The 144,179-nt window shown below is 43.7% G+C and overlaps 1 protein-coding gene and 1 pseudogene across 1 annotated transcript; both read left to right on the forward strand.

The window, feature by feature from the left end:
- The first annotated feature begins 8,584 nt into the window (after positions 1–8,584).
- Positions 8,585–116,335, forward strand: LMX1A (LIM homeobox transcription factor 1 alpha). The gene is made up of 9 exons (XM_061585513.1): positions 8,585–8,677; positions 10,828–10,950; positions 13,552–13,738; positions 94,290–94,522; positions 106,685–106,854; positions 109,324–109,401; positions 111,740–111,809; positions 115,486–115,659; positions 116,178–116,335. Exons 2-9 carry the CDS (start codon positions 10,857–10,859, stop codon positions 116,333–116,335), a joined length of 1,164 nt encoding a protein of 387 aa, XP_061441497.1. The 5' UTR covers positions 8,585–8,677; positions 10,828–10,856.
- Positions 80,630–81,669, forward strand: LOC133375566 (creatine kinase B-type-like; annotated as a pseudogene).
- Positions 116,336–144,179: the final 27,844 nt, after the last annotated feature.

Genomic DNA, 144,179 nt, shown 5'->3' on the forward strand with positions numbered 1-144,179 from the left:
CTTGTCCTTTCCTGCTGATTGGAGCCAATCAGACTGAAAGGAGCTGAGTTAGCCACTGAGAAGCCTCTTCTCAGTAGCTAACACACTACTTATTCATTCTGATTGGCTCCTCGCGATGTCTGCTATCATGGAAGAAGGTGCATGGGGAAAGGACTGAGGAGTGTGAAGATGATAGTGGAGAGCAAGCAAGCAAGTGAGGGTGTGTGGCATGACTATCATGAAGGGACCCTGCACTTCTGATTTTGCAACTACCCTACTGCACTTACCTGGGAATAAGCTCCACTTAACACAGTGGGACTTAACTTCTGAGTAAATATGCATAGGATTGTGCTCTTAGAGTATATTTCCTCCAAGTGTTATTATTGTATTGGCATGTTGCCAGCTTACATGGGTGATCCCCCTATAATAATAATAATAATAATAAAATTTTATTTTTCAGTCGCCTATCTGTCTGGGTTAGGGACACTCTAGGCGACATACAACAGAATAAAACAATACATATATACACTAGAAACAACCACACTTTCCAGTTTTCTTCGCAGCCTTTTAGCTGTGCCCCGATGTGTTCCCTCAGCGGCATTAAGACTTGAATGCGGGCTGACCTCTTTGGACTGCCGAGCATGGATCATGACTTTCAACTTCTGGGCAAAAATTTCACTTAACTTTCCCCAAGGCCTTCTAGCCCCATTCTGGAATGACACCTATCCCTCTTCCTGGCTCACAAATATAGAAGCCAAACTGCTGAAAATTGGCCTCTCCAAAGACTACCTGGCCTCCCAATCTCAAAACGATGTACTCCCACAGATCTGCTCTTGGCTTACAGACATTGATTACCAAAACTCAATTTCTAATGCATCCAAAACACGTTCCCCATTGTCCCTAAATTTATCTTTTGCATCTGGTAAATTCGCCCCCTACCTATATTTCCTTACTTTACCCAAATTACGTTCAGCCTTCACAAAAGCCAGATTTAACGCCCTAAACTCAGCGATAATGGAAGGGAGATTCCGGGGAACCCCTTATGAGCAGCGTGTATGCCCTTGCAGTCGTGAACAGATCAAAACCCTTTCCCATTCCATTCTGGATTGCCCGTTTAATTCACAAAACTGAACCAAATTCCTTAATCCTATTTTGTCGAACCAGAAATTTAAAAGCTTTCCCCCCGAAGATAAAATTGCTCTGCTCCTCACAGGCTCTGACAGAAATATCACCATACAAGTATCAAAATTCATATTTGCTGCCCAATCAATACGTGCCTCCTCCTAATGTTTGTATCATGAATCCTGTTTCTGTTCTGTATTATATGCTGGTTTTTATATTCTGTTTTAATTTTTGGGTCCTTGACCGCAATAAACTACTACCACTCACACTAGAAACAATCAAATTAAGCTAAAAACCATCCTTCAGTTCATATACTTTGTAGCAAACGCCCCCTGCTAATGGTGCTGGTGCCACGTCTCCTTTATTGAAATGGTTGCTTGGAAGAGTCTTCTCAGGGGCTGACTCACCTGCGGGGCACTCCGGGTGTGTGCATGTCTGTGCTTGCATGGGAGATCCCTGAAGTGCTCCAATTCTGACACGGGCCTGGATTGGGTCTCATGGCTATCGCAACCACAGACATCCCCTGTGAGCCAGTCAGCATGAAAGGGGAGTATGTTAGATACTAAGAAGTGTCTTTTCACACTGATTGTCTCCAATCAGCAGGAAATGAGGCATGGTAGAAGATTCTTCTCCATGGCTGACTGGCTTGTAAGATGCTGGAGACGTAGGGACCTGCCTGGGACCCTGCTCCCCCAAAAGTAAGGGGTATAAGACCCCCCCACAGACCCTGGACGACTACACCCCTGACTACAAGGCGGAAGATGTAGACCCCCTCCCGTTGGCTCTGCAGAGGTTCTCCCGCTCTAAGGTGCCTTTAGCCCACTCACAGGCCTCTTTCCAATTGCCATTGGTCACACTCAGCCTCTGCCCCCTCCCTTCAGGTGGCGACCCTCTCCAGCGGTGCACTCCTCCAAAATGCCCCAAGAGAAACCTATTCCTGCCACCCCACATCTCGTGTCATTAGGTCCCAGTGAGGAAACGTCAGCCCAGCCCTGAGCTGTTAGCTGAACAAAGGAATACAACCTGGCTTTTGAAGAGGGGTGGTGTTATCTTGTCTGTGCCAGGCCTCCCCCTCTTGGCCCTCCAAAGACGCAGGGCACCCGTGAACACCACCCTGTCTGGCCCATGGCCCCTGAAAATGCTACACAGAAGGGCAGAGAGGTCTCTGCAGGCCTAAGAACTTTCCTCACATCAGTCAGCTCTAGTGCCAGATAACAGGCACTAAAGCGAAATGAAGCCTCCACGTGCAGAGGCATTCTACCTTGAAGTATCAGAACCTGGTGACTATAAAAGAAGGAATGTTCTCTTTCTCCCTGCTTTGCTTTCTGCAGAGCTCCTGCTGCTGCTTCCGCTTGTTAATTTCAGATTCCATTGCAAATTGTTTCCAAGTCAGAAACATTGTATCCAAAACAAGGCAGCCAGGGGTGCAGCGAAAGGCTATTCTTTCTTGTTTGCTTTTTGTTTGTTTTTTCTCAAATCCCCTTTTTCTACTTGATGAGCTTTTTCCATGACAGCATGTTTTTTCTTCCATGGCACTGCAAACATCCACCCCCCAAAAGTTGTAGAGGCACACCCAAGCATGCCCTGGTGACCAGCACGGAGGGGTGCAGTGAAAGGCTACTCTTCCTTGTTTGGAAAGGGACCCATGAAGTCAAAGTAGGACACCTGAGCAGCCACGGAATGAGGGTGGAGTGAGAAGCCTGCAACGCAGGCACGGGTTTTTGCCTGGATGAAACTAAGAGCAGAAAAGAGGAGAATAGCACCCCCCAGTGTCTGCAGATTTTACCTGCAGTAGACAGTAGCCCTCTCCCTCTGGCGCCACTGATGAATGTAGACTTGGGAATAATTAACACTGGAATCAATGGGATTTACTCCCAAGGAAGAATATTTAGAATTTCACCCTTGGAATTGTTGGAATTCTCTATTAAGATGCGTAGCAGAGTTGTGTAGCGCTGCGGAACGGAGAGTATTGAGCGAGCTTAGTGTGTGTGTGTGTGAATCTTTGCTAAGATTCTACCTTCCCTGCAAAATTAGTCAGACAGAGACTTTAAGCTTTAAAATAAGAAACAACTACTTTATTCTGGAAGTACATGCTTGATAGGAAAGAGTTCTATATCTAGCTAACTGGCTATGCTGGAGCAGCCTGCACTGGTGCCAGTGCTGGCCCTCATCCTGGTTGAGAGGAGAGACCAGGGCCGACTCCAGGCATGCGGGGGCCCTTGCGCATGCGTGCGTACACATGTTCGCATGGCCCCCCATGCCCCCCACAGCCCCCCACCTGTCTAGTCTTTACCATTGCCCTTAATGAAGATGGCGGCCACGATTTCCCTAAGGGGAATGAAGCCTCAGACGCCATCTTTGTCGATGGCACATGTGTGTGCTACACACGCACATCTCTGCCATCAACTAAGATGGCGGCAGTGGCTTCAGTACCTTAGGGAAGCTGCGGCCACCATCTTCATTAAGGGCAATGCTAAAAAGCCGGCTGACAGGTAACTGGGGGGCGTGGGGGGTGCAGATCACGGAAGGGGAGTGGAGGGCCCCTCAGGGGCCCCTCAGGGGCTCCTGTAGCTCCAGGGCCCTTGGGCCAGTGCCCAACCTGGCTGCCCTTTAGAACCGGCCCTGGGAGAGACAAAGAGAAAATGTCTGCTCCCCTCTCAAGAGAAAGAGAACACTGAGAAAGGCGGGAAGGAACTGGAATCAACATTCCTTTGCTTATCAGTCTAGCAGGAAGGGAAGAGACGGCAGGATCAAAGGGATCGGTATAGCCTCAACCAGCAAGAGGTCTAGCTCTCTAGCTACCCTTATTAACCCCATGCAGCCTCAACCCACCAAATTGGAGTTGAACCTCATACATTCCAACACCCCTTCTCAACGAGAACTTGGTTCATTCTACAAGGTGCATCTTGCCTTGTAGTTTCTGGTGTCGGACTTTGCCCAATGGTTTGGTCAAAGCATCAGCTGTCATATCTTCTGTTGGACAGTAGGTCATCTCTAGAAGTCCTTTCTCCCTTATGTCCTTCAAGTAGTGGAACTTCACATCAATGTGCTTCAGGCGAGAACTTTGCCCTTCTGATTCCACGAGTCTTATGCAGGCTTGATTGTCCTCAAGTATTCTGATGGCTCTGGTTCAGATATGCCCAAGTCTCCTAGAAGCTTGCGTAGCCACAGCATTTTCTTGCATGCCTCATCAGCTGATACTATTCAGCCTCAGTAGATGAGTGTGCTACAGTCTCTTGCTTTCGACTTGTCCAACAGATAAGTGACTGTCCATAGTAGAACAAGTTTCCACTGGCTGACTTACGATCTTTGGTGTCTCCAGCCCAGTCAGCATCAGCATATCCTAGAAATTTAGGATCTCGAGTAGCTGATAGCTTTAGTTTTAAGTTTGCAGTGCCTTTCAGATATCTTGCCACTCTCTTGACTGCTTCCCAGTCTTTCTTGTTTGGCAAGCTGGTTTTTCTGCAAAGGTATCCCACTGCTCCTGCCACATCTGGTCTGGTTATTGTGCTGATGTACAGGAGTTTCCCTATAGCTTGTCTGTACCTTTCGTTGTCTTCCCAGGGTTGATTGTTCTGGTCTGGTTTCAAGTATCCTACTTCCATTGGTGTAGGTGCTGGATGTGTATCCTTCAGTCCTAGACTCTCAAGTAGGTCTTGAATCTTTTGTTTTTGGTTTAGAAGAAATGATCCCTTGCCCTCTCTTTCAATTTGTATTCCAAGGTAGTATGTGATGTCGCCTAGATATTTCAGTTCAACTTCCTTGCTTAGATTATTTACTAACTCTTGCTTGTCTTGTGGATTCTCATAAGCCAGTAGTAAATCATCTACATAAATCAAAATATAAGTCCATTTGTCATTCTTGAATCTGCTATATAGGCATTTGTCTGCTTCGCCTCTTTTATAGCCTTGTTTCAAGAGCATTTGGTTCAGTTTGTCATTCCATGCTCTTGCAGCTTGTTTCAGTCCATAGATGCTCTTTTGGAGTTTGCATACTAGGGTTTCCTTTCCTTGTATTTCAAAACCTGGTTGTTGTTGCATGTAGATTTCCTCTTCTATTTCCCCATGCAAGAATGCTGTTTTCATATCCATGTGTTCCACCTGCATATTCTTGATAGCAGCAACACTTAGGAGAGTTCTGATTGTTGTACGTTTGACTACAGGAGGAAAGGTCTCATAGTAGTCTTGTCCATACTTTTGAGAGTATCCTTTGGCCACTAGTTTTGCGTTGTATCTCTCAATGTTCCCTTCAGCATCTGGCTTTTTCTTGAATACCCACTTGCAACCTACAGCTTTCCTTCCTTGAGGAAACTTGGTAAGTGTCCAAGTTTTGTTCTTGTGTAGAGCTTCCAGTTCTTCCTTGGCTGGCTGCCTCCATCTCTCAGCTTCAGCTTTGAGTAAGGCTTCAGTATCTTTCCAGGTCTCAGGCTCTGGAAGTTCATCAGCTCTTGCCAGGTAGGACAGTCTCAGTGGAGGTACACCTCTGTTGGTGCAGTTACAGCGTCTTGGTGCAGGACTCTCTGCTGCCCCTTCTGGCTGTGCAGGTTCCCCTTCTTGCTCTGATTCCTCACTGTCCTCCAGTACTGGCATGTTGCTGTAATCTGTAGTACTGTATGGTATTTCTACTTCATCTTCTTCACTGTTGTGGTCTTGGGATGGTGCCCCTTCTGGTTGGAATGCATCATGACCTTCATCAAAGTAGACAGCTCTTTGGATTTCAATGCTTTCTGTTTTGGGATTTAGGATTCTGTATCCCTTTTGTTTTGAAGAATATCCAACGAAGGTTCCTTCCCTTGTAGTGTCGTCCAATTTGGTTCTCTTCTGGTGTGGAATGTAACCATACACTTTTGATCCAAATACCTTTAAATGAGTCAAACTGGGTATGTGCCCATACCATAATTCGAATGGAGTCTTGTTGCCATTCACCTTTGTTGGCAAACGATTTTGTAGATAGGTGGCAGTATACACTGCCTCTCCCCAATGCTTCTGTGGGAGATTGGCATCTTCCAGCATGGATCTCACCATCTCAATAAGGGTTCTGAATTTTCTCTCCGAGACTCCGTTCTGCTCTGGGTTGTGGGGTACAGTGGTTTGATGCTCAATCCCATTTTCAAGCAGAAACTGCTGGGTAGCATGTGACATGTACTCTCCCCCATTATCAGAACGTAGAATCTGTGGTTTTCTCTGAAATTTAGTGGTCACCATTGCCGCATATTCTTTGAGTTTCTGAAGCATTTGCCCCTTCTCCTTCAACATATATATCATAGTGAATCTTGAATAATCATCAATAAAGCTGACAATATATTAGTTCCCGCCAGTTGAAGTGATTGGCATTTCACAAATGTCGCTGTGAATCAACTCTAGGGGGCGCTTAGTCTTCCTTTCACTCTGTTTAGGAAAACTGGGTTGGGTCCCTTTTGCTTTAACAAGGCATGTGCATCTCCCCTTTTCTTGGCAGGGTTCAATTTTCATCCTCTTACTAAATTGTTATTTTGAAGGGTATTTATCTTTGCAATGTCTTTATGTCCTAATCTTCTATGCCATAAATGTAAACAAGACTTGTTACAGCATTCTTTCACAAGATTAGCTTGTGGACTTTCCTGATCCACTTCATACATGCCCTTGCTTTTGGTAGCTGTGCATAAAATTTCACCATCTCTAGAAATTGTGCAGGAATCTTGTTCAAATAACACAGAGCACCCATTGTTTGTAGCTTCATTAATAGAAATTAAATTGTTTGAGATTCCTGGGGTCCTGAGATAAATTTCCTCAGTGCAGCTTGGAGTCTGGCAAAACAGCTTAGCATCTCCCCCCGCCTTTATGGGCATGACTCTCGAGTCAGCCAATGAGACTATACTGTTGTTCGCCGCTTTGAATTCTGTGAACGAAAGCGGGTTACAAATTGGCAAATAAATAAATAAATAAATTTAACTGTGCCTTCATATGGGGTTAAATCTTCAAACTAAGCTTTTTCCTTTATTAGATGAGCACTTGCTCCTGAATCATTATATAGAATTTATTGTCATAACATTTTTCAACATGAGTTACTTGAAAGCCCTTTGCACTTTTCTTTTCTGTCCCTTTAAATTCTTTATTGTTTCAGGCTTCCCTTTCTTGTCACATTGGTCTTTAAGGTGTTTTTCTGAATTGCATAGATAGCAGCGCTTGGCTTTTACACCTTTGGATTCCCTTTGTTCCTGAAATCTGCATTTGACTTGCTGTCGGTTAGAAGCTTGGCCAGTTTGTTTACTTAAGAAAGAGGAGACTCTTCTCTTGCATCAGTTTTTCCCTTGCTCTTCTGAAAGAACTGCGCTCTAACTTCAGAAATAATCTCGTTTAGAGTTTTGTTTTGTTGTTGCATTATAACTACAAAAGTCTCCATATATTTTGGAAGTGAGTCCAGAAATAAAGCTATTTGAACTGGTCCTTCCAAAACTGTGCTTGCTTCCTCTATCCCAGTGGTTCTCAAACTTTTTTGGTTCGCAGCGCACTGTAAAACATATAAAAAATTTCTGGCGCACTTCATGTAGAAAATTAAAAATATATTAATATATTTTAAACTATGAATAAAAATAACTTAAACTATAGAAAACTATTACCCTATACAAATGGGTTTCTTCTCATTTTTAAAATATACTTTCATAATATTTGAGGCACACCTAGCCACCTCTTAGGGCACACCAGTGTGCCTGGGTGCACAGTTTGAGAATCACTGCTCTATCCCTTGGACTAGCACCATGAATTTTGTAAGATGTTCCTTAAAAAAATCATCCCTCGTTTGCAAATTAATAGGCTCCGTAGCATTGCAATTAAATGCCCTCCGCTTTTCGGTTTATGATGGGATTCAAGCATAGCCCACATCTGTCTGGCACTTTTACAAGTCATAATCAGGGGAATCTGAGAATCACTTACACATTTAGTGATGAGGTCTTGTACTTTCTCGTCTCTCTCAGTCCAAACTCTTTGTTCCTCCTGAGAAGCATCCTCTCCTGGTACCAATCCTGTAATTACTTCCAACAGCTTCTGTTGCCTCAGGTGTTTCTGCATGCGAAATTCCCACAGCTTCCATCCTCCGGGCTTCAGTCTCTGGAGACCTAGCCGCTCCGTCATGCTGGCCATCCTGAAGTAAAAGCCTCAACTCTTCACTGACTAAAAACTCTGAAGGTCTCTAATAGCTTCCTTGATTCAAACACAATAGCTCCTTTAATTGCTCAGATCTCCATTTGCATGGCTGGTGCCCAGAACCTGTTAGAATTCTCTATTGAGATCTGTAGCAGAGTTGCGTAGAGCTGCAGAATGGAGAGTATTGAGCGAGCTTAGTGTGTGTGTGTGTGAATCTTTGCTAAGATTCTACCTTTCCTGCAAAATTAGTCAGACAGAGACTTTAAGCTTTAAAATAAGAAACAACTACTTTATTCTGGAAGTACATGCTTGATAGGAAAGAGTTCTATATCTAGCTAACTGGCTATGCTGGAGCAGCCTGCACTGGCGCCAGTGCTGGCCCTCATCCTGGTTGAGAGGAGAGACAAAGAGAAGATGTCTGCTCCCCTCTTGAGAGAAAGAGAACACTGAAAAAGGTGGGAAGAAACTGGGATCAACATTCCTTTGCTTATCAGCCTAGCAGGAAGGGGAGAGATGGCAGAGGATCACAGCCTCAACCCACCAAGTTGGAGTTGAACCTCATACATTCCAACAGGAATTAGTTTCATATCTACTGACAACTGGGTGTGGCTTTTTTATCATCTGTGTATGTGTGTGGTGGGACTCTCAGTTTTACAGCTGAATGTGTTTCTAACAAAGGAAGTAGGGAGAAATGTATTCCTGGTTTATGATCAGCTGATTCTTTTTATTTAGCTAATCTTAACTGTAAATGTTAAAATGAATGTTACTGTAAACCGCCCAGAGAGCTTCAGCTATGGGGCGGTATAGAAATACAATAAATAAATAAATAAATAATAATAGCCCAGTGCCTCCAAAGACAGTTTAGGCCACTTGGCTTTAATTGAGGCGGTAGGGCTCTCGGGAGAGGAACCTATCTTTAGTGTGGCTTATATGCACAGAGCCATGTTTGTGGACTGTAACGTGAGCAATTAACAACGTATGTGTGTGTGTGTGGGTGGGTGGCTGGGTCTGTGTGACCTCATTGTGTATCCTCTAGTGCTGGGGTCCCCAGCGTGACTCTCGTAGGCACCACAGCCCCCTCAGACACCCCTTGCTGCTCATCAAGGCCCCCTTTTATTTTTGAAAAAGAGGGCTTTTGTTGTTGTTTGGTCGTGGTGGGGTGTCTGATTCTTCGGGGAGGGTGTTGCCTGCTTTATCTGTCTCTGTGTTGTTTGGGGTGTGTTTGGGACGGAGGGATTCTGACCAACACCAGTTTTTCATTCTGCAAAATGCGTATATTGCGGTGCCCACCCAGGATAGTGTTTTAGATTTTTCTGGGGCCCCAAAAGATGCGGAAACTCTGGCCTACTCGCATGCCCATTCCATTTTGAAGGCACATGCTAGAGACTACTGGAATCGACGTTGATTTGGACTTAACTGGGCCATAGATCGTCGTCAAGGCGAGGCTAAGGCTGCAATCCTGTGCATATTGAGTTATCATGAAATCTGGGGTTCACTGCTAAGGAATCCTCAGGCCGCTAGACTCTTAAAGCGCTTTGCACGGCGGCAAGCACAGGGGAAAGAATTCTTGCGTTTCCTCCGAGTGTCCGTAGTCGCGGAGGGCTCCCGCCCTCCTTCAGGGTCTGGTTGCCGGATCTCAGGGAAGGACTGGAGGATGAGAATAGCGGGTGGGAAAGGGAAATTTTTACAGCAGCAGCGGCAACAAATTAAATTTCTAATCCAGTTAAGCCCAAACTTTCCAAAGGATTTATTATGTTGCGACATAAATTTAAAACGCACTTCGGTTTAGGCAACTTGCAGGTCGAACACCCCCACTCCAACACACACACACACACGCATGCATGAAGACTTCATCGCGCTCCTCAGCTCTTGCTGACCTTCGCAGGCTAAGGACAACTCCTTCCTGCCCCGACGTGCCAGCGCCTTTCATGCAGGAAGCAGCGGCTCCCGTCCTTTTCCATCCTCGCGTTTACCGGTTTCGGGTGGGGTGGGGTGGGGGCAGGGATGCGAATCGTGGGGGAGGAAACCTCCCTCCTGCTTCGACCGAGGGGCTCGCCCAGCCGGGAGGGAGCGGAGCAGAGCCCACCTTCAGGACATCCGCGCGGCTGGCCCGGCGTCGAGGATGGGGCCGCGGCTCTTTCTGGGCGAGCTGCAGGTCAGAGTCCCCGGGCTGATGGCCGGCCCCCGGCTCAGAGTGTGGCAAAGGGCCTAGCGCCCTTCTGAAGCTGAGAGCAAGGGAACTTGCCCCCTGTTCCAACAGTAGCCAGGTTAGCGCCGGAGGCGGCTTCCTTTGCTCCCAATCCGCTTTTTGGCCAGACCAGCCCCGAGGATCCAGGGGGCTGAGGAGCCTCGCAATTCTCTGGGCTCATCCAAACTCACCTGGATAATCCACATTCTCCCCTCCGTCTCTGCGGTAGCTTTAGGACTGTAGAGTTTACGAGTTTCAAGAGGGGCCGGCTAGGCTATCGGTTGGCCTTTTGGGGAGCTCGCGCCGGGAGGTAGCTTGCTGGGATCCGATGGGGATAGGGGCCGCGAAACCTCCCGGCCGGCCCTCCAGCCCTTACCCACTGCTGGTGCCTCTTACTTCTTCTTTCCCTTTTTGAAGCTGAGTCGCGGGCGCACTACCTTCTAGCCATGTTGGACGGCCTGAAGACGGAGGACATTCTGCAGAAGGCGCTGGAGCAGCCGCCGCCGCCGCTGTCGGCGGCCTCCTTCTCCTCCCGGCTAGGTAAGTGCCAAACTTCTCCCAGCCCTGCCAAGGCAGCCCCTTCCCGGAGGGAGTCTAGCTTTTGAGCACACTCAGAGAACTGCGTTCTCCCCACCAAACCCCTTTAATCCCGATCCTGAAAGAGGCAAATAAGAACAGCCGGTGCCTGTCGTCCCCGGCATCCATGGACTTTTCAAACGATCAGCTCTGGAATGTGGCTCCGATGCGGAGGAAAATAGAATGGGACAATTTTATCTCCCATCGCAGGAAGGAAACGCCTTCGCAATAACGTTGCGCGCCAGCGAGAAGTGGAGGTCCTTGTTATCGTCATCATCATCAAGATTTTTTAGAAATAACATTTCCAAATGTAACTAATAGCAATGTCTGTGTATAGAACCATCCCTATTTATTTTTTACAAACACACATAAATGACAAGATAACAATTAGTACAGATATCAGTATATCTTGTTATCCATATACTGCACAGACCTGGATAGAATAATAATCGTTCCAGTAATAACGTTTCTTGAAAGCGAATGGCAGAGAAGTTATACATGCCCACATTCTGTACAATAATTATCACTCTGTCATTGACAGCTTCGCTTCTCTTTCTGCTTACTCAGATCAAAGTATATTTGTACTGGAGATCGCGTATTTAAGTATTTACATTTAAAGGGGTTGCGGAGCGGGCAGATCAATGCCATAATGACTACAGCTAAAGGTCCTCGCCCAGAACTGTGCTGGGAGTGGCAAGGTATCATTTGCTGGATGTATTGGAATGCGATTGCCCCTGTTCTAAGGCAAATTGTTACATTTGGAAAGCGAGTGGTGCAAATATCTATCCATCTAATATTCTCTGAAGTGGTAGTATAACAGGACAACACAATCTAGGCGCGAAAGATCGACTAGGCATCTAAGAAAACGTCGTCAAATTTTAAAATATTTTTAAATATTGAAAAATGTGTTCGAAATTTCTTTGAAATATTTCTAGCAAGCAAACTCTTAGTTCTGTCTTCTCCCTTCCAATAAACAGCTCCCAATATTTCCCAAATTGGAAGTGAAGAAAGAGAACTTCTGGGAGAAAGGATCATTTGAATCGGTTGTTAGCGTCATCAAATTACTGAGAATTGTCCGTGACCCCTTGACCTTTTAACTTGTATTTCAAAATAGAAGAAAAGATAAAGAAAGCGCCTTTAAAGGCCTGAGAAATGATTCGCTTTTATTCCAAACGTTTTTCGGTGTTGCTCCACTTTCCCACTCAGCCGCTTTTCCCATGGGCGCCAAAATATTTTCTCACCCTGAATCCTGCCTTCTTTCCTCAAGTGCAAAGTGATTTTATTAGGACCCCCACCCTGAAATATAGCCCCATTTGTTGTCTAAAATCCAAGCACTTAAAAAAAAAATCACACCCATTTTTCATATCACCCCGAGGGGAGAAGCAGTCGTGTCTAAGCCAAATACAGGTTTGACAACGAATTAGCAATTGTATTTGATTGTATCCGTTTGTTCCTTCGAGGAAGAGGAGATCTTGGAGGGGGCAGTCACAGCCGCAAATCTCTTCTCGGGTGAGCAGATTCGCTCTTCATTAAAAACAAATTGACAAGCAAATGTTAACTAAAAGTATGCCTCTCTGATTTCAAGAGAATTTAACAACAATAACCATGTGTTTATTTAGACGGCTCTATTCGTCAGAGAATAGCCGAGGAGAGGTCACTTCACAACCGAAGACGGGGAGGCAGGGGAGAAATGATGCAGTCATGCAGTCATTTCACTTCCATGAATTTAGGACTATACATGGCACGAAGAACAGGGGGTTCCGTTCCCTTGAGAAGCCGAAGTCAGATCATTCCATCCACTCGTTTCCTTGGAAGGAAAGTCCCATGGATTTCGGTGGGTGGGGGAGCGTTATCGTCAAGTAACAACCCGATCCCTAATGCATGTTTGGCCGGAAGTCCCCTTGAGTTCCATGGAACTAGCGTTCAAGTAAGCTTCAGTGAGATCCATCGGACTTGTTACTGAGTGATGAGTGCATAGGATTGGGGCACTCGCCATCCTTTAAGGAATCCCAGGGGGAGTCAGTCCCATCGGAGAAAACAAATTTGAACGTAAGAATGCTTGTAACTGAGATAGCGGTTGACCCCACGGGCTGTCCTTTACGGGACTGACATTTGTTCCCACAGAGACCGTCCGGTCCACATTCCATTCCCACCCGACCCACCCCGATAGGTGAGAAGCAAACCCGGGGAAAAGATGTGGCTTCTTTCCCGATATATACTGCGTGGAGGGGGGAGGAAAGCGGAGCTCTGTTTGTCTCAAATATTTTATCTAAATTGCGCGGGTGATCGAGGCAAGAAAACGGTGCTTCAGGGCTGCTGCCGGTTCTAATATAATATCGTTCGCCATCAGTGTCCCTAGTGCTTTACAGGGTAACATAAGCAAAAGGGGTGAGGTTGAATTCCCAGTGCCTAAGAGGCCACGTCGATTTCCAGGCTCAGGGAATCCGGGCCTTCGGAAGAAAGTTATCATGGGACCCGGTGGTGTGACTGGGGCCTCTCTGGAAAGTGACGGCGGGCCCTCTCCCCCGCTGCGGCGAGCGCCATGATCATTGCGGGTCGTTTCAGGGAGAACGGCGGAGACACGCTCGGTGTGCAAAGGCTGCCGGGGCGTCATCGCGGAGCGCTTCTTGCTGCGCCTCAACAACAGCCTGTGGCATGAGCGGTGCGTGCGATGCGCCTCCTGCCACGAGCCCTTGGACAGCACCTGCTTCTACCGCGACGAGAAGCCCTACTGCCGCCTGGACTACGAGAAGTAAGTGTGCGCTGCCGCCCGCGGCTCGGAACTGTGTGCTCTTGCTTTGTTATAACCTTTCCGAAGAACTTGGAACAAGGCAGATCACTCCTGCGATGTGCCGCTCATTCAGTAAAAAGCAGGGTTGAAGCAAAAAGACGTCCAGCCCGATCCTATTTCATCCGTATTTGCTCAGAAGCGCGTTCAAAGGAGATAAGTGCCAAGGATGGCTCCAATCCTAGGCACGCTTTTGAGGTGAAACATGCGGAATACACTGGGATTACTTTCGAGACAACTGTGAATTACAACTCTGGAACCTGATTTCCAATGCAATGAGATCAATGGTGGTCTGTGCCCGAGCAAGGCCCCATGGGCACTATACATTTAAAGCAGTATCACACCACTTTAAACAGACACTGCTTCCCACAAAGAATCGGGGGAACTGTAGTGTTCTAAGAGTTGGTAGGAGACCCTTCATCCTCTCGCAGAGCTACAATTCAACAATTAATTCCTTTTCCCAGGGAAGTCTGGAAATTGTAGCTCTGTGAGGGGAAGAAGGGTCTCCTACCAACTCTCAGCACACTTAGCACACTACAATTCCCTGGATTTTTGGGGGGAAGCCATAACTGTAGGAGATTTAGTGGGGCAATACAATATGATTGTTTTCAAAGACACATGTATAGATTTGGGCTGGCAGTGGATACAGGATTGCTATACATCTTTATGTCGAAGCTGCACTCCTGTGCAAGAAAATCCCTGCAGCCCTAGCGATGGAGTTAGAAGTTGGGTTGGGGCTGGCCTGCCACAATGTAACCCTCCTCTCACTCCCAGTTGAATGCTACAAAGGAACGCTTGATTTAAAAGAAGAGTAAAGTTTCTAGTTGCCATGGTTTGAGTTTCCCTCCTCCTCTCAATGTGTTCTTTCATAGCAGGGGCAAACTTTGCTGTTCTAGCATATAGAAAATTGCAGCGTCCTCTCCCGACCCCACTTGGATATTTTTTTTCTTGAGACAATGGAATAAAGATATCTGGATCTCTGGGGCAGCAAGGCCTTCTCATTAAAACAGAGGAAGGGGAGGATAATCATTACCCCAGTGGCATGTGTGAATGTGTATTTTGATTAACAGAAGGAGTTCTCTTTCATATGAATGCAGCTGGTTAATGTAATGTGTCACAGGGTGATTGGCTGTTGGCTCCTGCCACACATATGCACAACAGACAGACATGTGCTTTTGTTGCCAGTTATGGTCCATATGCAGCTACTGATGCCCATGCAGCAAATTGCCTTCTGCAAAACAGCCCACACAGATTTAAACAAGGGATGGGCTGGAGGGGTGCCCCTTCTTTTTTTGTTGACATCCTTTTTTCTTTTTTCTTCAAAGTAGCACTGGGCCAGTGACCCCACTGAACTGACTCCCATCTCGACCCATGAAAGAGCCCTGTTGGATCATGTAGTCCAGCACCCTGTTTACCACAGTGGGTATTCAAATGCTTACAGGAAGCCCACAAACAGTGCAGGAAGGCAACCACCCTCCTCCTTTGTTTCCTCCTCTGAGGTACACTGTCTTTAGAATGGAGGTTCCAGTTACCTATCATGGCTAATTGCTAGACTTAGTATCCAGTTAGCTTGCTTGCTTATTTACTTATTTAGATTAACTGGGTGCATCCATGCACTAGTACTTCAATGAACAGTGGATTTTATCATGGTGAAACGAAGAGTTTTTCAGAATAGAAGTGAGCCTGGAGATTATACATATGTCAGATGTTAAGGGAGGGGGGTTGCATGGTGACAGGATGAGATCTTAGACCTCCTACAGTGGGGAACTACAGTGTGCATGTGTATAATGGGTGAGGGTCAAAAACAAGACATTCATTGCAGCTGTGTGAAAGACAGTTGTGCGAAATGCCAGTATATTGGCTGAAAAATCTACTGTTCCTTCATGCAACAGATACTGCATTGTGAAAGGAATTTTAGAAATCAGGACAAAAGTGCTACCATTTTAATCCGTTAAATTTACACAATAATCCCCATGTCTGAAAGCAGTCTGAGTTAGAGTAGAGTAGGGGATAATGCATTTATAACTTCTAAGAGAGTGAGAGTTCCACCACAACACCTGTTCACTGAGCATTCATCTGGATTTGCTTGCACAAAGCTTACACAGCAGTTATATGATGTCTGCTCTTTATTGAGAATTCTTATTTGTTTGCAGGGAGGTTATACAACGAGCATTCATTGTGATTTTTTCCAGATGTTATACATCTTCCTGTCAATCAATTACTATCCCACTTAATGCATTTCTCTGGCACTTTCTTAACCACAAAAACTACATTATTATTATTTTTTAATCCACTTGAATTGTGCAAACCCAAATTTCTGGCATGTTATTGAATCCCTCTTGCAAAATGGTGACTCTGATGGCAACCTTAGATTGTCCTTTTAAAGCACTCTGAGCTTTGCTACTTGATGAGGCTATGGATGTTTTGATAACATTGAGCAGAGGGGCTTCAGGAGGCCAAAAATGCACAGGAGGGAGTTGCACAAGAATTCTAAATACCTTTGTGTTTTCTGTGGAAAGAAGGAAGATTCCAAAAGGTGCAACAGAATAATATTAGATAATAAAACAGCAAAAGAAATATTAAGCCAGAATATTTTTTTGTGGCAGAATAATTTCTTTATATAGAGAAAGTAGGAACTAGGAAGGCTTGTAAAACTTGTCATTAAGCTATATATTTCTCTACGCCATACACTGAAAGTTAACAGTACAGTGGTGTCATCTCCTGAGGTGATGATACCACTGGGATGTGTAGAGATTTCTAACACAAAATTCTCAGCACCTCACCAAACCACAGTTCTCACCATTCTTTGGGGGAAGTCAAGATCACTAAAGTAGTATAAAACTGATATAAATATGTAATGCAGATATGCATTTAATTGTAATGAAATTATTGGTATTAAAACTTTTTGTCTCAACATTTACTGGCACTTTGAAAGAAACAGTATATATTTTGTTGCCCTTTTTGGATACTTCCCCTGTCATGACATGCAGCAACTCAGTAAAGCTGACGGCCTTACCCATATGACAGTTCCCTTGGTTAGATTAGGAACTTGATTTGCACTGGGCATGGTTGTACTGGCTTGCATAGGAACCATGGGAGTGGGAGCACCTATCACACATAATTCTAGGGTACTTTCCTCTGTTAACATCCTGCTGGTCTGTGTAATTTTATGTGTATTACTATTTGAGATAGGCTAGTTTGGTTTTGTTGTGTTTGCTTCAACTGACTAGCATGGCTGCACCTCTGGAAGTTATCATATAAATATCGGTAGGGCTACATTTTTTGTGAATGGTATCTACAGAGCTACCTGGTTTAAAATATTGGCATTTTTTTGGGTACAGAGGATTTAGTTCCATTTGGCTTGTTAAGGAGTTCCATGTAACTGGAAAACTGTCATGTCAATGAGAGTTATCCTGTTATTATTTTGTTATCTCTCAATGTGAACTCCTTTGCGGTGCCAGATTGCATAGCGACCTTGAGCAGGTGCTGGGAAATGTGGAGAGTGAATTAAGAGTGCAGGGAACATTAATTCTTTTGAATGGCTGCTGTAATAGACAATCACAATTGTTACCCAGGGACATTTTCTGTCCATTATGTGTGTCCTTCAAATGCCACATGGCAGATATATACGTTTGTTACTGTGATATATAAAGCAGAATGTTTGTGAGAAAAAGAAAGGTAGTGTGAATTTTGCATGATCAGACAAACAAAATAATTAGATAAAATGACAATGTTGTTAAAATGTACCATTATGACTTTTGTCTGTTTTCCTTTGTAACTTTAGCTTCTATTGACTACAGACTACTTTCTGTAAGAGAAAAATATAATATTTTTCTCTGCTCTTGGTTCCGGTAAAACTGGTCTCCAGTTTGTACTTTTTAGTAATTTTTTAGAATAGTGAAAAATTGTGATGACTAGCCACAGTGGGGTACAATCTATCACCAGCAAGTTCTCCTGTAGAAGCCTCATTGAAATGAGCAAGAGTTGTGCTAGATCCCTGCCATTTCTATGGGGTTTGTGCAGAAAAAATTCTTGGTAGTGGGTCAAATCTGTATGTTCCATTCTACCACTCTTAATGGTGCCCCAAATCTGCTAGCTGAGGTGGCTGCCTCAAATGAGCTTATTTTCTAGTAGGGCTGCCTCTGTTTTCCAAAAGCCGTGGTTTGATGGAGCTTATAGTTTTCCATGTGACAAATTGCAGCAATTGCAATTTATTCTAAGTTTTCCTCCGTTAATGTACAAGCAGCTAAAATTGTTCCATAATTTTCTATTTATTTATTTATTTATTTTAAAATATTTCTATCCCACCCTTCTACCCTACAATAGGGCACTCGGGGCGGCTTACAAAAATAAAATCAAACACATACATAATAAAATTGTAAATCATAAAATCACAAAAACATTAAAATAAATTAAAATACATAAAATACTATATATATATATATACAAGACAAGACAAGACAAGACATATACACACACACACACACAGGCCCACCCTTAGCATGTGCGGGGCCCGGGGCAAAAGCATAGTTGCCCCCCCCACATTCTTTCTCTCTATATATATCCTTTCCTCCAGGCAGCGGCGGAGGCTTTGTATTTTGGGTGCTAGGAGCTTGCGGCTGCGGCTCCCTTTTTTGCAGCCTTCCTTGGCGGAGGCAGCCTTGTCTAGAAGCATCCTTAGTGCCCCAGGGCCAAGAGAGAAGCCAATTACTGTTCTGTGTGAGGTGTCTTTCTTTGATATTATGAGATGGAATGACTGTTGCCTGGATGAGCCTATGGACTAACTGCTGAATGTGACAGGCAGTTAGGGGGGTGTTGAATTAATAATTGATCTTACCAGCTTCACAGGCTGCATAGATCTTTTGTAGTGCCAACGGAAGCAGAGATGCTTCCAAAGAGGTGTTAAGATGGTAAACGAGTTGTTCACATACTGCAAATACTGTAGATCATTAGCAACAGGTTTTTTAAGCTTAACTTGCTTCCAGAATGTTGGCGAACAGGATCAGCCTGAAGACCTGGAAAGGGAAGCTAAGTTTGCCCATGGTCACAGTGCGGGGGGGGGCAGCAGAACTTGTCGGAAGTCCTCCTGCAGAGGAGCTGCCAGCTTCCGAAGCCTCGTGCACCACAGGGCTCCTAGGGGCTCTAGCATTCATAGGCAGCATGAGGGACTTTCCGTTCACAAACTTCACTTCCTCAAGGTCAAGGGTGCCTATCCCATGGCCCTCCAAAACCTGACTGCAAGCTTCAGTTGGTTTAAGATTGCTTTAGGTGTATAATTGATGGGAGCAAATTTTAATCCACGAGGGCAAAAGATAATAAATGGGGCTGTGGGTTAAGGGATTTTTTAAAATGCTACTTTGCTTCTGGTGTGTTACTGTAACAGAAAGTGAAAAAGGCTGTTTTTTTTTTCATTCTAGCTGTCGAGGAAGTTTTTAAACTGTAGGTTATCTTAGAGTTCATTCAATATCTCAAGTGGACAACTATACTAAAACCTTGGTAATATGCTCATGTGTTTGAATGTAATTATTAATTGATTAAAAAGTGGACAGCTAATATACTACAAATTCTTTAAACAGTCGTTCTGAATAGGGCCCAATACTGAAGCCAAAACAGAAATTCTAGTTCATTCATCAACTAAAATTGACTTCAACTGAAGGAACCAGGAATGTCCTTGCCAGCTGAGGATCAGTTTGAATTTTCTGATAGAGAAAGAGAGCTACCACTCAAAATATAAAGTAGTGATCTGAAAATAGGGGCTACATCTTTTACCCCCTGGTCACGGTCAGATCACTACTTGGTGAGAGTAGATCTTTCAATGCCACACACCCTCTGCGGGGGTAAAGGACCCATTAGGATGGTCCACCCCAGGCATTTGATGGATCCTGATGGATTCCTGAATGCACTTGGGGATTTTATGGGGCCTGCAGACGGGCACTCGGTTGAATCCCTGGTGGAGGAGTGGAATGAGGCGATCACTGGGGCATTAGACCAGGTGGCTCCAAAATGCCCTCTCCCCCTGAATAAGACTCAGATGGCACTGTGGTATACTCCATGGCTGCGAACTCTGAGGCGGGAGGTGAGACGGCTAGAATGCTGGTGGCAGAAATCTCGCTCTGATGATGACCAGACATGGGTCAGGGCAGCTGCAGCAGCCTACCATGTGGCAATAAGGGCAGCAAAAAAGGATTTTTTTGCTGCCTCTATTGCATCTGCAGAGTGCTGTCCCAGGAGGCTGTTCCAAGTGGTCTGAAGCCTGGTCGGCCCAGTTGCTTCGGAACCGATGGGACATTCTAAGACCTCCTGTGATGAGTTTGCAAAGCACTTTGTGGATAAAATCGATCGTCTAAAGAGTTCGATTCCACACACCATGGATGCAGTGAGTGAGCCAGAGATGGCCAGTGGTTCTCTGGTGATGTGGAATTGGTCCAGCTTCTTCCTTCTGATGAAGTGGACAATAATAATAATAAAATAATAATAATAATATTTAATTTGTTTGTCGCCTATCTGGCAAATGGCCACTCTAGGCGACGTACATTAAAATGAGATAAAATACAACAATAACAATGCAGTCATATTAATAACAGTAAATAAAAATGCTGGACAGTCATCAATACATATAAAAACAATTATATTAACAGCATACGATGACAAGATCAAGGAGATTTACCCTTCCCAAGGACCTCAAAGGCCTGTTGGAATAGCCATGTCTTCAGGGCCTTGCAGAATACCTCTAGGGAAGGGGCATGTCGAAGGTCACATGGGAGGGAGTTCCAGAGAGTGGGGCCACCACAGAAAAGGCTCTCTCCCTAGTACCCACCAACCTAACTATTTTGGTTGGCGGGATTGAGAGAAGGCCTTGTGTGGCTGATCTAGTTGGGCGGCATAGTTGGTGGCGGTGGAGGCGCTCTTTCAGGTAAGCTGGACCGAAACCGTACAGGGTTTTAAAGGTTAAAACCAACACCTTGAATCGGGCCCGGAAAACAACCGGTAGCCAGTGTAGATCAAATAATACTGGCGTAATGTGGTCCCGGCGGCGGCTGTTGGTAAGTAAGCACGCCGCTGCATTCTGTACAAGTTGTAATTTCCGGGTCGTTTTCAAGGGTAACCCCACATAGAGCGCATTACAGTAGTCCAGACGAGAGGTGACCAGGGCATGCACCACGAGTGGAAGCTGTTGAACAGGGAGGTAGGGTTGCAGCCTACGTATAAGATGTAATTGATACCAAGCTGCCCGGCTCACAGCCGAAATTTGAGCCTCCATGGACAGCCTGGAATCAAGAACAACCCGAGGCTGCGGACCTGGTCCTGTAGGGGCAACCTCACCCCATCAAATACCAGGTCAACATCTCCTAACCCTCCCTAACAAGGTGCTTTCATCCTTAAGGCCAACCACCTGCTTACTCGATCCTTGCCCATCGTGGCTCATTATGAGCTGCAAGAACAGACTGGGCGAGGGGATCAAGGCGGTGGTAAATACATCCTTGGAAGAGGGTGTGATGCCATCAGCTCTCAAGGAGGCAGTAATAAAATCAATTCTAAAGAAGCCCTCCTTGGATCCCCAAGATCTGAACAACTTTTGCCCAATCTCAAACTTACCATTCTTGGGTAAGGCGGTCGAGCGGGTGGTGGCGAAGCAGTTGCAAGAGCACTTGGAGGAAGCGGATTATCTGGACCCATTTCAGTTGGGCTTCAGGCCTGGACATGGGACTGAAACAGCCTTGGTCACCTTGGTGGATGATATGAGGAGAGCGTTGGATAGGGGTGAATGCACTTTCCTCGTCCTCCTGGATCTCTCAGCGGCTTTTGATACCGTTGACCATGGTATCCTGTTGGACCGCCTGGAGGGATTAGGCATAGGGGGCACTGTACTGCAGTGGTTCCGTTCCGTCCTCTCTGATAGGCACCAAAGAGTAGCATTGGGGGATGAGGTTTTGGATCCTTGGCCTCTCACTCGTGGGGTGCCGCAGGGCTCCATCCTCTCCCCGATGCTATTTAACATCTATATAAAGCTGCTGGGGGCTATCATCAGGAGATTTGGGCTGCAGTGTCACCAATAGACACACAGCTCTATCTCTCATTTAAATCTTCACCGAGGTTGGCTGTAGAAACCCTGTCCAAGTGCCTGGAGTCAGTGAGTGGCTGGATGGGAAAGAATAAGCTGAAACTGAACCCTGACAAAAGCGAGGTACTGCTTGTGGAAGACAAGGGAAGGTTAGGGGATTTGGACCTGGTGCTCAATGGGGTACAACTGCCCCTGAAAGACCAGGTCCACAGCCTGGGGGTCATTCTTGACTCCCAACTGTCCATGGAAGCTCAGGTTTCGGCTGTGAGCCGGGCAGCACTGTATCAACTCCATCTGATACAGAGGCTGTGTCCCTACCTTCCCAATCCCATCAGTGGTGCATGCCTTGGTCTCCTCTTGCTTAGACTACTGTAATGCACTCTACATGGGGCTACCCATGAAAATGGTCTAGAAGCTGCAACTGGTACAGAACGCGGCGGCACGCCTGATCAAAGGCAGCTGCCGGCGAGATCACATCACTCCAGTGCTAAAAGAGTTGCACTGGTTACCAGTTGCTTGCCAGGCCCAATTCAAGGTGTTGGTTTTGACCTTTAAATCCCTATACCGTTTTGGCCCAGTCTGTCTGAAGGAGCGACTCCAGCATCATCAGCCATGCTGTCCAACAAGATCAGCCTCAAAAGACCTTCTCTCTATCCCATCAGTCAAAACAGCCAAACTGGTGAGGACTAGAGAGAGGGCTTTTTCAATTGTAGCCCCCACCCTGTGGAACTCCCTCCCAAATGATCTCCGCCATGCCCCTTCCTTAATGAGTTTCCGTTGGGCCGTGAAGAGCTGGCTCTTCAGGCAGGCTTTTGGGGTGGGCTAGATTTTATTATTCTTGTTTCCAGATTTTTTATGCCTATTTTATTTGTATGTTTATTTTGTACGTCGCCCAGAGTGGCTGGATAGCCAGCCAGATGGGCGACTAAGAAATTCAATAAACAAATAAATAAATAATACTGAAATACCTGTTCTTCTGCACTGGACAGTTGCTGGTTAATATATATTGAAAGAAGCTAGTGAGTTGAAATTAATTATACAGGCTACAGAATTAAATAGTAAAGCAATTAATATAGGGATGCTTGAAAAATTAGTTATTTCCCGATTCTGCTATGAACTGGCCTCGTGGACTAATGTGTGGATTGGAACATTGTTTTATCCTTCTGATTTCACACTTCTCTGAATTTTGCAATGCAGTTCACTCAAAAATGGTGCTAGGATAAAATAAATAAATATTTATACTTAAGAGAGAAATTACATTTAAAATGTATGTAGGGCAATATATGTTCAAAATGTGTGTTTAAATGTCATTTAAATATGCACTTTCATGTTGATTTTGTAAAAGAGAAACCTTGCGGATTCATGCAAAAAAGGAATGGAACAAACTTAGGGCTTATCCACACAGGAGCATTACTTCTTACTAAAGTCACGTTTTTTAACTCTGTTTTCTGTTTGCACTGTCTCCAGTGAGTGCTCAATGCTAGCTGCAAACATTGTCTTTTCAATTCATACCAGAGTCCTACCTCTATGAAAGATCAATCACGCAATTTCCTAATGACCACACCCTCTAATTTTAGATTTCCACTCACTCTGGTTGCTAGGGAACGAAGCATGCTCAGTTTGTTTCAGCGTCCATTTAAAAAAAACACCTGAAGTGTTATTTTCACTGCCTGTGGTTGCTAGGTAACTGGGCATGCATGGATTTCTGAATTTCCACAAGGCAGATCAATACAGAGGACTGAAAATTAGTGTAAACATTCTAGATCAAAAGTTCTGAAACTTTGTCCCCTACTGTACCTCATTCAAATTGCCAACAGTCTTTGTGGGCAAATGAATTGGTTTTATTCCTGTTTTAGCAATTGTAATATGCTGTGCTAGATGATCTATGACTTTTAAATTTATATGTATTGGTGCTATTATTTCTGCTTTGCATTCTTATATGTTGATACTTTTCAACTTTCATCTACACAAAAGATACTTAAGTGCTCCAGCAAGCTGAGATTGAAGGGCTAGTCTCCTAATGCATCACCAGATAATCACCTGCCTTTAGATATATTAAACTGGGTACCCAGCATGGCAATTACAAAGAAAGGAGCTGGACAAGTTTATTTTGAGTTGATACAGTTGGAAGTACAAACCTTTGTTTAAGGAGTGTTTCACCTTTGTTAGGGGAAAAGGGAAAAAAATAACAACCTCCCCACTCTTTTTAGGTGTCTGAAAATAAGGGAGAAATAGGTGATGTCACCTATGTGAGTAGAGCTGTAAGTACCAGCCTTTGAGCAGTATTACACATTTGAGCACAAGTTAGGGGGAAAAGAAAAAAGAAAAAAAACCCATTCATCTGCCAGCCGGTCTGCTTCTTGTAGTAAATAGCTGTAGAACACTGTCAGTAGTCTCAGCAACATAAAAAGGCCAGCAGAACTGAGAACAGCAGCTGGAAGTTGCTTGTCAATGCACTGGAAGCAAAATGAATGAAGGGAGGATATAGTGCACGTGAAAAGGGATGTATGAAAAAGTAACAGTTGACACACCCACCTAAAAACACTAAAGCAAAGCATCTGCAACCACTACTAGAGTGGAGTGGAGACATATTTTTCTCCACTTTTCTTATTATCAGCGGATTGGGTTAGTATGTATTTACAGTGGAGAAATTGTGTGATAGCTTCTGTTGGCCGGTAATGTCATAAGAACGATGCAGATTGTGAGTGGCAGAAAACACACAATAACCCACCATGTAGATAAGCCCTTAGCCATGAATACATGTAACTGGTCTGTGATCAAAATAAAAATTTACTTACTTTAGCAGTGAATACATGGAAGAGTGGCACAGATCGGAAATAAATTCTGCCAAAGTTAAGCTCTTTTAAGTCCCCCTGATATTTGATGTGGACATATTTAACACTTCCACTGAAATAATGATGCTTAAAAGTTCTCAACTTTGGCTGGTTCATGCCCCCTTGTGTGTGTGTGCGGGGGGAGAGAGATACATGACTATGTTTCTAAAATCTGGCTGGGTGAGATGTACTGGAACATTTTAGCTAAAAGATTTTACAGTTGAGAATTTTGTGTCTGGGTGATAATTTATGGGCTTGCACTTTGCAGAGACTCAACAGCAGAAATGCATTCTCTTTTTCCTCTGACTTTAGCAAGGTAGTAGGGCAGAGGGAAATTGGAAGGGCCACATTTTTTGTAACTTGGAGTATCAGCTCCATGGCTAATATCAGCAATCTGAGTTAGTCTCTCCTGTCTCTGCTTAGCAGACGGCAGAGGAGGCTGGTGCCCATTGGGAATGGCAGGGCAGAAGGCAAGGAGGGCAACAATAAGGGGAGCCAGAGCCAATGACATGTGGAGTTCAACCAATTCTCACCCTCCTCCCTGCTGTGCATTACAAAGGCAACACTGAGACTAAGGAGGAGGAGGCTGACAGCCAGTGCCACCCCTTAGACTGGTTGCAAGTAAGGAGGTATGCAAGTGGGGACTGGCTGAGGGCAGATTTAGTTTGATAGAGCAATACCCCATTTGTCCTCATAGACAAGGCTCCACTGGCAGAGGGGTATGTAATGTATGAAAGAAGGCTGAATGGGTCATCCTGCCCATGGCACTGATCCTATTAAAGAACAAATGGCAAGAAAAACAAACTTTAAATGTTAAACAAAAAACAAAGAAAAAATCTTTTGAAAGCCATTGTATTCTAAAATCTTAAACTTACGAAAATGGTGTTAAACATCATCTTTCAACATTTAGGGTTGTATCCACTGTTGTGCTAAGCACTCACTTGTGCAATGGGACCCTCTCCTCCCGTGCGTGTGCCCCATGCCCTCCCCAAACCTGCTCTGGAGGGTTGGGAGAACCCCATGAAGAAATTTGGGGGGCATGGGAGAGGAGAGATGGACAGTCCATTGCACAAGTGGAAATCCTCTCACTGACAGAAGTGTGACTTAGTGCTATGTTGGATACAATTCTTACTATCTTTCTTAATTTCACTTCTGAACCCTTCAGCACAGTGGTCCATAATTGAGAACATTAAAGAAGCATTTCAATTAGAACATAAGTTCAAATTTAAGTTAGTGTTCTAGAATTTTGCTGAAATAGTGGTGAAGTGTCCCAAGACATTCTGCTGCTTGAAAAAATCCAAACTTTCCCATTGCCATCCAAACAATAAAAATGTAATGCCTCTCTGCGAGAGGGGGTGGTCCCTGGCTGCCTGAAAGAGGCAGTAGTGAGACCACTCCTGAAGAGACCTTCCCTGGACCCAGAAAATCTTAATAACTATAGGCCGGTAGCAAATGTTCCATTCCTGGGCAAGGTCCTGGAATGAGTGGTTGCAGACCAGCTCCAGACACTCTTGGATGAGACCTGGATCTGGATCCATTTCAGTCGGGTTTTAGGCCTGGTTTTAGTACGGAAACAGCCTTGGTCGCCCTGTATGATGAACTTTGTCGGGAGAGAGACAGGAGGAGTGTGACTGTTGATTCTCCTTGATCTCTTAGCGGCTTTCGATACCATCGACCATGGTATCCTTCTGGGGAGACTAGCTGAGTTGGGAGTGGGAGATACTGCATTGCAGTGGTTCCACTCCTACTTGGCAGGTCGCCTCCAGAAGGTGGTGCTTGGGGAACATTACTCGGCACCCTGGACTCTCCAGTATGGGGTTCCGCAGGGGTCAGTTCTGTCCCCCATGCTGTTCAACATCTACATGAAACCATTGGGTTCAGTCAACCGGAGCTTTGGAGTGTGTTGCCATCAGTATGCCGATGACACGCAGCTCTATTTCTCCTTTTCATCTTCTTCAGGTAAGGCTGTCAATGTGCTGAACCGGTGCCTGGCTACGACAATGGACTGGATGAGGGCTAATAAACTGAGGCTCAATCCAGACAAGACTGAGATCCTGCTAGTGGGTGGTTCTTCTGATCAGATGGTGGATGTCCAACCTGTTCTGGATGGGGTTGCACTCCCCCTGAAGGAGCAGGTTCGTAGCTTGGGGGTTCTCCTAGAACCATCTCTGTCACTTGAGGCTCAGGTAGCCTCGGTGGCACGAGTGCCTTCTACCAACTTCGGTTGGTGGCCCAACTACGTCCCTATCTGGACAGGGATAACCTGGCTTCAGTTGTCCATGCTCTGGTAACCTCCAAATTAGATTACTGCAATGCACTCTACGTGGAGCTGCCTTTGAAGACAGTTTGGAAACTGCAGCTTGTGCAAAATGCAGTGGCCAGACTATTCGAACATATAAAACCGATTCTGGTCCACTTGCACTGGCTGCCTGTATGTTTCCGAGCTCGATTCATGCATACAGGACACAAACTTGTGTGCATGAGCAGTACTGATTCTACAATAAAGCTCCATCTGGAAGCACCCAGAGAGGTGGCAGATTTATTTATTTATTAGATTTCTATACCGCCCCATAGCCGAAGCTCCCTGGGTGGTTCAAAACAGACAGAACAGCAATATACAATAAAACCAGATATAAACAATTTAGGCACACGCAAATACTAGAATACTAGTAGACTAACATACTAAATGTTAAAAATATTAAAAAGTTAAGATATTAAATATTAAATGTTAAAAGTTAAAAAGAGTTCAAATGAGTTAAAATGCCTGGGAGAAGAGGAAGGTTTTAACCTGTCGCCGAAAAGATAATAGTGTTGGCGCCAGGCGTACCTCAACAGGGAGATCGTTCCACAATTCGGGGGCCACCACTGAAAAAACTCTCTTTTTTGTTGCCATCCTCCGAGCTTCCCTCTGAGTAGGCACCCGGAGGAGGGCCTTCGATGATGAACGTAGTGTACGGGTAGGTTCATATCGGGAGAGGCGTTCCATCAAGTATTGTGGTCCCATGCCGTGTAAGGCTTTATAGGTTAAAACCAGCACCTTGAATCGAGCCCGGAAACCTATAGGCAGCCAGTGCAAATGGGCCAGAATAGGCGTTATATGTTCGGACCGCCTGGTCCCTGTTAATAATCTGGCCGCTGCATTTTGCACGAGCTGCAGTTTCCGAACCGTCTTCAAAGGCAGCCCCACGTAGAGCGCGTTACAGTAATCTAATTTGGAGGTTACCAGAGCATGAACAACTGAAGCGAGGTTGTCTCTGTCCAGATAGGGGTGTAGCTGGGCCACCAACCGAAGTTGGTAGAAAGCGTTCCGTGCCACCGAGGCTACCTGAGCCTCCAGTGACAAGGAAGGTTCTAAAAAAACGCCCAAACTACGAACCTGCTCCTTCAGAGGGAGTGCAACCCCATCCAGGACAGGTTGAACATCCACCATCTGGTCAGAAGAACCTCCCACTAGATGTTAAAAAACATGGGAGATAGAACTGACCCCTGCGGAACTCCATACTGGAGAGTCCAGGGTGCCGAGCAGTACTCCCCATGCACTACCTTCTGGAGACTACCCGCCAAGTAGGAGAGGAACCACTGCCAAGCAGTACCTCCAACTCCCAAATCAGCGAGTCTCCCCAGAAGGATACCATGGTCGATGGTATCAAAAGCCGCTGATAAATCAAGGAGAATCAACAGAGTTACACTCCCCTGTCTTTCTCCCGACAAAGGTCATCGTACAGGGTGACCAAGGCTGTCTCTGTGCCAAACCCAGGCCTGAAACCCGATGGCTGTATTGTTATTTCTAATTAAGCAAGGCAAACTATACAATGTATTATTTGCTGCATATAAGTGGCTAGAAGGAAATAGGTGTACTGTAGCAAATCAGTCCTTGGTCCTTCACATCAGATGACTGGGGTCCAAACTGTTATTTGTCTCAGCTGCAATCTCTCATTTCCCTTCATTATAACAGGAAACCAAAATCGAGGAGGGGTTGAGAGGGAAGAGCCTTCTATACATCTAAATAGAAGTTTACAGATGCTCAGTACAGGTGTGTCAATAAATAAACTCACAAGTGTTTATATCATTCAAGGTGCAAGTTCTTTGTTCTCTGTTCTATAATTGATAATTCTAAGTAGCTCAAAAGGCAATATACTTTTAGGACAAGGCAAGAAAACCAGCAGGTAATATAACATTGAATCAAAGTAAACTATACAGCTGACAGAGATTCAGAGTTGTAGGAAAAAGCCTAGGACTGTGAAATGGAGTTATCCATTTCCAGTTAGACTTTGACTTCATGATCTAATCTGTCATCTTTTCATCTATCAGCTCATCTCCCTGTGGCAAGTGGGAAATTATTTTTGTTGATCCTTTAATTTATTTATTTCTAAAAAACCCTATAGCTGAAACGTGCAATCCACTGGTTTTCAAAATCTAATTTATAGAATGAAAAACAGCTGTTGTAGTATCAGTTGCAACTCAAACCATATGAGAATCTCCCCAACCCACACTGGACAGTGGATCTAAGTGTCTCAAAAGAGGCGTTCTTCATTTATACAACCATCTGCTCTCTAATCTATACTTATACCACTATCTAAGCTCAGCAGCAGGACAATGGCCAAAGAAACATCTTCAATTATCAGGAAATGTTCAGTAAAAGGGAAACTGGATACAATCCTTTGCACACTTAGGGGTACATGGGGATGGGGGAGAAATCCAATCAATTCACATTTAAAGCCATATCTATAAAATTTGCACTTTCCAAAACAATATGCGAACCAGAACACATCCTTTGAAATTCACACATCCAAATTTTGCAATGCAGTTCACCAACCAAACAATGTTTCCTATGCATGTATTAGGGAAAAGTGTGCAATAAAATTAATATATTAATTAAAATAACATACATTATATTAAGGAGAAATTTCTTGCAAAAACATGTACATTGCTCAAAAATGCATTTATTAGGAGAAATTTCCACAAATATGCTGAGGAATTTTCATGAAGATTTTTCACAAATCCAAAATGCTGCAGAAATGTGGAGAACTGACTTTAAGATTGGAAAAATGAGGAATTGAGAGATCTGACTATTCAACTACCCTGGTTTATTTTTTAGTCAAGCAGAAAAGACAAGATACCTTCCTGAACAGGAAAGAGTGAAAAATGGATATCATGGTCAATTGCATCATAAATCGCTGAGAGATCAAGAATAACAGGGTTGCACTCCCCCTGTCCTTCTCCAGATAAAAGGCGGATTCAATCCCATAACCAGGACTGAACCCAGGTTGGAATGGGTCAGGATAATCTGTTTCATCCAAGAATACTTGCAATTGCTGCTCCACAACCCTTTCAATCACCTTCCCTAAAAAGGGGCATTTGCAACCAGGCAGTAGTTGTCACAAACCAGTGGGTCCAGGGTGGGCTTTCTCAGGAGCAGTCAGATCACCACCTCTTTCAGGTGGCTGAACCATTCTCAAAGATGCATTGACCACACCCTGGATCCACTTGGTCATATCCCCTAGGCAAGCTTTAATAAGCCAAGAAGGGTAAGGGTTGAGAGGACATGTTGCTGGCTGCATCATCACAAGCACCCTGTCCATGTCATGAGGCCACATCAACTGAAACTGATCCCAAGAAGCTGCAGCAGACATTGCACTGGACATCTCACTGGGTGGGGATTACAGCATATGTGCATCAAGATTGCTACAGAGGCGAGTAACTTTATCCTCAAAGTGCTTGGCAGACAATTCACAGTGGGCTTCCAAAGGGTCTAAAGTGCCAATTGATGTTAGCAGATGCCGGACAAAAAAGCATTCTAAAGTGTGGTAAAAATGATTTGAGAAATCAAACAAAGAGGAGAGCAGGCTCTGGTACTTATTGATGAAAGATTTTTAATTTTGCTCAACGTGATTTGAAGACCACACTTTCTCTGTCTTGAAAAGAAATGCCTCAGAAATACAGGGCTATATACTCAAACTCACCACTCTTTAGAATGCACCTGCATCTTCACCCTGAAATAACTATAACACCTCTGGTGGATGACCTTCATTGTGAGATAGGCAGGGGGAATATTCCTTGTTGATCAAGTAGATGAAAAACAGGCTGGATTTGAATCCAGAAAAGACAGAAGCCCTATTCTGGTGTTCATTTCCCATATGTGATCAGAATAGCACAAGAGACAGCAGAGATGGTGCTAGCTGGCCCCACCCCTTCCATTTTTTCTGGATTCAGAGTCAGCCTGTTCAGACTCATCTACTTGATTACAGCCTTCACAATGGTTTAGAACTGAGATAGCTAGGGTTGGTGTCACCCAGTGCAGTAACTCATGGTGTCACCCCCATGGACCTCCTCCTATACCAGACCATACAGAATCCTTAGTAATGTTTTTTGTACTAATGTTACTCGTAAATCATAATTCCCATATATCATTGAATGTAATGGCAATAGTAGTGACATAAACAACTAGCAAAATCAAATTACACCTTTAAATTACAATATCATACACACAGCCTAAATGTATTTACATTTATACATACTGCCTAATTGTTTTAAAAATAGGATTGGAGGGGAAGGGAAAGATTTACAACACAAACACATTTTTTTGTTATGTTTACTCAGAAGTCCCATTAATTTACAGCACAATCCGTTGTCTACTCAAAAGTAAGTCCTAATGAATTCAATGGGGTTTACTCCAGGTACATGGGATCAGCATTCCTTTACTCCCAGAAAAGCAAGTATTGGATTAAAGCTTTCATATTGGAAAGGTTTTCAAAGCACTGCCCTCTCCAACAGCCCAGGGTCTGACTGCATGCTACACACAAGAGAAAAAAACTTTAACCCATATTCTTACTTACTCAAACTGAAGACCTCAAAACCACAATTTTGACGTTGTAATGAAGCCTAAGCACTGCCTGGGTCAACAAATCACAAGCCTGGCTCTCCTTATTGGCTACAATCCTGAAAGGGCGGGATTATAGGCCAGAGTTTGGAAAAGTTATTTTTTTGAACTATTAACTCCCATCAGCCCCATCCAGTGGCCATGCTGGCTGGGGCTGATGGGAGCTGTAGTTTAAAAAAGTAACTTTTCCAAGCTCTGGCTAAAAGCTGCTATACAGATAAAAACAGTTAAAAAACAGATTAAACAGTTGTGGGGGGGGCCTGACGTTTTGGTGTATATCTCGGGAACCAGACGACCTAGAAACTTAGGTTTTTTTTAAAAATTGAAACTGAGAGTCCGGAGATTAAGGTAAATTAGCTGGAGACCCGGAAGGGACCCCCCAAAACCAGAAACTCCAGCTGAAAATCGGACACCTGGTAACCCTAGTCCATCTTGCACCCTGACCCCCCCTTGGTACGCCACTCGCGCTGCCTCTGTAAACCCGCTGCATGCAGCAGGTTTACAGAGGCAGTGCTTGCCTGGGCTGGAGGTTTGAATCTCCTGCTCTTTGGCTGCAGAGCGGTTTTCCCCCCAGTCTGCCTGGGAAGCCACTCAGGCACGCAGCCCAAGAGCAGGCAGGGGATTCAAACCTCCTGCCTAAAATTCACAGCTGATGAGCGGGCAGGCCAGGCAGGATGGGGGGAAAAACCGCTTGGCAGCTGAAGACTGGGAGATTCCCCAAGAGGGAAGTGGCTGGCGAGACAGCTGCTGCAGGGCTGAAGATAAAGAAAAAACCCCACCACAGCCCAGCTTCTCTATATCACCAAGTGCAGGGCCCTCCAAAGCATGGGGCCCGGGGCAACTGCCCCACTTCCCGGTGCCTAGGGGCGGCTCTGGGTGTCACCCAGTAGTGTGCTGGTAAATATTTAACAACTGGCTCTCCAGAAAAAAAAATTGAAACTGGATTTAGAAAGGGAAGAGGCACCAGAGATCACATTGCAAGCATACGCTGGATAATGGAATGGATCAAGGTATTTCAGAAGAAAATCACGCTGTGCTTTACAGATTACAGCAAAGTCTTTGATTGTGTAGATCATGAAAAACTTTGGAACGGTTTTAAAAGAAATGGGGGTACCACAGTATCTGACTGTTCTGATGAACAACCTATACTCTGGACAAGAGGCTAGTGTAAGGACAGAATATGGAGAGAACAATTGGTTCCCCATCGGAAAGGGTGTAAGAGAGGGGTGTATTTTATCATTCTATTTGTTTAATCTATATGCAGAACACATCATATGGAAAGCGAGATTGGCCCAAGATGAGGAGGTGTGAAAATTGAGGGAGAAATATCAGTAATTTAAGATATGCAGACGATACCATACTCTTAGCAGAAACCAGTAATGATCTGAAACGAATGCTGATGAAAGTTAAAGAGGAAAGCACAAAAGCAGGACTACAGCTGAATGTCAAGAAGACTAAAGTAATGATAACAGAAGATTTATGTAACTTCAAAGTTGATAATGAGGACATTGAACTTGTCAAGGATTATCAGTACCTCGGCACAGTCATTAACCAAAATGGAGACAATACTCAAGAAATCAGAAGAAGGCTAGGACTGGGGAGGGCAGTTATGAGAGAACTAGAAAAGGTCCTCAAATGCAAAAATGTATCACTGAACACTAAAGTCAGGATCATTCAGACCATGGTATTCCCAGTCTCTATGTGTGGATGTGAAAGTTGGACAGTGAAAAAAGTGGATAAGAGAAAAAGCAACTCCTTTGAAATGTGGTGTTTGAGGAGTGCTTTGTGCATACCATGGACTACAAAAAAGACAAATAATTGGGTGTTAGACCAAACTAACCAGAACTGTCACTAGAAGATAAAATGATGAAACTGAGGTTGTCATACTTTGGACACATAATGAGAAGACATGATTCACTAGAAAAGACAGTAATGCTGGGAAAAACAGAAGGGAGTAGAAAGAGAGGAAGACCAAACAAGAGATGGATTGATCACAAAAAGGAAGCCACAGACCTGAACTTACAAAATCTGAACAGGGTGGTTCATGACAGATGCTCTTGTAGGTTGCTGATTCATAGGGTTGCCATAAGTCATAGTCGACTTGGAGGCACATAACAACAACAACCTCTTCAAAGTACTGATAAACCTCTTGTTTTAATTAAAATAATAATTATACATTCTTGCTCTTATCACTAATGGGAGTTAATTATCTTGCATATGCCCATAGTAAATTTTCAGATACTTTCAGACCCTCAGCAATTTTCCAGTGGTCTATGTAGAAGAAAAGTTTGGGAACCCCATCTGCTTATGTCCCTATGCTGCTCTCACCCCTCATTTAGGTGCCTGGGATGCATGCGTGTGGACATACCTCCTTACAATTATGGAAAGTGATTCTTAATAATAAGTCTCCAGACACAAAGTTACATAGGTATTTATCAGTTGTTTAGTAGAAAATTCAGTAGTGCAGAGTCCCTTCATGATAGTTGCAGCCACATACACCCTTTTTTGCTCCTGGATTAAGAATGAGATCTTTGTTAATGCATTCTCTCACAACAACAAACATCTCTAGGAGCCAATCAGCATGTAAGTGGAGAGCGTTAGCAACCGAGAAGAGTCTTCTCAGTGGCTGACTCACCTCCTTTCACTCTGATTGGCTCCAATCAGCAGGGAAGGCAAGGAAGCATATTAGAAGACTCTTCTCAGTGACTAACACACTCCCTTTTCATGCTGATTGTAGGATGCTTGGAGACATAGGACCCTGCTCCCAAAAAAGCAGAGGGACCAAGACCCCCTGGGCGACTACCCTCCTGGTGCTTATGGACATGACCGTAATATATTTTGTGATGTGCAAGTTCGATATTATTTATTAAGTGTGTTTAGGATTACACTGATGGCATTCTCAAATATGTACTTTCACACAGACTTTGGTTTTCCATAACACAATGTTTGTCCAAGCCTCCACATGGGGAGGGGGCACTACTTGCACACCCCTTCCATAATCACATCAAAGTTGGATAAACACAGTGGTGTGCTGGTAAATGTTTAACAACAGGCTCTCCGGAAAAAAAGAGCATATTTTATTTATTTATTTATTGTATTTCTATACTGCCCCATAGCCGAAGCTCTCTGGGCAGTTTACAGTAACATTCATTTTAACATTTACAGTTAAGATTAGCTAAATAAAAAGAATCAGCTGATCATAAACCAGGAATACATTTCTCCCTACTTCCTTTGTTAGAAACACATTCAGCTGTAAAACTGAGAGTCCCACCACACACATACACAGATGATAAAAAAGCCACACCCAGTTGTCAGTAAATATGAAACTGGCTCCTGGCTCCATGAGGCAGATGCTGCTGTGGAGAACAGTCCTTGAATTGCACCATCTGCACAGATGGCAGAGCCCTTGTTCAACAGCAACAAGATTTAGAATTTTGCTTTTTTTTAATGTTCAAAATAATTTTTCTGTTGTCATCATGGTCAGGAAGATTTTCCTCTGCTGCGGCCCATGAATTCCAGCCCTTCAATGGGTATGCCTTTCTCCTTAATAGCTTTCTGAGTGCAGAGTTGATAGCGCTTGAAGAGCTGGGTGCAGGGGTCGCCTCCACTGCTGTCGCCACCCTCTCCCTTCAGGAACTTCTTGGCAAACCAGCGGTTGAAGCACTGGTCGTACTCCCGCTTCATCTCCGTGCAGGCCTCACCCAAGCTGTTCATGGTGGTACCCATAGACTTTTTTGATCCAGTGGGCACATTTGGAATTTTGGAGAAAGAGTTATGGGCGCCAGTCATAAAATGGCTGTCATGGGGGTGTGACAGAACACAAATGGCTGCAACACCAATGTGGGCAGAGTTGCAGATACAGCACAGTCCAAACAAACACATGTCAAGTACTGAGAACTAGTCCAGGGCTGCATTCACACTGTACATTCATTCCACTATTGTTCCACTTTAAACATGACTTCCCCCAAAGTATGCTGGGAACTGTAGTTTGTGAAGGGTGCTGAGAGTTGTTAGGAAATTCCTAATCCCCTCACAAAGCTAAAATGATGAAACTGAGGTTATCACACTTTGGACACATAATGAGAAGACATGATTCATTAGAAAAGATAATAATGCTGGGAAAAACAGAAGGAAGTAGAAAAAGAGGAAGATCAAACAAGAGATGGATTGATTCCATAAAGGAAGCCCCAGACCTGAACTTACAAGATCTGAACAGGATGGTTCATCACAGATGCTCTTGGAGGTCGCTGATTCATAGGGTCACCATAAGTCGTAGTCGACTTAGAGGCACATAACAGCAACAATTTATAAGCCTATAACCTAGCTATGACAAAAGAAGCCAGCATAATCAAGTGGTGACATTATAAACTCAGCAACTTCTAGGATCCAGCACGCCAGCAAGTGCTGTTCCCCTCCCCTGTACAGCCAAGGGTAAGATTTTCCAAGCGAAAAAGTTCTAAGTAAGCCAAATGTCAGCCAACCAGTATTTTATTTGCTGAAATGAAAGGTGACTGCAAAAGTGTCCTATGAATACATTTGACCTACATTACCTTTGCCCAGTAGAGTCAGATATGTTTGTTCATTTTTTCATGTTATTTCCAAACTTCCCTTCTCAAAAGGATCCCAGTGTGATGATCAGCAACTAATAAATATTAACCCAGCATATATAAAGCTTTAGACCATAAAATCATATATCTTATACCATATACCTGGGCTAAGCAGAACGCAGAATCCCTCTCTAGAGACAATCTGGTCCAACTATTAGGAAGAGTGATACTATTACAAAGGTAGTAAACTGGTATTTATTGTTAAATTCCATCTGCCTTGAAGCAGGAGAAAGAGAACTAGATTCTCTGGCTCCCAAACAGAAACATCTTAGGTCAGTCCTCCTCGGAGATGGAGACTCTGACCACACACTTCCAGTCACTAACACTGGAGAAGTGCAACCTGGTTAATGATTTTATTACCTTTATTTTTTTGCCTTCACAACAACACAGTGCTTAAAAGATTGGGTTTTGTCACTAAGGCTGCAATCCAATAAACATCTACTCAGAAGTAAGCTCCACTGGGTTCAATGGGACTTACTCTCAGGTAAGTATGTATTGGATTGCAGCCTCAGCTGTGACTGCAAAGAGCAGGTACACAAAATAAGCAAAAAAAGTGAAACAGTTTTCTTAAGTTTGTGGGAGGGGGAGCACTGGGCAAACTTATGACAAGGAACTTTTTTAAAAAAACTGCTGGTGTAAAACGCAAGGTGTAAAACAACCACACTTGGTGCCGCTTGCAAGGACGAGAGAGAGTAAGAAAAAGAGGCAGTGCCAGCCCTGAAAGGGCCCGTCGTTGCAGGCGGCTACTCACTGTGCACTCCCGCACTTGGCTGGGGGAGTTCTGCCAGCGGATGGTCATCTTGTCCGCCTCCACCCTTTCAGAGCCCCCTCTGGCAATGGCAGCCGCCGCCCCAACTCCTCCTGCTTCCAAGGCGACAGGCAGACGGGATTATGGCCGGGGGAGGGCGGCGGTGGCGCTCGATGCTCCCGACCCCTGACACGAGGGGAGATAGGGGGTGGGGGCAGGCGGGAGAGGCCCGGATGCAACGCGCCGCTAACGACAGCAAAAGAGAACGGCTGTTGATGCCGCCTCTGAGCTTCCCTCGCAGCGGGTCTGTCACACCGTCCTGTGGCTGAGGGGGTGGATCCGAGAGACCGCCCAATCTCTCTCTCTCTCTCTCTCTCTCTCTCTCTCTGAGCGTACCAACAGGCAGGATCCCTCCTGTTAACAACCGGCTCGCAAAATTCCCCAAGGTTTAACACCACTGGATACACACCTGAACCAAGACCCAGACAACAGGGCACTCAAAACAAAAAGGTAATTACAGTGGCTGAGTAGATCTTGTACAGTGGTTATACTGACTGTAAAATACATGTATTTTTGTATTAGATTATAAATGTTTGGCCACTGAAGAATACTTTATGTTGAAACATGTCTGGCCAATTCATCTAAGGAGCACTCACTTTCAGTTGGCATGGGCAGTGCAGTCCAATTCATGGGAAACTGGTGCTGGAGGAGAAAGAGCCTGCAAAAAGCTCTGCTGCATCCATTTGGGAGCCACCGGGATAGCTAAACATAGGCTCAGCCGGGAGCTGCATGCACAAATGGAAAAAAAAAAGCTGGCTCTCACAAGTACCCTTACTAGCAAGTGAGTGGTCCCCACTGATTTCCATTATAATTATTTTCTGAGACTGATCTTTTTATTGTTGTAACCTTGACCTCGATTGGGACCCACGCAAGCACCCTGAATGGGAGTTAGATGTTGTGTAAGTCCCACCTTGGCTCCTCCTGACACATACTGCACCACTCTTTTCTAAGGCCTTCCACTGGCACCCCTTCAATGGGGCTGGGATTACCCGGCAGATCCCCGTTGTCCCAGCTCTGCCATGGCTGAGGGGCTTCTGCCGGCTGCCAGCTCAGCCAGGGGTCCACCATACCCAACTCTCCTAAGACCGGCGTAAATACAAATTGGATTGCACCCTAAGCCTATAAGCAGAATGTAGGGATGCATTCTCAATATTTGTCTATATTTTAGTGTATATTTTATCTTATGGAATATTAAACAGTTATTTTTATGTTTGCAAACTCATAATTGAGTATTTTAGATTAACTCTGTCTTTTTGAAGCAAAATGGATAGCTGCCCTGGAAGGATTTGTATCCTGAAATGCAGAGCTTGGAAAAGTTACTTTTTTGAACTACAACTCCCATCAACCCAATCCAGTGGCCATGCTGGTTGGGGCTGATGGGAGTTGTAGTTCAAAAAAGTAACTTTTCCAAGCTCTGCTGAAATGTAGGATATAAATAACTGCAATGAAAAAATAAAAATAAATAAATAATATATTTTAAACAATCTGCCATCACTATACCTGAGATCATTGACATTACTATCGTGATCACATGGACCTTCCTATTCTCTTATTTCTTTATCTTAATCTCCCAGATTCAATTTTTCAGCATTCTTTATTACAATCTTGCCACCACTGGTATTTTTTTACCATCTCTTTATTAACCAGTGCATTTCTACTGTCAGAACCAAACAAAGAGGAAGGGCTCAGCCTGACCTATCTCACAGGGTTGGTGTAAGGATAAAATGGAAAGGGGGGGGAACCATATGCACCATCTTAAGTAACTTGGAGGAAAGGTGGGATCTAAATAAATAATAATTACATACATTTCAGCTGCTGAGTAGTGCACATAACTTTGTTGTGGATCCTGTACTGCACATGTACATCATGCAGTGCTTTTATTTATTTGTTTGTTTATTTATTTATTTAGTTTCATTTATAAACCGCCCATAACCAATGGCTCCCTGGGCGGTGTACAACATACAATAGTACAATAATACGGTAAATCAGCAAAATCACTCAATATAAAATACAGATGCGCTAAACAATATTAGAAACAACTAAAGCAATTAACACATTAGAATACATAAAAATATATTAAATATATTTAAAATGTATTTAAAATGCATTTAAAATGCCTGGGAGAATAGGAAGGTTTTAGCCTGGCGCCGAAAGGATAACAACGTAGGTGCCAGGCGTACCTCCTCGGGGAGACTGTTCCACAATTCGGGGGCCACCACAGAAAAGGCCCTGGATCTTGTCATTACCCTCCGAGCTTCTCGATGACTCGGTACTCGGACGAGGGCCTTAGATGTCGAACGAAGTGCACGGGTAGGTTCATAGCGGGAGAGGCGTTCCATCAGGTATTGCGGGCCCACACCGTGTAGGGCTTTGTAGGTCAATACCAGCACCTTGAATCTGGCCCGGAAACAAATTGGCAACCAGTGCAAACGGGCCAGAACAGGTGTAATATGTGAGGACCGACTGGTCTTTGTCAGTAATCTGGCTGCTGCGTTTTGCACTAGCTGCAGCTTCTGAACCGTCTTCAAGGGCAGCCCCACGTAGAGTGCATTACAGTAGTCCAATCTAGAGGTCACTAGAGCATGAACAACTGAGGCGAGGTCGTCACCGCCAAGATAGGGGTGTAGTTGGGCTACCAAACGAAGATGGTAGAACGCATTCCGAGCCACCAAGGCTACCTGAGCCTCGAGTGACAAGGAAGGATCGAAAAGAACCCCCAAACTACGAAAGGACATCGTATGTATGGCGCCCCTTCAGACGCTTACAAGCCAAGGCCTCGTCCTCACGTTTCAGGGTAGTTGGGTTGATCCAGTGGGCTGTTACCCCAAAGTAACTCTTCTTGCCATTGGTCCAACAATCTGCAGTGGTTGCTATATATGCCACAGCACCCATTCGGTTTGCAAGAGTTTCTCTCATGTGGCATGCTCTCTTCTCAATTCTGTCTCTCAGAGTCTTGGCAGATATGATGGTGAGATCTTTGGGGAGTCCAATGCGAACCAGATTAATGAATGATGGTTTGTCCACAGTCTGAAGTGGTAATGTCTCCTCTACAATGAAATCCATGATTCTCCTGTCGAGATTGCTCTGGGTGACAGGCTCCCTGCCAGATCCCCACCTCTCAAGGGTTGTCTGCTGCTGCTTCAGCATTTTGGGAGGAGGGGTGTATTGCATTGGTTCAGGAAGGCCACATCTCCTTGCCTTTATTGCTTCTTCAATTGCTCTCAGCTTCTCAGGGTGTGCCCTCTGAGGAAGAAGAACAAAGCATGAATCCAAGAAAAAATGGAAGAGGAACTTCACAATTTAAACATAAATAGACAATGGACACTCTTTGAGGACCAGCATGACAAAGGCTTACCTCAAAATGTTTCTTCACATTGGATGAGGAGGAAACAGCTGATCTCAGATTTTTGATCCTTGGAAGGCAGTAATTGCATCGTACAACAACATTTCCCCCACTCTGGCTCACAAATGTACAAGCTTTCTCAAAGCCAAACCATGGTACTTGCTGTTCTGCAGATGTGGCTGTGGGCAACTGGCACTGCTTCATGCCCTCCTCCTCCTCATGCACAGGGCCTCCTTTCTGAACCTCACTTTCTAGTTTTGCCTCCTCAGGAGCTGTGACTCAAGTGGCCGCACTAACTGACTGCTGCTCTCAGCAGCAAAACCTGCAACAGGCGTCTCTGTAATAAACAAGAGATAATGCTCCTATATGGGTGGACTTCAGCTGTGATGTGCCCCCATCTCTTCCCCATGCTGCAAGATGCCCCAGTCAGAGTGGAAGTAAGCAGGTCAATAGCACAATTAAAAGAGATCCTATTTGCATCATTTTTGCTCACTGAATAACCCTGCCTGGGCCAGTCTAACCTACTATCTCACAGGGTTGTTGTGAGAACAAAATGAGACTAGGGTTCAAATCCCCACATAGCCATGAAGCTCACTGGGTGACTTTGGGCCAGTCACTGCCTCTCAGCCTCATGAAAACCCTAGTCATAGGGTCACCATAAGTTGGAATCAACTTGAAGGCGGTACATATATTTTTTATTTTGAATATGATGATTATGATAATAAATATGCAGCATTTCAAATTAATTCTGTATGAGAAGCATTCCATGCCAAGCTTGGAAAACCAAGGATGAGGTATAAAATGTAGACAAAAATACTTTTGACAAAATGCCGTTTATCTTTTATCTTTTATATATATGAGCCTGGGTAGGGAACATTTAATCTAGCCTACTTGCTTTCAGCAAGAAGGGTTAAGTGCCTTCAGGCTAGGGCAGTCACCAGAAGGCCACAGCAGAGACAAAAGACCATAGTGTTGTGGAGATGTTAGATGGGAGCTTTGGGGAGTAAAGATGGAGGCTTCTGAAGGCTGCAATTCTAAACACACTTACTAAGGTATTAAGCCCCATAGAACTCAACAGGACTGACTTCTAAGTAGATATAGTTTGGACTGTGCTGTTGGTAAACCTTGACTAGGGTTCTTCTGCAAAGACATCCATATCCATGCAGGGTTGGCAACCCCCTGCCTGGAATACCCTGCCCTTATCTTTTAACGTGGCTGCTCCAAACGTTTTTACAGATTTGACCCTTTACTTCAGAAAGAGGTCTGAAAAATGAGTAAGAAGTATCTTTTAAAATTGTTCTTTTCAATTCACTCTTGAATGAACATCATACCTAGGGCAGATCCACACCATTCCTTTAAAGCACATTCAACACCCATTTGAAGCACATGAATCCCACCACAGAATCATGGGAACTGCAGTTTGTTAAGAGTGGTGAGAACTATAACTGTGAGGGGGAAATGACACTTCCCAGAATTCTTTAGGGGAAGTCATGCGCTTTAAATGCGAGTTGGATGTGCTTTACACATATTGTGTGAATCCACTTAATAAATTTTGCCTGCATGTAAATTGTTTTAATTAATTTTTCAAAATGGAAATAAGCTATAAAGTGTAGTGGGTGACCATGGGCTACTCACCATTTCTCAGCCTATCTGCCCCTCAGGATGAAAACAATGGAGAACCATGACTACCCCAAGGCATACTTAAAATGTAAAGGAAGTATTGTACAACCATAGTATGCAATTGGATACTTATAGGGACACAGCATGACAAAACTGGGTGGAAGTAAAAGTTCTACACTTAGGAAAAAGAAACCAAATGCACAGTTATAAGATGGGGGATACTTGGCTCAGCAGTACGACATGCAAGAAGGATCTTGGAATTGTTGTTGATCACAAGCTGAATATGAGCCAACAGTGTGATGTGGCTGCAAAAAAGGCAAATGCTATATTAGGCTGCATTAACAGAAGTATAGTTTCCAAATCATGTGAAGTATTAGTTCCCCTCTATTCAGCACTGGTTAGGCCTCCTCTTGAGTGCTGTGTCCAGTTCTGGTCTCTGCACTTCAAGAAGGATGCAGACAAACTGGAACAGGTTCAAAAGAGGGCAACAAGGATGATCAGGGGACTGGAAACCAAGCCCTATGAGGAGAGACTGAAGGAACTGGGCATATTTAACCTGGAGAAGAGAAGACTGAGGGGAGATATGATAGCACTCTTCAAGTACTTGAAAGGTTGCCACACAGAGGAGGGCCAGGATCTCTTCTCGATGATCCCAGAGTGCAGGACACAGAATAAAGGGCTCAAGTTGCAAGAAGCCAGATTTCGACTGGACATCAGGAAAAGCTTCCTAACTGTTAGAGCCATACAACAATGGAACTAATTACTAGAGAGGTAGTGGGCTCTCCTGACACTGGAGGCATTCAAGAGGCAGTTGGACAGCCATCTGTCTGGAATGCTTTGATTTGGATTCCTGCATTGAGCAGGGGGTTGGACTTGATGGCCTTATAAGCCCCTTCCAACTCTACTATTCTATGATTCTATGAAAATATTTATATAAGCATGACTATCAAATATGTTTATTTATATAACCTGTAAAGATATTTATAGTGCAATCCTATGTTTGTTTACTCAGAAGCAAGTCCCAATGTATTCAATGGGGCTTACTCAACCAGGGAAAACTGCAGCCTCAAGTGATAAGGAACTTGTTCTTTTAACAAGTCCTTTAAGTTGAGACCTTATCCTAGTCTGCGTCTGTGTTGAAATTGCTTTTTAATATGTTTTTAAACTTTTTCTTTAAAAAAATGTTTTTAAAGCTTTAAAAAATGTTTTTAAAGATGTTTTATTTTAATATATTTTAAAGTCTGTTTTTATGATTTTTAAAGTGTTTTTAGTGCTTTTGTTTGCTGCCCTGGGCTCCTACTGGGAGGAAGGGTGGGATATAAATCAAATAATAAAAATAAATAAATAAATAAACTTCATTCATTTTTAAAAAAAATGAGTATTAGTTTCCTACATAATAAAAACTGTGATAAACCCTGCCTAATTTCTTTAAAAATAGGGTTGGAGGGAGAGAGATTTACAACACAAACACAAGTCTGCTCTATGTTTACTCACAAGTCCCATTAATTTACAGCACAATCCTAACCATGTCTACTCAAAAGCAAGTCCTAATGGAGTTCAATGGGGTTTACTCCAGGTACATGCTTTACTCCCAGAAATGGCTTTACTCCCAGAAAAGCAGATATTGGATTAAATACTTTCATATTTCATAGCCCAGGGTCTGACTCTTGGACAGAAGAGGGAAAAAACATTAAGCCATATTACTTACGCAAACTGCAAAAAACTCAAAGCCACCATATTCTGACGTTCAGCCTAGGCATGCCTGGATCAACAAGTCACAACTCTGGCGTCATTGGCTACAATCATGAAAGGGCGGGGTTACAGCCAGAGCTTTGAAAAGTTACTTTTTTAAACTACAACTCCCATCAGCCCCAGCCAGCATGGCCACTGGATTGGGCTGATGGGAGTTGTAGCTAGAGCATGGATCTGTTTTAAAAAAAGTTGTGTGGGGGGTTTACGTTTTGGTGTATATCTCGGGAATTAGACCACCTAGAAACTTACTTTTTTTTTTAAATTGAAGCTGAGAGTCCGGAGAGTAAGGGGTGGTAGCCAGAGAGCCGGAGCCCCCCGAAAACCAGAGACTCCAGCCAAAAACACACACACCGGGGCACACACACTGTCGGAAGGCAGAGCTGGGGTCCCAATCCTGGGGAGCTGGATCCCGGAGAGTTGGGAGAAGAGTATTCGGATGGATGGCAGAGGGAAGGGGGAGGAACTTCCGCCCTTTGGAGTGAAGACGAAACAGAGGAACTGCCAGTGATAAGGTCGCTTAGCAATGGGGAGCCTGAGCCCTCCCTAGACATTCTCACGCCTCCCCCTCTTTCAGGCTCAGAGCAAGAGGGGAAAGAGGGAGGGCTGCTCACAGCCGAAAAGCGGGGAGGCAGTTTACCATCAGCCCCTCCCCTATCCCCCATCCTGGAATTGGAAACTTCAGAAGAGGAGGGGGTGATGCTTCCCCCCTCACCGCGCACACGCAGACAGCTGAAAAGACAGGAGAGAAGGGGGGGAAGGTGGGCAGTACCTGAGGGGCAGTTAAGGAGGAGCGAAAGATTGCGTGCCCGTTTGGCCCCTTCTTAAAGAACAGGCGGGAAGAAGTCCCTTGCTCTGTCAACTTTCTCCCAATGCCGCAGGACCTGTATCCCTGTATTGCTTCATGAGAAAACGCAGTCTTTGTTTGGACATTACCCTAATAAAACACGAATTAACCACAACCGCTGGTCTAGTTCCTGAGTCACATCCTGGGCCTGACAGCTTGACAGAGCCACCTAAATCACCCTCAACGCTGTCTTCACTTGACTGGGACAAGATGTCAAAGGGAGCAGCGGGGGGGACGAACCCCACTTCTGAGACGGAAGAAGTGGAACTCTTGAGGACTAAGGTAGCTGATTTGCAGACGGATGTTCAAGCGCTGCTAGCAGCAGTCAAGGCGCTGAAGACGGATAATCAAACCTTGAAGGCCATGATAGACCAGATGCGAACAGCCCCTCCAGCTGCCGTAGTAAAGGTTCCCATTGGATTGCCCCCAAAATACACAGGACAAAGTGATCAGTTGGCAACCTTCGTGGCTCAATGTGAGTTATATCTGGATGTCAGGCACACAGAATTTCCAGACGATGGGGCTAAAGTAGCTTTTGTGATTAGCCTCCTGGAGGGAGAAGCTGCAAAATGGGTGACTCCGTATCTCGTGAGAAAGGATACTGTCTTAGGAAGGTACAGAGGATTTATACAGGAGATGACCGAGATGTTCCAAGACCCGCAAAGGGCTGAAACAGTAGCGCGGCAACTAGGCGCTCGAAGCAAGCTAAAGGGACTGTTTCCGAGTACACTAACGCTTTTAAAATTCTGTCCCAGGAAACTGGTTACAATGACGCCGCCCTGATGTTTATGTACCGGAGTGGATTAAATGCTGAAATCCTGGATGAGTTGGCCAGGACCTCCCCCCCCGCTGACCTACCAGGGCTCATCCGGCTATGCCTACAGATAGATCACCGGATGGAAGGAAGGCGCCTGGAAAAGAAGCAGGAGGTCCCGAGATACTCAGCCTCGGCATCCCGCAACAAGACCCTTCCCACTGCAGGGATGGCAGGTAATGCAACTGAGGGACAGGGAGGGGCTAGGCCAAGACTGTCGGAAGAAGAAAAGGAAAGACGCCGCCGGGAACGTTTATGCCTTTATTGTTCAAAGCCGGGCCATGTGGCCAGAGACTGTGGACTGAAAGGGGGGAAAGCCGAGCCGTCGGGAAACTAGAACACCCAGTCCACGTGCAGGCCGGTGGACTAGGGGCAGCGTTGTATAAAGGCCCCCCAACGATCCAACCTCCCTCAAAAGGGGTGTTGGTCTTGCCTATTCGGATTACAACTTCCAGAGGAGTGGTGTTTAATTCCACTGCCTTAATTGACAGTGGAGCCTCCACAAATTTTATTGATGCAAAGTTAGTCAAGCGTCATGGAATTTCCCGGTGGAAACTGGACGCTCCCCTAGCTGTGGAGACTATCGATGGGAGACCCCTGAAGTCAGGAGGGGTGACACAAGCCACGGAGGAAGTGAAACTTCAAATCCCTGGGCACGAAGAGTTCATTTCGCTATACATGTCAGATCTCTCGAACTTTGAGGTGATTCTGGGAATGCCCTGGCTAGCAAAGCATGAACCCACAATAAGTTGGAAGGAGGCGGTGGTGTGGTTCACCTCACAGTATTGCCAGGAGAACTGTCAACCTGAAGGAATCAAGAACACCTTAGCGGGGGCAGTGCAAGAGATCGAGCAAGAGACCCTGCCGCCAAAGTATGAAGAATTCAAAGATGTGTTTGATGAAAAAGAGGCAGAGACTTTACCCCCCCACCGCCCTTACGACTGTGCGATTGATCTAGTGCCAGGAGCCAGCATCCCATCAGGGAGAATCTACTCTCTCACAGAGAATGAGAGGGAGGCCCTGAAGGAATTCCTGGATAAAAACCTGAGACGAGGATTCATACGCCCCTCACAATCCCCTGCTGGAGCGCCACTATTGTTTGTGAAAAAGAAGGGGGGGGAACTCAGACCCTGTAATGACTATCGCGCATTGAACCAGATCACCATCCCCAACAGCTACCCGCTGCCCCTGATCTCAGAGTTGCTGGACCGACTGCGCTCTGCAAAAATCTTCACGAAGTTGGATTTGAGAGGAGTGTACAGTCTGATCAGGATGAAGCAGGGAGATGAATGGAAAACAGGATTGTTGACCGCTTACGGACAGTATGAATACCTGGTCATGCCGTTTGGGCTTTGTGGAAGTTCAGGAATTTTTCAAAAATTCATGAACGACGTGTTTAGAGACTTGTTGGACACATATGTAATCTGTTACTTAGATGATATCCTGGTGTTCTCAAAGAACCAGGAAGACCACGACCAGCATGTGAAGACGGTGTTGCAGAGACTGAGAGAAAATCACCTGTATGCTAAATTAGAGAAATGTGGATTTGACCTCAAGTCTCTAGACTTCCTTGGATATCGAATCTCAGCGGAAGGCGTGGAGATGGACCCAGGGAAAGTAAGCTGTATATTGGACTGGGGCCAACCTGTCACCAAAAAGGATGTACAACGGTTTTGGGGGTTTGCCAATTATTACAGAAAGTTCATTCCAGGGTTTTCCAAATTGACAGCTCCTCTGACTGACTGTTTAAGGGGAAAGAAGAAGTTTCAATGGACAGAGAATGCCACCCAGGCCTTTGAGGAGCTGAAGAGAAGGTTCGCTTCCGAGCCCATTCTGCGCTTTGCTGACCCGCCCTGCCCTTTCATCGTGGAAGCAGATGCTTCAGATTTTGCTATCGGGGGGGTCCTTCTGCAATTAGACCAAGAAGGAAAGGAGCTGCACCCCTGTGCGTACTTCTCTCGGAAGTTAAAGCCTGCAGAGAAGAATTACACAGTTTGGGAGAAGGAGCTGCTGGCCATCAAGGACTCTTTTGAAAACTGGAGACAATACCTAGAGGGGCCCCCTCATCAGATCGAAGTGCGCTCCGACCACAAGAACCTGGAAAGCCTCCAAACTGCCAGAAAGCTGAACCAGAGACAAATAAGATGGTCCCAGTTCTTCACCAGGTTTAACTTCAAGATCACTTACCAAGCCCAAGCCAAAAACCAGAGAGCTGATGCCTTATCCAGACAGCCACAGTACAAAGAAAGTGAATCCGAGGACCAGCCTCAGTACGTGATCCCGCCAGAGAAATTAATGTTGGGATCATGCCAGTCTTCGTGGGAAGAGGAACTCAAAAAGGCACAACAAGAAGATGCAGACGTACTAAAATATGGGCAGGAGACGGGACAAAGTCAAGACTCAGAAGTAACCTTTCACTGGAGGAATGGACTATTATGGTTCAAAACAGCCAGATATGTGCCAGAAGGAGAATTAAGGCTCAGAATCCTATGCCAGTGCCATGATTGCATCACAGCAGGACACTTTGGGATTTGCAAGACCATTCAGAACGTGGCCAAGGACTTCTGGTGGCCTAAAATGCGTAGGGATATTGAAAGCTATGTAAAGTCCTGTTCTGTCTGTCTGCGGACAAAAACACAAACAGGAAAACCAACAGGACTGTTACAACCGCTACCTGTCCCACATGAACCCTGGAAGGATCTCTCCATGGATTTTATAACTGATCTACCCAAATCCCAAGGAATGACAGCCGTTTTAGTCGTGGTAGATCTACTCACCAAAATGGCGCATTTCCTCCCTTGTGCAGGGGCCTTAGAGGCTAAGGAAACGGCCAAGTTATTCATCAAAGAAGTCTACCGACTGCATGGGTTGCCAAACAGTGTAGTCTCAGACCGAGGAACTCAGTTCACAGCCAAATTTTGGAGAGCAATGTGGAAACAGTTGCAGACGGAATTAAAACTCTCCTCCGCCCATCACCCCAGACAGATGGGCAAACGGAACGCTTGAACGCCGTTTTGGAAAGATATTTAAGAAGTTATGTGTCCTATCAACAGACTGACTGGGTATCATATTTGCATTTTGCAGAGTTCGCCTACAACAATTCTCTACACTCCAGCACTCAACAAACCCCATTCTTCGCGAATTATGGATTCCATCCTAAAGTCTTTCCAAGCAGCTCAGAAGGAATGCTGGTACCGGCAGCCGAGGACTTCCTAAAAGTCGCATCCTGGGCCTGACACACAGGGGTGCAGCTCCTTCCCTTCTTGGTCTAATTGTAGCAGGACCCCCCCGATGGCAAAATCTGAAGCATCTGCTTCCACTACGAAAGGGCGGTTCGGATCAGCAAAGCGCAGAATGGGCTCAGTAGCAAACCTTCTCTTCAGCTCCTCAAAGGCCTCAGTGGCGTTCTCTGTCCATTGAAACTTCTTCCCCCTTAAACAGTCAGTCAGAGGAGCTGTTAATTTGGAAAACCCTGGAATGAACTTTCTGTAATAATTGGCAAACCCCAAAAACCGTTGTATATCCTTTTTGGTGACAGGTTGGCCCCAGTCCAATATGCAGCTTACTTTCCCTGGGTCCATCTCCACGCCTTCCGCTGAGATTCGATATCCAAGGAAGTCTAGAGACTTGAGGTCAAATCCACATTTCTCTAATTTAGCATACAGGTGATTTTCTCTCAGTCTCTTCAACACCGTCTTCACATGCTGGTCGTGGTCTTCCTGGTTCTTTGAGAACACCAGGATATCATCTAAGTAACAGATTACATACGTGTCCAACAAGTCTCTGAACACGTTGTTCATGAATTTTTGAAAAATTCCTGGACTTCCACAAAGCCCGAACGTGTCAGGCCCAGGATGCGACTCAGGAACCAGACCAGAGGTTGTAGTTAATTCGTGTTTTATTAGAGTAATGTCCAACAAAGACTGCGCTTTCTCATGAAGCAATACAGGGATACAGGTCCTGCGACATTGGGAGAAAGTTGACAGAGCAAGGGGCTGCTTCCCGCCTGTTCTTTAAGAAGGGGCTAAACGGGCGCGCAACCTTTCGCTCCTTAACTCCCCCTCAGGTACTGCCCGCCTTCCCCCCTTTCTCTCCTGTGTTTTCAACCGTCTGCGTGTGCGTGGTGAGGGGGGAGGCATCACCTCCTCCTCTTCTGAAGTGTCCGATTCCCCTATGGGTGATAAAGGAGGAGCTGAGGGTAAACTATCTCTCTGCCTTTCTGCTGTGATCAGCCCTCCCTCTTGCTCTGAGCTGCAGAGAAGGGAGGGCCTGGGAATGTCTGGGGGGTATTCTAAAACTTCAAGGCTCTCAGGCTCCCCGTTGCTAGGTGACCCTATCTCTGGCATGTCCTCTGTTTCGGCTTCGCTCCACAGAGGGTAAGTTCCTCCCTCCTCCCTCTGCCAGCCATTTGAATCCTCTTCTGACAACCCCCCAGGAGCCCAGCTCATCCTCCCGACACCATCCCCCTTCTCAAGCTGTGCCCCCCTCCCCCTGTCTGGCTTGGGGCGGTGAGGAAAACGTTGATGGAAAAGTTTTACTAACTCTGGAGCATGCACATCATCTGCATTTTCCCATGATCTGTCAGCCACTCCATAGCCCTTCCAGTGAATCAAATACTGCAGCTTGTGGCGTCTGATCCTGGAATCCAAGATTTCCTCAACTTCAAACTCAAGCTGCTCATTTATCAGGAGTGGGGACCCAGGAGGCTCCTCCGGCCGCAGCTCACTGGGAGGGGCAGCTTTCGTCAAGAGGAATCGATGAAACACAGGATGTATTTTAAACGTGTCAGGTAGCTTCAGCCGGTACGCCACGGGATTAATTTGAGTTTCTATTTCAAAAGGACCCACCCTTTTGTCTTGTAATTTTCTACATTTGCCCGGCATCTGGAGGAAGCGGGTGGACAGCCATACCTGGTCTCCTGGTTGAAGGGGGGGGCCCTCCTTCCTGTGCAGGTCAGCAACTAGCTTGTACTCTGTTTTGGCTTCGTTTAACTGCTGTTTCAGTGTTTGTTGCGCCGCTTGCAATTCTTTTAGGAAGTCCTCAGCTGCCGGTACCAGCATTCCTTCTGAGCTGCTTGGAAAGACTTTAGGATGGAATCCATAATTCGCGAAGAATGGGGTTTGTTGAGTGCTGGAGTGTAGAGAATTGTTGTAGGCGAACTCTGCAAAATGCAAATATGATACCCAGTCAGTCTGTTGATAGGACACATAACTTCTTAAATATCTTTCCAAAACGGTGTTCAAGCGTTCCGTTTGCCCATCTGTCTGGGGTGATGGGCGGAGGAGAGTTTTAATTCCGTCTGCAACTGTTTCCACATTGCTCTCCAAAATTTGGCTGTGAACTGAGTTCCTCGGTCTGAGACTACACTGTTTGGCAACCATGCAGTCGGTAGACTTCTTTGATGAATAACTTGGCCGTTTCCTTAGCCTCTAAGGCCCCTGCACAAGGGAGGAAATGCGCCATTTTGGTGAGTAGATCTACCATGACTAAAACGGCTGTCATTCCTTGGGATTTGGGTAGATCAGTTATAAAATCCATGGAGAGATCCTTCCAGGGTTCATGTGGGACAGGTAGCGGTTGTAACAGTCCTGCTGGTTTTCCTGTTTGTGTTTTTGTCCGCAGACAGACAGAACAGGACTTTACATAGCTTTCAATATCCCTACGCATTTTAGGCCACCAGAAGTCCTTGGCCACGTTCTGAATGGTCTTGCAAATCCCAAAGTGTCCTGCTGTGATGCAATCATGGCACTGGCATAGGATTCTGAGCCTTAATTCTCCTTCTGGCACATATCTGGCTGTTTTGAACCATAATAGTCCATTCCTCCAGTGAAAGGTTACTTCTGAGTCTTGACTTTGTCCCGTCTCCTGCCCATATTTTAGTACGTCTGCATCTTCTTGTTGTGCCTTTTTGAGTTCCTCTTCCCACGAAGACTGGCATGATCCCAACATTAATTTCTCTGGCGGGATCACGTACTGAGGCTGGTCCTCGGATTCACTTTCTTTGTACTGTGGCTGTCTGGATAAGGCATCAGCTCTCTGGTTTTTGGCTTGGGCTTGGTAAGTGATCTTGAAGTTAAACCTGGTGAAGAACTGGGACCATCTTATTTGTCTCTGGTTCAGCTTTCTGGCAGTTTGGAGGCTTTCCAGGTTCTTGTGGTCGGAGCGCACTTCGATCTGATGAGGGGGCCCCTCTAGGTATTGTCTCCAGTTTTCAAAAGAGTCCTTGATGGCCAGCAGCTCCTTCTCCCAAACTGTGTAATTCTTCTCTGCAGGCTTTAACTTCCGAGAGAAGTACGCACAGGGGTGCAGCTCCTTTCCTTCTTGGTCTAATTGCAGAAGGACCCCCCCGATAGCAAAATCTGAAGCATCTGCTTCCACGATGAAAGGGCGGGGCGGGTCAGCAAAGCGCAGAATGGGCTCGGAAGCGAACCTTCTCTTCAGCTCCTCAAAGGCCTGGGTGGCATTCTCTGTCCATTGAAACTTCTTCTTTCCCCTTAAACAGTCAGTCAGAGGAGCTGTCAATTTGGAAAACCCTGGAATGAACTTTCTGTAATAATTGGCAAACCCCCAAAACCGTTGTACATCCTTTTTGGTGACAGGTTGGCCCCAGTCCAATATACAGCTTACTTTCCCTGGGTCCATCTCCACGCCTTCCGCTGAGATTCGATATCCAAGGAAGTCTAGAGACTTGAGGTCAAATCCACATTTCTCTAATTTAGCATACAGGTGATTTTCTCTCAGTCTCTGCAACACCGTCTTCACATGCTGGTCGTGGTCTTCCTGGTTCTTTGAGAACACCAGGATATCATCTAAGTAACAGATTACATATGTATCCAACAAGTCTCTAAACACGTTGTTCATGAATTTTTGAAAAATTCCTGGACTTCCACAAAGCCCGAACGGCATGACCAGGTATTCATACTGTCCGTAAGCGGTCAACAATCCTGTTTTCCATTCATCTCCCTGCTTCATCCTGATCAAATTGTACACTCCTCTCAAATCCAACTTCGTGAAGATTTTTGCAGAGCGCAGTCGGTCCAACAACTCTGAGATCCGGGGCAGCGGGTAGCTGTTGGGGATGGTGATCTGGTTCAATGCGCGATAGTCGTTACAGGGTCTGAGTTCCCCCCCCTTCTTTTTCACAAACAATAGTGGCGCTCCAGCAGAGGACTGTGAGGGGCGTATGAATCCTCGTCTCAGGTATTTATCCAGGAATTCCTTCAGGGCCTCCCTCTCAATCTCTGTGAGAGAGTAGATTCTCCCTGATGGAATGCTGGCTCTAGATCAATCGCACAGTCGTAAGGGCGGTGGGGGGGTAAAGTCTCTGCCTCCTTTTCATCAAACACATCTTTGAATTCTTCATACTTTGGCGGCAGGGTCACTTGCTCGATCCCTTGCACTGCCCCCGCTAAGGTGTTCTTGATTCCTTCAGGTTGACAGTTCTCCTGGCAATACTGTGAGGTGAACCACACCACCGCCTCCTTCCAACTTATTGTGGGTTCATGCTTTGCTAGCCAGGGCATTCCCAGAATCACCTCAAAGTTCGAGAGATCTGACACGTATAGCGAAATGAACTCTTCGTGCCCGGGGATTTGAAGTTTCACTTCCTCCGTGGCTTGTGTCACCCCTCCTGACTTCAGGGATCTCCCATCGATAGTCTCCACAGCTAGGGGAGCGTTCAGTTTCCACCGGGAAATTCCATGACGCTTGACTAACTTTACATCAATAAAATTTGTGGAGGCTCCACTGTCAATTAAGGCAGTGGAATTAAACACCACTCCTCTGGAAGTTGTAATCCGAATAGGCAAGACCAACACCCCCTTTGAGGGAGGTTGGATCGTTGGGGGGCCTTTATACAACGCTGCCCCCAGTCCACCGGCCTACACGTGGACTGGGTGTTCTAGTTTCCCGACGGCTCAGCTTTCCCCCCTTTTAGTCCACAGTCTCTGGCCACATGGCCCGGCTTTGAACAATAAAAGCATAAACGTTCTCGGCGGCGTCTTTCCTTTTCTTCTTCCGACAGTCTTGGCCTAGCCCCTCCCTGTCCCTCAGCTGCATTACCTGCCATTCCTGCAGAGGGAAGGGTCTTGCTGCAAGATGCCGAGGCTGAGTATCTCGGGACCTCCTGCTTCCTTTCCAGGCGCCTTCCTTCCATCCGGTGATCTATCTGTAGGCATAGCCGGATGAGCCCTGGTAGGTCAGCGGGGGGGGAGGTCCTGGCCAACTCATCCAGGATTTCAGCATTTAATCCACTCCGGTACATAAACATCAGGGCGGCGTCATTGTAACCAGTTTCCTGGGACAGAATTTTAAAAGCGTTAGTGTACTCGGAAACAGTCCCTTTAGCTTGCTTCAGAGCACCTAGTTGCCGCGCTACTGTTTCAGGTCTTTGCGGGTCTTGGAACATCTCGTTCATCTCCTGTATAAATCCTCTGTACCTTCTTAAGACAGTATCTTTTCTCACGAGATACGGAGTCACCCATTTTGCAGCTTCTCCCTCCAGGAGGCTAATCACGAAGGCCACTTTAGCCCCATCGTCTGGAACTCCATGTGCCTGACATCCAGATATAACTCACATTGAGCCACGAAAGTTGCCAACTGATCACTTTGTCCCGCGTATTTTGGGGGCAATCCAATGGGAACCTTTACTGCGGCAGCTGGAGGGAGGGGCTGTTTGCATCTGGTCGATTGTGGCCTTCAAGGTTTGATTATCCGTCTTCAGCGCCTTGACTGCTGCTAGCAGGGCTTGGACATCCGTCTGCAATTCAGCTACCTTAGTCCTCAAGAGTTTCACTTCTTCCGTCTCAGAAGTGGGGTTCGTCCCCCCCGCTGCTCCCTTTGACATCTTGTCCCAGTCAAGTGAAGAGAGCGTTGAGGGTGATTTAGGTGGCTCTGTCAAGCTGTCAGGCCCAGGATGTGACTCAGGAACCAGACCAGAGGTTGTAGTTAATTCGTGTTTTATTAGAGTAATGTCCAACAAAGACTGTGTTTTCTCATGAAGCAATACAGGGATACAGGTCCTGCGACCTTGGGAGAAAGTTGACAGAGCAAGGGGCTGCTTCCCTCCTGTTCTTTAAGAAGGGGCTAAACGGGCACGCAACCTTTCGCTCCTCCTTAACTCCCCCTCAGGTACTGCCCGCCTTCCCCCCCTTCTCTCCTGTCTTTTCAACCGTCTGCGTGTGCGTGGTGAGGGGGGAGGCATCACCTCCTCCTCTTCTGAAGTGTCCGATTCCCCTATGGGTGATAAAGGAGGGGCTGAGGGTAAACCATCTCTCTGCCTTTCTGCTGTGATCAGCCCTCCCTCTTGCTCTGAGCTGTGGAGAAGGGAGGGCCTGGGATTGTCTGGGGGGGATTCTAAAACTTCAAGGCTCTCAGGCTCCCCGTTGCTAGGCGACCCTATCTCTGGTATGTCCTCTGTTTCGGCTTCGCTCCACAGAGGGTAAGTTCCTCCCTCCTCCCTCTGCCAGCCATTTGAATCCTCTTCTGACAACCCTCCAGGAGCCCAGCTCATCCTCCCGCCACCGTGCGTACTTCTCTCGGAAGTTAAAGCCTGCAGAGAAGAACTACACAGTTTGGGAGAAGGAGCTGCTGGCCATCAAGGACTCTTTTGAAAACTGGAGACAATACCTAGAGGGGACCTCTCATCGAATTGAAGTGCGCTCCGACCACAAGAATCTTGAAATCCTCCAAACAGCCAGAAAGCTGAACCAGAGACAGATAAGATGGTCCCAGTTCTTCACTAGGTTTAACTTCCAGATTACTTACCATGCCCAAGCTAAAAACCAGAGAGCGGATGCCTTATCCAGACAGCCACAATACAAAGAAAGTGAATCCGAGGACCAGCCTCAGTACGTAATCCCGCCAGAGAAATTAACGTTGGGAGTACGCCAGCCTTCATGGGAAGAGGAACTCAAAAAGGCACAACAAGAAGATGCAGACATGCTAAAATATCAGCAGGAGACGGGACAAGGTCAAGACTCAGAAGTAACCTTTCACTGGAGAAATGGACTGTTATGGTTCAAAACCGCCAGATATGTGCCAGAAGGGGAATTAAGGCTCAGAATCCTACGCCAGTGTCATGATCCCATCACAGCGGGACACTTTGGGATTTACAAGACCATTCAGAACGTGGCCAAGGACTTCTGGTGGCCTAAAATGCGTCGGGATATTGAGAGTTATGTAAAGTCCTGCTCTGTCTGTCTGCGGACAAAAACACAAACAGGAAAACCAGCAGGACTGTTACAACCATTGCCTGTCCCACACGAACCCTGGAAGGACCTCTCCATGGATGTTATAACTGATCTACCCAAGTCCCAAGGAATGACAGCCATCTTAGTAGTGGTGGATCTACTCACCAAAATGGCACACTTTCTTCCTTGTGCAGGGGCCTTAGAGGCTAAAGAAACGGCCAAGTTATTCATAAAAGAAGTCTACCGGCTGCATGGATTGCCAAACAGCGTAGTCTCAGACCGAGGAACTCAGTTCACAGCCAAATTTTGGAGAGCAATGTGGAAACAGTTGCAGACGGAATTAATACTCTCCTCCGCCCATCACCCCCAGACAGATGGGCAGACGGAATGCTTGAACGCCGTTTTGGAAAGATATTTACGAAGTTATGTGTCCTATCAACAGACTGACTGGGTATCATATTTGCATTTTGCAGAGTTCGCCTACAACAATTCTCTGCACTCCAGCACTCAACAAACCCCGTTCTTCGCTAATTATGGATTCCATCCTAAAGTCTTTCCAAGCAGCTCAGAAGGAATGCTGGTACCGGCAGCTGAGAACTTCCTTAAGGAATTGCAAGCGGCGCAACAGACACTGAAACAGCAGTTAAACGAAGCCAAAACGGAGTACAAGCAAGTTGCTGACCTGCACAGGAAGGAGGGCCCCCCCCCTTCAACCAGGAGACCAGGTATGGCTGTCCACCCGCTTCCTCCAGATGCCAGGCAAATGTAGAAAATTACAAGACAAGAGGGTGGGTCCTTTCGAAATAGAAACTCAAATTAATCCCGAGGCTGCCTGACACGTTTAAAATACATCCTGTGTTCCATCGATCCCTCTTAACGAAAGCCGCCCCTCCCAGTGAGTTACGGCCGGAGGAACCTCCCGGAGCTCCACTCCTGGTAAATGAGCAGCTTGAGTTTGAAGTTGAGGAGATCTTAGATTCCAGGATCAGACGCCACAAGCTGCAGTACTTAATTCACTGGAGAGGCTGACAGATCATGGGAAGATGCAGCTGATGTGCATGCTCCAGAATTGGTAAAACTTTTCCATCAACGTTTTCCCCACCGTCCCAAGCCAGACAAGGGGAGGGGGGCACAGCCTGGGAGGGGGGATGGTGTCGGAAGGCAGAGCTGGGGTCCCAATCCCGGGGAGCTGGATCCCGGAGAGTTGGGAGAAGAGTATTCGGATGGATGGCAGAGGGAGGGGGGAGGAACTTCCCCCCTTTGGAGCGAAGACGAAACAGAGGAACTGCCAGTGATAAGGTCGCTTAGCAACGGGGAGCCTGAGCCCTCCCTGGACATTCTCACGCCTCCCCCTCTTTCAGGCTCAGAGCAAGAGGGGGAAGAGAGAGGGCTGCTCACAGCCGAAAAGCGGGGAGGCAGTTTACCATCAGCCCCTCCCCTATCCCCCATCCTGGAATCGGAAACTTCAGAAGAGGAGGGGGTGATGCTTCCCCCATCACCACGCACACGCAGACAGCTGAAAAGACAGGAGAGAAGGGGGGGAAGGCGGGCAGTACCTGAGGGGCAGTTAAGGAGGAGCGAAAGATTGCGCGCCCGTTTGGCCCCTTCTTAAAGAACAGGCGGGAAGAAGTCCCTTGCTCTGTCAACTTTCTCCCAATGCCGCAGGACCTGTATCCCTGTATTGCTTCATGAGAAAACACAGTCTTTGTTTGGACATTACCCTAATAAAACACGAATTAACCACAACCGCTGGTCTAGTTCCTGAGTCACATCCTGGGCCTGACACACACACACACACAAATCATTGTCACTCACCTCCACAGCTCTTTGCCATTCTGCTGCTGCCTTCTCCGTTGTCCTTCAACTGGCTTTTTCTCCGCCGTCCATTTTGTCCTCTCAGACGCTAGCAGCAGGCCCTGCCTATTCACCTCTTCCCTCGTGCCTCCTAACACAGATCACGAGGGAAGAGAGTCTGTGCAGAGGTCCAATCAGTGTGAGGCACATGTCTTGTGTTAACCAATCACAGCCAGGAGCTGACTTCCCCTTGTTCCCCCCCCAAGTAACATCCAACCTAACGTGGGAACATTAAAGTTGCAGCTGAAAAGTAGGGAAATTACTAGTCGTTCCTTTACTTGCCAAATGTAATGGAATTACCCACTCGTTATTTAAAATTGTAACTAATCACAAGTAACTCGTTAAAAATAACGAGTTACTTCCAAGCTCTGGTAGTTATTTATTTATTATTTATTATTTTATTTGATTTCTATACTGCCCACAGCCCGAAGGCTGTCAGGGCGGTGCACAACATAGGATAAAATACAATAGAATCACAAAAACAATAAAAGCATACATATTAAACAATTAAACAACCTGATATACATTAAAAGCTAAAAGATAGAATTAAAATGCCTGGGAGAATAAAAAGGTTTTAACCTGGCGCCAAAAAGATAAAAGTGTAGGCGCCAGGTGCACCTCATCGAGAAGACTGTTCCATAATTCGGGGGCAACCACCGAAAAGGCCCTAGATCTTGTTACAACTCTCCGAGCTTCTCTGTGAGTCAGAGCTCGGAGGAGGGCCTTAGATGTTGAATGTAGTGAATGGGTAGGTTCATATCGAGAGAGACGTTCCGCTAGGTATTGTGGTCCCACGCCGTGTAAGGCTTTATAAGTCAAAACTAGCACTTTGAATTTGGCCCGGAAACAGATGGGTAGCCAGTGCAAACGAGCCAGAACAGGTGTTATATGTGCGGACCGCCTAGTCCTCGTCAACAGTCTAGCTGCTGTGTTTTGCACTAGCTGTAGTTTCCGAACTGTCTTCAAAGGCAGCCCCACGTAGAGCGCATTGCAGTAATCCAATCTAGAGGTTACCAGAGCATGCACAACTGAAGCGAGGTCATCACTTTCCAGATAGGGACGTAGCTGGGCTACCAACCGAAGGTGGTAGAACGCATTCCGTGCCACCGAGGCCACCTGCGCCTCGAGAGACAGGAATGGATCGAAAAGAACCCCCAAGCTATGAACCTGTTCTTTCAGGGGGAGTGTAACCCCATCTAGAACAGGTTGAACATCCACCATGTGGTCAGAGAAGGCACTCACCAACAGCATCTCAGTCTTGTCAGGATTGAGCCTCAGTTTATTAGCTCTCATCCAGTCCATTATCGCGGCCAGGCAATGGTTCAGCACATTAACAGCCTCACCTGAAGAAGATGAAAAGGAGAAATAGAGTTGTGTGTCGTCAGCATACTGGTGACAACGCACTCCAAAGCTCCTGATGACCGCACCCAGCGGCTTCATGTAGATGTTAAAAAGCATAGGGGACAGGACCGATCCCTGCGGGACTCCACAATGGAGAGTCCAGGGTGTCAAACAATGCTCCCCAAGCCCTACCCTCTGGAGACGGTCCACCAAGTAGGAGCGGAGCCACTGCCAAGCAGTACCTCCAACTCCCAACTCTGTGAGTCTCCCCAGAAGGATACCATGGTCGATGGTATCAAAAGCAGCTGAGAGATCAAGGAGAATCAACAGAGTAACACTCCCTCTGTCCCTCTCCCGACATAGGTCATCGTACAGGGCGACCAAGGCTTTTTCAGTGCCAAAACCGGGGCTAAAACCGGATTGAAACGGATCTAGATAGTCGGTTTCATCCAAGAGCACCTGGAGCTGGCTGGCGACCACCCGTTCTAAGACCTTGCCCAGGAATGGAACATTCGCTACCGGTCTATAGTTGTTCAAATTATCTGGGTCCAGGGAAGGTTTCTTCAGGAGTGGTCTCACTACTGCCGCTTTTAAGCAACTAGGGACCACTCCATCTCTCAAGGAGGCATTTATCACTTCCCTGGCCCAGCCGGCTGTTCCAACCCTGCCAGCTTTCACTAGCCAAGAGGGGCAAGGATCCAGTACAGAGGTGGTTGCACGCACCAGTCCAAGCACCTTGTCAATGTCCTCAAGCTGTACCAACTGAAATTCATCCAATAAATGAGGACAAGACCGTGCTCTGGATACCTCATTAGGTTCATCTGCCATAATACTGGAGTCTAAGTCCCAGCGGATGCATGAGATTTTATCTTGGAAGTGCCCAGCGAACTCGTTACAGCGGGTTTCTGAAGGTTCTATAACATCCTGAGGACTAGAATGTAAAAGCCCTCGGACAATTTTAAAGAGCTCCGCTGGGCGGTTGAGAGATGATTTAATGGTGGCAGCGAAGTATCGCTTTTTCGCTGCCCTCACCGCTTCTGTATACAACTTAGTGGAGGCACTTACCAAGGCATAATTGCATCCGTCAGGAGTACGCCTCCATCTGCACTCAAGCCTTCTCCTCTCTTGCTTCATCGCTCTCAGCTCTGGGGTATACCACGGGGCTGCATGAGCTCTGCATGGGATAGGGCGCACAGGAGCGATCATGTCCACGGCCCGGGTCATTTCCGTATTCCATAGTTCGACCAGGGCTTCGACAGGAGTGCCTGTCTTATCAGCCGGAAAATCCCCCAGAGCCCTTTGGAAACCCAGAGGATCCATTAGTCTCCAAGTTGGGGGCGGAAGGAATGGGAGCACTGCCCCCCAGAGCTGTGCTTCGCCCCCCCCACGTTTTTTGGGGGAAATTGTTTTCTTTTTAATTTGTGACATGACAGACAATGACAACCACCATTCAAAGAATGACAGCTTGTTTTAAGAACAGGAGCAATTTAATAATATAGGACTCTCTGAAAAATTCAGGTGCACAACAAAAGCCTCATCCAGAAGAGTTCCCCAAAGTCTGTTCACTCAAGACTTTCCCTGACCATGGGTGGATTTTTGTTGATCACACCCTATAATTATAGTGATCCTAAAAAAACAGACTGTATAGGAACATGACCCTTGAAAAATTAAATATTAGAACTTTATATTATGGGCTTGAGTTAGACTCCACTTCTTGGACTTCCCTAAGCTCTGCTTTCCAGTTTCAGTTGTATTCTCTATCTAGCCAGCAATAAAGAAGTGTGTTTGCCTACACTAAGAAGTAAGAGTTTGTTTATTCTGCAATTATTATAGTGAGGAGAGCAGGATTGGTTGCTTACTACTAAAAGGTGAAATAAATAGATAACAAAATGGTCTGAAAAAATGGGTACCCTAAATTACCCTTTACTCTTTGTGGCTTATTTTTGTGGCCATCATAGTGGCTTTTTTTTCTTGAGTACTTGATGGCAAAGGATGAAAACAGCCCTAGAGGAAATAGAAATAACTGTAGTGTACACTCTAGTTAGCTAACTGGTTGGTTGACTGCCTAGGCTGTTGTAACTAGGGATGGACAAGAATTCTGCTGAATTTAGATTTAGTACCAGATTTTTCAGTGGTCTGCATATTCCAGTCTTTGTGGACTGATCCAGTTTGCTCTGAATGTCAACAGATGCCCCCCAACATATTTTTTTTTACTTGCAAATATATCAGTTTTACTAACAAACACAGCAGCAGGATTTTTCTCTCTCTCTGTCACCCACCTCCTCTCAGATAAACCAACAAACCAAAGAGGGGAGGAAGGAGGAAGCAGGCCAACCTTGCTAAAGCCTAGAGCACTGTTCTTCAACCTTGGGTGCCCCAGATGTTGTTGGACTATAACTCCCATCAACCCCAGCCAGATATAGTCCAACTACATCTGGAGACCCAAGGCTGAAGAACAGTGGCCTAGAGAGTCCTTAATGTGGACACTCCCTAGGCTTAGTTTCTAATCTGTAGGGGATGGTGTAAAAGCCAGAATGGAATGGGCCAGAAATTGATGCCAAAAACACTGAGATGTATTAGAGATACTTGAGGACAATATTTAAGAACCAAAACCCTTTTTAAACTTTTTAACAACCAGAATGCCATCCAGAACGGAATGGGACAGCAGCATCCGAGCAGCCAGGCCTACCAAATTCACCAGTCACACATGACTAGATGGAATTGATACAATAAGCCACAAAACTTCCATGGAAATCACATTCCCATCTAGTCATGTGTGACTAGTGAATTTGGTAGGTCTGGCTCGCTGGGAAGTTGCCATTCTGTGCTGTTTTCTGGAAAAATGTATTATAGCCCATATTGGCTATCGGAATGTGGTCTCTGTGGACATTTTGTGGCTTATTGCCTCAATCCCATTTAGTTTTGTGGCACTGGTGAATTTGGTATGTTGGCTCACCAGGAAGTTTCCGTTCCAGGCCGTTTTCTGGAAAAACTTATTATAGCCTAGAACAGGCATTGGAATATGGTTTCTGTGGACATTTTGTGGTTTATTGCATGAAACTAAAATATATCATGGCTTGGGACGGGTATTAGAATGTGGTTTCCTTGGAAGTTTGTGACTTATTGCATGAATCCCACCAAGTCATATGTGGCTGGTAAATTTGGTAGGTCTGGCTCACTGGGAAGTTGGCATTCCAGGCCATTTTTCAGAAAAATGAATTATACCTGGGAAAGGGTATTGGAACATGATTTCCATGGATGTTTTGTAGCTTATTCCAATGATTCCCATCTAGTCATGTGTGACTGGTGAACTTGGTAGGCCTCGCTTGCTCAGAAGTTGCTGTTTTGGGCCATCCCAGTCGGTTTCAGATAGAATTTTGGTTGTTAAAGGGTTAATAAAATATAATATTGGAAGGGTTTTGGTTCTCAAATATTGTCCTCAGGTATCTCTAAGCATATCCCAGTGTGTTTGGCATCAATTTCATTTAGAAAGGGCCCATTCCAGCCTATTCCATTCTCAGGGCTGGCACCAGGCATGCCGGGGGCCTTGGGCCCCAGCCTGTCCCAGGCCCCAGCACCTGCATGCATGCTCCACCTACCTTTCCTGTGAAGTGAATGCTGGCCATACTGTGCATGCATTTATTTTCTCTTTGCCCTTCCATAAACTTGTAGTATGGACAAGTTTGCTTTTCAGGTGGAATCTAAAACTGAGATAAATGTAATGTAAGCATCGAGAACTCGGAAGCCTTGGCCCATGAGCATCCCAACTGGAGGTCGGGTATTATCAAAAGTGCTATGGACTTTGGAGAAGCACAAGTACAGGGCGAAAGGGACAAACGAGCTAAGCGAAAGGCATGTCAAGCAAATCCTCATTGTGACCATCTTCCATCTGGAAACCTATGTCCTCACTGTGGGAGTCTGTGTGGATCCAGAATTGGCCTTCACAGTCACTTACGGACCCACCGTTAAAGACCTTATCTTGGAAGACAATCTTACTTAGCCATGAGTGATCGCCAATGAATGAATGAAAACTGAGATAACTAATGCAGCGTCAAACCCAAGCTCATGAGCTTGGAATAGTTCAGTTCATGAAGAATCAGAACACAAGAACAGACCACAGGTGAAAGAGGACTGTAGCTATAGGCAAAGTCATGCATTTAAATCTGGTATTCCTGGGGATCTATTAAAAAAGGGTGAGACAATTCAACTAGGGTTGCCAGGTTCAGGGCCTGATCCTGATCCTGTATCATTAGGAGAAGAGAAAGTCAGCCAAGTGCAGGTGTTCTGGTAATGTAGAAGACCTCTTGGTTGCCAGGTCCAGCCTCCAAGAGGTCTTCTGTATCTTTAAAAGTTGTGCAGGGGGAAGGGAGAATTCCACCTTGTGGTTTTTCCCATTTCAGGGTTGCAAGAACACCTGCACTTGGCTGACTTTCTCTTCTCCTAAAGATACAGGATCAGTCTCAGACCCTGAACCTGGCAACCCTAAATTCAACAGATTAAGCATCATTCATTTAAGTTAACACACTCTCTGGATGGAGGAAGAGTAGGGTTACCATATTGCCCAGTTAGTCGGGTTTTACCTGGATTCTTTCCATGCCACCCAGTGGGCTTAGCCCATTAGGTGGCCCGGATCCTCAGCTTTAATTTCTAAAAAAATTAAGTTTCTAGATGGTCTGGTTCTCAAGATATACATCAAAAAGTCAGCCGCGCCCCCCCCAGGACTTTTAATCTTTTTTTAACAAATCTGTCCTGTATAGCACTTCGTAGCTCTAACCCCACCCATTTAGGATTGCAGCCAATAAGTGAAATCAGGGTTGTGTTTGGTTGACCTGAGGCAGTGTCTAGAAAACCTCGTTGCAATGCCAGAAAATGGCATTTATCTGTTTATCTGAAAATCTCATAAATTGGGTAAGTATATGCATTTCAGTTTTCCCCTCTTGTGTGCAGGAGTCAGATCCTGGGCAGTGTTTTGAAAACCTTCCCAATACTTGCTTTTGTGGGGGTAAAAGCAACTTTTGAGTAGACATGGTTATGAATGTGCTGTATATTAATGGGACTTTTGAGTGAATGTAAAAAAGAATTGTGTTTGTGTTCTAAATCTTTCTGTTCCTTTCCAGTCATATTTTAAAGCAATTAGGTAGGGCTTAGGTATTACAGTTTTTATTCTGTAGGAAACTAATACTGATTTCTTTTATACTAATACTGATTTTTCTGCAATGACCAACTGGTTTGACAATAAACTATTATATGGACTGTATGTATTTATACATCTGCAGTGTGTGTATGGAGTCTTTCCAACAACCCTGTGAGGTAGGGTTGGTGATTGGAAACCAAGGCAACTCACAATAAGAAATAAATCCCTTTAAAATCCAATAACCATAAAGCAAGAATAAAGAGTTGGAAAACAAAAGAGACATGATTCTGAATTTTGGGTTGGGTGAATGAAGTTTATTTATTTATTATTTGATTTATATCCCGTCCTTCCTCCCAGTAGGAGCCCAGGGCGGCAAACAAAAGCACTAAAAGCACTTTAAAACATCATAAAAAACAGACTTTAATATATATGAAAACATCTTTGAAAATATTTTTTAAAAGCTTTAAAAAAACATATTTTTTAAAAAAAGAAAAGGCTTAAAAACATATTAAAAAGCAATTCCAACACAGACTCAGACTGGGATAAGGTCTCAACTTAAAAGAACAAGTTGAAAGAACAAGTTCCTTATCACTTGAGGCTGTAGTTCTCTGCACACTTCCCAGTTTGAGTAAGCCCCATTGAATACATTGGGACTTGCTTCTGAGTAAACAAACATCAGATTGCACTATAAATATCTTTACAGATTGTGTAATTCATAAACATATTTGATAGTCATGTTTATATACATATTTCTTCATACTGTGTCCCAAAAAGTATTTGATTTCACACTATGGCTGTAGATGATTTTTTCCTCTACATTTTAAGTGTGCCCTTCTTCCTGGGGGTGGTCATGGTTCTCTGTTGTTTTCATCCTGAGGGGAGGATAGGCTGAGAGATGGTGAGTAGCACATGGTCACCCAGTACACTTTATAGCTCATTTCCATTTTGAAAAATTAATTAAAACAATTTACATGCAGGCAAAGTTGATTAAATAGATCAACGCATTTAAAGCACATCCAACTCACATTTAAAATGCATGACTTCCCCTAAAGAATCCTGGGAAGTGTAGTTTCCTCCTCACAGTTATAGTTCTCTCCACCCTTAACAAACTAAAATTCCCATGATTCTGTGATGGGATTCATGTGCTTCAAATGTGTGTTGAATGTGCTATAAATGAATGGTGTGGATCTGCCCTAGGTATGATGTGCATTCAAGAGAGAATTGCAAAGAACAATTTTAAAAAATACTTTTTTAAACAGGGGAAGGGTTGTAGCTCATCGGTAGGGCATATGCTTTGCATGCAAGGTCCAAAATTCAATTCCTGGTAAAGACTATTGCGTGGAATCCTGGACAGCCAATGCTAGTCCATGTCATGAGTACTGAGCTAGATGGTACAAAATGGCCTGAGTCAGTATAAGGAAGATTCCTTGTTTCCTAAAAGTGGGAAGAGACTCAAGGGCCACAGTGACTCCAACATTTATTTATGTATTTTTATTACAACATTTATATACCGCTTTATTGTAAAAAATCTCAAAGTGGTTTACAGAAAGAATTAAAACAATTCTTGCCAATACACTTCTGCACTACTTCATCATGTGAAGAAAGAGGGCTATAGTGACTTGTCTGTGAACATTATGAACTTCATGTTTGGGTGGGACTGAACCCAGGTCTCCTTGGTCTATTCCAACATGGTGCCCACCCCGCTGCCCAACAAACTCCCTAGCTGAGCTGACGGAGGTGGTCTCGGGTGTACTGCTGAGATCCCCCAGACTGTTGGTTCTGGGGGATGTCAACATTCATGCCAAGGCCGCCTTCACTGGGGCGGCTCAGGATTTCATGGTCTCCATGACAGCCAAGGGACTGTCCCAACATGCCACTGGCCCAACACATGTAGCAGGGCTCAGCTTGATTTTTGCAACTGGACATGGAGATGGTGATCTGAATGTGGCCTTACATCAGTCCCTCTGTCATGGACAGATCACTGATTGCTGAAGTTTAGACTTACAGCAGCTTTTCCCCTCTGCAAGGGTGGGGGACCTATTAAGATGGTCCACCCCCAGAGACTAATGGATCTGGATGGTTTCCAAAGGGCTCTGGGGAGTTTTCCAGCTGATACGGCTGGTGATCCTGTTGAAACCCTGAAACAATATAGGAGACGGTTTGAGTGCCGATGGAGACAAACTCCTAGCAGATGCAATCAAACACTGGTAAGTGCCTATGATAAGCTGTATTCAAGGGCAGTGAAGGCAGCAAAAAAAACCAATATTTTGCTGCCACTATTAAATCATTGATTCACCGCCCAGCGGAGCTCTTCAGAGTTTTCCGTGAGCTTTTAACATGCTGGCCCCAAGGACATGGTAGAACCATCTGAGGCCCGCTGTAATGAATTTGCTAGGCACTTCCATGATAAAATCTTTAGCATCCGCCAGGACTTAGACTCCAGTGTTATAGCAGATGAATCAAGTGAGGTATCCAGAGCACAGTGTTGTTTCAGTTGGTACAGCTTGAGGATGTTGACAAGGTGCTTGACAAGGTTCACGCAACCACTTCTGTACTGGATCCTTCTTGGCTAGTACAGTAGGGCCCTGCTTTCCGGCGTTCCGCTGATGTGGCGGATTTCAATCAGGGGAAATTCCCCGTTTTAAAGCCGATTTTGCCACCGTATAAGCAGGGCCCTACTGTAAAAGCTAGCAGGGGTGGAACAGGCGTCTGGGCCAGGGAAGTGATTAATGTCTCTTTGCGAGAGGGAGTGATCCTAGGCCCCCTGAAAGAGGCAGTAGTGAGACCACTCCTGAAGAAATATCTCCTGGATATTAATAACTATAGGGTAGTGGCAAATGTTCTATTCCTGGGCAAAGTCCTGGAATGAGTGGAGGCAGGCCAGCTCCAGACACACTTGGATGAGACCGACTATCTGGATCCATTTCAGTTGGGTTTCAGGCCCTGGGGAGTGTGACTGTGTTGATTCTCCTTGATCTCTCAGTGGCTTTCGATACCATTGACCATGGTATCTTTCTGGGATGACTGGCTGAGTTGGGAGTGGGAGGTACTGCATGGCAGTGGTTTTGCTTCTATACTTGGTGGGTCAATTCCAGAAGGTGGTGCTTGGGGAACATTGCTCAGCCCCATGGATTCTCCGGTATGGTGTTCCACAGGGGTCAGTTCTGTCCCCCATGCTGTTCAACATCTATATGAGTTGGGTGCGGTCATCCGCAGTTTTGGAGTGCCAATGTGCTGAACCATTGCTGGGCTGCAACAATGGACTGGATGAGGGCTAATGAACTGAGGCTCAATCCAGACGACTGAGATGCTGTTAGTGGGTGGTTCTTCTGACCGGATGGTCCATGTCCAACCTGTTCTGGATGGGACTGCACTCTACCTGACCATCCCTGTCACTTGAGGTAGCCTTCTATCTTTGGTTGGTGGCCCAGCTACACCCCTATCTGGACAGGGATAGCCTGGCTTCAGTTGTCCACCCTCTGGTAACCTCCAGATTAGATTACTGCAATGCACTCTATGTGGGGCTGCCTTTGAAGACAGTTTGGAAACTGCAGCTTGTGCAAAATGCAGTGGCCAGACTATTTGAACATATAAAACTGATTCTGGCCCGCTTGCATTGGCTGCCTAAATGTTTCCAAGCCCGATTCAAGGTGATGGTTTTAACCTATAAAGCCTTACACGGCTTGGGACCACAATACCTGACGAAACTCCTTTCCCAACATGAACCCACCCATACACTTAGCTCAGCATCAGAGGTCCTCCTCCAGGTGCCTACTGCAAGGGAAGCTCGGAGGATGGCAACAAGGAAGAGGGCAGTGGCGTCACTAGGGTTGGTGTCACCTGGTGTGGTAACTCCTTGGCGAGCCCCCAAATGTCCTGCACGCACGCGCGTGCACAAGGCCAGCCAACCATGCCCCTGGGAGGGCGCGCACCAGAGAGGCACCCAGCCGGAGAAGCAGGCCTGGGAATGCCGGTGCGCCTCCCTCGCCCCGCTGACGCTGCTCCCAGTCTCGCCCGCCCACCTGCCTCCGAGGAGGAGGAGTTGGCTGCTCCGACGCTGACCCGGAGCACTTCTTGGCTCCTTTGCCAGGCAACGATGTGGGCGCCCTGCCCCACGACGGGGTGGCTCTGGGTGTCACCCCCCCTCATGGTGTCACCTGGGTGCGGTCCGCACTCCCCGCACCCCACTAGTGATGCCACTGGGAGAGGGCCTTTTCATTGGTGGCCCCCAAATTATGGAATGCTGTCCCCGATGAAGTTCGTCTGCGGCCAAGATTGTTATCTTTTCGGTGCCACATCAAGACTTTTTCTCCCAGGCATTCTAACAGCATGTGCTGAGCTCTGACCCCAGGTCTTTTACCTTGTTTATCCGTGCATCATGGGGTTTTAACTTTGTATGGTTTTTAAAATTGTATATTTGTTTTTAATGTTCAATGTTTTGTAAACCACCCAGAGAGCTATGGCTATGGAGTGGTATATAAATGTATATAAACACGCTATTTATTCCACCATGGGTGGGCAGACTTCAGTCTTTCAGGATCTACGTTGTTTTTACTAGAACCCTATGATCTACTAAACAGAGCTTGATGAAAAAGACATAGAATTCTGAGTCCAGCATTTTTTTGAGAACCAGAACTGAACTGAGCTAACAGTCCTTCCACATGTTTGTAGTTATTTTGTTGTTGCTCTTATTAAACAACTGGGGGTCAGAAATCCTGGCTAATCTACTGCAAATCATCTAGAGATCTATCAGTAGATCCAGGTCTGCCCTCCCCCCTCTGTCCGCTGGGGTACTACTTCATGTGCATTTCTGGTTTGAACAATAATATTTTCTTCAGTCCCAAAAGAGATGTTTTAAAATGTGGTTATCATTTTTACTCAACTTTCTCACAAAGATTATTTATTCCAATTATTTTAATAATGTTTTTTAATTTGTTAGCACAGCTTTAACATGGTGAATGGAAATGCAGAGCATAATCTTTCCTGGAAGTTTTCCTGCACATCGCATTGAAATGGAGGGGGCATGTATGTGGTTGCTTTAACTCCTGTTTGTTTAAAGTTGGGAATAAGAGGAGTTCCCAGTGGATTGTGTCCACAATGGTGTATTTAAAAACCTTTTAAAAAATTAAAAGATAAAGGCTGTAGACTGACAATAGCTTTTAAGAGTACTGAACATAGTGTTTGTACTCATTAATTTTTTCTCACTATTATTCTGGGAGTTTATTCAGATTTTTCTTTTTCTTTACAAACCTGCACAACTTGTGTAGCCAGAGAGGCCAGTAGGACACCCCCTCCCTCAATGAGTGTGTACACTACAAGCAATGATGGCTTCATCATAACCCTATCATCTCTCTTAAAATCTATTGTCTGTCTCTGCATTTGTGGGGCTTTTTTGGGGGGGACTGTCCAATACCCTCCTTCCCAGACACCTATCATACAAAGATGGCCTTTAGGTTTCAATACGGTGTGCACAGGACCTTCCCAGTGGAATGTGGCCCAGTAGCGGTAGTCATGTTCATTATTTCCTTATATTTCTACATGCATTTGTTCAAGCCAAGAGAAATGTAATGTCGTATGAAGGCATTAATTTTTATGGGGGCATTATCACTTGTCTTTTTTTGCATTGCATCCATGACATAGGGCATTTGCAATGTGGCTGATTAAAGGAAATTTTCGTGTATACATAATTTTTGCTCTGGTAGCTAAATCTCTCAGAGCATTAAATATTACACTCTGTTGGCATGAATGGGCATGAATTTAGTCAAGGAAGGGATGCAGAGAAAGGGGGATACACCACAGAAATTTCCAATAAACCTGATTCTGCTGAGAATACATTTTACAAACATGCAGCTAAGTTGGCTCTTTTTGTCAATGGGCTTGTTAAGCATTAGCTAAAGAATGCCATAGTCCAGCCTGCACGGTATGAAACCAAATTCTTCTTTCTGGAGCCATGGCATGGGGTGTTTAATTTTGCTGTCTCGGTAGGGCTACAGGCTCTCTGGTACTCCAGCCAAAAAACCCTCATATTTTAGCAGGCTTATCCTCTACACGGTTGCCAAGCAGTAAAGTGGACGCTTGTCCATCACAAGGTGGAAAGGTGGAAGAGGCGGAGGGAGAAAAGGGTTGTGCTAACAACTCCAAATAGGTCCCTCTTCAATCTGTTATCTGAAAATGGTGATATTTTATTTCCAGAAAGAAAACACCACAAATGTAAAGTGGGAAAAAATAGAATTCTCAAAATGTTCTGTTGAAGAGTGGATCAAACCTATCACAGAAACTTGTTTGGAGAAGTTAAACAGGAATTGCCATTCTTTCCTTCAGTAAAAAATTATGAAACCTCACCAGCAAATCCACAGCTCTTCTATCCCTCTTGGGTCTGCCATTCCTAAATGTGAGCAGACTCTTCAAATGTCCAAGTATATAGTGAGGAAGCAGAATCGTGGTTGCAGACACCACCACCTCTGACCTATGCATATCAATAGAATATCAGGACATACCAGTGGAAAATATAGAGATCATCTACACATGGCCAGGAACTTTGCAATAAACTTTTTGTGGGTTCTCAACCATGTGTATAGGGCCTACACACACACAGTTTGTATACACACAGGGACTATGCATACAGTCTAGTGAATGTGTGTAGGTTGGGGGCAGGGCCTGAAAGATGATCCTGGCCTTCCCTCCCCCCGCCCCATGAAGGTGTACCTAAACAGAGGCATTTTCCCCATTGCCAGCTCTGCTATCAAAGATATACTTCCATGTTTTATCTTGGCAGCTAGTTTTGAACTTGAGATGTAGGGCTCTTTGAGTAAACCTGACATACTAGACACAACCACAGTTTTCTAATTGATACAGAGGCCGACACAGCTAGAGACTGTTAGTGAATGCAGCAGTCTCAAGTAAATTTAAATCTCTGGCATAGCACTGCTTCTACTTTCCTATCTATCACTTGATTTTTCACTGGCCACTTGATGACTTGCAACTGGGGCCAGAATAGACACAATGTTGGAGATGCACAAATGCCTCTCCCAATGTCACTTTTCTGAGCTCCAAAGTCCCTTGCCAAGAGAGACTAGTCCCATCTTTGGTGACATTCTGGTAGGCAAATATATATTTAGTCAAGCCAATAAACTGACTTGAAAAGATATTGCAATTGGAACTTTAGCTGGCTGTTGTTTTATTATTGATTTTAGTGATGTTTCACCTGTGTTTATATTTGTATTATTGTTGTTAGCTGTCTTGAACAACACTTGGTGGAAAGATGTGCAAAGTTAACAAATAATATACATTATGCATGATCTGGAAAAAGTGGGTAGAGATATTTTTTTCTCCCTCTCATGACTTGCAGTCATCAAATAAAATTGTTTAGCAGTAGATTCAGGATGGACAAAAACTGATTCTTTACATAGTGTGTAATTAACCTATGGAATTAATTGCTAAAAACCATTTGGATGGCCCTGACTTAGATGGTTTAAAAATGGATTTGACAAATTCATGGAAGCGTAGTGATTAATCAGTAGCTATAAACCACTGTAAGTACAAATAGACTTTCCATGTTTAGGAGCAGTTTGCCTTTGCTGGGGAAGTAGATGAAAGCTGTTGCCTTCAGATCCCCCACTTGTGAGCTTCCTGGTTGGCTACTGTGTAAAACAGGTTGCTAGACTTTTAGTCTGTTCCAGCTGGGCTATTCATGTATGAATGAATTTAACTGAGGTGATCCCAGGTGTTGTGAACATGCTATCTGTAGTGCTTAATCTGTGATGACTCAGGCTGTATCCATACATGTCACAAAATGAAGTGGGAATGATGGTGGGAATCTTCAGTGTGAATAAACTATGGTGAATATAAATACTAGTGAAGACAGCAAACCTAGATACATCTGCAACTCAAAACTCCCTCCCCCATTATGTTTGTTAGGTAAGTGAGTTGTTTATACTCAGAGGTGGTCACTCCCAGACTCTTGGTTCTGGGAAATTTCAACATCCATGCCAAGGCTACTAACGCTGGAGCAGCTCAGGACTTCATGGCTGCCATAACAACTATGGGGGCAGTCCCAATATGTCACTGGCATGTGGCTCGCTACACTCTGGATCTGTTTTTCTCAACTGGGCAGGAAGAGGTTGATCTGAGAGTGGTTAATAGTAACAACAGTTAGTTGTCATGGTCAGATCACTTCCTTTGAGACTTAGGCTCTCTGCAGAGGAGGGGAACCTATTAGGAAGGTCCGATCTCAGCAGCTGATGGATCCAATTGGTTTCCAGATGGTTCTGGGGGATTTTCCAGATAATGGATGGCCAGAGCTGTGGACATGATCACCCCAGAGCGCCCTTTTCCACTGGATAAAACCCAGTTGGCTTCTTGGTATACACCAGAGCTGAGGGCAATGAAACCAGTTGGGAGATGGCTTAACATAAGTGGAGAAAAACTCCATATGAATGCAATTGAACAATGGTGAGTGCCCATTATTGAGCTGACTCAGTGGGGGTGAAAGTAGCAAAGAAGACTTACTTCGCTACTTCCTTTGCATCCTCATTGTGTCGTCCAACAGAACTTTTCTGGATAGGGCAGGGCCTTGTACAATCTGGCCTAAAAGAGGTGGTGGAACCTATGAAAGCTTGCTGTTACTTGTTTGCAAAAAGCTTTATAACATGTGCTATTAAATCCATCTGGTCTGGGTGCTTTATTGTGTTTGAGTCTTGTAATAGCAGCAGATACTTCCTCTATTGTTATGTCTTGATTTAAGGATTTTTCCTGAGCATTTGAGAGGGTGGGGGGAGAAAAATCAAAAAGATACTCTTGGATTTTTTCTGTTTTGGTGGGTATATTATTATATAATTCCTTATAAAAATCCATAAAGCAATTATTGATTTCTTTAGTATCATATGTTGTTATTTCTTGATGTGATAGTGCCATGATTTTAGTAGCTATATGCCGTGATTTTAGGGCATGAGCTAGTAATTTAGAATTTTTATTTCCCCATTCATAATATTTTTGTGTACCAGATGGATTTAGCTAGTTTTGCAGATTCTATACCTTCTATTTCATGTTTTTTCTTTTGCAATTCCTTTAGAGTGGTTTCAGAGTTATTTTGTTTGTGTTGAGATTCTAGTTTTTTCACTTCTAATACTAGCTGAGTTTTAATAGGTTCAATATTACGTTTCTTTTTGGTCATTTCATTTATACATTGAGGCTTTCATAGCGTCCCATATAATGTTAGCCGTGATTTCAGGTGTATTATTTATATCAAAATATTCTTTCAAATTTCCCTGTAGTGTTTTGGTAATTGATCAATCTGTAAGAAGAAATGAGTCAAATCTCCATATTGGAGTATATGGAGTATGTGAAAGAGTGTTTAAATATGCTCCAAGTGCAGCATGATCTGAAACCAGTCTGGGATATATATCCGCCCTAGTAATGTTTGTTATTAAATTTTGAGAGACCAGAATGTAATCTAACCTGGAAAAAGTTTTGAATCTGGGGGAATGATATGTATAATCTTTGATTCTAGTGTTTATATGACGCCATGCATCTACTAACCCATGTTTCTGTAACAGATAATGCATGGGAGATTGTTTTTTTAAGGACGATGCTGGTATTCCTATACTTCTGTCTAACTTGGGGTCACAAGTCATATTTAAGTCTCCACCAATAAGGATTTCTCCTGATGCAAACTTCTCACGTTTTTTTAGTATTCTGGATAAAAAATTAAATTAAAAAATTAAATTAAAAAATTAAAAAATTAAAAAAAATAAATACTAATGTATTAGGAGAATAAATTGATGCAAGTGTAAAATTACGATTTTGTAATAGTCCTGAAATAAAGATATATCTCCCTTCTGAATCTATTTTTTGTTTTTGAACCTGGAAATCTATTGATTTAGCAAAAATGATTCCCACTACCCTTGAATGATTGCTTCCTACCGCTAAAATTTGTTTACCGAAATAGTTATGTGGAAGAAGATGACAGTTGGGTTTTGGCTTGTATATTTCTTGTAAAAATATAATTGAAGGTTGCAGAGTCTTAATGTAATCCGAAACCTTTCGTCTTTTGATGACATCTCCCATGCCCCTCACATTCAATGTTAACACTTTAAGTTCAGCCATATGTTATACTTAATTGATCTATTTTGATCACCTGTATATTCAATGCTTTCTATCATGACTCCAATCTCTCCCTATTACTTCTATATAAAACCATTTATACTGACAAAAATTTAAGATGCGGCTCTGTAAATCCCAAGTAACATGTAACTCCCCTCCCCCAACATTCAACCCCCGTACCTAACTAACTAAAGACAGAGAAAAATTTCCCTGCTTACAGGTATTGTCTGAGACACAGGGCTGTGTTAGTTGGTCGAATTTCTGAGGCTTTTTGCCTCTTGTGAAGATATTGTAAATCCAAACCTTACAATAACTTTTAACCAAATAAATCTATATGTTTCCGCTAACCCCAACATGTTGCAGATGACACAGATATAGCCTTTTTGCGTGATATTATCTTGTTCCCTTGAAATTTTTCCTTGTGTTGATTTATGTAATAACCAACCATTTGATCAACATTTCTTTCTTGTGGATGTTGATCTCATTGATCTCTGAGGATAGGTTGAATTGATAGATAAGTCATGTCATTGATGTCATCTGCGTTTAGTAGCTTGAGGAAAGGATTTCCAATCTTCTCCCTCGAGTACCATGTTGATGAGATCATCAGATTCCAATTCCTCTTCTTCCCATGGAGATTTCAGATTGAATAGCGCCAGTAAACTCACCAATTCCTGTCTGCTTGATGCTCTGTGTTGAACACCATCTGTTTCTATTATCAATGCAAATGGAAAGCCCCAACGATATTTAATGCCTGTTGTTCGCAATGCTTCTGTGGCAGGGTGAAACAATTTCCATTTGCGTAATGTTTCTGTACTCAGGTCATGAAGAAATAGTACAGGGCTACCTTCAAATTCAGTTTGGTCTTTTTTACGCATAATTTTGAGCATGTCTTCTTTTTTTGCAAAGTTATAGAATGCGACTATAATGTCTCTTGGTGGGGCATTATTTTTTGGTCAAAGGCCCAGGCTTTTATGAGCACGTTCTATGTCAGATGCAGTGAAGTTTGCTTCTGGAATTATTGATGACCACCAATTTATTAAGACCTGGGTGATATCTTTATTATCTGTCCATTTTTTAATCTCTCGCACTCCTATTTCTAGTGCTTCATTTGCAGTTTTAGCAGTATCCTCCATTTTGTTTGTTAAAGAAGATATTTTTTCATCCAAGATTTTAAAGCTGTCGTCCCATTTTTGAAGCAGAGAGCTTTAAAGACATGCAAATTGTGAAGATAGTTGTGCTGAATTAAGTCTTGGTCTAATTCGGGAGTTAATATTCGTATTGACTCACTTTTTGACGTTTTAGAAGTTTTCGCCGCCATTTTGAAAACGCGGTTTCCCGATTTTTTCTTTTACCCACGATGTCCTCAGTAAAAGTATTTGTGCTGTGAGGGAGTATTTCATTCTTTTTTTTTGTTCTATCGCTGCAGGTAACGCTCCTCTATCTTGTATAGGGTTGCCAGGTCTCCGGTTTTCTGCCGGAGTCTCCGGCAAAAAGGGGCCGTCTCCGGCCTCCGGCCATAGTTCCTTTGAAGAGGCTAATCTCCGGGTTTTGCGAGTCTCCGTGAGCCACGCATGCGTGATTGACGCTGTGGCTGGCCGGCTTCCCGCCCTTTCTCATTGAGGGCGGGACTGTAAGTGGAGAGACAGGAGGAGGACCAGAGCACTTTGTCGTTTCCAGCAGAGGGGGTAAGAAGGCCTCTCTGTCTCAGGCGTCTGTTAGGCCTCTGGGGTAAGCAGGCCGCTTGAGAGAGAGAGAGGGAGAGAGAGAGAGAGAGAGGCAGGCAGGCAGGCATTGCCTGCCTGGGGTTTGCCTGCCTGCCTGCCTGCCTGGGGTTTGCCTGCCTGCCTGCCTGCCTGCCTGGGGTTTGCCTGCCTGCCTGCCTGGGGTTTGCCTGCCTGCCTGCCTGCCTGGGGTTTGCCTGCCTGCCTGCCTGGGGTTTGCCTGCCTGCCTGGGGTTTGCCTGCCTGCCTGCCTGGGGTTTGCCTGCCTGCCTGCCTGGGGTTTGCCTGCCTGCCTGCCTGGGGTTTGCCTGCCTGCCTGCCTGGGGTTTGCCTGCCTGCCTGCCTGGGGTTTGCCTGCCTGACTGCCTGCTTACCTGGGGTTTGCCTGCCTACCTGGGGTTTGCCTGCCTGCCTGGGGTTTGCCTGTCTGCCTGCCTGCCTGCCTGCCTGCCTGGGGTTTGCCTGCCTGCCTGCCTGCCTGGGGTTTGCCTGCCTGCCTGCCTGGGGTTTGCCTGCCTGCCTGCCTGCCTGCCTGGGGTTTGCCTGCCTGCCTGGGGTTTGCCTGCCTGCCTGCCTGGGGTTTGCCTGCCTGCCTGCCTGGGGTTTGCCTGCCTGCCTGCCTGCCTGCCTGGGGTTTGCCTGTCTGACTGCCTGCCTACCTGGGGTTTGCCTGCCTGCCTGGGGTTTGCCTGCCTGCCTGCCTGCCTGCCTGGGGTTTGCCTGCCTGCTTGCCTGCCTGCCTGCCTGCTTGCCTGCCTGCCTGCCTGGGGTTTGCCTGCCTGCCTGGGGTTTGCCTGCCTGCCTGCTTGCCTGCCTGCCTGCCTGCCTGGGGTTTGCCTGCCTGGCTGCAGGAGTAGGTATTGGATTTTAGCCTTAATATCCCTCTCATTATGCTCCAAGCAACTGTGGTTGATACAATGTATCGTGTTTAATGATGTCACTAGGGCCCACCCCGTGATGTCACTAGGGCCCACCCCGTGACGTCACTAGGGCCCGCCCCGTGATGTCACTAGGGCCCGCCCCCATTTTCTCAGGTTTTTGGATGGTTCCGACCTGGCAACCCTAATCTTGTAGATATTTTTAATTGAGTTTTCTTCCATTTTCGCGCCAGGGCTTTTTAAAAACAGCATCAGAGTTAGCGGAACTTGCGGTTTATCCTGTTGCTCCAGCGATAGCGCGCATGCGCCCCCCTTGAGTCGGAATTTATAAGGGTTTAAAAGGGTACAAAACAAGGATGTCCTGTCTCGCCACTTTTGTTTGCTCTTACCATGGAATCTTTGGCATGGATGATGTGGCCCTTCTTTTATCCAACCCAATATCATCTCTACATAGCCTGACAAACTTGCTCCAATCATATAAAGAAATGGCTGGACTTACAATTAATTACACTAAATCTGAATGTTTATTTGTAAATGTAGGCCCTACTATACAAGAACTAATCAAAATTACCTTAGGTAGTTTGTGCCAAATCATTCAAATATCCTGGTGCCTTTTTATCCAAAAACATAAACAAACTATTTTATTTAAATTATAACCCAAAAATCAAGAAGCTCAGAGATAGCTTAAAATCCTTGAAAAAACTATATCTGTAATGGCCCGCTGTAATGAATTTGCTAGGCACTTCCAGGATAAAAATTTTAGCATCCGCCAGGACTTAGACTCCAGTGTTATAGCAGGTGAATCAAGCGAGGTATCCAGAGCACAGCCTTGTCCCGATTTCTTGGATGAGTTTCAGTTGGTGCAGCTTGAGGACATTGACAAGGTGCTTGGACAGGTTCGTGCAACCACTTCTGTGCTGGAACCTTGCCCTTCTTGGCTAATAAAAGCTAGCAGGGATGGAACAGCCGGCTGGGCCAGGGAGGTGATTAATGCCTCTCTGCAAGAGGGGGTGGTCCCTGGCTGCCTGAAAGAGGCGGTAGTGAGACCACTCCTGAAGAAACCCTCCCTGGAACCAGAAAATCTTAATAACTATAGGCCGGTAGCAAATGTTCCATTCCTGGGCAAGGTCCTTGAATGAGTGGTTGCGGGCCAGCTCCAGAAACTCTTGGATGAGACCGATTATCTGGATCCATTTCAGTTGGGTTTCAGACCTGGTTTTGGCACAGAAACAGCCTTGTTCACCCTGTATGATGACCTTTGCCGGGAGACAGGTAGGGGGAGTGTGACTCTGTTGATTCTCCTTGATCTCTCAGCGGCTTTCAATACCATCAACCATGGTATCCTTCTGGGGAGACTAGCTGAGTTGGGAGTGGGAGGTACTGCATTGCGGTGGTTCCACTCCTACTTGGCAGGTGGCCTCCAGAAAGTGGTGCTTGGGGAATATTGCTCGGCACCCTGGACTCTCCAGTATGGGGTTCCGCAGGGGTCAGTTCTGTCCCCCATGCTGTTCAACATCTACATGAAACCGTTGGGTGCGGTCATCCGGAGCTTTGGAGTGTGTTGCCATCAGTATGCTGATGACACGCTACTCTATTTCTCCTTTTCATCTTCTTCAGGTGAGGCTGTCAATGTGCTGAACCGGTGCCTGGCTGCGACAATGGACTGGATGAGGGCTAATAAACTGAGGCTCAATCCAGACAAGACTGAGATGCTGCTAGTGGGTGGTTCTTCTGACCAGATGGTGGATGTCCAACCTGTTCTGGATGGGGTTGCACTCCCCCTGAAGGAGCAGATTCGTAGCTTGGGGGTTCTCCTAGAATCATCTCTGTCACTTGAGGCTGAAGTAGCCTCAGTGGCACGGAGTGCCTTCTACCAACTTCAGTTGGTGGCCCAACTACGTCCCTATCTGGACAGGGATAACCTAGCTTCAGTTGTCCATGCTCTGGTAACCTCCAAATTAGATTACTGCAATGCACTCTACATGGGGCTGCCTTTGAAGACGGTTCGGAAACTGCAGCTTGTGCAAAATGCAGCGGCCAGATTGGTAACAGGGACCAGATGGTCTGAACATATAAAACTGATTCTGGCCTGCTTGCACTGGCTGCCTTTATGTTTCCGAGCTCAATTCAAGGTGCTGGTATTGACCTATAAAGCCTTACACAGCTTGGGACTACAATACCTGATGGAACACCTCTCCCGATACAAACCCACCTGTACACTACGTTCAAGATCAAAGGCCCTCCTCCAGGTGCCTACTCCGAGGGAAGCTGGGAGAATGGCAACAAGGGAGAGGGCCTTCTCAGTGGTGGCCCCCAAATTATGGAATGATCTACCTGGCGAGGTGCTCCTGGCACCAACACTGTTATTTTTTTGGTGCCAGGTCAAGACTTTCCTCTTCTCCCAGGCATTTTAGCATGTGTTTTATATTGTTTTAAATTTTTAAATTGTTTTTTAAATTGTTTTTTAAAAGATGTATTTTAAATTGTATTTGTTTTTAGTTATTGTAAACCACCCAGAGAGCTTCGGCTATGGGGCGGTATACAAGTGCAATCAATCAATCAATCAATCAATCAATCAATCAATCAATCAATCAATCAATCAATCAATCAATCAATCAATCAATCAATCAATCATCAATCAATCATCAATCAATCAATCAATCAATATCTCTCAGTGCTGGGCAGAATACTATGATGCCTTCCAAATATGCCAAATGGTGTATTTAATTAGAAACACAGGTGAGAAACATTGGGTTGAGGGAAAATAAAATTGCTTCAGGTGTGTCTTTGAAAATCTTACCCTTTATAACTATCACACCCCAATCTATTAATAACATGCTTAACCCTTTTACCAAATGTATGTTTACATCCTGGAAAATACGGCGATACAAATTGACTCCCATAATACCTATTGCTTTCCATCCTAAATTCCATACTCCTGACAGAGAATCTCAACTAAAGAGTTGGAGTACTAAACTGCATGATTTCTATCCAAATTCTGTTCCGCTCTCCACTGAACAGTTAAATTACAAAGTACAAAACTAAATTGGCTAACACTTGCTCAAGTACACAGCTTCATTTCACTAAACTATATTACACAACAGCCAACAAGACCCATTACACATTGAACAGTTACTTCAAAATATGTGCAAGGGAGATAAAAGCTTAGTCTCTAAACTATACTCAATATTAATATATCTCTAAAATCTATTATTTCATTAACAGAACAATAGGAATTAGATCTAGGGTCCTAAATACAAAACAGAGATTGAAATAAATTGTGGGAGGATATCCGTTTAAATCTGTATCTAGTTATGTAAAAGAACACTCATTAAAAATGGTACATCGTTGGTATTGCACCCCTGTCCAACTGTCACGTATGTTCTCAACAGTCCCTCCACTATGTTGGAGAAGCTGTGGGAAGATCTGAACATACTTTCATTTGTGGTAGGAATGTGAACATGTACAAGAATTTTGGTCATTGCTTTATAAAGAAATGTTAACAATATCTCAAGAGAATTTGCATTTCCCCCAAAACTGTTACTAACATTTTTGATAACACACATATGAAATTTCTCTCTAAAGAACTTATTTACAGCAAAGATGACTATTGCATCGCAATGGAAAATAGCAAAAAGTCTCTCAATTGAATATTGGTATAATGCTACTATTGCCTATAATGGAAAAGTTTACACATGAACTGAAAGTAAGACTTGGAAAAGAAACACCGGACTCTTTTTATATCATTTGGCATTCATTTATTGAACATACTTCTGAAGATTAATTTGTTCATTGCCCATCCTTAGAAGCCTGGCAAATTAGGAAACATGTTTCATAGTAGCAGTTAATATATGGACAGTTAAAATGGTCAATTTTCTAGCTAACTGAACATTATATTGAATTAGGTTTTGGATATGTATGTTGGAGATTTTGTTTCCTTGTTTATTCTTGTTAAATCTTGTTTTTATCTGTTTGCATTGGTATTTGATTGTGATGTACAAGAAAAACTGCTGATATGTGGAGGCTCCAGTCTAGGCAGGTCTTTCTGGGAGAGCGTCGGGGTTGTCAGCGGCAAAAGGAGCAAGTGCTTTGCCTTTTTCTCTCCTTGGAAACCCTCGCAGTATCAAAATGGCTCACTTTAATAACCAGAAACTACCTCCTGATGAGGAATACCCGGACCTGAGCGCCCACAACAACCACATGGCCAAGGTTCTAACCCTGGAATTGTACCAGAAACTGAGAGGCAGAGTAACCCCGAGTGGCTTCACCTTGGATGATGTCATTCAGACCGGGGTTGATAATCCTGGCCACCCCTACATTTTGAGAGTAGGATGTGTAGGTGGTGATGAGGAGACATATGACACCTTTAAGGAACTCTTTGACCCAGTGATTAAGGACTGACATGGAGGCTACAAGCCGACGGACCAGCACAAGACGGACTTGAATGCCGGTAACTTGAAGGGTGGCAATGAACTGGACCCCAACTATGTCCTGAGCTCATGTGTCTGAACTGGTAGGAGCATTCGCGGCTTCTGCCTTCCCCCTCATTACAGCAGAGGAGAGAGGCGTGCAATTGAGAAGCTCTCGGCAGAAGCTTTGGCTAGCCTGGAAGGGGATCTCAATGGGAAATACTATGCTCTGAAGAACATGACAGACGTGGAACAGCAGCAGCTCATTGATGATCACTTCCAGTTTGACAAGCCAGTCTCTCCTCTGCTCTTAGCTTCTGGAATGGCACGTGACTGGCCTGATGGCAGAGGTATCTGGCATAATGACAACAAGACCTTCCTGGTCTGGATCAATAAGGAGGATCATCTTAGAGTTATTTCCATGCAGAAAGGCGGGAATATGAAGGACGTTTTCACCCCATTCTGTACTGGGCTAACGCAGATTGAAAAGCTCTTCAAATCCAAAAACTATGAATTTATGTGGAATTCTCACCTTGGCTACATCTTGACTTGCCCTTCCAACCTCTGGACAGGTCTCCACGCTGGAGTTCACATTAAGCTACCTAACCTTGGCAAGCATGAGAAATTTGGCGACATTCTCAAGAGGCTGAGGCCTCAGAAGCGTGGCACAGGTTCTGGTTCAACATTCGGAGAAGATTCTTAACTAAGAGCAGTTATGGGAAGGGCCATGGCCCATTGGCACAGCATCTGCCTCACATGCAGGAGGTCCCAGGTTCAATTGTTGTATATATAAGTTTCTAGTATGTGCTTCGGAGAGAGCTTTATCTATCAGGCGGGGAGACTTGAGGGGGCCCCAATTGCCGTAGTGACGGGCAAAGGAAGGTATGGCACTGTGAGAAGGACATGCCAGGTAAGGGGAACGCGGCCCAGACATGTTGTGGCTGTGCCTTGTTCCGGTCCTTCCCACACCCACAAGGTCGTTGGTAGTCCTCTCAGCCAACTCTCAGATCTCCAGTTGCTGCTCTTAAATGCCAGATCGGTATATAATAAATCCTCCCTCGTCCACGATTTGATTGTGGATGAGGCAGCCGATCTGTCATGTATAACCGAGACCTGGGTGGGTGAGCAGGGAGGAGTTGGTCTCTCTCAGCTCTGCCCACCGGGGTACTTGGTTCAGCATCATGGTAGATCTGAGGGTCGGGGAGGTGGGGTTGCTGTCGTCTATAAGAGTTCCATCTCACTCACCAAGCACCATGTTCATGCAGTAACTGGCCTGGAGTGTCTGCACCTTGTGTTGGGCCAGAGGGACAGGCTGGGAATCCTTTTGGTGTACCGCCCACCTTGCTGCCCAACGGCTTCCCTAACTGAGCTGGCGGAAGTGGTCTCGGGGATATTGTTGAAATCCCCCAGACTATTAGTACTGGGGGATTTCAACATTCATTCCGAGACTACTTTGTCTGGCGCGGCTCGGAACTTCATGGCTTCCATGACAGCCATGGGGCTGTCTCAATATGTTAGTGGTCCAACGCATGTATCGGGGCACACTCTAGACCTTGTTTTTGCTACTGAACATGGGGATAGTGATCTGGATGTGGGGAGTCTTACAACACTCCCTTTGTCATGGACAGATCACTGCTTGCTGAAGTTTAGACTTTCAGTAACCTTTTCCCTCTGCAAGGGTGGGGGACCTATTAAATTGGTCTGCCCCCGGAGACTAATGGATCCTGAGGATTTTCAAAGGGCTCTGGGGGATTTTCCGGCTGATAGGACTGGCGCTCCTGTTGAAGCCCTGGTCGCTCTGTGGAATACGGAGATGACCCGGGCTGTTGACATGATTGCTCCTGCACGCCCTCTCCTGTGTAGAGCTCATACAGCTCCATGGTATACTCCGGAGCTGAGAGCGATGAAGCAAGATAGGAGGTGGCTTGAGCGGAAATGGAGGCGAACTCCCGACGGATACAATTATGCGCTGGTTAGTGTTTTGACTAAGCTGTATGTAGGAGCGGTGAAGGCAGCTAAAAAACATCATTTTGCTGCCACTATTAAATCATCTCTCTGCCGCCCAGTGGAGCTCTTTCGAGTTGTTCGAGGGCTTCTTCATTCAAACCCTCCGGACACGGTGGAACCATCGGAGGCCCGCTGCAATCAGTTTGCTGATCACTTCCAGAATAAGATCTCATGCATCCGCCAGGACTTAGACTCTCAAGTTATAGCAGTTGATCCTAGTGAGGTGTCCGGAGCACAGTCTTGTCATGTTTTGTTGGATGAGTTCCAGTTGGTTCAGCTCGAGGACGTGGACAAGGTGCTTGGACAGGTACGTGCAACCACTTCGGTACTGGATCCTTGCCCCTCTTGGCTAATAAAAACTAGCAGGGATGGAACAGGTAGCTGGGCCAAGGAAGTGATAAATGCCTCCTTACAAGAGGGAGTGGTCCCTGGCTATCTGAAAGAAGCAGTGGTGAGACCACTTCTGAAAAAGCCTTCCTTGGACCCAGACAATTTTAACAGCTACAGGCCAGTGGCGAATGTTCCATTCCTGGGCAAGATCTTGGAACGAGTGGTTGCTGGCCAGCTCCAGGCGCTATTGGATGAAACCGATTATCTAGATCCATTTCAATCGGGTTTTAGGCCTGGTTTTGGCACCGAGATGGCCTTGGTCGCCCTGTATGATGACCTATGTCGGGAGAGAGACAGAGGGAGTGTAACTCTGTTGATTCTCCTTGATCTCTCTGCGACTTTTGATACCATCGACCATGGTATCCTTCTGGAGAGGCTCGCGGAGTTGGGAGTTGGAGGTACTGCTTGGCAGTGGTTCCGCTCCTACTTGGCGGGTCGTCTCCAGAAGTAGTGCTCGGGGAACATTGCTCGACACCGTGGGTTCTCCAATATGGAGTCCCGCAGGGATCAGTTTTGTCCCCCCTGCTTTTTAATATCTACATGAAGCCGTTGGGAGAGGTCATCAGGAGTTTTGGAGTGCGTTGTCATCAGTATGCTGATGACATGCAGCTCTACTTCTCCTTTTCATCTTCCTCAGGTGAGGCTGTCGATGTGCTGAACCGTTGCCTGGCCGCGACAATGGACTGGATGAGAGTTAACAAACTGAAGCTCAATCCAGACAAGACTGAGATGCTGTTGGTGGACGGGTTCTCTGATCGGATGGTGGATATATACCCTGTCCTGGACGGGGTTACACTCCCCCTAAAGGAGCGGGTTCGTAGTCTGGGAGTCTTTTTAGACTCTTCCCTCTCACTTGAGGCTCAAGTAGCCTCGGTGGCAAGGAATGCGTTTTAGCAACTTAGGTTGGTAGCCCAGCTACGTCCCTATTTCAGTAAAGAGGACCTTACATCAGTGGTACATGCTCTGGTAACCTCGCGTTTGGATTACTGCAATGTGCTCTACGTAGGGCTACCTCTGAAGACAGTTCGGAAGCTACAGCTAGTGCAAAACACGGCAGCCAGACTGCTAACAAGGACCAAGTGGTCCGAGCATATAACACCTGTTCTGGCCCGCTTGCACTGGCTGCCAATATGTTTCTGGGCCAGATTCAAAGTGTTGGTATTAACCTATAAAGCCTTATACGGTGCGGGACCATGATACCTTGCAGAACGCCTCTTCCGATATGAACCAGCCCGTACACTACGTTCTACTACGAAGGCCCTCCTCCAGGTTCCAACTCATAGGGAGGCCTGGAGGGTGGTGACAAGATCTAGGGCCTTCTCAGTGGTGGCTCCCGAACTATGGAACAGTCTCCCCAAGGAAGTGCGCCTGGCGCCGACTCTGCTTTGTTTCCGGCGCCAGGTTAAAACCTTCCTATTCTCTGAAGCATTTTAATTTAAATTGATTTAATTTTAAAAATGTTATTGTATTGATTTTAGACTGTATTATTTTGTATTATATTGTGTCATTTATTGTATTTCCTATGTTATTGTATTTGTATGTTCACCGCCCAGAGAGCTATTGCTAGTCGGGCGGTATATAAATTTAATAAATAATAATAATAAATAATAATAACAGGTACCTGCAAACAAAACAAAGTTTATAAAAAAGTTTTTAAAAAATCTGTCTTGAATAATAAAGGAAAGGAAATTAGCTGCCTGATAATCACTTCTTTCTCCTTTGACTGAGAAGACTTTAATTGGGGGAAAGGGGAGGCTACATGCCAAAACAGCATCATGATTATGTGAAGCGATCTCTTATTCAAGGAGTGGTGGGGAGAGGAAATGTTTTCATGCTGGGGGGGGAAGGAGCTGCATTGTGTGCATAGAAGCCGGGGGTGGTGGTGTGTGTGCAAAAGAGAGGGGGAGAGAGAGAGAGGCTGCAGTCTTCTACTTGCTATTTTTGTTTCTATTCTTCTAGTTGCTATTTTTGTTTTCAGAAGCTTTGTGATAGGGCAGTGGGGAGCAAATCCAATGTCACAGAAAAGCCACTACTAAAAATGATTAAATAGAATCTTCCTCACTAGTGATTTAAAGTGTGACTTAAATAATTAAAATTGAGTCCTTCAAAGAAGCGAGTTAAATCAAATCAGCCCTTGTCCCCTATGCTGTTTAATGTCTACATGAAGCTGTTGAGAGGGGTCATCTGGACTTTTGGAGTGTGTTGCCAGCAGTATGCTGATGATACGCAGCTCTGTTTTTCTTTTACATCTGCAGGTGGATGTGCTACATTGATATTTGGCCTCAGTGATGGACTGGATAACAGCCAACAAACTGAAACTTAATCCAGATAAAACTGAGGCACTGTTAGTGGGTAGTTCCCTAGACCTGAAGGCCTGCTCTGGATGTTACACTCCCTCTGAAGGAACAGGTGGATATGGGGGTTACTTCTGGATCCACTACTGTCACTTGAGGCCCAGGTGGCACGAAGTGCCTTCCATAAGCTTTGGCTGGTGGCCCAGTTATGTCCCTTTCTGGACAGGGATAGCCTAACTTCTGTTGTCTACACTCTGGTAACCTCCTGGTTAGATTACTGCAATATGTTATTCATGGGGCTGTCCTTTGAATTTGGTTCCAAAACTGCAGCTGGTGCAGAATTCAGCAGTCATACTGACTGCGGCAAGACTGCGGCAAGACAGTTGGAATATATAACACCAATGGTTTCACAAGCTACCAATGAATTTCCAGGCCAAATTCAAAGTTCTGGTTTTGACCTATAAAGGCTTGTATGGCTTAAGACTTCAAGGGCTCTTCCCACATGAACCAACCTGGACCCTGTGTTTGTCATCTGAAGTCTTCTTCATGTGTCCCCTCCATGGGAAGTGAGAAGGGTGGCACCACAAGAATAGGCCTTCTCAGTGATGGCTTCCCATTTGTGGAATACTGTCCCCAAGGAGGCATGCCTGGTCCCATCACTGTCTGTCTTTAGGCACCAGGTAAAAACATTTTTATTCACTCAGGCCTTCAGAGTTTAATTTTCTGTTTGTTTTGTCAGATGGGAGGAAGTTGGATTTTGTTAGTTTCAGTATTTTAGGATGTTTTTATTCTTGCGTTTATATCTGTTTTTGATTGTAAGTTGTAAGTTGCTTTGAGTTTTCAGTTTGAAAAAAGTAATGAATAAATATAATAAGTAATATTCATCCAGAGTGGGCTACAATAAAATCAAATCACACTAAAATTAAGCATGTGCTAACTTTAATCTCAGCCCTTTTTTCCTCTTCTCCCAACCCTATTCCACTTCTGCTCCCAGATGGGGTTGTGTAGTCCTGGGGTTTGATAAGACATTTTAGGGTTCCAAATAGGAATGGGGAAGAAATTCGTTGCAGTTCACATTTAAAGCAAACTCTATCAAATTTGCAAATTTTGAAACAATATGAGAACCAAAACACCTCCATCCTTCGAAATTCACACTTCTCCAAATTTTGCAATGTAAAATCAACCAATGTGTTAGAAAAATGCATATATTAGGGGACAATATGTATTAAAATGAATATATTCATGAAAATAACATACAAGATGCATTAGGAGAAATTGTTTGCAAAAATGTGTTAGGAGAAATTCACACTAAAATGCTGAATAATGTTCATGAGGCTTTTTTCTAATTGCAAATTGTTGCAGAAATGTGAAGAACTGAATTTAAGACTGGAGAAATGAAAAACCAAGAGAACTATAACTGACAGAACCTTCCATCGCTAGCTTTGACCTACTTCTCAGGATCTCTTGGAATCAGGCTGTTACCTTTTCCAATTACCTCCATCCCAAAGATGCTCAGGCTCCACTCCAGGCAGGTGACATCCTCCGTTCCATCTTACAAAAGGCTCAATCCTTGGATCTGACAGGCACTACCCTATATAGCTTACAGGCTTCTCCTTCTGTGTCTTCAGCTATATTACCCCCACCCCCTCAAAATTCTTTGGAACCCTTTTTGGTTGAAAAGTAGCTACAAATATACAAATTTTGTTAGCTAATAAACAATCAAGACAGTAACCTTATCCCCCATGCCTGTTGTTTTGAGAATCTTCTTCATGATCCAACACAGATACAATACAGTAGACTTCTGGTAAGAAACATCCTGACCTGAACACAATACAGGAGAGTTGTTGTTGTTTTTTTAAAAAAAACCCTCCCTACATTAACTTATGCTAGAGATGGAAAGATCTGTCAGTTTCAGTTCTCTCTGTTTCTTATTTTTCCAATCTTAAATTGTCCATATTTCTGCAGCAATTTTTAAAAAAATGAAAATTCTTCAGCATTTTAGTGCAATTTCTTCTAATAAACCATTTTTGTAGGCAGTTTTGACTAATGTACAGATTTTTGCCAGCAAGTTCTCATCATATAATGCATTTTGTATGTTATTTTTACACATATATTCATTTTCATTCACACTTTCCCTAATATATGCATCTTTGTAAATATTGTTTAGCAAACTGCATAGCAAAATATGAATTAAGTGCATATTTCAAAGGATGGCTGTGATTCAGTTCTCATATTATTTTGGAAAGTATGAATTTGATAGATTTGGCTTGAAACCCAAAACATTTATGATAATGAAGGCTATCCCATATTAATTTTCTCCTTCAAACAAATGTCTTGACAGGACCAGAAACCTCTTGGGGGCAGGGGGGATCCAAAATCAAGCATAAATATAAATATAAATGATGCTTGAAAAAAACCAACTCTTACTGAATAAAGAGGAGCCGCAAACATGAAAGGGATGAAGCATCTCTTCCATATGGTTTAGGATTGGCACGGGGAAAAACAGGGTTCTTGTGCCTTTTAACAACTCTATTTCTACAATCAGCATTAGAGTTTTGAGGATTTATGTATATTACAGTGGGGTGCAGACTGATAGTTGAAAGAATAAAGAAACAAAGGTTTTTTTACTACTAAGGGCTATTAATGTACAAAATTAGTCTACAATAAGGTTATATTTTCTCTGACCAAGCAGCCTAGCTATTGCAAACTTTTGCCTTTATAGTCAATAAGATTGTTTAGGAAATATCAAAAGTGATTCAAATGACTGTGGTGAAGGCAAAGTTGGATGACACTACAGATATGAAATAACTTTTAAAATGGCATCTTGAGACTATTGAAGAATATTTGTCTCATTTTTGTCAGATGGATGGCTAGGCAGAGACTTCAGTGTTTTGGAGAAAAAACTTACTGCTAGGCCCAGTTTATTCCAACAGCAGATGAGGTAGTAAAATTCCTCCTGGATCACTGTAACTAGAGGTGGCAACAGGATTTTCTCAACCCAGTGCACTGTATATGGATTGGGTCGTCTGTCCCATCCACAAAAGGGATACAAATCTGCATAAAATTTGCATATGCTGATTTAGATTTATTGATACAAAAATAGAAAAATATTTAAATAGAAATATACTACATCTCACCATAGTGGGGAAGACTATGTTCAAGTCTTATCAAGCTTATCCCCATTTGGACCTCTTGGTTTTGGTAAGTATTAGAGATGTGGGGGGAGGTGGAACAGAAAAACTGACTCCTCTTTTCTCTCTCCCCCATGATTTTTTTCCAAATTTCCCCCTAGAAATAATAAAAAAAATTGTACCCCAGATTTTCCCAGGTTTTTTTCCAGGCTTTCACATCTGTAGTAACCATAAGGCAGGGATGGGAAGACTTTTTTTCTATAAAGGACCATTGACCTACAGAAAAAATAAAGTGGGGGCTGAATATGAGTAACATGTCTGATAGCATGTCAACAGGTCAACCCATAAATACATTATAGAAAAAGGGTTAAATTTGTGCCAGTCACACAGTTTTTAAAGGCAGAAGAACCCTGTTCTTCTTCCAGTACCAACTTTAAACCATGTAAAGAATTCAAGTCTCATGAGTTGTAAGCCAGCTATGTTACTATAGGCCTTCATCAGTTGATCTTAGGCTAATAATTCAGTACCAGCCCAGGTGTAGAATTTCAGATGGCAGCAAGGGATGTGTGTCAAAATAAATTTATAGCAACCAAGGTTCAGATGCCCATGCCTGGATAAATTCAAACTTTAATTGTTGAAAAGCAGGCAATGTATTCTAAGATCATGTGCTTTGGTTATTTATTTATTATTAATAATAATAATTATTGCAATATCATCAACATAGGTCAAACAATCACCCCCCCTTTTTTTTTAGCAAAAGGTATTTGGATTTTGACATGAGTTTCTTATGCAGGCAATTAAGAAAACATATTTCTGTAATATTTAGCTGATTAACGACTGTGCTGTGTTCCGGTCCTCCACACACCCACAGGTTTGTTGGTTGCCCTATTAGCCAGCTCTCCGATCTCCGGATGCTGCTCCTAAATGCCAGATCAGTACATAATTAGATCTCCCTCATCCACGATTTAATAGTGGATGAGGCAACTGATCTGGCATGTATAACTGAGACCTGGGTGGGTGAGCAGGGAGGAGTTGGCCTCTCCCAACTATGCCCACCTGGGTACGTGGTTCAGCATCAGGGTAGATCCAAGGGCTGGGGAGGGGGGGTTGCTGTGATCTATAGGAGTTCCATCTCTCTCTCCAAGCACCATGTCCATGTAACTACCGGTCTGGAGTGTTTGCACCTGGTGTTGGATCGGGGACAGATTGGGGATCCTGTTGGTGCACCGCCCACCCTGCTGCCCAACAGACTCCCTAACTGAGCTGACGGAGGTGGTCTCGGATATATTGCTGAGATCACCCAGACTGTTGGTGCTGGGGGATGTCAACATCCATGCCGAGGCCGTCTTATCTGGGGCGGCTCAGGACTTCATGGTTTCCATGACAACCATGGGGCTGTCCCAATTCGCTACTAGCCCAACACACGTGGCAGGGCATACTCTAGACCTGATTTTTGCAACTGGACATGGGGATGGTGATCTGAATGTAGGGAATCTTACATCAACCCTGCTGTCATGGACAGATCACTGCTTGTTGAAGTTTAGACTTACAGCGGCCTCTCTACTCTGCAAGGGTGGGGGACCTATTAAGATGGTCCGCCCCCAGAGACTAATGAATCCGGATGGTTTTCAAAAGTCTCTGGGGAATTTTCTGGCTGATAGGGTTGGCGCTCCTGTCGAAACCCTGGTCGAATTGTAGAACACTGAAATGACCTGGGCAGTTGACATGATCGCTCCTGTGCACCCTCTCCTATGTAGAGCTCACACGGCTCCATGGTACACTTCAGAGCTAAGAGCAATGAAACAGTTTAGGAGACGGCTTGAGTGCAGATGGAGACGAACTCCTGATGGATGCAATTATGCACTGGTAAGTGCCTATACTAATTTATATTTAGGGGCAGTGCGGGCAGCAAAAAAACAATATTTTGCTGCCACTATTAAATTTATCTGCCGTCCGACGGAGCTTTTTAAAGTTGTCAGAGGGCTGTTACACTCTGACACGGTAGAACCATCCGTTGCACGCTGTAATGAATTTGCTAGGCACTTTCAGGAAAAAATCGCTTGCATCCGTCAGGACTTGGACTCCAGTGTTATAGCAGTTGAATCAAATGAGGTATCTGGAGCACAGCCTGGTCATGACTTTTTGGATGAGTTTCAATTGGTGCAGCTTGAGGACGTTGACAAGGTGATTGGACAGGTGCGTGCAACCACTTCCGTGCTGGACCCTTGCCCTTCTTGGCTAATAAAAGCTACCAGAGATGGTACAGCCGGCTGGACCAGGGAAGTAATTAATGCCTCACTGCGTGAGGGAGAGATCCCTGCCTGCCTTAAGGCGGCGGTAGTGAGACCACTTTTGAAAAAATCCTCTCTGGACCCAGAAAATCTTAATAATTATAGGCCGGTAGCAAATGTCCCATTCCTGGGTAAGGTCCTAGAGAGGGTGGTTGCGGACCAGCTCCAGACACTCTTGGATGAGACCGATTATCTGGATCCATTTCAATCGGGTTTCAGGCCCAGTTTTGGCACGGAGACGGCCTTGGTCACCCTGTATGATGACCTCTGTCGGGAGAAAGACAGGGGGAGTGTAACTCTGTTGATTCTCCTTGATCTCTCAGCAGCTTTTGATAGCATCAACCATGGTATTCTTCTGGGGAGGCTTGCGGATTTGGGAGTTGGAGGTACTGCTTGGCAGTGGTTCTGCTCCTACTTGGCGGGTCGTCTCCAGAAGGTAGTGCTTGGGGAGCATTGCTTGGCACCCTGGGTTCTTCAATATGGAGTTCCGCATGGGTCAGTTCTGTCCCCCATGCTCTTTAACATCTACATGAAGCCGCTGAGTGCTGTCATTAGGAGTTTTGGAGTGCGCTGTCACCAGTACGCTGATGACACGCAGCTCTACTTCTCCTTTTCATCTTCATCAGGTGAGGCTGTCAAAGTGCTGAACCGATGCCTGGCAGCGATAATGGACTGGATGAGAGCGAACAAATTGAAGCTCAATCCAGACAAGACTGAGATGCTGTTAGTAGGTGGTTCCCCTGACCAAATGGTGGATGTTCCACCTGTCCTGGATTGGGTTGCACTCCCCCTGAAGGAGCAGGTTCGTAGCTTGGGAGTTCTTTTAGAACCATCCCTGTCATTGGAGGCTCAGGTAGTCTCGGTGGCACGGAGTGCTTATTACCAACTTCGGCTGGTGGCCCAGCTACGCCACTATCTGGACAGGGAGAACCTTGCTTCAGTTGTCCACGCTCTAGTGACCTCTAAATTAGATTACTGCAATGCACTCTACGTGGGGCTGCCCTTGAAAACGGCTCAGAAACTGCAGCTCGTGCAAAATGCGGCGGCCAGACTGATTACTGGGACCAGACGGTCCGAACATATAACACCCATTCTGGACCGCTTGCACTGGTTGCCTATATGTTTCCGGGCTCGATTCAAGGTGCTGGTCTTAACCTATAAATCCTTGCACGGCATGGGACCACAATACCTGAGGCAGCGCCTCTCCCGATATGAACCTACCCGTACACTACGCTCAGCATCGAAGGCCCTCCTCCGGGTGCCTACTCAGAGAGAAGCCTGGAAGATGATGACAAGAAAAAGGGCCTTCTCAGTGGTGGCCCCCAAACTATGGAATACTCTTCCTGATGAGATACGCCTGGCGCCAACATTACTATATTTTCAGCGCCAGGTAAAAACCTTCCTATTCTCCCAGGCATTTTTAGCATTTTAACATTTTAACTTCTAGCAGTTTTTAGCATTTTAGTATTCTAACATTTCTGCATTTTAGTATTTAATATGCATTTAATATGTGTTTAATTATGTCTTAACTTTTGTATAATTAATTTATTTTAATTGATGATATGTGGTTTTTGATTGTATGTTACTGGTTTGTTTGTTGTGAACCGCCCAGAGAGCTTCGGCTATGGGGCGGTATATAAATTTAATAAATAAATAATAAATGAATAATCTCTGATTTTAAATTTTTACATGGTTTTTGTTGAAATGGTTGTAAACTGCTTTGATTTTTTTATGATATAGAGGTATACAAATATTTTTTTAAATAGTTACATAATATACTACTGTCTTTCAGAGCATGAGTATAACAATGCTGATGTAACGCATGCTCTCTGAGACAATCCCCACCACACAGCAATGTGGGGATGTTCATGTTTTTGCATTGGCATGGTAATCTTTTTAATGTTGAGAAGTGCATGGATGTTTAATTAATGCATGAAATTAAACCTGAACATCTTGTCTTTGCTGCTACTTCATGTGTTTTGGTGGACATGCTACTGCACAGTCACATCTACACTATAATGCTGAATTGGAAAAAAATCCCTGCATGTATAATATATACGACACAGAAAAATCTCTGCACATACATAATATATCAAGATAGGGTTGCCAAACAGCATGTCAAATCAGGGTTGCAAACTGACTGCAACAAATCTGGCAGTTTTGTTTTGACCACTTGCCAGAATTTGTGGAGGTTAAAATCAGAAATTTGGCCTGGTTAGCAGAATTATGTTGAGTGTGTGAGGATATCTTAATGTTACTAGCATTGATATAATTTGGTGTGCATGCTTTAACTGTATTCAAGGCATGCACACAAAGAATCAAGTTGCTGAGCTCAGGCACAGTGACCAATTCACACATTGTTGCATGTGAGATTGAAGATTAATGTGTGTGATTCTCCCACCGGCTGCTCTGATCTAAGAGAGACAAGCGAGGTGGGGGGGGGTTGTGGGGGTGGAGGGTTGCAGGGATGGGGCAGAATTACATGGTGACATGATATTAGTAGCTATAGGAATTACTCCCACACCTATTTCTTTATGTGGCCTTGACCTGTCCCAGGATTTTTGAAATCCAAAGTTTGCAATGGCAATCCTGTATTAGGAAGGTTAGCACTCTTCTCTGTGACATTTGCTTTTCATGAGCAAGCAGTATGTGCATTTAATGTGGAGGAGCTTTTGGTCATGTCATTTGCTCCACCTGCAATCTGGACTAGCACACAATCTAGGAACTCATAACACCAAGATCCTAGCTGAGACTAGTACAGGGTGGTGCCATCTTACAGTTTTCCTGGCTATTATAGTGCCAAAAAGCTCACAGGCTGACATTCCCCCAGCTCATGTCAGTACTCTCCAACCCAAGGGCTGAAGACTAGTGGGTGTTTGTCTGGCTGGTTCACAGGCTGTGCAGGCCTGGGATAACGTGATATCCCCAGAAAACTGAAGGCCATCCTAGCTGTACTGAACTGAAATTCAAAGTCACAAAGAATTGTCAGTGAAAGCAAAATTGAAGCATAAGTTATTAGCAATGTCAATGTTTGCAATCCTTGGAAATAGCATATCAAGCAATTTCTGCCTTCCTTTACCAGCATAAGGTAACCGTAACTTTTTGGTGCAGCATAAGGGAGCAACAGGCCAGTCCCATAACCCATTTCTTAGCTGAACACCACAATTCAGGCTAAACTTAATACTCTGCTTTGGGCCTTTTGCATGGCAGGCTCTTTGCTGTGAAGTGTAGCAGCTGCTTTGAAGTGATTACCCCCAGCGAGTTCGTCATGCGAGCCCAAAAAAGTGTGTACCACATGGGCTGCTTCTGCTGTTGTGTCTGTGAGAAAGAGCTTCAGAAGGGGGATGAATTTGTCCTGAAGGAGGGCCAGCTGCTATGCAAGAGCGACTATGAGAAGGAGCATGAACTTCTCAACGTAGTGAGCCCAGCTGTGTCTGATTCTGGTAAGGTTGTAAAGGCAGTGTGTTGCTGGTCACTGTATGCCACTGAATGGCCCAATGGTGGGTCTCTTGCTATTACCATGATATTTGAGTATCAATATTATTTATTTATTTATTTATTTGTTATTTGATTTATATCCCACCCTTTCTCTAGCAGGAGCTGATATTCACCAGTGAATCCAATCTGTCTTTAGTTTTAAAAAACATTGGACTGCAAAAATATTTTATTTCTAATTCGTACCATTCCAATGGATCTAGGGAAGAGAATAATACTTTAAAAGCAATAAAACCAATAGAATAAAATACCTTTTTCTTTAAAAAATACAAATAAACCTGTATCTGATTAAAATAACCCTATATCTGATTAATCTATCAGTAAATATTCTGGAAAACGTTTCAGTTTTGGTCTAGTTCTCACTAGTAGTTAAACTATTTCTGGACTTTAGACTAGACACTGAATATTCCCCCTCCTCCAATCCTGTATATTTAAAAAAACAACTAACATGCAAGGGAGAAGGGTCATGGCTTGGCCTCCCCAATATGCTAGTGTCCTGTGTACAAGAAATTGTTTTGTAGGGAGGACTATTAAATATTCTGATCCAACACCCCCAGTCTGAACTGGTACAGCCCAGTTTATCACCTATTAAAATTAGGTGTCACACTCTGTCCAATCTGATGGGGCAGGAAGACCAAAAGTGCCTGTTTGTACCCTGCATGCATAGTCTTGAATTGCAAAAGGTCATCAGAAGATCTATTCACAAAGCTGGATCAGACTGAAGACTGATGTTCTGATGAAACAACTGAGGCCCAAGTAACATTTATTTCTGAGATGGTAAAACCTACACAAAGAGTAGAGTTGCCCAAATATCCTTCTCTCTGTTACAGTGATGGAAAGAAGACACAATCATGTTTTGCTGGCTTTACTTCTTCCCAGCCATTTGAAATGTTCATAAAGAGCCAGGTGCTAGTTCACATCTGCTTTTCAGATAATTGTTCCCTCCAGACAGTATCTACCTGTTAATGCACATTTCAGGTTCACATATGGACTGGGAACAGTGCATCTCAGCTGCTTGGAAAGTAAAGCCATCACAAGATCTTTTGGTCAACAGAATTGGATCAGACTGAAGAGTGACATTCTGATGAAGCAAGAACAATATGAAAGTTCTCTGCATTGCAGAGTGAACTCTGAATGGACTGATAGGTTTTGTCTGTGTCTTGGATTATAGACACATCCCCTTTTGGGAAGCAGCCTGAAGAATACACAGTTTCATTAAAGCAAAGAGATTAAGATTCTATGAACCGTTTAGCATTTTCCATCCACTAAGTTGTATTATTTTGTTAGGGCCAGCATTTATTTATTTATTTTTATTTAAATATATATATTTTATACCACTTATTCCTACAAATAAATCTTGAAGTAGCTTATAAAGATAGATATAAAAATACATAAAACTATTTCAATTTTTTTAAAAAAATTATGGATATCACCAATATAGGGCAGTAGGATCAGTGCTACTAATCAGGGAAAGCCTGAGCAAACAAATGAGTTTTTAATAAACATCAGAAGCACCCAACAGTTGATACCTTCCAAATCACAGGAGGGTAGGTGCAACTACAGATGACATTTCACAGATTGTCTCTTTGAAAGATCTCAGGAATATATGTAGGGGAAAGTGGTCCTTTAGGTTTCACATTTTAAACTGGGCGGATGCCATCTGGACCCTAGTGACTTGTTAATTTGTCACTAAGTCTTAGAACTTCATCTCTTGTCACCTGCATTTGACTCAGTTCTTCAGATACCTGCTGTGAAAAAATAGGTTTAGGGATGGATTCCGCCCTAGATTTTCCACAATAAGAACAGATGCAAAGAATTAATTCAGTTTCTCTGTAATCCCTTTACCCTTAAAACACCTTACACTTCCTTGTCATCTAATGTTCAAGCTGTTTCCTGGGCTTGCTTCCTACTTCTAATGTATTTAAATCTGATTTTTTTATTGTTGGTCATGTTTTTAGCAATATGCTCCTCATTTTTTAATTTGCTTGCCTTCTTTTCAACTTATATGTGTTTTGCTAGATGTTGTGCTCCTTTCTCATTTAGGCAAGACTTACATTTTCTGAAGGAAGACTTTTTACCTCTTACAAATTCTGTTGTTTGTTATGACTCAAACATACATTTAGCCAGTCAGTGTAAGAGTAGTCACCAGTTATTACAATACTTTCTCCTTTAGCTACCTCCTTGATTTCTTTCTCCATCTCAAGACCATCCTCAGAATCTTTAGTTGTGGTGCAGGAGAGAGAAATGACAAGTAATGGGTAGGGACTGCATGTCCAATTGAAGATCAAGAAGCACTGAAACAAAGAACAAGGAAATTAGCAACTAGTCCTTCAGTACCCTGGACAGATCACAAAGAACAGGCAACTTATTCCAACAGGTTCTTAGTTCCTAATGAGCCTTTCTTAGACCGCCTCCAGTTGTGACTACCTCCTTCCTTGTGCTCCATTGCTTCTCCTTTAATTTCTGTCTGCTGCATTGTTAACATGAGATTTGCGGCCTTTCATGTTAAGGGTGGCAGTCCCATAGAAGAATGTTTCAGGGGATGCTGTCTTCAGGGATTCCACTCCAGGGGTTTCTGAGTTAAGAGGCTTCTGGCTGTCTGGTTTGGTGTTAGGGGCCCAGCATTTGTGCAATTTCTGCCACTGGCTCTCCTTTCATTCCTGGCCCCTCTGTGTCAGAGTCTTGGCTCTATGGGGAGCCATGAGACATAAGAGCAGGAAAACAGAAATGAGCGAGCAAAGTTATTTGCCAGCTGTAAATCCAAGAATGGGGATCACTGCTAACAAACTAAGGAGGAAATATTCACAAACTAACGAGGAAATAGTAAGAATTAAGACAATTTTCAGAGAAAGGCAGAGTTGTAGGAAGAACTGGATTCTTTCACTCCCACTTTCAGGTGGACTACAGAAGCTTTGATAATGCCAATTTTTACAGAGATGTGACATCAGAAAATACCATTGGCATGTAGAACAAAATCAGCAAAATGCTGCCATCTATTGGCAAATATAAGAGAAAAATCAACTACAGTAGGGCCCCGCTTTACAGCGCTTCGCTAATGCGGCAGCTTTCAATTAGGGAAAGTCCCCACATTAAGGCACTTGTTCCGTTTTTACGGAGGTTTTTTTCCATCGTGTGCCATTTTGATGTCATTTTTGCATGACGCTTCCCATTATCGTCAATGGGTTCCACTTTACGGCGATTTTAGCTTTACAGCGGGGGTCCGGAATGGAACCTGCTGTATGAGCAGGGCCCTACTGTATCTGAAATGTGGTGCTGGAGGAGAGCTTTGCAGATACCATGGACTGTGAAAAAGACAAATACTTGGGTGTTACAACAAATTAGAACTCACTAGAAGCTAAAATGATGAAACTGAGGTTATCATACTTTGGACACATAATGAGAAGAAATTATTCACTAGAAAAGACAATAATGCTGGGAAAAACAGAAGGGAGTAGAAAAAGAGGAAGACCAAACAAGAGACAGATTAATTCCATAAAGACAGCCACAGACCTGAATTTACAAGATCTGAACAGGGTGGTTTAAAACAGATACTATTGGAGGTTGCTGATTCACAGGGTTGCCATATGCCATAATCTACTTATTTATTTATTTATTTTATTTTATTTAGTTTATATACCGCCCTAAGCCAAAAAGGCTCTCTGGGCGGTGTACATAGAAGATAAACAAGAAAATATATGAATAGAACAAATATAAGAAAATCAAAAATCAAAACAAACAAAGAACAGAAACCAAACAACATCAGAACATACCAGCAATGAAACACTGTTTTAAAATACACTACAAAACAATTACTTTAAAAAGAATATTTAAAATTTTTAAAATTTTTAAAATACCTGGGAGTATAAAAAGGTTTTCACCTGGCGCCGAAAAGATAACAGCATCGGCGCCAGGCGTACCTCATCAGGGAGACTATTCCACAATTCGGGGGCCACCACCGAAAAGGCCCTGGATCTAGTCACCGCCCTCCGAGCTTCTCGATGTGATGGCACTCGGAGGAGGGCCTTAGATGTCGAGCGCAGTGTACGGGTAGTTTCGTATTGGGAGAGGCATTCCACCAGGTATTGCGGTCCCATGCCTTGAAGGCACATAACAACAACACTGGTAAATAGATGTAAAATAGTGTAAAGTAACTGGATTTGCATGGAGAAAGAAACATGTTTGAGTGAAACAACACAGTTGCTCTGTCTAGATAATATTCAAGTATGAGAACAGTAACACCATGTTCTTCATGAAACAAAGTAGGCTGTGATTCATTCACTGGAGTAGGTCCTTGCCTGCCCTGGTGCCTATAGAGTCTCAGGCTCATTCCACTGCTAATTGCTAGGTTGTCATGCATCTTCTGTTGATCCCTTTGCATATCACATTCACAACTTACTTCAAATAATATTTCCCAAAATGGAACACAGTTATTCAAATCTGATGCCATGCCAAGAGTTGAGCAGAAAAATGCAAAAACAACAAGGAGTTTTGTGACACATATTGATTATGGACCATAGTCCATTTCATTAGATACATGAAGTGTAATTCTAAATTGAAATACATATGTATCACGATGGGTGCGGGTTGAAATATAGAGTGAGATCAGAGGGAAATGCAATGCAAAAAGAATAGACAGTGGGCTGCTCCAGATTAAGTATTCATCCTGATTTGCTTGCACAAAGGTTAACATGGAGGTTATACGTCTACTCTTTTTTGAACATTCCTTCTAATTTGTTGGTGGGGAGGTTATATGACAATGAGCATTCATCTTGATATGTTTGTGTAGAGGTTATACATGTACCCATGAATCAATCATTATTCCACACTTTTTAGTGCATTTTCCTCTCACTTTAATTTTTTTTAAAAAAAGTTGATTTGTTGCACAAGAGCACTTTAATCCACTTTCATTGTGCAAAGCCATGTTTTCAGTATGTAGTTGAACCCTCCCACAAAATAATGACAGTCTAGAGGGGACTAGTGATGATTACCAGAAAGCAGAATTAGTTACAGTGACCAATTAACAAGGCAGTATTAGGCTAATATCTTTTGGCTATCATCAAGTGTAGTGGATAAGACAAACATCCTGGCATTGGTAAATTAATTAACTATGTAGTGTGATAAAAACAAGATGCAGGTGACAGAACTGACCTTCCTATAATTCAGTAGTTTCCCACTGGATTTTCCATTTGAAGTTTCTTTGTTTTAAGTATGGCCACCTTAAAGTCAACAGCATCTGCTTGGATTCATTGGACAGAGACTAGCAACTTAAGGATTTACAGTATGCATTTCTCAGACTAAGTGGCCGCTCAATGAAGTTAAATAGCAGAACAACAATGGTACCCAGGATATATTTAGAAGAGAAAATGACAGAACACCACTTTATTTCAACTGTAGCTCAAAGCTAAAACCACTTCAACATATTGTCAGTGATCTATAGCCTATCCTCAATAATTATGTATATATTTGGTTTTTACATTTATACCCCACCTTTTTAAAATCATAGAAACCCAACATGGCATACATGAGGTTCTCGGGCACTGACCACACCCAGCCCTGCTTAGCTTCAGCAACATGTGCTGAAGGCTTATCTGCCTTCAGACCATAGCTTGGGATCAGCAATGACACTTCTCTCTTACAGGTCTTGTTTGCAGACAGCTCCCTGCAACGTAAAATGCCTGTTCCAGTCCCTGTTGAGCCTAAAGCACCTTCTACTGCTAGCTGAAACAAGAGACCACACAACAAAGACACAGAGGCCAGACTCTACAACAAACCAAGATGCCATCTTTGTTCCCATATCTACTAAGGCAACACTATTATAGGACCTAATAATGCCAGCCACAACATTTACAGGTTCATTCATTTGCTCATCTTTCAGTGTGATAAATGCTATCACCTGCCAGGAATGCCCTTCTGCGTTCTATGTGGGACAAATAAACCAATTTCTATGTGATAGCAACTCCAGCCCATGGGCCAATTTGGGCTAGTATAGATGCAGCTTGTTCAGCTGCATGAGCAAGTTGTACAGCCAACCCTTGCAGAAAGCAGACTTTAATTTTCTGGCCATTTAGTTTAGTTCAAGCCTGCTGATTACTAGCACTTCAAAACACTGTGCAGGGCTCTTTGCAAGCCTTGTATGGTGCTTTTATTTTCTTATTTATGTATAAAAATATTTATATACCACTATTAAAAAAGGAATCCATATACCTGAACTTATAGATCTGAACAGGGTGGTTTATAACAGATGCTATTAGAGGTCACTGATCCATAGGGTCACCATAAGTCGTAATCGACTTCAAGGCATATAACAACAAATTCATTTTAAAAAACCAGAGTGTTTTACAGCAGTCATATACAGTAAAATCATACACAAATTTAAATCAGAAATCATTAATTATTGAAGGAAGATATCTGCAGTAGTCACAAAGCAAATATGCCTACACTCCAGCTAAGAAAGCAAAGCAAAACAAAACAAAATGATACAGGCATAACAGTACATATCTCACCTGGGGTATAAATAGTTGCTTTGAAGTCACTGTCTTCTTCCACCCTCGCAGACTACCTTTGACAGGTAGGGCAGAACAATCCACCTGTCAGTCACATAACATCATTAGGACACCAGAGGTTTGACAGGTCAGTGATCCCACCCACCTGTCAAAGTTGTCTCACAGGCATAGGGGTGCAGAGATAAAGATCTGGTGCGTCAGGCCATAAAGGTTCCCCGCCCCTGGAATAAACTGACAAAAATCTGACATCAGAAATGGCAGCATCAAGAAACCAGGACACTCTTAAGATAGGTACATGTGAACAAAGAAATTTTAAAGGGTTCTCCAATATGAAATTGCTAAATTCAATTCAATTCTATTCACTTGGGTTTGAATAGAGATTTTCATTGTTGTTTTGTTCAGTAGATGCTGAGGATAAACAACAGAAGACAAGTATTTCCATTGTGCCCTGTTTCCAAGGGGGTATCTGGCCAATATCGGATGTCAGATACTCTATTAGATGGAACTTGATCCTGCAAGATAATTCTTACATATCCAGGTTATATTTTGGTGTTAAAAAACAACAAAAAGCTATGTAGTCCAATCCTTAACTATGTTTATTCAAAAATAAGTCTCACTGTGGTCAATTATTATTATTATTTATCACATTTATACACCTTTCTTTTCATCATGGAAATCCAAGGTGGCTTACATATGGTTCCCTGGCAGTCTCTCATCCAGGCACTGACCAGACTTGACCCTGCTTAGTTTCAGCAGGGAGCTGGCCTCATGTGCCTTCCTACCATAACCTGGGCTTATTCACAAGTAAGTGAGAGATGCCAAAAGCAACAAAAAAGCTTTCTTCAGGTACATCCATAGTAAATGAAATAATAATAATAATAATAATAATAATAATAATAATAATAATAATAATAATAATAATAATAATAATAATAGAAAAGTAGGTGGTACAGCTACTCAAATGAGGATGGCAAAATGATAACAGATGACAAAGAAAAGGCAGAAGTGCTCAATTCCTACCTTGGCTCAGTCTTCTCCCAAAAGAGGGTATATGACTCTCTTGGAAAACATGAAGCTGAAGTGGCAGGTTTGTAGCTTGAAATTGGTAGACAAATGGTCAAGGAATACCTAGTCACTTTGAATGAGTTAAAATCTGCATGGACCGAAAAACTGCATCATAGAGTATTGAAGGAACTAGTTGAAGAACTTTTGAAACCACTGTCTACTATCTTTGCAAACTCATGGCAGATGGGTGAAGTGCCAGATGACTGGAGGAGGGCTAATTCCCATCTTCAAAAAGGACAAAAAGGAGGAACCTGGGAACTACATACCAATTAGCCTGACATCAATCCTTGGGAAAATTCTGGAGCACTCAATCTGTAAGCACCTTGAAAATAATACAGTGATTACTAGAAGCCAACGTGGATTTATGAAGAACAAATCCTGCCAAACTTATATTTTGATCGGGTAACCTGCTCGTAGACTGTGGGAATGCTGCGGACATAATATATCTCTACTTCAGCAATGATCCTCCGTGGCACAGAGTGGTAAGTGGCGGTAACGCAGCCAAATCTCTGCTCACGGCCGGAGTTCGATTCCAACGGAAGGAGGAAGTCGAATCTCCGGTAAAAGGGGTCAAGGTCCACTCAGTCTTCCATCCATCCGTGGTCGGTAAAATGAGTACCCAGCATATGCTGGGGGTAAAGAAAGGCCGGGGAAGGAACTGGCAGTCCCACCCCATATATACAGTCTGCCTAGTAAACGTCGCAAGACGTCACCCTAAGAGTCGGAAATGACTCGCACTACAAATGTGGGGACACCTTTACCTTTTTACTTCAGCAAAGCTTTTGACAAAGTGCCCCATGATATTTTGATTAGCAAGCTAGCTACAGGTGGGCTGGATGGAACAACAGGTGGATCCATGGTTGGCTACAGAATTGTACTCAGTGCTTCCTTCTCATAGTGGGGGGAGTTAAAGAACGGGTTACTTCAAGATCAGTCCTGGGTCCAGTGCTCTTTAATGTTTTTATTAATGACTTTGATGAGGAGGTGCAGGTAATGCTTATCAAATTTGCAAAATTTACAAAATTGGGAGGGAAAGCTAATACTGTGGAAGACAGAAACAAAATTCAAAGGGATCTTGATAGGATGGAGCATTGGGCTGAAAACATAAAAATGAAATTTAACAGGGATAAGTGCAAAGTTCTACCCCTAAGAAAAAGAAACCAAATGCACATAAGATAAGGGAAACTTGGCTCAGCAATGCAACATGCAAAAAGGATCTTGGGATTGTTGTTGATCACAAGCTGAATATGTGCCAACAGAAAACCCTATTCATAGAGTCGCCATGTCAGAATCAACTTGAAGGCAGTACATTTATGTTTTAACAGAAGTACAGTTTCCAAATCATGTGAAGTATTGGTTCCCCCCTATTCTGCACTGGTTAGGCTGAACTCTGCAGCTCTGGGCACTGCACTTTAAGAAGGATGCAAACTGCAATGGGTTCAGAGGAGGAGAACGAGGATGATAAAGGGATTAGAAACAAAGCCATATGAAGAGAGACTGAAAGAAGTGCGCATGTTTAGCCTTGAGAAGAGAAGACCAAGGTGAGATATGATAGCACAGTTGAAGTACTTGAAAGGTTGTCACACAGAGAAGGGCCAGGATCTCTTCTTGATCGTCCCAGAATGAAGGATACAGAATAATAGGTTCAAGTTGCAGGAAGCCACATTTCAACTGAACATCAGGAAAACCTGATGTGGTACGACAATGGAACCAATTACCTAGGGAGGTGGTGGGCTCTGCAACACTGGAGGCATTCTAGAGGCAGCTGGAATGGATTCCTGCATTGAGCAGGGGGTTGGACAATGGCCTTACAGGCCCCTTCCAACTCTGTGATTGTATGATCCTGTTCTATGATTGCTAAGTGGCTGTAGGGCTGGACTTTTAAGCTGTCACATATCAAAGTAAAACAGCTGTAAAATAAACGCAGTATATTTTCTACATTCCATTGTAACACCCTCAGTGTAACTGCTCCAAGGGTTATTGTAATATGTTTTAAGCTGTTTTGAGCTTAAGCTTATTTTGGCAGGTTATTTAAAAAATGAAAAAAGGCCTTCCCCATGACATTCATTTGTGAAGCTATGAAAGATTCTTGACATCATATATCTTGAAAGCCCCTTCAGAAATTTACGGTAGCAAGGAGCACAGTACAAACTTAGGGACACTTTATGAGAAAGTGAAGCACTGGACACCATATATTGCCCATAATGTGCAAAGCCCTCACTTCAGTGACTCCCTCCCTTGAGCCCCAGTGACCAAGCCTAAGTAAACAGGTGCCTGTGAAAAAGGAGCCCACTTTCCAATTAAAAGTATACTAACATCTCTCTTTTCCTTAATTCCCTCAAATCAAAGAATTACTTCATTTTCATGCACGAAACCAGTTTTCATCGTTTTCCCCCTGTTGAGCCTTGGGGTTGCACAGAGGTCACTGCAGACAATATATACTGCCTGTAGTCCTTTCCCATGTGACATCAGGAGGAGTCTTAAAGATTAATTAACTTGACTAGTCAAGGAAGGCTTGAAAGGCAGAATTAATTAAAAGCATTGCCATGTTAAAGTAGAATCAACTTTTCATCATTTGGAGGGATTTGGCAAGCAGGTGTTTGAGGTGGGGAGGGCACAGTGCCACTTTTCTTTCATGGACTGGATTCCCTCAGATTTCTCTGCACCATTCCACTCCCTCCCTCCATATCAAAGCTTTTCCTGTTTCATTCTCCTGTCTAGTCAGATGTACAACTCCTAGCAGTAATATACTTAGGGGCAAACCCAGGATCAGGGAGCTGTTTGCTCCCATGAGAAATCTGACAGCACTGTAGACACTGAAGTACAAGGCCAGGAAGGGCTTCAGACAACCACATAGCACCAGTTCTGGAATATCATACATACCCAAATGTCTGGCCCTACAATACAAATTAGCAAATCCTCATAAATGACAAGTCAAGGTAATTGATTTAAGTGTTGTCAGCATAATAATTTGAAGTCCAAACAAGATATCAGCATTTGAAAATCTCAGTGGACATTTTGTTTTCTTGGCTAAGACATGTAATGCAAATTTAGTTGTTGTTGCATCTGTTTTCCATGAGCAGCTCATAGTTTGTGAAATGCTAGAAGGCTCAGAAAATTTTTTACCTTCTTTCTCTAGGAAGCACTTCACACTTTATATGGCAATCGGGTTCGTTTATGGAATACCAGTTATCTGAATGGTTCCTTCAGCAAACATATAACTTATGAATGACAGATGCCTGTACCCCACTATGTTAGTTTTCCCTGCAATAGCTTGCCCCACACTGATTTAAATTTAAATTCAGATTCAGAAGCTATGGGTCATTCAATTACTGGTTTTGATTAGAGCAACAAACTCCTCATACTAAAACTCCTCAAATACTATATATTCATTTTATGCTACTATTTTGAACTCTTCTGAGGCTTACTCTATACATGCAATAGACCACGAGGACTGCAAGTGAGGATATAAAAAAATGTTCCCTGGAAGTAGAAATGTATCACAGCAGGGAGTGGATTTAGGGCCAGAAACCATATCTACTGTGCTCATTTTCACTTTGCAAGAAATTGTTAATGTGAGGGTCCAGGAACATTCAATTATGCCACACACACACACCCATGTGCAGCCTGAAGTGGTGAAGAATTGAAGGTATCCACACTGGGACAGAACACTTCACTGGACTTTTGCCAAGTTAGGGCTACCTTATTTCAGATATTTACTTACTGTAATTGAGGGCTGTAGCTTAAGAATTTCAACATATCCCAAGTAAAGTATGCTGGCCATTTGCACATTGAAGAAATACTGATTTCAAATAAATATGCTAATTGAAAATGCTAATTCAGTAAAGATCTGGATGCCATGACACGTGCTTTGGTAACCTTGATGTTAGATGGCTGCAGTGGAATGGAGCCAGTATTGAAGAATATTTGGAAAACGATGCCTACCCTAGCAGTTGAGCTATAGAATGGGTGTTAGGTAAAGACACAATATGGCACCTATACACTTGGTAACAGTTCATTTCTGGGTTTAATTCCAAGTGCTATGTTAACTTTAAAGTTCAAAATGGCCTGCATCAAGGGTACTTGAAGGCCTTGTTTTGGGTGCTGTCTGGTATGTGAGATTCAGTGGGTGGCAACTGGATCAGTGGAAACTTTGCTCAGAGAAAACTGGCTGTCTCCCTTTCTTCTAGCTTTCAGGGGGATTATTAAACTTCCTTCTTTAGGGATTTATGCCACTGGGAGCTAACTACACATTTGTTTTAACTAGGTTGACATTTTAAAGTCCTCTTTTGGCTTTTTTTTTTTTGGTAACAATCACAGCTCAGGTCTCATTGCTTCTGTTCATTGTCATTCTTTTCATTATCCACATATTTTTACATACTTTCTAGCCCCACTTCTGTAAATGCTGAAAGAGAGATTTAAGCATTCCCTGTTAGTATGAAGCTTCTCCATGCAGCTTCTCATCTTTGGGAATTCCATTTTAAGCCAAGTCTGGTCTGTGAATCACATTTTATGGGATTTTCCCCTCCCCCATCTTTTAAGGTAAAAGCGATGGTGAAGGGAGCCTGTGCAAAATGGGCAACAGCACCGGGAAAGCATCTGAGGAGAGCAAGGAGCACAAGCTGCTGAAGCGCCCCCGGACAATCCTCACAACACAGCAGCGCCGGACATTCAAGGCATCATTTGAAGTGTCTTCTAAACCATGTAGGAAGGTACAGTTTAACAATCAGAAGACTGGCATTGAAATTACCACTGGAGGCTGGGGCAGTTTACATTGCCTACGATTTCACTGAAGTCTATGGGACAGGGACTCCCATCTTCATAATTGGCCCTATACATGTTGCTGAACCTCAACTCCTGGCCATTGGCTATGCTTGCTGGGGGCGACAGGTGTTTCTTCCCACACCTTCAGGAAACAGAATGTAGCCTACCAGACATGCATTGTAGTTTCAAAAGGTATTTGAGCACCAGTCCCTAGCAGGCAGCAAAAAAAGAAATGGTGAACCACTGTAGGTAACTTGCATGTTGGTGGGTTGCAAACTGTGCATCCTAGTCAAGTCTGATAGCATATTGCCTACAAGGAGATGTTAAAACATTGGGAGGGGGGCTAGTTTAAGGGAAAAAAGGGAGGGAACTACATAAGGCCCATCTCATCCAGCATCCTGTTCTCCCAGTTGTAGTTAGGAAGCCCAGAATTAAGTCATGAGCAAAACAATTCTCTCCCCTCTTCAGTTCCTCAGTGACTGGTTTTCAGAAGCACATTGCCTTTGCGACAGAATTAAAACATAGCCATTGTGGCTAGCAGCAATCAATAGTATTATCCTCCATGGATTTGTCTAATCCCCCTTTAAAGCCATCCATTCTTTGGAAGTAAATGCCATAGTTTAGATATATGCTTTGTTCAGCTTCATTGGATGATCCTGAGTATTATGAGAAAGAAAGAAAATCTTAGCTCTATCCACTTTGTTTATACCATGCATAATCCTACTCACTATCATACTTTCTGGTCTTTTTTCTAAAGTAAAGCACCATAAATGTTGTAACCTTTCCTCATCGGGGAGTTGTTCCAGCACCATGATCATTTTGGTTGCCCTTCTCTGAAACTTTTCCAGCTCAACAATATTGTTTTTGAGGTGCAGCAACCTCAACTGTATACAATATTCCAAGTAACTGACATAATAGATGTATTATGGGATTATGATATTGTTTTATTTTCAATAAGTTTCCTAATTATTCTTAACATGGAGTTCGCTTTTCTCTTAGTTGCTGCACACTGGATCATTGAGCTGTCCACTGTGACTCCAAGAGTTATTTCCTGGTCAGTCACCACCAGTTCAGACCTCATAAGCATATAAGCGAAGATGGAAAATTTTGCCCCAATAGGCATCACTTTACACTTGCTTACATTGAGTTGCGTTTGCCATTTTAATTCCCATGTATCCACCTTGGAGAGATCATTTTGAAGCTGCCCACAATCCCCTTTTGTTTTAGCCATCCTGAACAATTTGATGTCATCATCACTCTTGGCCAGCTCACTGCTATGCCTAATTCCAGGTAATTTATGAACAACTTAAAAAGCACAGTTCCCATTATTTATTTATTTATTTATTTATTAACTTCTTACATCCTTCTCTTGTGAGAACCATAGATTTATTCCTACTTTCTGCTTCCTGATCTTTACCCAGTTACTGACCCACAAAAGGACATCTCTTATCCTATGACAGCTAAGCTTACTAAGGGGTTTTGGTGAGGGACTTTATCAAAACATGTTTGAAAGTCTTACACAGCATCTTCTGGATCACCCTTATCTTTATGCTTACTGACAGTCTCAAAGAACTTTAAAAGGTTCTATATGTTTGGTAATTATATCTTTAATAATGTTTTCTATTATCTTCTGCAGTGCAAATAGGTGCAAAGAATTCATCCAGCTTCTCTGCAATCCCCCTTTCCTTCTTTAGCATTCCTCCTTGTTGTCCAAAGGTCCAAAGACCTCCCTAGTTTCCTGCTTCTAATGTAGTTAAATAACATTTTATTGTTGGTCTTAATGTTTTTAGTAGTATGCTCCTCAAATTATTTTCTTCTTTTTCGCATCCTGTACTATCTACTTGCATTTCTTTTGCCAAAGTTTATGTTCCTTTTTTGTTCTCATTAGACTAGACTTCCATCTTCAGAAAGAAGCTTTCTTGCCTCTAATGCTTCTTTGACTCTGCTTATTAACTGCACAGGTGTCTTCTTGGACATCGTGGTCCGTTTTCTGATTTGTGGCACACATTCTAGCTGAGTTTCTATTATTATTTATTATTAAATTATTTCCTTATTAAATGTATATCCTGCCTTTCCTCTCAGACTTTGCCCAAAGCAACAAACAAATGATAAAACACTAAAAACATGTTTAAGAACATCTTAAAAACTTTTCCTGTGGCTTCTCCCCCCCCCTTTTAGATATTTTTTTTCTTTTAAGAAGGAAGGAGGATTGATACTAGAGATTAACAGGGAATCCTATAGCATCTCCTTAATGTGAGTGAGATGTGCTAGGATTCCTTGTTAATCTCTCTAACAGAGACAAAACTTTTATGAAAATGTTGGGAAAAATTGTGTTTAACATCCTGCACATCTAGTATTTTGCTCAGCTTTTTGTTTAAAAAAATAATTATGTATGTTGTTCTGACATTTCAATGAAGGTAAGGGAAACGTTAGCAGCTGAGATGGGGCTGAGTGTCCGAGTTGTACAAGTCTGGTTCCAGAATCAAAGAGCTAAGGTAACAACATTTCTCCTTGAATAACTTATAACAATAGGAGGGCTACCTATCAAAATAGGAAATCTACTCCTAATTTGGAAAAGAAATAGGCAGTTGGTAGACTGGAGTTTGGCTTTAGGAAGCTGCCTTACAAGACTGTTGGTCCAGCTAGCTCAGTTGTTGCCTACATTGACTCGCAATAGCTCTCAAAGGTTTCAGTCAGGAGTCTTTCATCTTACCCTGATGCCAGGGATTGAATATAGGACAAAGTGGCTGATGACTGAACTATAGGTAGGTATGGGGGGGAAATCACTTTTAATTGCATTTTAATGAGAAACTATCTGCTTCATAAGTGTTGAACCAATACACAAATCAAAACACAACTATCCTTCAACATTCACGCATCCAAATTTTGTGATGCAGTTCTCCAATATTTACAAAACTATTGAAAATAACATACAAGAATACATATTAAGGAAAAATGTTTGCACAAATGTGTACACTAGTCAAACTCCATACAAAGATGTGTTTATTAGGCAAAATTTGCACAAAAATGCTGATGAATTTTCATGAGGATCAACAAATAATAATTTGCAAATTGCTACAGAAATATGGAGAACTGTATTTAAGATTGGAAAAATTAGGAACTGAAAGAACTGAAATCGATAGCCTCCCTAGCCATGGATCAGCCTACATTTCATAGGCTATCAATCCAGCCACGGAATCAAAGAAAACAGCCAACATGGTCAGTGATGAGGGATGATGGGAGCCGTAGTTGTAGAACTGAATGTTCCTCCTCCCTGGTTCAGCAAATACTGCTGGAGCAGTGTGGGATCCAACCATAGAGAAGCACTCTTAATGCTGTTCTGAAAATGCTATAATTTATACTCTATACCCTAATGATTGGATGGGAAATTATCTTTCTAAGAAAGAAGATACATTTTGAGTTTTGGGAAATATTGGAAGAAAATAAAGATTCAAAAGACAGCTGACTAATGTTCACAGATTTGTGGATACTGTAGAATTATGTTCTTGCATTTTGAAAAAAGGGAGCTGTGAGTAGAGCAAAATATCTAACTTTGAAAACCCAAATTTTCACATGGAAGGCTTCCTTTGAAGGACTAAATACTGAAACTCAGAAATCAGATTTAAAGGTTTCATATTGATAGTTTATTTTAAAGTTTTGAATAGATTTTCAGTGTATATGTGTGGGCATATATTTGTAGCTATGCTCAATATTGATGATCCGATTTCAGGTAAAAATGGATGTTAAAAATGAAAACACTGTTAATGAATAAAACTTCAAATATTATTTAACAATGCAATAGTGTGATATCCAGAGCCCTTGTGATGATTTGGGTGCAAATTGCCAGGCACTCCATAATAATAAAGTTTGAAGAAAATAGTGAGATTTGACAACAGTGGATGGAAAGTCACATATGATTTTTTTTTAAATGACTTTTGAAAATGCACTGGGCTGGATAAAATGCTGGACAATATATTTGTATCCTTGAAGATAGTCATAAGACAAGTACAGCAAATGCATATACTGGGGCTTTTATGGGGAAAAGAGAGGAATCAACAGGCATTGTATTTCCACTGCCTTTTTGGACAAAACCAGAAAACAGCTAACAGAAGTGAGCTGGATCTTTTATGTGAATAAAGGGAAGATGACAGAATGGATGGGGACAGCTAACTAGCAGTTATGGGCAAGACCAGGACAATGATATGGTAAGTGTGTGTGTGTGGGGGGGCACACTTACATGTTTGTAGAGCAAATATGTAGCTTTTCTCAATAGGGAATTCATGCTCATGGACAATCTCAATGAATGTATATCCTGCCATCCACAAAAGTGGACGCAGTTACTTGGTACATGTTTGAAAACTGACCCCTTGATTACACCCACCTACAACATCATAGGGCAGGAGTGGATACAGCACCCATTGTTGGGATTGGTTGTGCCAGTTTTCAAATGGACACTTTGTAGGGTAATGCATAATCAATGTGCAGTGAACTTTTTCTCAAGAAGTGATTTTCAGAGGCAAAAAATATGCAATAAATCTAAATTGTGTGTGGACTAAGTAGAAAAAACAAGAACTCAGCCTCCATTCTAGAATTCTAGAATAAAATATTGTGTGTGTGCACAGAAAGAGAAAAAGGGAGAGAGAGGGAGGAAGACTGAATACACAAAGCAGGACTGAACTGTCAAGGGTAGCAGAGTGTAAAATAGTGTTACAACAGAGTGTATGAGAGTTTGGTAAATTAGGCTCTGTTAATCTTATGTGGGAACGTTCCCGCTGTTTAAGAAAAGAGAGGAGGGATACTCTTGTTCTAACTTTTCCTATCTTTTTGTAACAGATGAAGAAACTAGCAAGACGGCAGCAACAGCAACAGCAAGTTCAGCAAACTACACAAAGGCTTACTTCTGGTAATGTTAGCCTCCTAACCTTCTCTTAAGGAAACTATCTCTTCCCTCTCCCTTGAAACACCACCACCTACAGCCAGGATTCTGAAATGGAAGGTGGATTCTCTTCCAGTGGAAGCACAAGAAATTTCTGGGCAGGAGCAGTGAATATTCTTAGCCCTCCTCCTTTCAAATGCAGGTTCTGTAGTAATGTATTTGAGTCAGAAGGCAGAATATGGGAAGCTGTAGAAGCTAGCAGCACCCAGCAAGACCAGCATCAGCTGGTGGCCCATGGAACAATCCTCTGCAATGTACAAGATTTCTCTTTGCTTCCTCACCGGTTGTATACCGGGCCCAATTCAAGATGTTGGTATTAACCTTTAAAACCCTAAATGGTTTTGGCCCAGTTTATCTGAAGGAACGCCTCCAGTATCACCAAATATGCCGCCAAACAAGATCGGCCTCACAAGACCTTCTCTCGGTCCCACTGGTGAAAACAGCTAGGCTGGTGCGGACCAGAGAGAGGGCCTTCTCGGTCATGGCCCCCACCCTCTGGAACTTGCTTCCTTTTGACCTTCAACATGCCTCCTCCCTGATGGCTTTTCGTCGAGCCTTAAAGACCTTGTTATTCAGGCAGGCCTATGGGATTTCTGGGGTGGGTTAGGCTATTATGTTGTATTACTAACGGGTGGTTTAGATGTATTGTTGTTTAATATGGTGACTGTTGTATGAATATGTTTTAAATTGTATTTTATATTGTGTAAGTCGCCCAGAGTGTCTGTTAAGTCAGACAGATGGGCGACTAACAAATAAAATTTTTATTTATTTATTATTTACAGACTAAAAACATGCCATAAACTGCCAAGTTCATGAATATTGTAGTGGTTCTTGATAAGTATTGTTATTGATTTGACTTACCTCATACCTTTCTCATGGTTCAGTTCTTGCTACTATTACACAGACACAGACTGGGATAAGGGCTCTTCTTAAAAGGCTTGTTGAAAGAGGAAGGTCTTCAATAGGCACCAAAAAGATAACAGAGATGGCGCCTATCTAATATTTAAAAGGAGGGAATACCACAGTGTAGGTGCTGCCGCACTAAAGGTCCGTTTCCTATATTGTGCAGAATGGACCTCCTGATAAGATGGTATCTGCAGGAGGCCCTCACCTGCAGAGTGCAGTGATCGACTGGGTATATAAGGGATAACAGTCTTTCAGGTATCCTGGTCCCAAGCTGTATAGGGCTTTGTACACCAAAACTAGAACCTTGAACTTGGCCCGGTAGCAAATGGGCAGCCAGTGCAATTCTTTCAGCAGCAGGGTGACATGTTGATGATACCCTGCCCCAGTGAGCAGTCTCACCACTGCATTTTCCAGACCAACCTCAAGGGCAGCCCCATATAGAATGCATTACAGTAATCCAGCCTGGAATTTACCATTGCAGGGGCAACAGTGGTCAGGCTATCCCGGCCAGAAATGGCCGCAGCTGTCTTATCAGCTGGGGCTGGTAAAAGACACTTGTAGCCACAAGGGCCGCTAGCCACAAGAATGGATCCAGGAGCACCCCAAGACCTGCTCTTTCAGAGGGTGTACAACCCCATCCAAACCCCATACTGCTGACACCTCACCCCAAATCTCCTGATGACTGCTCCCAAGGGCTTCATATAGATGTTAAACAGCATGGGGGACAAGATGGTACCCTGCGGACACAACTGCCAGGGGGCCGAAATACAGTCACCCAATGCTATTCTCTGAGAACGATTTTGGAATTAGGATTAGAACCACTGTAATACAGTGCCTCCAATACCCAGCTCACCAAGTCGGCCCAGAAGGCATGCCATGGTCAATGGTATCAAAAGCCCTTGAGAGATCCAGTAAGAATAACGGTCTCAATCCCCCTGTCCTTTTCCCGATAAAGGTCATCCATCAGGGTGACCGATTCAGTCCCATAATCAGACCTGAACCTAGACTGGGATGGGTCAAAATAATCTGTTTCATCCTCTGCAATTGCTGTGCCACAACCCTCTCAATCATCTTCCCTAAAAAAGGGCATTTGCAACCAGGCAGTAGACACAAAACAATGGGTCCAGGGTGGGCTTCTTCAGGAGTGGTTGGATCACCACCTCTTTCAAGACAGCTGGAACTGCACTCAAACTATGAGTACTGGCACCTCATTTTTTACCAAGAAAGCACTGTGTAGAACTAAAAGAAAATTTGGGGATTCAGTCACAGATCTTTCAGCATCATGTCTGTATTGACTCTAAGACGCGTCATGTTGAGGGTTATTCTGTATTTCAAAGAATGAAAAAAAGAAAGAATGAGTGAGCCCAGAGTAAATTCTCCATTCTGTGCCACTATTATAGGAGTATTGAACTTGGCACCCTTGTTCCAAAAGAGCATTTCATTATATTATTCATGACTTTACCAATATGTAGATTTGGCGTCCTGTGGCTCTTTATGTTGCCCCCATATTTGGGTAAACTGACAGTTGTTACGACATGTGCTCTTGGGAACCTGAGTGTGTGCATTTGCCACCCTCATGTCCCATGAAACACACCTCCTTGAGAGGAGGGGATCTTTTGCTAGGGATAAAAACAAGCACTTTGCCCTGAAATGTGCTTAAATGGTGTATATATTTAACCCAAGAAATGCAGGTCCAAACCAAAATAAAGCAAAGCTTGATTTTTATTGAGAGAAAGAGTAGGAAAGCATTACAGAATTACTTGGGTGCGTGGCAGCATTTATCATTAATATCCTAACCCATTCATAACTTTAAACTAAAGAAATCAAAGGACCCTATTACTATAAAAGGTGAAAGGTGGGAAAGATTACCTATCCTATGCCCGGAATGGGCGGTTGAATACAGCTGAAGCTATGTGGAAGAGCTCTGATCCAAAACCAGGAAGGAATCTCTTGGTCTCAAGGTTTTGCACCGAGACCCAGATTCTCCCCGGTTCTATCCCTGCAGTCCTTGATGCGTTCCTTGAGAGCGTCGTACACGTGTGTCGGAGCTCTGATGTTCCTCAGCCCCCCTTCCTCTTTCTTCCTCTCTTCCCCCTTTTTTCTACCTTCAAGCCTCGGTTTTAAAATACTTTTTTCCTCTCTCCCCCTCCTGCCAAGGAGGGTATGAAAGTCTGGTGATGTTGTGTATGTGTGTGTGTATCTCTAACTGACCCTGAAAACTAAGCTCCTAACAAACAAACAATGGGATTCACTGTGGGTGAGGGAAATTTGCCAAAGGAACAAGATAACAATTATGCAGAACATTTATGCTGTAGCTTTAGTTTGTATCTTAATTTCTGCCCTTGTTACTCTTCGCACAAAACCTCGTGGGAAAGCATAACCAGCCATATCATTAGGTGTGGGGTGTGGGGTGGGAATTGTAGTTTAGCAGGCTCCATGGCCCTGCCTCGTAACACAGTTCAACCCTTTTATTCTGTAACTGAAAAATGAGAATGCACATATTGGTGTAGGATTGGGTGGGCGTGTCTCTCCTGACCTTGAAAGCAGGGGAGGTAAGAAAGAGTTCACACCTGCCAGAACTGGAAGTTCAAGATTCCCATTAAGAAAGAGGGGATCAGTATAGAAAACAGATAGGACCCAGGCCTTGCCAGCATAGGTGGAATGGCAAGGTATGAGGCTGAATTCAGAGAAAACTGATCTTATGGACTCATGTCTTTTACTTGCCAATGTCTTCTAGCTCAGACAAACAATGGCAGCAACACTGGCCCTGAAGGAATCATGAACTCATATATTACTGTACAACCACCTCCACAACAAGTATTGGTCATTGATCAAAGTGTTTACTGCTCAGACCCCTTCCGTCAAGGGCTCACTCCACCACAGATGCCAGGGGACCACATGCATCCTTATGGTAAGGATTGAAGCCCTGCATGTTGCAGATTTTGAGAGAGCCCCAAACTGAGCCAAAATAGAGAACTGCTTCTTTCTGTATGTTCCATTGCAATGTCTCAAATGGACAAAGAGGAACCCCTGAACAATACAAACTTAAGTAGTCAAGAACATCCAGAGAAGCACATCTAAGTGTACCCCATGATTGTCTAGAATTCTCTTTCTCCAAGTATAAAAATTTTCAAAAGTCCTCTAAGAGTCATCTGTGTTGGGTTGGGCTGCCAGACTTGAGCAAATAGGGCTTGGGATTTTAAATATGGTTTATAGAAATTTCATGTATAATTAGCTATGTTGAACTCCTGGGAGTGGTTTGGTCAAAATTCTGATGACACAATTCAGAGAAAGGTTCCCATGTGCAAGCCCCATTGAAATGAAAGGCACAAGAACACTTCTGTGGACCTGAGCAGCTTCCATTCATTTCAGTGAGAACCTCTACTGGATTATCCCCGAACTGACGCATTTTGTTTCTCTGTCCTGAAGGTTCTGAGCCCCTTTTGTGTGAACTGGACAATGACGACGTCTCCCTCAGCAACTTGGGTGATTATTTCTTAGCTGTGGAATCTGAACCCTTACAATCAAGAGTGGAGAACCCCATTGACCACCTGTACTCAATGCAGAGCTCCTACTTCACATCTTGAGACATTTAAGGCTCTGAACAGACTCAATGCTGGGCTCATTGCAAATGTTAGCAAGAGAGAAGAGGAAAGACTACAGTTCATTTTGATTGTTTGTTCCATAGTTTAACATGTGAAACAAAGAACTGATTATCATTTTATGTATTTAAAAATTGCTAACTTCATTTCCCATTTGAAAAATTCAGTGAAAATCAGGAACGTTTCAAAACTCTGTTCTCTATTTACTAACCAATTTACACAACAACCTTTTTGAAACTGTTTAAAAATTTGAAGTATCAAGGTATGCATGGAAGAAAAACTTTGAAAAATTGAAATGGGAGGCATTTTTGACTGCCAAAATTTGGGGGAAAAAACATTCATAGTGTGTTAATGCAGATACTGCTTTAGAAAGCTGCAAGTTCTTTGTCTCCCACCTTAATATGTAGGGTCCCTGGTCAGAATGTCTGATAAGGTGTGTGAATGTGTGTGCATGTAGAAGTATGTGCTTATATTTACACGAGGCACAAACACACCTAATACTGGATCAGGTTTATCCCTAATGATAGAACTGCACTGTATAGTAAAATAACTTTATTTTCTATGTGAACCATATTTAAGGAATTGCTCAATGCACTTAAGTTGCTAAATGAAAGAGGTGAGTTTATCAAATGTCACATTTGGTTTGCAAAGACTGAGCAGCAGAGAGGAGTAACAGTCTCAGCTAGAGGCAATTTCATGCTTTCCATTTCTTCATTTATTTCAAATGGAAATCCATGTCTGGAAATATCAGGGTAACCAATGATCCCATATGCATGCAATCTGGTTCCATGAAAATGGAGAATTCTGCTATTGACTTCAGTGTGATTTGGGTTGCACCCAGCATTAGTTCTATGGGGGAGAATTACCAGCAAATGTCCATCAACAACACAGAGGTTGGCCTTATATACGCAGAGGAACCCTTTCTTCTAAATGAATGCATCTTTCAAACCAGTGGAAAGGTTGCATTTGGAATTTCTAATTGGGCTCCAGAGCACATCTAACATGTGGAGTTAGTGAGATTCTAAAGCTCTCCAGAAGCCACAATCACCATTCACAAAGGGCTACCCTGACGTCCTTTGCCACTAAACCATGCAAAGATCTCAAGTTCAGAGTAAAAAAAACAAACATTTGGGCAACTTATTTCTATATGTCTGTTAATTCGGACAGATGGGCGACTAACAAATAAAATGTATTATTATATTATTATATTAAAAAGATATTTGAAATGGGCATCTGTAATTGTGTAAATGTAATGGTTACAGTGTTAGGCTAGGGCCTGGAAGACAAGGTTTCAATTCTCTACCCACTTAAATGAATGCAGCAGGGCTTACTCATAAGGAAAATAAATAGGGTTAGTTAGTAACCACAGCTGAATTATACCTCCTACTCAGTATAGTTAACCATTACATATGGAGACTACATCAGCCCAATAGAGAAAACAACTAATATTTTCTTCAGCAATATTATGCTGTTTAAACTATGCCTGACTTATTCCCTGTACACAAAAAAAACCTTCTTCAGCTGGACCAGCATATTTAAGTATCATGAATAATCCTTATTGCCTAAAGATCACCAGACTTTCTTTAAAAAAAACAAAAAAAACAATTCTGTAAACTGTAAAGCTATTGCTCGGAGAAAAAGATATGGCAGGTGGAGGGGGGGAACAAGCAAAAATGTTAGAAAAAAGACTTTCGCCAGAGCTTGGTAGTAATTTGTTAAAAGTAACAAATTACTTGTAATTCATTACTTTTTTGAGGAATTAGTAATTCCTTTATATTTTGATTGTAATAGAACTAGGAGTGTTTTATCATTCCTATTTATAGTTTCCTTGTTATATTGTATTTTATGTGTATTTTATTGTGCTGCATTTACTGCAACTGATTTGTACGTCGCCTAGAGTGGCCATTGGCCAGATAGGCGACACATAAATTAAATTATTATTATTATTATTATTTGCTTTTGTGGAGTAATTGTAATGTTTCCAGCATTACCGGGGGGGGGGAAGCAGGGGAAGTCTTCTGCTCCTCTGATTTGTGGATGAAAATCATGTGCCTCAAACTGGGCTTCTGTGCAGCATCGCTCTTCCCTCATGCTCTGTGGGGTGGGTAAGAGGCGACAAGGGAGGAGCTGGAGAGTGAGATGGGGCAGAGTGGAGAAAATAATTGTTTTAAAAATGGTGGTGGTGAAGAATGGAGTGGAAGGAAAAAGGAGCCGGAGGGCAGGAGGCAGCAACAGAAAGGAGATAAAGAACTGTGGAGGTGAAAGATGACAACATATGTGTGTATGAATACTGTGTTTGCACTTGGCACACAAAGTGGCCTGCACCACCCTCTCTGGCTACTGTGCTGCATTTGCAGTATTTTAATTTTTTTTTGCATCTCGGAAAATGTTCGCTTGGAAGAGTGTCCCTTAGTTGGTGGCAGGGCAGGGTCCGGGAGGTGGTGGTTATATTATGCTTCCTGGCTGAGGGGGGGGTTCACTTGGTTTGACGTGCAAAGATCTGAGTAGAGGCCTCTGCCTCCCTCCCCACCTCCCTTACCAGTGGAGAGACCACCATAGCTATCTTATGGATAAAAAGAATTACTCTACTTAGATGTGCAGCAGCCAAGGCCAGCAACTTGTAGGTGTTTCCTTTAAAAAGTAATTGTAGTGATTACTTTTGAGAGCAATTGTAATTGTAATGGTAATTACTACTTTTGGGGCCATGTAACTGTAATTTATTACTTTTTAAAAGTAATCTTCCAAGCTCAGACTTTTGCACTGTATGCTCAGCTCTAAATACCTTAGCAGCAAGTTCCATAAGCCCCTCCAGTACTCCACTGTTGTGGGCTCTCCAACATTCACATAAAGTACCTTTAAGTTTCTTGGGTTTTATAAAAGTAGGGATTTGTTTAACTCAAAATTCCTTCTTTTGATCAGTCACATCTTCCTTAACTACACAAGTCAATTGCCACTCCCCACTCAAAATGAAATTGGGGCTGGAAGTGTGCAACAGCATGTAACACAAGCCCTGCTAATTGGATATGCAAGGATGTCTGTATTACCAACTAGTCTCCTGCTCTCTTCCCACCATCATGAAAGATAGTCCTGAACTCAGAAAGAAAATAAATATCTAGACCTTTTCAAAGTACTGCAAAGTTTTTGTTTTAATTAAAATAATTACAATGAGTTGTTTTTTAATAGATTTTTTATTTTTTATGTTGTTTCTTCACATGTATCTTTATATGACATGAATTTTCTCATTTACATCAGACACCAGTATAATTAAGAAGCAATAGTTATTCAACAACAACAAAGAAGCATTCAAATGCTAACAAAGAAAATAAAATCTCTCAGACACTCAACCTGTGACTAAACTGATATGCAGTCTAAATGATTGTGAATAAATTCTGTTTCCTTTCTGTTAGGCCATTACATCGTTTATAAGTGTCTCCATATCTGCCAGGCTTCTATTGATGGACGATGCATAAACGTATCTTCCGAAGTGTATTCAATAAAGCAGTGCCAAGTTAAATAAAAGGAGTCTGGTTTTTCCTTACCCTGTCTTAGTTTTAGTTCATGTGTAAGTTTTTCCATTATGGCTATATTCCAGAGGCAGTTATACCATTGTTTTATTGAGAGGTCATTTGCTGATTTCCACTGCGATGCAATTGTTAATTTTGCTGCTAAGGTCATGTAGATGATCAATTCTTTGGAGAGCAGCTTTGCGTTTGTAGCATCAAATATGTTTAATAGCAATAATTTTGGTGTAAAATCAAAGTGTTCTTTAGAAATCAACAACATTTCATCATAAACCCTGAGCCAAAAAGCTTGTATTGTTTCACATTCCCACCAGAGATGAAAATATGGTCCTTTGTTCCCACAGTCTCTCCAGCATAGTGGAGAGGCCATGGAAAACATGCGTGATACCTGGACAGGTGTGCGATACCATCGATGTATCATTTTCAATGAATGTTCTTTGACATAGCTAGAGACAGTCTTAAACGGTTTCATTTCCCATAACCCATCCCAGTCTCGAAGTTGTATTTCAGAGCCCAGATCTGTCTCCCATATTTCTTTGAGAGAAAGAGTGGATTTTAGAGATGAGTTGAGCAAAATGAAGTAAATTTTAGAGACCAGACCTTTTTCTCCTTTGTGTGTATCTTGGAGTAAGTGCTCAAATTGTGTTAGAGATCTTGTTGCTTGTTGTTTCGTGTATTTTAAAATAATGACGCTGCGGACCTGGGCTAATGTTAGCCAGTCCAGTTTTATTCCTCTCAATTTCAGTTTTAATTGTTCAACTGAAAGGGGAAGAGAGTTTGCAAAGAAATCACATAATCTATGGAGTCCCCTCATACTCCATTCTTTTAGCTGATATTCCCTGTCAGTAGTATAAAATTTGGGATGAAAGGCAATAGGTATCAAAGGTGAAATTATGGGGGCCAATCTGTTCTGCCATAATTTCCAGATCTGAAACATACATTTAGTAAATGGATTGGCCATGTTATTGATAGTTTGCTGTCTTACTGAGAGAAAGGGTAAGGACCTAAGTGAAGCATCAGCGGCAAGGTTGATTTCCATCTCCACCCAGTGTTTCTCCTTCATGTTTTTAATTAAGTACACCATCTGACGAATTTGAAAGGCATTGTGATAATATGTTAGATTTGGAATGCCCCATCCTCCTAAATTTGATTTTCTATAGATTAAAGTTTGGGCTAATCTAGATTTTTTCTGCTGAAAAATAAATTTGATAATTGTATGTTGCCATGATTTTATGACATCGCTAGATATATGGATAGGTAAAACCTGAAATAGAAATAGGAATCGAGGAAGTAGCATCATCTACTTTCGCCCAGTCTCAAATGTGCCATTCTTAGGCAAGGCAGTTGAGCGGGTAGTGGCTAAACAGCTGCAAGCACACTTGGAAGAAGCGGATTATCTGGATCCATTTCAGTCGGGCTTCAGACCGGGACATGGGACTGAAACAGCCTTGGTCACATTGGTAGATGATATGAGAAGGGCATGGGATAGAGGTGAATGCACCTTCCTTGTCCTCCTCGATCTCTCAGCGGCTTTTGATACCGTTGACCATGCTATCCTCTTGGACCGCCTGCAGAGGTTAGGTATTGGGGGCACTGTATTGCAGTGGTTCCATTCCTTCCTCTCTGGGAGATACCAAAGAGTAGCACTGGAGGAGGAGGTTTCAGATCCCTGGCCCCTCACTTGTGGGGTGCCACAGGGTTCTATCCTTTCTCCAATGCTTTTTAACATCTATATAAAGCCGCTGGAAGCAATCATCAGGAGATTTGGGCTGCAGTGTCATCAGTATGCGGATGACACGCAGCTCTATCATTTAAATCTTCACCAAGGTTGGCTGTGGAAACCATGTCCAAGTGTCTGGAGTCGGTGAGTGGCTGGATGGGAAGGAATAAGCTGAAGCTGAATCCTGACAAAACAGAAGTGCTGTTTGTGGGAGACAAGGGAAGGCTGGGAGATACAGACCTGGTGCTTAACAGGGTACGACTGCCCCTGAAAGACCAGGTCCGTAGCCTGGGGGTCATTCTTGACTCCCAGCTGTCCATGGAGGCTCAAGTGTCGGCTGTGAGCCGGGCAGCTCTGTATCAACTTCATCTGATACGGAGGCTACGGCCCTACCTTCCCAATCATCTGCTCCCACCAGTGGTGCATGCCCTGATCACCACTCGCCTAGACTACTGTAATGCACTCTATGTGGGGTTACCCTTGAAAACGGTTCGGAAGATACAGCTGGTACAGAATGCAGCGGCACGTCTGATTGCAGGCAGCCGCCGTAGAGATCGCATCACTCCTGTGCTGAAGGAGTTGCATTGGTTACCAGTTGTGTACCGAGCCCAATTCAAAGTGTTGGTCTTAACCTTTAAAACCCTATACGGTTGTGGCCCAGCTTATCTGAAGGAGCGCCTCCAGCATCGACAGGGATGCCGCTCAACAAGATCAGCCTCAAGATCCAACCTTCTCTGGATCCCACCAGTCAAAACAGCTAGACTGGTGAGGACTCGAGAGAGGGCCTTCTCAATAATAGCCCCCACCCTATGGAATTTTCTCCCAAATGATCTACGCCATGCCCCGTCTATAATGAGCTTCCGCCGGACCCTGAAGACCTGGATTTTAGGCAGGCTTTTGGGATGGATTAGTTTTTACTGTTTTTTAAATTTTTAACTGTTTATGTACTGTTTTATTTTGTACGTCGCCCAGAGTGGCTGGACAGCCAGCCAGATGGGCGACTAACAAATTTAATAATAAATAAAAAAAAATCTGTAATGCAGCTATTCTGCCTAGCATTGAGAGAGAGTTACTTTTCCAAGATTTGAGATTACTTTTAAGTTTTCTAATAATTGGGTTATAGTTTAAATAAAACAATTTATTTATATTTTTTGATATAATGACCCCTAGATATTTAATTTTTTTAGCACAAATAGAGATTCCCAATGCTGCTTTAACTAATTTTTGTGTATTAGGACCTATGTTTATAAACAGGGATTCGGATTTGGTGTAATTAATGGTGAATCCCAACATGTCCTTATATTTTTGAAATAAGTTTTTTAAGCTATCTGAGGACGCTAGTGGATCTGAGAGAAGGAGGGTCACATCATCAGCAAACAGGCTTATTTTGTGAGTGGATCCATTAAAGTTGTATCCTTCAATGGTGGATTCCTCTCTCACTGCTTGAGCCAAAGGTTCCATGGTTAAGGCGAATAAAAGTGGCGATAGGGGACATCCTTGTTTCGTTCCCTTTTCAATTTTTATAAATCCTGATTCATATGCGTTAATTCTGATGCTGGCTACGCCTTGTTTATATAGGCCTTGTATAATGTTAATGAAGGTATTTCCAAACTTGTAGTGTTGCAAGACCTGAAAAAGAAAGTCCCAGTGTAGCGAGTCAAATGCCTTTAGGGCATCTAGTTTAAATATTGCTAATGGTTTATAATATTTTTTGCTACGCCAAATAATGTTCAATAGCTGTCTGATTGGGTCTGAAATTTGTCTGCCTTTAATAAAGCCAGTTTGGTCCGGGTTGATAATAACGGGCATGATGAGGCTAAGCCTGTTTGCCAGAACTGAGGTAAATATCTTTTGGTCTGGGTTCAACAAGTTAATTGGTCTATAGTTATTCTTGTCAGTCAGATTTTTCCCTGGTTTGGGAATTACTATTATGCGTGATATTTTCCAAGTTAACGGGATCTCTTTACCCTCCCAAATAGTGTTAAATAACCGTGATAGATGGGGGACCAGTTGTGCCTTGAATTTCTTATAGAAATCTGTAGAAAAGCCATCTGGCCCAGGGGATTTATTATTTTTAAGTTTCTTGATGACTTCATTAATTTCAGTCTTTGTGAACTTTTGGTTTAGAATAGATTGTTGGTCTTGATCTAGCTTTGTAAGCTTTAAGTTTTGGAGAAAAGGCTGTATATTTGTATTCTTAGGTTCTGGGGCTTTGTATAGTGTTTGGTAGTAAGACATGAATTCAGAGTGAATCTTTTGGGTTTTATATGTAAGTTGGCCATTATCTTGTTGCACACACCATATTTTGTTTGAAGAAAGTTTATGACGTAGTTGATTAGCTAGAAGTTTGGAATTTCGATTACCTTTTTCATAAAAATTTTGCTTGAGATAAATCATGGATTTTGATATTTTTGAGATTTCTAGGGCTTCTATTTTTTTCCTTATGGTGCCTAATTCATGTCTAATTTTAAAAGAGCCTGATTGTTTACGTTGAAGTTCCAGCTTTTGTAGTTCTTCGTATAGGTTATTTTTTAGGATGGATTTTTGTTTTTGTAGTTTATTTTTCTCTGTAATACAGCATCCTCGTATTACCACTTTCATTGCATCCCAAATGATATTTTCTTTAACCCCTATCCCTGTATTGTGTGTAAAGTAATCCTTAATGGCCAATTAAGCATCTGTTGCTAATTGATTGGTAAGTAAAAAGTTATCAAATTGCCAGGTAGGTGTTATTTCATCTTTCTCATAGTTAATATTGCCCATACTGGGGCATGATCTGATATTAAGAAAGACCCAATCTGTGATTCCTGTAAAGTAGTTTGTAAAGTGTCAGTTATGAGGAGGTAATCTATTCTGTAGTAACATTTATATCTAAAGGAGTAAAAAGAGTAGTCCCTGTCCATTTTATGTAAAGATCTCCAAGCATCCACTAAGTTGAATTTAGATAGGATATCTTGAAAGTTAGTTTTGTTGGTAGACTGAGTAGGTATAGCTGAAGCGATGTTTACTGATTTGTCCCATATTGGATCAGCAGCCCAGTTTAAATCTCCCCCCACTATCAATTCACCTTCTGCAAATTCAGATAATTTTGATAAGGAAGAGGTAAGGAAATGCAATTGTTTTTTGTTGGGTGCATATAGGGATGCTAAAGTCAACTTCTGATTTCCCAGTTGTCCTTTAACAAATATTAGATGACCTTCTGTGTCTTTATAGGTCTGTATGTGTTTAAAAGGGAGAGACCGTGCTATCAGTATAGCTACTGCTCTGCTTTTGGATGAACCATGAGAGGAATATTGCTCTTTATAATAGTTATGGGGTAAGAGTCGTGAAATCTCTTTGCTATGGTGTGTTTCTTGGAGAAAAATTATGTGTGGCTTATCTTTTAAAATAAAATTTGAAATTCTTCTTCTTTTGACTGGCCCAAACCTTTAGCATTCAGAGTGTAAATTTTTACATGACCTTCCATAATCAGATTAAGGATGATATGAGGGATGCATCAATCCCCAGCTTCGGCCCACATAACTTATGTCCCAAAGTATCAGCAAATTCAGTTTGCCAGATATGTGCCGGAGAGAAACAATAACAACTATTAACATCATACAAAATACAACCATTGAACCCACTTTTGGCAGAGTCCCTATTTCTTGGTGGGACTCTGTAACACCTCTTTAAGAGTGTGTTATCCTATGCAGGTAAAACCGTTATAAAATAAAAAACCACTAGTTAACATTATTCTCCCCCCCCGTTCCCGCCATTTATAATTTGACTTGTTTTATTTATTTATTTATTTTTATTTTTCCCCTCCCCTTACTTCTCCCCCCTTTTATAATTGTTGTATATTTAATATTGTTAAATAACATATATATTTTACAACAGAATGTCTTAAGCCCTAACATGGCTAAATTGAAAAACCAGGTCGCATTTAAAAGAAAAGGTGACCTGTAATAATGAAATTTGCTTAAGTGAGGTGTTAAACATGACACAAACCGTGTTATATTAGACCTGTGGATTTGGTTATGAATTTCATTTTCCTCTCTGAGTGAAAGAGTTGGATCGTAAAGGACGTGGAGTGCAGAGTGGTTCTGTTTGTTTGTTGAGTCTGAGGCGTTTTTTCTTGGAGAAGACTGTATTCCATTTTTCAGAATCTTGGAAATCTAGCTGTTCCTCTTCTTTATCCAGTTCTTCAGTGTCCCAAGGAATTTCTAAGTTTAATAGGCGAAGGATGTGGCATGTTTCTTTTTTTGTGGTAGCTGTGTGTAATATGCCATCTACTTCAACGCAGAGACGAAAAGGAAAACCCCAGCGATATTTGATTTTTGCAGTTTGCAGTTTTTCTGTTGCTGGCCTCAGTTCTCGTCTTTTCTTCAGAGTTTCCAGACTCAGGTCTTGGAGAACCATGATTTCTTTATTGTCGTATCTCAAGCCTCCTTTGTCTCTAATGGCTCTCATAAATCCGTCTTTTAATTGAAAATGAGTAAAAGCCACTATGATATCTCGTGGCATTGCAGTACTTTTAGGTTTGGGTGCTAAGCTACGGTGAGCACGCTCCAGATCTAGTGGGGTGACAGGGACTTCAGGGAGTACTTTGGACCACCATGTTGTAAGAAATGTAACCATGTCTCCCTGTTCCTTTTCTTCAGGGACTCCATGAAAGCGTACATTCCAGCGTCTTGCTCTGTTCTCCTGTTCATCCAATTTTGTGTTTAATTCTCTATTAGCTTTTAAAAGTAGTTGGACTTTGTCAGAGGTTTTAACACTTAATTCCATGGCTTCGTTAGCTGTCGTTTCAATAGCCAGCGTTTTTTGTGCTAAATTATCCAGTGTATCCTTTGTGGATTCAAAGGCTTTTTGCCATTCAGCTATTAATAGGGTATGCATGCTCTGAACTTGAGTAATTACTGTTTCCAACAGGTTTTCTATGTTAACAGACGCCATTTCCCCTTGCCCTGTTTTTCCGTTTTTCGCCGCCATTTTGGGCCTTTGTTAGGTGCAATTTTTTAAAACACTAAATTAAGGTAGTAAAATGCCTTAAAGCTTAGCAAATTGTGCTCACAAACATGCTACAGGGCTTCATTTAACAGGGGTCGAAGAAAGAAACAAGAAGTGTTACCACAAAGTCATTGTAGTTGCCGTTAAGCGCTTGGCGGGAATCAGAGCAGTCGTTCTAAGCTGCAGCCAGGTTTCACACGCCCCATTACAATGAGTTCTTGACCTTATGGGAGTTATTTATCTTGCATAAGCCCATATCAAATATTCTGAGTCTTTAAATAAATAAAATAATAAGACCCAGTCTAGCCCAGTCCATTCTTGGGGCAGTTTGCCATCACAGATCTCTTCCTCCCACCATTGCAATAAAAAAGTCCAGTCCTTGAAGAAACCAGATTCTCTCCCATCCTCTTCCTCATGATACCAGCCAAGTATTGGGTGGGGGCAGTTTGCCATCAAGAATCTCCCCTCCCCCCTGACAATAAATAGGGCTCATCCCAGCCCATAATGAAACCACATCCCCCCCATCCCCCCCCATTCCAGTTAAACTTTCTTTGGGCGTAGGTAGCTACCACTTGTCTCACAAAAATCTGTATGTCAGTCATGAACCCAGAAGATGAACAATGAACTCACAGAGATACACTGTTGCTTTGAAAGATTGGTAGTCTGGCTAGCCACAGAAAATAAAAAGATTGTGCTTGTTTAGTCTGGTGCTTGCAAAAGAATGGGGAAAGAATCTAAGCCTCAGACAAGAGTAACAAGCAGCTTGCAAACAGATGCACCTGAATGGCTCAGATTGAAATGCATAAATCTGATCGGTTGGGGAGGCTCTTCATGGTCCTGCCCAAATGCTATGGAAATTTCAATGCATTTCTGAGGGACTCCTAATTACCTAGAGTTTATTCATAGGGAAAAATAATCAAAACGGAGGTTCAGAGGGGTCCCCTGCTCTCACTAAGCCACTCCTCCTGGAATTTATTGTTCTTTTTTTATGATGGGCTGTGCTCTCCAGAGATGATTGGCCATCACAGGAGACTGAGAGAAACAAATCCAGTGTCTCTAAACAGGAGGTACTGTATTGAATATGAATGTAATGAACAGAGAAGGGACTGGGCTATAGGGTTTGCGGTGTATAGTGCCCCAACTTGCCCTGATGGACCAACACAGAATGTGACAAGTTGTTGAAGCTGCCACAGTGGAAATGAAATTATGAGATTAAATTTGGTGGTAGGGAGAGGGAAACAACTTGAAAAGTGACTGATCAATGGCTGCTGGGGTGGTGGTGTCACTACTGATCTGGATTGGTGTCATGACACAAGGGGCATAGCATTTTATTATTCCCTTCCCTGCCATGCTTGTAACAAATTCCTCTCACCCTAAGAGGAATTAGGAGGGAAACTTGACTTTCCAATTTCATTCCCCACTACAGTACTCCCCTTACCTTTGGGGAACAGGAAGAACAGCAAGATCTTCAGGTGAGTCTCATATAAGGGAAGGGGCAACAGCCAGCTGGATCTCCTCATACCTTTGAGGCCACATTCAGCCTATCCACCCTTTTCTAGGTCCAAGAATGTAGTGTAAACCAGCAATCTGGTACTAGGGGAATGTGCTCCTTGGCCTGTCAAAAGAAGCCAAACTACACATTCCGTATTTTAAAAGTGAGGGAGATATAAGATATATTCATGAAAAACAGCTACCACCCAATACTTTAGTTTGGAAAGTAAGAGTAGAAACTAAAGGTAGTGCATGTTTCTCTGTTTTCTCAAAATGGGGGCACATAATGCTACTCAAACTGCCCCTTTTAATGCTTAAAACCTCATTGGATCAGCTGATTGGTAGATTGACCCCTTTGCCTTCCAGTTATGGTCCCTTTGGCCCAACACTTTGCTGTGGGTGGTCCTGAAAAGTCTGAAAGCAACGGTGGGGAAGGGAGGTGTGGCCAGCAGAGGGTAGTGTCACTGCAAAACACAGCAAGAAAAACCATTCTGGCTGCTTTTGAAGTAACTAGTGTGCCCACACCTAAAAGGCTGCTTGCAGTCTACTTGCAACCATGATCTTCAGACACAGAAACCTAGATCACATATTCTGGCTGGGGTTCTCGGTGGTCAAACAAAGGCAGTTGGAAAGAGGCATTTTGTACACTTCTCTTTAGCAAGCTTACAGTAGTAGGGGGAAAGTCTGAGTTACTGCTAATATTATAGAAAACACAAATATTGATACTGAAAACAGTTTCTGAAGTGCCACTTTATATATGGAGATCTTGGTTGAAGAGCTGTGACTGGAGAAATAGACAAGAAAGTGATGAACCCTAGAAGCCTAAAACCAGGAAGGAGAAGGGATTCAGTCTACTTCTCCATAAATAAGGGTAGAAACAGCAGCAACAGATGAACCCCATATAACACAGCTCAGCCTACTGGTGACAGCTGCTACTACAATAAGAAATATTTGACATAACATTTCCAAACCTTCTTGAAACTCATTTGTTTGCCCCTGGATCTCTCTTTCCCTGGCCACAGTTACTCCTCTGCATTTCTATTTCGCAATTCTTTGAGGCCTCACTAAAACTATTGCCATTATTTAAGGTCTCTTCCCAAAAATTAAAGAACCCCCAACTCCACTAAGTCTTGCCCTGATGAGGATGTAAGACTACATAGATTAAGCAAACAAGCTGTTTTCTTAGATGTGATAGTGGTAGTTCTATACCAAAACCTGTTCTCCAATTTCTTGAAAGCTTTCTTTCCCTGTGAAAGATGCTTCCTTTTTAATTTCTCCCTCCTGCTATGGGCAGTTTAGAATATATTTATAATTTCAGTGGGTGCGGGTAGAGTGTGCATGCTTTTGTTTCCATAAAATTTTTTATCCAATCTTCTGCAAACTCCCCAGCTTCCTGTACTTCCTGATCTGAAAGCCCCATGTGAGACGATACCTCATGACAGCTTCCCCTAAACTTTAATTGAAGCATGGGAATCCAAGGAGGATGAGATTGGTGTGCTTGCCAGTTTTGTTTTCAGCTGTCAGCACTAAAGTAGGCAGATTCCCCATCTTCCTGTGCTTACAGGAAAGCATACCTGAGGACATTGTGAGGATTTCAGGAAATGCAGGAACCCATGAAGACTATAGGATGCAGACCACTGAAGAAATGATTTGTAGAATGAAAGGACACACAAACACCCTTTGGCCACCTTGAAAAGTAAGGCAAGCACAATATAAACCCTGCATCTTGCCCATGAGAACTTCCACCAAATATGATCTCCCTTTTCATAGTTTTTGGATGCAGCTTCTTTTCTCTTACATTTATGGAGAATGGTTGAAAAAATGCCAGAGAAACATTAGCGCTCAGGGAGACATTTACCAGGTTTTCAGTAGCAGAGCCACAGGAAAACAAGTAATCTTTTCAGGACAGCTCATGCACCTACCATATGTACCATGTCACTCTGGAAATATGGCCTCTGAAACAGGTGCCTCAAAAATGGAAGTGAAACTATTATTACTTTCTTCTGTGATCAATCCACTTCATCCTCTTGTTTTCCCTGCAAGGGGTATCTTCCATGGGTCTGCATTGGGGAGGTGGTGTCTTTGCAGACATCTAGACATTGCTTGCTTGCTATTGCAAACAAAGACAAGGAAAGGGAGGGGCTGGGGGAAAATGACTTTCCTGTGTCAGCTCAGCTGTAACATTGAATAAATAAAGCCCCTCTTATTCCTAGAAGCTCTGTGATGGCCAACAGGAGCTCAACAGAGATTACCTTTCAGGTAAGGATGCTGATTAGATGTTATTGATAGGAAGGAACAAGCTTGCTCTGACCAATATTATGCTAGTTTTAAGTTGTTTCAAGCAAAAAAAAAAAGATCATGTAGCATCTTGGCAAGAGGTAGAAAGAAATGAACCTGGAAACAGAGACTTGGCCAAAATCAACACACTGAGATGGGTTGTCATTAGAATAGTTAATTATGAAAAAGTATACGGAAAGAGAGACATGGTTTGAAAAAGGGCTTAACGTTTTTAAAAAATCTCTTTGCTGAGGAAATTATTGACCAAATTAAACTTTCCTGGGCAGAGCTAAAACAGAGGCCTTCCTGCTTACCTAGGGTCCATTCATTGTGTATGCCAGAGATTTTGATACATCTGCCCAGTGTCACTACATTTTATTGCAAATTAACACTCTATAACCTGAAACATGTGAATGAGGCTAATCTACCTACACTTATTCATGTTTGGTAACATATAAATTAGATTAGTGTAACATGCTCTGTGAGGCTGTATTTAAATTGTGCTCAGAAGATAGAGCAGGTCTTCACCATTCACCAGGGAGCTAACAGGGCTAAGAGACTCCCAGCATGCAGCAACATCACATCACTAATAACTGCAAACAATTTAATGTGCTGGCCTTACACTGTTGTCTAGGAATAAAAATCTAAGAGCCAATGGCCCTTCTAGTGCAGCAGCCTGTTCTCACAGTGGCAAACAAGATACCCATGAGAAACCCACAATCATAGAATCATAGAGTTGGAAGGGGCCTTGTAGGCCATCAAATCCAACCCCCTGCTCACAGGTTCCCTGTTGTTCTTTTTATTGCCCACCCTTCAACACCAGGTCCCAGGGTGGGTTACAGCAGTCATAGAATCATAGAGTTGGAAGGGGCCTATAAGGCTGTCAAGTCCCAACCCCCTGCTTAATGCAGAAATCCAAATTACAGCATACGTGACAGGTGCCTGTCCAGCTGCCTCTTGAAGGCCTCCAGTGTTGGAGAGCCCACCATCTCCCTAGGGAATTGGTTCATACCACTCTAACAGTTAAGAAGTTTTTTCTGATGTTTAGTCAAAATATGGCTTCCTGCCAAAATATGGCTTGCATTATTCTGTGTCCTGTGCTCTGGGACAATTGAGAAGAGATCCTGGCCCTCCTCTGTATGGCAACCTTTCAAGTATTTGAAGAGTACTATCATATCTCCCCTCAGTCTTCTCTTCTCAAAGCTAAACACGTCCAGTTCTTTCAGTCTCTCCTCATAGGTCTTTCTTTCTAGTCACCTGATAATCCTTGTAGTCCTCCTCTAAACCTGTTCCAGTTTGTCTGCATCCTTCTTGAAGTGCAGTGTCCAGAACTGGACACAGTACTCAAGATGAGGCCTAACCAGTGCCGAATACAGGGGAAATAATGCTTCACGTGATTTAGAAATTATACTCCTGTTAATATAGCCTAAAATAGCATTTGCCTTTTTTGCAGTCACATCACACTGTTGGCTCATATTCAGCTTGTGATCAACGACAATTCCAAGATCCTTCTCACATGGGTGTACAACCCTGTTAAATTTCATTCTATTGCTTTCAGCTCATTGTCCAGCTGTCGGAAGGCAGAGCTGGGGTCCCAATCCCGGGGAGCTGGATCCCGGAGAGTTGGGAGAAGAGTATTCGGATGGATGGCAGAGGGAAGGGCGAGGAACTTCCCCCCTTTGGAGCGAAGACGAAACAGAGGAACTGCCAGTGATAAGGTCGCTTAGCAACGGGGAGCCTGAGCCCTCCCTGGACATTCTCACGCCTCCCCCTCTTTCAGGCTCAGAGAAAGAGGGGAAAGAGGGAGGGCTGCTCACAGCCGAAAAGCGGGGAGGCAGTTTACCATCAGCCCCTCCCCTATCCCCCATCCTGGAATCGGAAACTTCAGAAGAGGAGGGGGTGATGCTTCCCCCCTCACCGCGCACACGCAGACAGCTGAAAAGACCAGGAGAGAATGGGGGAAAGGCGGGCAGTACCTGAGGGGCAGTTAAGGAGGAGCGAAAGATTGCGCCCCCGTTTGGCCCCTTCTTAAAGAACAGGCGGGAAGAAGTCCCTTGCTCTGTCAACTTTCTCCCAATGCTGCAGGACCTGTATCCCTGTATTGCTTCATGAGAAAACGCAGTCTTTGTTTGGACATTACCCTAATAAAACACAAATTAACTACAGCCGTTGGTCTGGTTCCTGAGTCACATCCTGGGCCTGACAGCTTGACAGAGCCACCTAAATCACCCTCAACGCTCTCTTCACTTGACTGGGACAAGATGTCAAAGGGAGCAGCGGGGGGGGACGAACCCCACTTCTGAGACGGAAGAAGTGGAACTCTTGAGGACTAAGGTAGCTGATTTGCAGACAGATGTTCAAGCCCTGCTAGCAGCAGTCAAGGCGCTGAAGACAGATAATCAAACCTTGAAGGCCACGATAGACCAGATGCGAACAGCCCCTCCAGCTGCCGTAGTAAAGGTTCCCATTGGATTGCCCCCAAAATACGCGGGACAAAGTGATCAGTTGGCAACCTTCGTGGCTCAATGTGAGTTATATCTGGATGTCAGGCACACAGAATTTCCAGACGATGGGGCTAAAGTAGCTTTCGTGATTAGCCTCCTGGAGGGAGAAGCTGCAAAATGGGTGACTCCGTATCTCGTGAGAAAGGATACTGTCTTAGGAAGGTACAGAGGATTTATACAGGAGATGACCGAGATGTTTCAAGACCCGCAAAGGGCTGAAACAGTAGCGCGGCAACTAGGCGCTCGAAGCAAGCTAAAGGGACTGTTTCCGAGTACACTAACGCTTTTAAAATTCTGTCCCAGGAAACTGGTTACAATGACGCCGCCCTGATGTTTATGTACCAGAGTGGATTAAATGCTGAAATCCTGGATGAGTTGGCCAGGACCTCCCCCCCCGCTGACCTACCAGGGCTCATCCGGCTATGCCTACAGATAGATCACCGGATGGAAGGAAGGCGCCTGGAAAGGAAGCAGGAGGTCCCGAGATACTCAGCCTCGGCATCCCGCAACAAGACCCTTCCCACTGCAGGGATGGCAGGTAATGCAACTGAGGGACAGGGAGGGGCTAGGCCAAGACTGTCAGAAGAAGAAAAGGAAAGACAACGCCGGGAATGTTTATGCTTTTATTGTTCAAAGCCGGGCCACATGGCCAGAGACTGTGGACTGAAAGGGGGGAAAGCCGAGCCGTCGGGAAACTAGAACACCCAGTCCACGAGTAGGCCGCTGGACGGGAGGCAGCGTTGTATAAAGGCCCCCCAACGATCCAACCTCCCTCAAAGAGGGTGTTGGTCTTGCCTATTCGGATTACAACTTCCAGAGGAGTGGTGTTTAATTCCACTGCCTTAATTGACAGTGGAGCCTCCACAAATTTTATTGATGCAAAGTTAGTCAAGCGTCATGGAATTTCCCGGTGGAAACTGGATGCTCCCCTATCTGTGGAGACTATCGATGGGAGACCCCTGAAGTCAGGAGGGGTGACACAAGCCATGGAGGAAGTGAAACTTCAAGTCCCCGGGCACGAAGAGTTCATTTCGCTATACGTGTCAGATCTCTCGAACTTTGAGGTGATTCTGGGAATGCCCTGGCTAGCAAAGCATGAACCCACAATAAGTTGGAAGGAGGCGGTGGTGTGGTTCACCTCACAGTATTGCCAGGAGAACTGTCAACCTGAAGGAATCAAGAACACCCTAGCGGGGGCAGTGCAAGGAATCGAGCAAGTGACCCTGCTGCCAAAGTATGAAGAATTCAAAGATGTGTTTGATGAAAAAGAGGCAGAGACTTTACCCCCCCACCGCCCTTACGACTGTGTGATTGACCTAGTGCCAGGAGCCAGCATCCCATCAGGGAGAATCTACTCTCTCACAGAGAATGAGAGGGAGGCCCTGAAGGAATTCCTTGATAAAAACCTGAGGCAAGGATTCATACGCCCCTCACAATCCCCTGCTGGAGCGCCACTATTCTTTGTGAAAAAGAAGGGGGGGGACTCAGACCCTGTAACGGCTATCGCGCATTGAACCAGATCACCATCCCCAACAGCTACCCGCTGCCCCTGATCTCAGAGTTGCTGGACCGACTGCGCTCTGCAAAAATCTTCACGAAGTTGGATTTGAGAGGAGTGTACAATCTGATCAGAATGAAGGAGGGAGATGAATGAAAAACAGGGTTCTTGACCGCTTACGGACAGTATGAATACCTGGTCATGCCGTTCGGGCTTTGTGGAAGTTCAGGAATTTTTCAAAAATTCATGAACGACGTGTTTAGAGACTTGTTGGACACGTATGTAATCTGTTACTTAGATGATATCCTGGTGTTCTCAAAGAATCAGGAAGACCACGACCAGCATGTGAAGACGGTGTTGAAGAGTGAGAGAAAATCACCTGTATGCTAAATTAGAGAAATGTGGATTTGACCTCAAGTCTCTAGACTTCCTTGGATATCGAATCTCAGCGGAAGGCATGGAGATGGACCCAGGGAAAGTAAGCTGCATATTGGACTGGGGCCAACCTGTCACCAAAAAGGATGTACAACGGTTTTTGGGGTTTGCCAATTATTACAGAAAGTTCATTCCAGGGTTTTCCAAATTAACAGCTCCTCCGACTGACTGTTTAAGGGGGAAGAAGAAGTTTCAATGGACAGAGAATGCCACCGAGGCCTTTGAGGAGCTGAAGAGAAGGTTTGCTACTGAGCCCATTCTGTGCTTTGCTGATCCGAACCGCCCTTTCGTAGTGGAAGCAGATGCTTCAGATTTTGCCATCAGGGGGGTCCTGCTACAATTAGACCAAGAAGGGAAGGAGCTGTACCCCTGTGCGTACTTCTCTCGGAAGTTAAAGCCTGCAGAGAAGAATTACACAGTTTGGGAGAAGGAGCTGCTGGCCATCAAGGACTCTTTTGAAAACTGGAGACAATACCTAGAGGGGACCTCTCATCGAATTGAAGTGCGCTCCGACCACAAGAATCTTGAAAGCCTCCAAACAGCCAGAAAGCTGAACCAGAGACAGATAAGATGGTCCCAGTTCTTCACTAGGTTTAACTTCCAGATTACTTACCATGCCCAAGCCAAAAACCAGAGAGCGGATGCCTTATCCAGACAGCCACAATACAAAGAAAGTGAATCCAAGGACCAGACTCAGTACGTAATCCCGCCAGAGAAATTAACGTTGGGAGTATGCCAGCCTTCATGGGAAGAGGAACTCAAAAAGGCACAACAAGAAGATGCAGACATGCTAAAATATCAGCAGGAGACGGGACAAGGTCAAGACTCAGAAGTAACCTTTCACTGGAGAAATGGACTGTTATGGTTCAAAACCGCCAGATATGTGCCAGAAGGGGAATTAAGGCTCAGAATCCTACGCCAGTGTCATGATTCCATCACAGCAGGACACTTTGGGATTTACAAGACCATTCAGAACGTGGCCAAGGACTTCTGGTGGCCTAAAATGCGTCGGGATATTGAGAGTTATGTAAAGTCCTGCTCTGTCTGTCTGCGGACAAAAACAGAAACAGGGACACCAGCAGGACTGTTACAACCGTTGCCTGTCCCACACGAACCCTGGAAGGACCTCTCCATGGATTTTATAACTGATCTACCCAAGTCCCAAGGAATGACAGCCATCTTAGTAGTGGTGGATCTACTTACCAAAATGGCACACTTTCTTCCTTGTGCAGGGGCCTTAGAGGCTAAAGAAACGGCCAAGTTATTCATAAAAGAAGTCTACCGGCTGCATGGATTGCCAAACAGCGTAGTCTCAGACCGAGGAACTCAGTTCACAGCCAAATTTTGGAGAGCAATGTGGAAACAGTTGCAGACGGAATTAAAACTCTCCTCCGCCCATCACCCCCAGACAGATGGGTAGACGGAACGCTTGAATGCCGTTTTGGAAAGATATTTACGAAGTTATGTGTCCTATCAACAGACTGACTGGGTATCATATTTGCATTTTGCAGAGTTCGCCTACAACAATTCTCTGCACTCCAGCACTCAACAAACCCCGTTCTTCGCTAATTATGGATTCCATCCTAAAGTCTTTCCAAGCAGCTCAGAAGGAATGCTGGTACCGGCAGCTGAGAACTTCCTTAAGGAATTGCAAGCGGCGCAACAGACACTGAAACAGCAGTTAAACGAAGCCAAAACGGAATACAAATGAGTTGCTGACCTGCACAGGAAGGAGGGCCCCCCCTTCAACCGGGAGACCAGGTATGGCTGTCCACCCGCTTCCTCCAGATGCCGGGCAAATGTAGAAAATTACAAGACAAGAGGGTGGGTCCTTTCGAAATAGAAACTCAAATTAATCCCGTGGCGTACCGACTGAAGCTGCCTGACACGTTTAAAATACATCCTGTGTTCCATCGATCCCTCTTAACGAAAGCCGCCCCTCCCAGTGAGTTACGGCCGGAGGAACCTCCCGGAGCTCCACTCCTGGTAAATGAGCAGCTTGAGTTTGAAGTTGAGGAGATCTTAGATTCCAGGATCAGACGCCACAAGCTGCAGTACTTGATTCACTGGAAAGGCTATGGGGTGGCTGACAGATCATGGGAAGATGCAGCTGATGTGCATGCTCCAGAATTGGTAAAACTTTTCCATCAATGTTTTCCCCACCGTCCCAAGCCAGACAAGGGGAGGGGGGCACAGCCTGGGAGGGGGGATGGTGTCGGAAGGCAGAGCTGGGGTCCCAATCCCGGGGAGCTGGATCCCGGAGAGTTGGGAGAAGAGTATTCGGATGGATGGCAGAGGGAAGGGGGAGGAACTTCCCCCCTTTGGAGCGAAGACAAAACAGAGGAACTGCGAGTGATAAGGTCGCTTAGCAACGGGGAGCCTGAGCCCTCCCTGGACATTCTCACGCCTCCCCCTCTTTCAGGCTCAGAGCAAGAGGGGAAAGAGGGAGGGCTGCTCACAGCCGAAAAGCGGGGAGGCAGTTTACCATCAGCCCCTCCCCTATCCCCCATCCTGGAATCGGAAACTTCAGAAGAGGAGGGGGTGATGCTTCCCCCCTCACCGCGCACACGCAGACAGCTGAAAAGACAGGAGAGAAGGGGGGGAAGGCGGGCAGTACCTGAGGGGCAGTTAAGGAGGAGCGAAAGATTGCGCGCCCGTTTGGCCCCTTCTTAAAGAACAGGCGGGAAGAAGTCCCTTGCTCTGTCAACTTTCTCCCAATGCCGCAGGACCTGTATCCCTGTATTGCTTCATGAGAAAACACAGTCTTTGTTTGGACATTACCCTAATAAAACACGAATTAACTACAGCCGTTGGTCTGGTTCCTGAGTCACATCCTGGGCCTGACACCAGCCTATCAAGATCCCTTTGAATTTTGTTTCTGTCTTCTAGGGTATTAGCTATTCCTCACAATTTTGTATCATCTGCAAATTTGATAAGCATTCCCTGCACCTCTTCATCCAAGTCATTCATAATGAGAAGGAACCATTGATAAGCCCTCTTTAACTACGATTCTGTAGCCAACTGTGGATCCACCAGATAGTTCTTCCATCCAGCTCACATTTAGCTAGCTTGCTAATCAGAATATATTTGGAGCACTTTGTCAAAAGCTTGGCTGAAGTCGAGGTATATTGTGTCCACAGCATTCCCACAGTCTACCAGGGAGGTTACCTGATCAAAAAATGAGATAAGATTAGTCTAACATTATTTGTTCTTGAGAAATCCATGTTGACTTCTGAATTGTTTTCAAGATGCTTACAGATTAATCTGCTCCAGAATTTACCCAAGGATCTATGTCAGGATGACTGGTCTGTAGTTCCCAGGTTCCTCCTTTTTGCCCTTTTTGAATATAGGGACAACATTAGCTCTCCTCCAATCATCTGGCACTTCACCCATCCTCCATGATTTTGCAAAGATAGTAGACAGTGGTTCTGAAAGTTCTTCAGCCAGTTCCTTCAATACTCTAGGATGCAGTTCATTAGGCCCTGCAGATTTGAACTCATTCAAAGTGAGTAGGTATTCCTTGACCATTTGTCTACAAATTTTAAGCTGCAGTCCTGCCCCATCAACGTCACATTTCCCAGGAGGGTCATAGACCCCGCTTTGGAAGAAGACTGAGCCAAAGTAGGAATTGAGCACTTCTGCTTTTTCTTTGTCCTTTCTCATCATTTGCCATCCTCAGTAGCTGTACCACCATTTCTTTTCTCAGTCTTTTACTATGCATGTACGTAAAGAAAGCATTTTACTTAAGAAAGAAAGAAACAAAAGGCAGTAGAAACTATGGATGGGAAGAACACTCCAGCAGTGGTGACCTGCAAGGTGTGTGCAATGTTTGTTTTCTTGCCTGAGAACAATATGGCGTACACTTGCAACAAGTGCAAGCTGGTGATGCTGTTGGAAGAAAAAGTAAGGGGCCTGGAACAGTGAGTGGCCACACTGAAGAGTATAAGAGAAGCTGAAGAGTTCTTAGAATGCTGAAACAACAACAGCAAAGAGCAGTACAGGAGGTGGAAGAACAGCAGCATGTTGAAGGAGAAGAGGGGACTGTTGTGGAGAGCAACAACTAAGTGGAGAAAACTCTGTGGAAAAAGCTGACAGGAGAAGAACTAGAAGACATCCTTCACCGGTGGAGCTATGGAACCGCTTCCAGGCACATGTCATCTTCTCCTTGATCTTCATCTTCTCCTTGAGTGGGTGGTCAGTAATAGATATCAACCATGTTCCTTTTATTCCTTGCCCCATTAATTTTAATTGATACTCTTGGTGGAGCTACCAAGGTCTTCCTCCATCCTGTATTTCTGTTCAGGGATATATATTTTTAACATATAGCGCAACTCCTCCTCCCTTTCTATTCCTTCTGTTCTTTTTGAATGAGTTATATCCTTCAATTGCTGTATACCACTCATGGGAGTCATCCCACGAGGTCTCTGTTATTGCTATCAAGCTGTATTTAGTTCAAGTTCGCCCTGTTTGTTTCTCATACTCTGGGCATTAGTATACAGACATCAACGACCATATTATTTACAGCCTGGCTTACTTCCTACATTTTTAGGATGTATTGCTGGGCCTTATTAGAGCCGTTCCCTCAGTTCCTCTTACTGCACAAGACTGTTAGTCATTACTGCCAAGTTTACCTCTCCCTCCCCCTTAGGATTCCATTTAAAGCTCTCCTGCTGAATTTTGCCATGCTGTGGCCAAACACATTCTTCCCAATCTTTGTGAGGTTCAACCCCAGCAGTCCATCTTCCAGGAAGCTTAGCCCATGGTCCTAGAATCCAAATCTCTCATCTTGGCATCACTTTCATGTTGGAAGTGGGGCAAGAGCAACTCCTGTTTTGTTTTTTTGTTTATGTTCCAGAAGGGAGATAGAGTTAGCGTCCTCCAGATGGCTGGGCTTGACTACCTTTACCTGTGATGCTCTGACAGACTTCCTTCCATCATTAGACTGATATGCTCAGGGAAGCTTATATGCTCCTCCTCCTTCCACCCTTTCCTCCCTCTCTTCTTCTACTGTCCGAGAGAGAGGAGACACTTTTGCCTCTGCTCTCTCTCTCCTGAGCCATGAGGGCAACTCTCAAACCTGGGTGTTTCGCCTCCAACTTAGTTAGTTAGAACTAGGTATGCTTTTCCTATCTATACTATATGTTTCTATAAATAAAGTAGCTTTTCTTATTTTACTAAGTCTTAAGTCTCAGTGATCTCAATGCAGGGTAAAAGCCTGCTTTCTTAGGTAAACACTCACACTGGCACACAGCATCTCAGACCATTGACAATCTCTGCTAACAGTTATACAAATTTACATAACACTCCCCATAGTCATTCCCCCAGAGTGTTTCCTTTTCCTTTCTATTCCTCTTCTAAGCACCAGAAGGATGGATGAGAAAATTATCTGGGCCGAAAGTCCTTGAGTTTCTTTCCCAGAGCTTCAAAGTTTGACCTGATTTCTTCTAAAATTCAGTATTAAAAACAATTCAAACACTTTCAATCACAACAATAGGTCACATCTCAAGTGTCAAATGCCAGGGTAAAGAGGTGTATCTTTAGCATTTGCCAAAGATTGTACAGCAAGGATGCAAGGTGCACCTCTGTAGGGAGGGACTTCTACAACTTCATGGAAAATACCCTCTCCCATGCCACTCCCCCAACCTCTGAGGATCGTGGAACTGCTAAGAGGAGCCCTCTGCTGATCTTAACACCAAAGAGAGTCAGTAGGGAAGGAGGCTGTGCTTCAGATATTTGGGGCCTGAGTTGTTCAGGACTTTTTACATAGCATAAGCATCTTAAATTGGTCCTGGAAAGAAACTGGCAACCAATGCAACTGTTTTAGAACAGGGGCAATGTAAGTTCTAAAAGCAATTCCAGCCAGTAATCTGGCTGTTGCAATTTTGGACCAGTTGAAGTTTCCAGGTTGTCTTCAAGGGCAGCCCCATATACAGTGCATTGCAATAATCCAGTTAGGAAGTTACCAGAGCATGGAGTGACTCTAAATACCAACAACTCACAATCCAAAATGTGTTTGGTTCCAAAAACACTTCACAAAGCTCAGTGGGTATTACACCTGTGATCAGGAATCTCAGTTTATTGGCTGTCGGACTGTGTGCTCTAGGCCAAGCTTGCTCTGATGACATCATCCCAAGTACAAAGGAAGCATTGTATGTCTTCAAGGATCCTGTTTCTTGGGAAAAGGTCAGTGAAGACAGAGTGCAAAATGGCAAGAACAAAACAATGGCAAAGACAGCATTAGGAAAAAGCAATCTCTAAGTAAAGACAACATTAAAAGAGAATGGACTTGAAATTTTATATACTTTTTCATCACTTGCCCTAAAGGTGATTCCTAACCTTCATGCCCAATACCTAGCCATCATCCCAGTGTCCAATTGATTTCAAAGTACCTCTTCTGGGTGGTTCAAGACTTCTGTCTACAGAAGGTTGACACACGAGGCATGGAACTTTAATCATTTCTCTTAAGTGCACTCAGTCCCCAGTTACATTGGTTGCAAATCGGGGCTGGAGGGATTAACTCTAGTTTAAATATTCTGTAAAGCAGAGTCCAATCAAACTGGGGCATTTGCTTTGTGAATTATCTGTGGCCTGATAATATTTATACATTAATTTACAATACAGGAAAATCAACACGTAATCTTTCTTCATCATTTTTGAATGGTAACCTTTCATTTGAATCTAACATTGGGTGATAATTTGGGTTTTTCACAGGTGGAATAAGTTTTTTAATCTGCTTTCTAACTAATTTAATCAATTCAATTTAATCCTTTGTCCCATTGCAACAAATTTGCTAAACATTTACCAGATAAAATCAGTTAAATCTGCTCCAAATTTAGTGCAGAATCAAATGTTGCTCATGCATAGGCTTCCTTACAATTGGGACATTCAATCACACCAGAGTTCCAATTACATAGGTTACTTCCTTGTAGACATCCACAACACTATGCATGAAAATTCATAAGTGGGATTAGGCAGTGCATCTGACACCAAGGGCAGGGCAGGGCAGGAGCTCCCCAGTAATACATTCCCCAGTAATCACTGCAATGCATGATCATGGTCATTTTCTCTGCCACAGGTCACTTCATTAGTATCATATTCATATTCTGCATTGTCTAATCTCCCCACCTTTTTTCATCATCTTCAAGTGTCCCTGTCTCATTGTTCCAATCAACATTCCTAGCCAATGTTCCCCTCACCACCATCATGTGAATCAGAACAGAACTGCCATTTTAAACAGGACTATAAATTCAGTGCATTTGAAGTAATTTCTAATGAAGCTACCCAAAATGAATCATATTTTAATTTACTGACTGAATCTGTGGATATAGATGCTACTCTCAGGTACTCTCCAAACTGAGCACAATGATCCAAAGTTGGAACATCAAACTATATTTAGACAGAAGAATGGCAGTGATGTTCTCAGACCCACAGGGAAGGAATTTCAAGAGAGTGTCCATGAAGATCAGATATCAGTTTCTATGTGTCTGAAACACATACAAGGGATGAAGAGAAGACTATTATCAATTCAACGTTACAGACAAGGTGTGTTTGCTGCAACATGCCCATCATCGTTGATAGTAACTTTAAATACATCTGAATGAGGAGAGATATACTTGAGCAAATCACAGTCTGGATTACAGAACAGATGCTAGTATGTGAGCAAAAAAGTTGGAGGAAAAGAACATGTTTTGTGTCTTTGCTTTCAAATATAATTGATTTAAAAGGAAGAGCTCACAAAACATAAATGCCCCATTTTGGCATAGAAAAGCAAAATGTAAATTTGATGGCTGTATTTGGCTACAAATGACTATTAAAGAGAGACCAAAGAAGGATGATATTGTAAGAATAAACATCACTCAGACACACCATTGGCCAGTCATACAAAAGGCATACACGTATCCCAGAAAGGAAGGAACTGAAGAAAAAAACCAAGGGAGAAACACCAAGTAACCTAAGGAATACACTTATAAGCCAATGTGACCCTAATATACTTATAGCTGGCAACTATAATGAAGTGAAAAGTACTGCAGTCTTACAAAACATTTCCAGTGAGGGAAACCTTGAAGGACGCACCGATCAAAACCTTTTTTCAGGACTGTGTTAACATACAAGAGAAGCAAGATGCTTCAGAAACAGCATCATATAAAACAGAACCTTGCTATGTGCAGTATATTGCTGTATCACCATTCACATTGCACATGTACATGGAAGTTCAGTTACATCTGTTGTGTGATCTTCAGAGGGCGGGTTTATGCAAGTTGTATCTTCATGCCACGGCGTCCTTAGTCCAGAGGAAACACCGTATTTTGTATTATGCTTTGTGCATAAAGAATCCATCCAGTAGCAGAGATGCTCACTTCTGACCAGAGCACTCCAACTCTTTCACCCTGGCTGGCATTGTATTCAAAGAACATGCTAAAGGTGACTGGACAACAACTCAGACCACAAAAAGTTGAATGTGACTTCAGCTGGGCTTTCATTCATGCTGTCACTGAAGTGTGACACTGAAGTGTTTAACAAGAAAGCAATACCTCAAAGCATGTTTTGAAGTGTGCTGGAATAAGAGACATGTTGAATTTACAATAATTCACATTTGTGCAGCACATATGATAAAGCTAATTGCTGGACATGTAAGCAGAATAAAAGTTTCACAAGAAGTTAAAGGTTTTTGCTTGCATGCTTTTGCATTACTGGAAAATGGGGGGGGAAGACAGAATGCAAAGAGATGATTAGGAAAGTAAACATTATTTTTGGGACTAAGCAGCGAACATATGAGCGTAAATGTGCAATAGATACAGTTAAGAAATGTTTAAAAGACCAAAAAATATCCACTACTGATCATGAACGTACTTTTTTTCTGGAAGAAGGAATTTCTCAAAGTCAGGATTTCATATGTAAAAGCTCACCTTTTTCCAAACTTATTCCCACCCAAAATCTGGAAAGCATTGGAATACAGAATGTGATTAAAAAAACAAAATATCTACTGAACTACAAAAAATTGTGTCAAGGTATGTTGCTACATTGCCATTGTGCTCCAAGACCAAAAATGCCCCCAAACTAGAGACTGTAATGCCACTGTTGAAAATTGGTTCAGAACAATTAAAAAAGAAGTTCTGAATGACAAACGGTATCGCAGACCAGCACAGTTTACAGACATTATGAAAAACACCATTCAGGGTCGATTCTGTGCAACCGCCATTGGTATTTTCAGTGATCGCTACCAAAGAAAGAAAACCAAGAAGATTAAGACAGAAGAAACTAGTTTCAGTGATGTCATACCAGATCCACTTACTGAGATAGAAAGACCACAGTCCACCACACCTCAAAAGCAACCTAGGTACCAAAAAGCACCGCTTGAACATCAACACAAAGAAAAGCCAGTTTCACCTTGTCC

The sequence above is a fragment of the Rhineura floridana genome, chromosome 1, assembly GCF_030035675.1.
Source record: "Rhineura floridana isolate rRhiFlo1 chromosome 1, rRhiFlo1.hap2, whole genome shotgun sequence".
In the NCBI taxonomy this organism is placed as follows: Eukaryota; Metazoa; Chordata; class Lepidosauria; order Squamata; family Rhineuridae; genus Rhineura; species Rhineura floridana.

Bases quoted from the DNA above. Each gene is read 5' to 3' on its own strand.
- LMX1A (XM_061585513.1), top strand. From the start codon at position 10,857: ATGTTGGACGGCCTGAAGACGGAGGACATTCTGCAGAAGGCGCTGGAG. The intron at 13,739-94,289 runs GTAAGTGTGCGC...TTTGCATGGCAG, and splicing joins TGCCGCCTGGACTACGAGAA to GCTCTTTGCTGTGAAGTGTA. The intron at 94,523-106,684 runs GTAAGGTTGTAA...CCATCTTTTAAG, and splicing joins CCCAGCTGTGTCTGATTCTG to GTAAAAGCGATGGTGAAGGG.